The sequence below is a fragment of the Mauremys mutica genome, chromosome 8, assembly GCF_020497125.1.
Source record: "Mauremys mutica isolate MM-2020 ecotype Southern chromosome 8, ASM2049712v1, whole genome shotgun sequence".
In the NCBI taxonomy this organism is placed as follows: domain Eukaryota; kingdom Metazoa; phylum Chordata; order Testudines; family Geoemydidae; genus Mauremys; species Mauremys mutica.
Genome location: NC_059079.1, coordinates 22,930,147 through 23,039,869, shown reverse-complemented (window position 1 = coordinate 23,039,869; position 109,723 = coordinate 22,930,147). Strand labels below are relative to the sequence as shown.

The 109,723-nt window shown below is 43.5% G+C and overlaps 1 protein-coding gene and 1 long non-coding RNA gene across 7 annotated transcripts; one reads left to right on the top strand and one right to left on the bottom strand.

Moving 5' to 3' along the window:
- Positions 1-13,988: 13,988 nt before the first annotated feature.
- LHX8 (LIM homeobox 8) lies at positions 13,989-36,077 on the bottom strand. 5 transcript variants are annotated; one of them, XM_045028720.1, is made up of 11 exons: positions 35,734-36,047; positions 35,008-35,136; positions 33,389-33,478; positions 33,129-33,290; positions 27,820-27,941; positions 25,896-26,116; positions 25,306-25,409; positions 18,970-19,065; positions 17,890-18,073; positions 14,463-14,565; positions 13,989-14,374 (listed from the first exon to the last, which is right to left on the bottom strand). In XM_045028720.1, the coding sequence occupies exons 1-10, from the start codon at positions 35,788-35,790 to the stop codon at positions 14,489-14,491; spliced, it is 1,242 nt and encodes a 413-aa protein (XP_044884655.1). In that variant the 5' UTR covers positions 35,791-36,047; the 3' UTR covers positions 13,989-14,374; positions 14,463-14,488. The 5 variants fall into 5 exon arrangements, with proteins under 5 accessions (XP_044884655.1, XP_044884654.1, XP_044884656.1 ...); XM_045028719.1 differs by having other exon boundaries at positions 13,989-14,565; positions 35,734-36,045; XM_045028722.1 differs by lacking the exons at positions 13,989-14,374; positions 14,463-14,565 and adding an exon at positions 21,467-21,525 and having other exon boundaries at positions 17,938-18,073; positions 35,734-36,077.
- On the top strand, positions 35,895-45,952 carry LOC123376594. 2 transcript variants are annotated; one of them, XR_006581843.1, is made up of 5 exons: positions 35,895-36,103; positions 36,198-36,347; positions 36,858-36,974; positions 44,349-44,496; positions 45,470-45,952. It is a non-coding gene; the product is annotated as an uncharacterized LOC123376594 (long non-coding RNA). The 2 variants fall into 2 exon arrangements; XR_006581842.1 differs by lacking the exons at positions 44,349-44,496; positions 45,470-45,952 and adding an exon at positions 37,115-39,561.
- The last annotated feature ends 63,771 nt before the right edge of the window (positions 45,953-109,723 follow it).

Genomic DNA, 109,723 nt, shown 5'->3' with positions numbered 1-109,723 from the left:
TTTGCTTGACTCCCTTTTCATTTGGTGGTTGCAGAGGTGGACTAAAAGCCTGATTCTGATACCCTTATTCTTACAAGCAATCTTCTTACAATGGGACTACTTGTGGAATAAGCGAAGCAGCATTTGGTCCTAAATTTGCAATCAAAACACATCTGTATTCTACTGCAGCTGCCTTTGTCTTTCCCATGTACTACCCGGGCTTTCTTTGCCCTGTTACTTTACAGCTGCACATTGCTGTAGGGTTATTTCCCTCCCAGAAATCTACGCGTCTGCAGATGGCTTGGGGAGGGAAAGGAAGAGATTGTTTTATACAGCACGGTATAATGCAGTTTCTGGTTGCCATCATTTTCTACACATCTGCCCAAGTCAATTTCCTGTCTTGGATCAATTTTCATTTCATGAACTCCCAAATTCTCATTTCTGCTGGTTTGGCTTTGCCGGTGATCTCTTTCAATTTTGCTGCCTGAATGAGCCCAAGTTTTTACCATTTGGAAAAGAATCTAAGTACTCTCAGGGGAAGGTCTGATGTATAATTTGTTCCAAATGATAACCTCAAAAGTCTCTCTCCCCCTTCTGTCTTTTGTTTGTTTGTTTTTATTTGTTTGTTATACTTTATACAGCTACAATTCCTTAAGACAATTTTTGACTAAGCATTTCAATAGTTCATGAAGAATTTTTACTATTAAGCCCACAGATGTTCTGTGTTGTGAAATCCCTTATGGCACTTAAAACATTTTAACCATTATAATGCAATAGTAATATTTAATGGTTCTTCTGGCATTTGAGTTTACAGAAGTAGATGTCCATTCTGAAAGCTTTAATACTATTTTGTCTCTAGTTGCATGTTTCAATTACTCTTTCTGAAAGTAACGACAAGCTATAATGATAAAGTTATAACTTCACACATGTACACAGAGATTAATTTCATAGACTGTATTTTCAAGCATTTCAGTGAATTACAAAGATAACTGGACAAACTCCTCCTAGACAATTTGAAGATCATACTATGTAGTTTAAAAGGTAATTTCCCCCATAGATTTAGAGTAGACTTTCAGAGTTTAATTCTGATGCATTATTTTACATTTTATTATAATACTTCTAATCCTGAAAGATCCAAATTCACTTTACAAACTATAATTAATAATAAAATGTTAAAACAGTATACTATACCACTGTACATACCATATTGATATAAAAATGTATGTCCTTGAAGTCCTGTCATTGTCATTTTAATAAAAATCAGTATTTCCATTAACAAAGATCTAAAGAAAAGAAACAGATGTACTAATCAAGTGCCCCACCAGTAGAACAACTGGAAAACTGACAAATGTAAAACCTGATGTTTTATGGAAACAAAGTCAGACTGCAACAGATTTTTTTTTATTCCGCACTAGATATGTGCTCATAATTTATAATGAAGAAAAAACTGCCCTTGGCCCCTCATGAGTCTTTCTCAAAGGCCTCTGTCTTGCAGTGTCTTGCAAACACTCAGCTCCTATAATAGAGATGAGGACACTCCAGGCCTCACAGGATTAAACTCTGTTTTAGGATCTGGGGATTCCAGTAAATGTTCATAAAAGTGCAGCCTTCATTAAAGAGGGATTGTAAACAGTTTCCCATATGGTCCTGAGAAGTGCTAATGGGATAAAATGATATGTTATAAGCTAGTAATTGATTAACGTTTTGATACAAAATGTTATTGTAAAGTGGATTAAAGCTCCAGTGACTGCAGTGATGACAGCTACAGCTGCCTTGTCATCTTCTTTCACCAGTAACAGAAATGGGGACAGAGGAGAAAGAAAAGTACTTCCAAAGAGGACACCTCACAGCCTCTGGTGAGTGTACCCCATAAGGATTTTTGGAGTCATTCATCTTTTACATTAAATTCATAACACAGAAAAACAATATGTGTGTTCCATTGCATATGGAATAATATTTTCAAGACCACTGAAGCCCAGTCTAGAATACTGAGCATAGTGCATCGTTTTCCTCCTTCCCTTTCCATATAATTGTTAAATAAGATTTGTTTTGGTTTTGAACTCTGAAGAAATAGAGCTAACTTGTTGACTCACACACAGCAAGTGTAAAAATAGTTTTGGAAGGTTCTGTCCAGCCTAGAAGGTTTAACTGAAACGTGCAGCAGAGAAAGCAGTAATATTTATTTATAACTAGTCAATTGCTCTTTGCCGCACTACCTTTAAAGTTCCTGTTTCCATATTGCTGGCACTTCCACTGATTGCTTCTGAATGTACAGAATGCATGGCTGTTAGTGGCTCTTATGCTCAGCAAACTAAATCTTGCATGCTGTTTGAATTACATTTCTAATGATATTTTCAAGTTAATAGTTTTCTTGGCTGACCTACTAACTTGTATTAAAACTCAAAACAGTTTCTTGTGCAGTTTTAATATAACAACTTTCTTAAAAGCAATGGCTTAATTTAAACCAGGAAAAAAAATCATCACTTCTTTTACATGCTGGCATATTGTTACTTATTCTAAGCTGATCATATTTTGGTAACAGAGTTTGTCTGGAGGAGGGTAGGAGCTCTTTTCCCATGGGAACAACTTGGGAAATAATATTGGTGTGGTTTGTGATGGCAGCTGTTTATCATTGTTTGGGGGTGGGGGCTAGTTCCTGTTGAGATGTTGTGGGAGGGCTTTAAAAAAACAAACTTAGATCGCAATGTCCAAAACAGTTATAGCTGACACATGGTAATATATATTCCGAACAGGGAGAAACTGTTAGCATGGGGTGGGGAAAAGTCAGAGGAGGAGTTGTATTAAGTGAGAAATATGCAGTTTTCATGCAGAAGAGGAATTTAAGTCAGCCTAATAGGGAGGCAGTGCAGAGCAGTGGATAGGACACAAGATGGAGTCAATAGTTCTGGGTTCTTTCCCAGCTCTGCTGCTTATTTGCTGTGTGATTGTTTTGGGGGCAGGTCACATAACCTCTCTGGTTTCTTAGTTTCTCCACCTGTAAAATGCAGTGTCACCACTTCTGGCAACTTTCTGGTAAGTCTTGCAATATTTGAAGTTTTTTTAAGGCCCCAGCTGTTGGAATCAAGAAACTGCACAAGAATCTCAGCTTTCATTTAACACCCCCCCCATATTCTAGCCCTCATGGTTGCAGAAAGAAGCGTAAACATAAGCAAATGCACCCTACAGATTCACAAACCAGAAGGCAAACAAATTTCAAATGAATCCAAAATTCATTTTATAAATCTCATGATTCTTAAGCCAATTCTGTGATTTTCATGGCCTGTGTGGGGTCAGCGATACTAAAAATGGGGATGCTCCTTTGTAAAGTTCTTTGAGCTACGGAAGTATGGCACTGTGTTAGTGCTAAGTATAGGGCCACCAGAAAACAAGTGTGAAAAATCGGGACGGGCGTGGGAGGAAACAGGAGCCTATATAAGAAAAAGACCCAAAAGTCAGGACTGTCCCTATAAAATCAGGACATCTGGTCACCCTAGCTAAGTATTGTTATTAATACAGTGTCATCAATGTGCAGGGTGCTTTACAATACCAAAGCAACACTGAGAGAGAGAACCATGCCACTGTCCCTTGTGAAGCTTGCAGTCTAAGAGCCTGATACTGATTAATTCAATGGGCGCAGTATTGATATCTAAGGGCACAAATACGTGCTGTATGGATTGCCAAATACAGAACAACAGAGTTATGTACATCCATGACACGCAAAGGCCCCACCCACAATGAAAGTTAAATGTTCCACATTCACTAATGCTGAAGATATCTGCTCCACACACAGCTTTTGCAATGGTATAACTGTTGGTTAGGGGTATGATTTTTTTTTCAATATAGTTATACTGGTTCAATCCCTAATATGGACACAATTATACTGGTATAAACATGCCTTATACTCGTGTATAGCTGATTCCCCTTCCCATATGAGTATAAACATATTTTATACTGATATGATTGTTGTACCACTTGAACTATACCGATATAGTTAAAGCAGTGTGTTTTTTGTGTGTAGGCAGGCCCTCCGTAAAACGTTCACCTTAGAATATAGAGGGGATTTCCCCCATGGAGTGGGTCAATGGATAAAGTGAAAACTCGGGCTCAGAAGCCTATTTCCCCATAACAGAGCGTTGTACTCAACAAAACATTTTGCATATCCCTCTTAATACAAAAAGGACAGGTGTGGGGCATTTAGTATCTAAACACCAGTACCAAAAAAGAGGTTTATGGCTCCAGTTCAAATTCCTGAACCACTTTGATAGTTGGACAATGCAGTGAGGTCCTGCCCTGTAACTTGACTATATGGAAATAGCACTGTGGCTCACCAGGGTCTATTTTTGTTTTTTATTGTTTCTGTATTAGATTTGTTCAGGTTTAGGCCTCTTCAGTCTAAGTGGCATTTCACTCTATCAGAATTCCCTCTAGGCAATTTCTGCCGTAATAAAGTTTGTTACATTTTTTTTTTAAAGTTAGAGAGTTCTTAAGTTTTGCTGACAATCCATTCATGCATCCAGCCCTTGGTGACTGTGATCCAGAACTCTGCTTGTCCGCCATAAAGCCATTTGCTTGCACTTTTTCTCATGTTCCACGCTTCAGCTATAATCCATTTTCATTAGAACTAGATGGTGCTTTCCTGATGCCTGTACGAGTTAGAATTTGGAAGAGATGAAGATGATTTAAACTTAACCCAGCTAACACTGAGCTGATGCTGATTGGATGGATAGGTTTCTGGAACACAGGACAAGAATGGTGCCTTCCCCTTTATTGCAGGTGTGTCTTTTCTGTGTAAATCAGGTTCACAGTTTAGGGATATTTTTGGACCTGTGCTTACTGGAATAAACTGGAAGTGTGCCTGGTGGCTGGAACTGCCTTTAATATTAATAGTTTCTGCATTTATTACAATATTTTCTGTCAGATGTGGCTCTTATCAGGGTCATCCACACCTTTGAGATCCAGACTGAATTACTGTAACATGAGTCCCATGGGACTGTACCTGAAGTCTTCATTATACAGAAAACACTGGCTCAAAGTGTTAGCAGGGTTGGCCATAGGGCACATATTACTTAAATGCTCTAAAGTATATACTAGCTCCTTGTCTACTTCCACTGGCAATTTAAGCCTTGATTACTTTTTTAATCTGCAAAGTCTGCATGATTTAGGATCTAGCTGCATGTTTTTCTTCTGTGCACTGTCCCCATGATTAAGGTAAGCAGCAGTGCGCTTGCTAACAGGGCCTGGCTTTAAACATCTGATGGCTTGTAAAAGGTTTTTCTTAGTGGGAAGTCTGACTATGAAATCTGATTTACCAACTTCCAGAGCCCAGAGTTTAATCTTCAGGGCTTAATGCAAAGCCTCACTGTTCACTCAAGCTTCTGCCTGAAATGGATTAGCTGTGTAGCTAGGATTTCTGAAATAAGAAGGTGAGATGTTTATCCTAGGATCTGATTTAATGTCAGAAGATAGCTGTAAGCGTAAGGCATATTCTCAATGCATTCAGTTATAGGCAGTGCACTGTGTGAGCACAGTACAAGCTGGAGGTTTCTGGGTAAAGTAATTGGAGGTTTTTTATTTAATTTTTTTAATTTAAATCTTTTATCAGTTTCTTCCACCTGAGTCCTTTTCTTCCTGGTTTCAGATGCTTGCTGTAGGAACAAGCTGCACTGCAGGAAGGAAATGAAGCTAGCAGAAGGGTTCCTCCCAGTTTCTCTCATCTTCTGACTCCTCTGGGAGAGGATCCATGCCCAGGGCTGAGGTCCAGGAGCTGTCCTACAGTGTCTAAGAGAAGGGGCAGAAAGTAGTTGATGGGACTTGTGGACTACTCCTTTGATGTTTGAGGCATGGAAAGTGGAGTAATGGCATGGGAGAGGTACTAAATGGGAACAGGAATCTACAAAAAGAGTGTGCCAACAGGGAGAGGAGAAGACATAGGCTAGTGCTCTCTTACATTAGTGACACAGAATCATAGAAATGTAGGTCAGGAAAGGACTGCGTTAGGTCATCTAGTCCAGCCTCCTCCACTGAGGCAGAACCAAGTATACATAGACATAGACCATCCCTGACAAGGGTTTGTCCAACCTGTTTTAAAAACCTCCAGTGACAGGGACTCCACATCCTCCCTTGGCAACCACTTCTACTTCTTAACTATCCTTAGAGTTAGTTTTTCCTAATATTTAATGTAAATCTCCTTTGGTGAAGATTAAGCCGATTACTACTCATTCTACCTTCACCGGACATGGGGAAGGGAAGCAGCACTTCTCTTGCCAGTACTTTCCTTGCCCAGAAACTGCCTCCAGCCTTGGTACTTCCCCTTCTTCCAGGTTTTAAAGAGGACTCTGGTCCTGTCAAGCTCCCAACTGCTGAATGTGGGCTGTAGTAGCAACTGTGGTTTGCAACCACCCGCTCCCTCTACAACATGTGTTTTGTGGCCAATAGCCCATATGTGCCCTTGGGCTGCCTACCACCCCTTAACACATCTACAGTGGGCTGGCTGGGAGCCAAGATTAATGATGAGCAAGGAGCTGCCAAGTCCCTTGTAGCCTCTCCCTGGCTTCTCATAGACTGATTGCACATGTTAGACAGAGAGGAATGGGAGAGGAGCAGGGTTTCACCCCAAGGGAATGAGGATTTTTTTTTAAATGTATATACAGCGGAGTCATATCATAGGCACATTCAACTTACGCAATTTTAACTATACGTGCATGGCAAAACAAAACAAAAAAGAGAAAAACAACAATTTAAATACTGTACCTGTAGTGCAGGCGATTCTGCCCACCAGTCCACTCAATGAGCATTTGACTAGACGCGATTTTCGTCTTCCGCACTGACTTTAGAACCTAACCCCCGCGTAAGATACAAGTCCCCTGTATAGCACTCATAAGGGAATGTCGGGCTTAGATTGATCTGTGCTCTGTCCCTTTAATGATTAGTAGTCCACAGAGGGGGTCAAAGGGGACAGTTCTAGGGAATAGGGTGTGGTAATAGCAGCAGAGAGTAAGGTATGCTGGGAGGGATTCAGAAGCAGAGGGCCTTGGGCAAGCTGTATGTATTTGTTTTGGGATTCTAAGTTGAATAAAACCCCACTTTTAAACTAGCCCTGGTCTGGGAGTGTGACATTCGGCAAGCCAGCCTGTGGAGGCTGAATTGAAGTGATCTGACCTCTAAGACTAACCTGCTTGTTACAGAAGATGTTGCAAACAGAAAAGTGATTTTGAAAATAAAGTTTTCTCTAGACACACAAGGGAAAAAATAATTGTTTGCAAGCACTATGGCTGGTAGAGAGTTAGAGGTCCTTCATTTGGAAGTCGGAGGACTCCTCTAACAGATAAAGGGTGAGCATTTAAGAGAAAACTCCAAGCATTTCTGGGCCAGGGTACAGTACAATTGCTGCTAAAAGAAGTTTTACTTTAGTGAAGTAGTTTGTTATATATTTAAATAGTGAAGAGCAGGAATTGTCTAGGTTGCTGGAGTTCAAAGATAAATTTGAACAGCCAAAAGGACAAGGAACAGGGTCTGGATCGATACCTGGACTGAGCCAAAGAAAGAGTTTTAAAGCAGCTGATTGATTGCCTAGGATGGCCACCAATAATAGCCTATCCCAAATTTGCCTTACTCTTTATCCTACATGTAGATATTTCCAATAAGGGCTTAGGTACAGTCTTAATTCTGATATCAAAGTCAGGAAAGTAAATTAAGAGCTTGTCTACATGGAGACTTAAAATACAGGAAGCCAGGTTATAAATCTACAGTGCACCAGCTTGCCACACACTAACCGGATGCATGGACCCTGCTACCAGGCACTAAAAGTTCCATAGTCCACTTTGAGATACTTCTGTTATTGGTTATGGATCAAGAATACCAGCTAAAAATTATCACCTTCACTTAGGAAAGGTGGAGTGTCTAACTCTGAAAAGGACTATAACTGACATTTTGTTGATTGTAACTGTGCAAGATTTTGCTTAGTAGAGGTAGTGATAAGCTTTTAACCTACATTTTTCACCACTGCAAGGCTGAATGCCACAGCACACTGGTGGGTTGCAGAGTTAGCTGACTAATTTTAAAGTGAAATATTGTCCAGGGGAAATCTAATGTGGAAGCAGATGCTTTATCCAGAATGCCTCTTAATATGGAGAAATGACAGAACGTACACAGGAGATGAGCAAAGATTATGTTAATGATCAGTTCTTGGATATAGAAGGAGATGGCAAGTTATCTTAGCAGCTATTACTATCACCCCTTTCATAGTATCAGGCTTCTCCATGGCCATTACATCTAGCGGAAGTCCTATTCCATGAGAAGACATTTTGGCAACCCAAAACCAAGTTCTGGCTCTTGCTAAAATTATTCAAAAGTCCTTGGGGCACAAGCCTAATAACCAAGAGAACACAGGAGAATGGTAAGTTGTCTGCCATGATGCATGGATGGCATCTGTTGCATCTGGATAAAGATGGCTTTCTGCGGAAATAGACTAAGTCAAGAAATCAACTGGTATTATGTGGAAAATCCCAAAAGCAAGTATGTTAAGAACTTCATGAAGAGATGGGATATCTAGGAGTAGAGCAAGTAATCAGTCTCACGAGAGATCAGTTCCATTGACTGCAGATGGTGAGGGACATTGAACATTGTCACCAGAGTCTGTTCATGTGTTAAGCAAAAGAAATCTTAACAGTCTTCACAGTTACAGCTGAACCCTTTGAGTTTGTATCAATAAACTTCTAAAATCTTTACTTTACCATTACTTTGCTAGGTCTGTCCATACCTACCTTACCACCAGTAAGTCAGGCAAGATTGTAGTAGACAAGATCTTCAACTACTGTTTTTTAAATTTGGTTTCCCCAAAAGGATTAATCATGACCAAAGTGCAGAGTTTGAACATATATTCAGAAAGTTAGAGCACTACTGGAAAATTGAAACACCTCACACAACCCTTCACCACTCATAGGGAAATGGGCAAGTAGAAAGGTTAAGCTAAACTCTTCTGGCTATGTTGAGGGCCCTGATAGAAAAAACAAATCAAACTAGAACTTCCTTAGAGTAATCTATCCCTATAGTTATACATGAGATGAAGCTACAGGAATCTCAACTTTCTATTTATTATATGGAAGATTTTCACATTTGCCCATTGACATCACATTTATTTAAAAACTTTGAATCTGCACCTGAGGACCAAAAAAAGGACCAAAAAAGTTTTTTACCTAGGAACTGTCATCAAAACATTCTCAAAAAATACCTACTTTTGATAAGAATCACCCTCTTACCAAGTGACAGGATACTTGTCAGGAAACTATCAGAGAGAGGGACCAGGCTATTTAAGATCCTATTGGGAAGAAAAAAAATCAATGTACTACATAAAAGGAAAGGGGATAATGTAAGTCTATGAAGTAAAGGTAGAAGATGGAAAAGGATGTTAGTTCTCCATTTCAGTCTTTTATTTTTCTGTGACTTCTTCCTCTTTGATATAATTCCATCTGCTAAACCACAATGGAGGAAAGACACAGAACAGGACAAACTAGTGAAGTAAAATCAAAATGAGGACAGGACTTCAGACTCCAGTGATTCTAAGAGCAGGAGTGAAGATCAAATACACTATCTGATGGTATCTGAGAAATAAAGATGTTGATCCTATACACATGGAAACTGCTGATGAGACTGATGTGACATTCATATCAGCTGTTGAAAAGATGTGATTGCCAAAATGAGACCAGGAAACCTGAAACCAGAAGTGCACAAGCAGATAGATCACCAGAACAATCCACTAACGCTCAAGTTTGTCCATCTAGAGAAAGAAGCACCCAAAGACACTGATGTCTTTGAGGGATGCTAACTGATCAGTGTCCAAGTCCAATCATCAGTCTGGTGAAAGTGCCATGGGGTTAGCCTCATGTTTGCCAGATTCCATACCAATTACCTATTTCTGTACCTTATCCTGTATTCTATCCAAGATGGATGTAATAGCGGTAAATTAAGTGATAGCAACTAATGGTGAGGATATTGCCCTCAAATGTTTTATGGTTCTATATAATGTGTGTTTTGTTTAGGAGATTTTTTTTCACAATAGCTCACCATATGCTCCATGCCTTTGAGTTTTATTGTTGTACCATTTATCATATAAGAATTGTAATAAGATGAAAATCTTTGGGAATTTAAACTGTTCAGAACTGCCTCTTTGGTTGGATAATGGAGCTACTATTGCCACAAAAAAATTCTTGCTTAATGTGAAATATTTTAAGAGATGCAGACGTTTCCACCATCAGTGCCAGTGGCTGTGAAAGATGAGAGACAGATTCGTCTGAGAAAAACTGTTAGTAGCAGTAATCCATGAGTTTCACAATGCTCAAAGACAGATGGATGGACTGAATGTTCTATGAGTTAATGGCTATGTCAGGCCAACTTTACATTTATGAGGGGGTAGTGTAGCTCTCATCAAGAATGCCAGCAGTCTGTCCCTTTAAGGATTGGAGGCCAAAGGGGACAGTTGGGGAAGTAGGATGTAGTTGTAGTTTGGTGGGTGGTCAGAGATTCAGCAGCATGGGGGTTTGTGCAAGCTGTTTGGTGGGGTTTTTATTTTAAGTTTAATAAAACTCCAGTTTTAAAACCATCCCTGATCTGGGAGTGGAATATATAGTTTATCTAAATCATACCAAGTGTGGAATACAGTAATGACCTTCCCCAAGGAGTGTGATTAACTGCTGCTGATAAGCCAAAAGGGGTAGACCAGTCATTCTCAAACTTTTGTATGGGTGACCCCTTTCACACAGCAAGCTGATGAGTGAGACCCCCCCCCACCCCTTATACATTAGAAACACATTTTTTATATTTAACACTTATAAATGCTTGAGGTGAAGCAGGGTTTGGGGGTGGAGGCTAACCGTTCACAACTCCCCACATAATATCCTTGCAACCCTGGAGTAGACTAATGAATAGTAGGATGAGAGAGAATGTAGGCTGAATATTACGATAGACTTAATTCTGGGAAAATTAAAAGGTCTGTAGAATAGTCTCCCAAGAGAAGTCACTGAGGGGGCAAGGGCACAGTGCATTACTCATTTAACACCAGAATAGGCAAAACATGTGGTAAAGTAGGGATCAATCCTGCAAGCACTTAGAGGACATGCTAAATCTTTGCATTTGACTTGTGCTTCCATAACATCAGTCTACGGGTGTATTTTCCCCAAAAGCAGCAAAGAATGACTATTATTGTGAAGCTATGATATGTTTGCACTGCCATGGTTAGAACTGGAAAAAACTGTACATTGTTTTCAAGGAATGTGCGCTCTTATCACAAACATACTCCACAGTTTGGGGATATAAAATTCCAAGTAATCTGAGTAATGTAATATTGTCTGTGTTAGATATACTTTGACACACAGTTTTAGTTCTTCAGACACCAGAAATAGAAGAGATCTTTACCCTACAAAGGCACAAATTTCCAAAGCACTGATTGAAACACACAGATACCTGCTATATTCCTCTGGTCTAGAACTACCTTGGAACAGACATAAGTTCAGACATGTGCTATACCCTGCATACATGCTTAGTTGGAGCCTGGTGCAGAATTTGTCACTCTCACTCCTGGCTCAATTTCACTGTAAAAGGCTTTAATTAAAACAGTGCCTGCTAGGGCAACACTTAAAAGAAAGGCTGAAGAGACAATTAAAGTTATCATTCTGCCACACAGTTTGAGAGAGAAGTCTTATTCTCAGGAAAGTGGATGTTCGATTCAGGTATATCATTTTATTCAGAGCCTCAGTCCTGAACTACCTCTGCCCTACTACTGCAACCCACAGCCACTCATCTGCCGAAATGCCCGTTGAGAGAGTACAGTGTGGCCTAATGTTGTGGACACTCACTGTAGAGAGTTGGCGAGAATAAAACATCAGACCCTGTTAAGTGGTAAAGAGCTACTGCACTAGTGTAGTGTCCGCTTTATCTACTGAAAGGTGAGACTTTTTTAAACCAATGGGAGAAAAAAAAAAAGAGTCTAAAGCAGCAAAAATATAAACCTGAAGTCTAGAGTGAATCAGTTTATTAACAAGTTTATACACACACGCTGAGAAAAAAGTATGATATATTAACCTCACAAACAGCATATCTAGTTTTATAGTTTTCTGTCACTAGATGTCACTGTTTTGGGGGAAGGTTCTCAATGTGCATAGCTAAACCAAGTGGATAATTGGAATAACCCATTTTGGTTTGTCTTTCCTGTTTAAACAGAACCATTTAAAGATAACTAGGGCAAAGTTTTCTTAAAGAAACTTAAGATTTTTTTTAAATTGCACTAGTGATTTGATTTATTCTACAGATTTGTGATTTTTAAAGATTAAATTACCAAAATATTGTTTATGAAAAGCCTATTAAGTTATTTTTCAGCTTCTTTGGGGAGTCCTAGAACAGCCAAGAGTTTAAGAAAATACAAAAGGGTTAAATATTTAAGATTAATAAAGTCAAGAGTGACAAAAAAATTCCAAGGGACAATACATTGAGATTACCTAACAAATCACAACAGTGGCAGCTACGCAGGGAGTCAAGTTAAAAAGTTGACAAGGGATAGATTACTTAGAACAAACTTGCAAGCTTCTCCCCCCCCCCCGTTATTTGGATTAAGATTGCAAGATTTGCAGATTAGGGAATGACTCTTTTCCCCTCCCCTCCACTTGTCTGTATGGTGACTAGAAAACACGGTTGCTCAGAGCCTACTCCTGCTCCTGTACAATTCAATGGTGCAGGATCAAGTCCTCAGTTTCTCAGATACTGAAGTAGAATATTAACACAAACAGCTTAAGTATTTGTGCAAAAGAGTTAAGTCTGCACCTTAAAAAAGCATAACTCCCTTTTAACATTAAAAACTGGTATGTTGAATACTATAAATTTATGGGTCATGATTTGTCTGTATTACACAGCATCAACTTCATGACATTTTAGGGTAGGTGAGTAGTGGTTTAAGGTGGGTGCAGGAAAGACGATAGGGAGAAACTAGACAAAGAAGGAAGGACAAGTGTCTCTACGAAGAGTTTGTCAATGTTTCTGTTTCTTCCCACAGAGAATTTTTGTGAATTTTCTGTGCCTACAGCTCCCACATTACTGCCCTTCCAATAGCAGGAAGCAGCAAGGGGGAGATCTTTCCAGAATGAGAATACAGCAGTAAGGGCAACTGAACACCAGTGACTGCAAAGGCCAGGGAAGCAAGCACTTCCCAGTCCAGGCCATAATGAGGGCTTGAATTATGAGGGGAGAGCTCCTCAGCAATGCTACCAGACAAAAAGATGGTAGCCAGCTGGAGAAATTCCAAAACTAGTGGCAGAACAGGGTGCGGAATTTGCATGCTCAAGGGGAGGCCTGCACGAGGCAGTGGCTGCCCTGCAAAGCTTGAAGTCTTGCTGGAACTGCCAGCATCCACACCATCATTTTTCTAGCCTTGCATATAGACAGTTGCTCAAACAATAGCAGCAGCAAATGTGAATTCCCCCTCCCCAGAGCCTTTTGACTTGGGTGTGAGCTTCTGAAGCTAACCCTGTTTCACTTCAATGAGATGGTGACCACTGAAGTCAACACTAGGAGCTGCTTCAGCAATATCCTCCTCCTAAACCAGACTATAGGGTCTGTGCTGTTTCTCATTTACTTCACACATGGTATAAGAAGTTTGTTTTGAACAGTTCTTCATTCCCCACCCAAAAAGGTTTACCTAGTATTTTTCCCCCTCTCTACAGAGGATACTGGGCAGTATTGTGCTCTGCAGTGCAGGTACACATTAGTTATAGTTTCATTTTGTGGAATATGTTTGAAATATTTCAAACAATGTAAGCTTATGAAAAGATTTTTTGAGTTAATTAACATTGCTGCATAATCCTGGGGAAGGCTGAAGTTAACTTCATCATTTAAGTCTAATGTGCCTACTTGTACAAGGGGCCTTGTCTTAAAATTGAAGATTAAAACTATGCTATCCTTTATAATTACTCATACTTCAACCAGAAACACAATAACGTGTTTATTTAGCATTGCAACAGAGGGTTTATTCAGCTCATTTGAAAATATTTGCAAATGAAATTTATTTTGCCAACTCACAGACATAAGCTTTAAAGTATAGGCTGTATATAACTCAAATACAGGTAATACTTTTTATAACAATAACTTACAGATACAAACTAATGATAAACTACAATTTCACAAAGAATTGTAAACATTTTGCACAATTATCAGTCCTTTCTTTTAGGCAAAGTGCTCTTGATGATGAATAAATTAACAAATACATAACTAGAGTGGACTACTTCCAGACAATACAAAAAAGGTGTTTAATAAGCCTTGTAAACAACATATAGTTATTTATGCAGAATCCATAAAAGTGTCTTGCAGGCCAACTATACTTACGTACTTGGGCAGCAAAATGGTCTTGAAAATGCTTTGGATGTTAAATAAAAAATTTACATTAATATCTTTTCAACGATATTTTAGTACACAATAAATGACTCTTAAGAGTACATCCTTACTAGCTTTTATCCCTGAAAGAAAGGAATTAGGTGTGACTTATTGGCAGTTGTGTCATTGAATGGGGTAGCAAGGGCTGGAGTCCAAGTGCTGTAGGTGAATGAGCTAAAGAAATAGAAAGATTTATTGGTCAACTGCATTGAAAGTAGAAAACATTGCAAGCTAGTAAAAAAAGAAAGACACTGTACTATGACGACTGTGCCACAAGGGAGCTGCACTAATTTCACTAACCTCAGCAAGGGCTCGTCTCTAGCACAATGGTTCTCAACCTTTCCAGACTACTGTACCCCTTCCAAGAGTCTGATTTGTCTTGCATGCCCCAAGTTTCACCTTCCTTAAAAAAAAACTACTTGCTTACAAAATCAGACAAAAATACAGAAGTGTCACAGCACACAATTACTGAAACATTGCTTACTTTCACTTTTACCATAAAATTATAAATAGACTGCAATATAAATATATTTCAGTGTGATACTTAAACTTGTTCTTCACTTATGAGGCTTGTCTGAAGAAAAAGCTTTGCCGCCTGGGGCTGAAGCATGTAACTTAACTTTGTGGGGCCCAGGCAATTGCCCTGCTTGTCATCCCCTAAATCCAACCCTGCACTTGCAACCCACCAAAACCCATCCCATGACCCCCTGTGGGCTGCAACCCTCAAGTTGAAAAAACCCACACTCCTAGATGAGTTGAGTACCCCGGAAAGACTTAAGTACCCCCAGGTGTACACGCATCCCTGGTTAAGAACCATTGCTCTAGCACAGTTACAGGATCTAGCCAGTTTTAATGGCATTACAACTGTTTCCAACTTCTTCATTCTGGGTCACAAGCTGTTAGTGACATTTCCATCCATGCATATTATCCTGCAGCTTGAAAAGGAAGCAGACTGATCCTGTCTACATGGCAGATGCAACCATCTCAGGAAACCTGGTTACAATACAATTGTTCCCTAACCTAATTATAAACATGATTCAAATTTGTGTGGCGTTGAAACAACTGAAATCCAGCCTACATTACAAACTGGAACTAGATTTTGGTAACCTGGTTCATAGGTGCCGACTCCATGGGTGCTTTGGGGCTGGAGCACCCACTGGCAGTGAAGCTCCCCATCCCCTGAGCACGCTGCATCCCTGCTCCTCTCCCTCCCTCCCAGTGCTCTTCCCCCCCCCCCCCCCGCTGCCTTACCGCTGTTTGGCAGTGCTTAGGACTTTTCGAGAGGGAGAGGGAGGAGTGGGGGCACAGCATGCTCTGGGGAGGAGGCGGAGAAGAGGCAGGACCGGGGCAGGGACTTGGGGGAAGGGCGTGGAATGAAGACAGAATGGGGACGGGGCTAGGGTGGGAAAAGGCAGGGTGGGGACGGGACTTTGGGGAAGGGCCGGAGTGGGGATGGGGCAAGGGCCGTGCAGAGGCAGGGGTTGAGCACCCACTGGGCAGAGGGGAAGTCAGCACCTATGATCTGCTTTGGAGATCACTATAATAGCCAGGTTCCTCTGTATGCCAGTGTAGAGAGCCTTAGTCTGCAATGAAGTTGCTAAATGTTCCACTAATCTCTAGTACTCCTTTCAAGTCTTCAAATACAAATTCAAAACTAAAAAAAAAAGTCTAAAAATCCCAAATTGGAAAATAAAAATGTTTAGAGTAAACACTTTTTCATTTAAGATTAACTAAAAATGAGCAATAATTACATTTTTAAATTAACAGCAACAAATCAAGTGTGTTTAATATAATTTCTCATCACCAGCATTATTATTATGTAGAACGGTGGTTTTCAAACTTTTTTTCTGGTGACCCAGTTGAAGAAAATTGTTGATGCCTGCGACCCAACGGAGCTGGGGATGAAGAGTTTGGAGTGTGGGGGTGAGGCTGGGAATGAGGCGTTCACGGTGTGGAAGGGGGCTCTGGGCTGGGACAGGGGGTTAGGCTGCAGGAGGGGATCAGGGCTGTGGTCTGAGGATGCAGACTCTGGGGTGGGGCCAGGGATGAGGGGTTTGGGGTGCAGGAGGGGGATCTGGGTTTGGGGGGCTCAGGCAGGGGATTGGGGCATGGAGTTACCTCAGGTGGCTCCCGGTCAGCAGCACAGCGAGGTTGCTAAGGCAGTCTTCCCACCCGCCCTCACACCACAGACTGCACTGCGCCCCAGAAGCGGCCAGCAGCAGGTCTGGCTCCTAGCTGGAGGCATGCAAACAGCTTCGCAGAGTTCTCACCCACAGGCACCGCCCCCCCATTGGCTGGTACTCAGGTGGGGGCAGCACATGGAGACCCAGGGGCCTCCCTGGCTGCTGGCCGCTCACAGTGTCAAAACAGGTAGGAACTAGCCTGCCTTAGCCAGGCAGCACTGCCACTGGGACTTTTAACGGCCTGGTTGGTGGTGCTGACCAGAGCCATCGTGACCCAGTGCCTTCCATTCCATGACCCAGTACTGGGTCACGACCCGCACTTTGAAAACCACAGATGTAGAAAGTACACAGTGATCTTTAGATCCAAATCTTCAGCTATGCTAATACAACAAAGGGAGCAGCTACAGCACTAGGTAATAGGTAGGGTCCACCGAATTCACCACCATGAAAAACACATGAACCGTGAAATCTGGTCTTTTATTTACTTTTACCCTATACTATACAGATTTCACAGGGGAGACCAGTGTTTCTCAAATTGGGGGTCCTTACCTAAAAGAGAGTTGCAGAGGGGTCATAACCTTATTTTAGGGGTGTTGCAGTATCGCCACCCTTATTTCTTCGCTGCTTTCAGAGCTGGGCAGCTGGAGAGTGGTGGCTGTTGAGCGGGTGCCCAGCTCTGAAGGCAGTGCCCCACCAGCAGCCGTGCAGAAGTTAGGGTGGCAATATGATACCATGCCACACTTACTTCTGCACTGCTCCTTTCAGAGCTGTGTGGCCAAGGAGTGGCAGCTGCTAAGAGCTCAGCTCTGCAGGCAGCCGTGCAGAAAGGTGGCAATACCATACCATGCCATCCTTACCTCTGCGCTGCTGCTGGCAGCAGCACTGTCTTCAGAGCTGAGCTCCCAGCCAGCAGTGCAGCAGTAAAGGTAGCAGTACCGCAATCCCCCCCCCCCCACACACACACCAGAGACACAAAAACCTTGCGACACCGACCCAGCTGCCCTGCCCCCCCAACTCCTTTTTGGGTCAGGACCCCTACAATTACAACACTGTGAAAATTTAGATTTAAATAATAGAATTTACAATTTGTAAAATCCCATGACCGTGAAATTGACCAAAATGGACTGTGAATTTGGTAGGGCCCTAGTAATAGGTGTTAAGAGATGTTAAAGAGAATACTGGAAATGAGAAGTGATAGATTTCTTTACTATACTATTATTTACATTACCTGATAAATCCTCTTGCTTCACCTACAGAAAGCTTTGATATTTTGTACTTAGATCTGAAGAGAGTTACAGTAAGTTACTGTACCTACCATCCATGTAGGTATGTAGAGCAGTTAACATTGTCCCATCTTGGGGTACATATGCCGAGTATGCCATTTCTTCTAACATTGGTGGAGACAGCCTAGAGGGCTGAACTGCTGTGACAGGAGCAGTCGATGAATGATTAGGACTAACATGTTTCTTATGGCGTGCTCTACAGTTTTGAAACCACACCTGAAAAGGAGGAAAATGTAAATCATGTTTGATTGTATTTAGTTTTGACATTTAATTTAAGAAAATCCTCAAGTTTATAGTTCGGCTGAAGCTGAATTCAGTGTCACAGAGCACACGGAACTGTGACTAGATCACCATTACATTGCTGACAAGAATGTTGAAATATCCTTGGTATGCCAGGTTGCATTTTTTTTAAAGTAATCTAGTCTCCATTTAAAAAAAAATAGTTTGACCCTTTAGCCAGGGATTATAGAAATCAGCCATTCTTATAGAAATATTCTGTGAATTTTTTAACCCAGGGATGAGTGAAAAGGAAAGCCCTTACACTATGGTTGGATCATAGTGGTATTGTTTAATGAAGGGGGTCCCCCAAACACAAAGTTTGATTCTGGATTTGAACTTCCTTTAAGTTTTAGATAGCAGGAGGATAGATTTTAGCTCAGAACCCATATCTAGGTTGATCACCAGATGTTCTCTAAATCTTAGTCAGTGTTTGTACAGTGTATTGCAGCAGCTTTGGGGGAAGTGAGTAAATGCAATTAAATCTTGCTCAAAAATGAAATCAATAAGTTTCATTTTTGTCTCAATATAACTTATTCACCGAAGAGACTTTTTAAAAAAACAAAAACAAAACATAAAACTCATTGAGGTGTCTGTATATTGTATCCCCCACCCAAAGTGATGAAAAATGTACTGTATGCATCTAACAGATATGGGTATTCTAAACAATCTTTGCACAAAAGATTTGATCTGCAGTTATGTTTAAACTGCCAGATTAGATCTCTTTCCAACTAAGGAATTAGCAATTTTCTTACTTGCAGTACTACGCACTTTGAGTAACTCAGATTTTGTATAACTTGGACTTTGTGTTAGTGAAATAAAGTTAGTACAGTCACCTGTATCACACGCCTGCTCAAGCCTGTTCTTTCTGCCAGTTTTTGGAGCGTTTGTGCATCTGGATTGTTGTCTTGAGCAAACTGTGCTTGCATAACCTGAAAAGGTAAGAGGTTGGTTTCTTAAAAAAAAAGTAAGTATTGCAAGTGCTAGCAAATCAGATATGATTACAGGCTTCTCTCAAATTCATTGTCATATCCCTTCATCAGAGTAAGGGAATAAATGCTCTTTAACCCCCAAGCATGTTGTCCCCGTTTATCCTTTTAAAATCATCATTTTCAGAGATAATCCCTTACTCAGAGTAATAAAATGGCCACATTCAGACACTTAGAATTGGAAGAGGCATTTTTCTTTGTTCTGGTTTGCAGTAATGGTAGGGGTGGGGGAGGAGAGAAATGCAAGTAGGACGACTGCACTAGAGAGGATTATGGCAGAGAATTCACTGCAGACTAACTTAAATGTTGTTGCTAGATAAAGTGTATAAACTGCAGACCAGTGAATACGTAATAGGGGCACAGAATGAACTTTCCATGGTTGACAGGTTCAAAAAGACCAATCAGTGGAGGTCCTGTATTCTAAAGAGGATCCCCACTTAATCCTTTTCCAGCTGCCCTGAAATATGTATATAATTTTGAAGTCCTGAGTTTATGCCACATTTACCTTTAATCCATCTCTGAATACTACACAGGCTGCATATAACAGACCTACTACAGGCTAATCTCACTAAGCAATGTCAGATATAGCTCAGCATAGGATTAGGGTGGTATGGTGCAATGTTTTGAAAACTGAAAAACTGATCATTTGTCATTAAAAATGAATGGCATCTTTTGCCAAAGCGGATGTCAGTTTAACTTGGGTCTTGACTAAGTTCTAATTTTGCCTAAATTCCTCCATTAGCTTCAACTGGAAAATAAATGTTCACTTTCTGTCCTTTTGTAGTTGGCAAATAATTCATATGCTCAGAGACAAACTATATAGTTTGTAAAGCACTTTGGAGTCCTTTCATATGAAAGGACTCCAATTATAAAGGTGTGAGAATTTTCCTAATCTAACAAAGTGAAACTGCATGGCCTTTTGCTGGTGACTCTGTAGCGGCATAAAGGAAAATCTAAATTTGCTCATTTTTGGACTTTGGGGACCAATGATGCATTTGCCATGTATGTAGGGTTACCAGATAGCAACTGGTAAAAAAGGGACAGGGGCGGGGGATAATAGGCACCTATATAAGAAAAAGTCTCCCCAAAAATGGCACTGTCTTTAAAAACTGGACATCTGGTCATCCTACACATATGTGTTTGCAAACTTTTTCATAGCATGGACCAAACCGTGTGTTTCATGGACCACTTCCTCTTTCATTTCCAATATCATGGACAGGGACGGCTCCAGGAACTAGTGCAGAAAGCGCGTGCCTGGGGCAGCGTACCAGTTGCTGTGAGGGCGGCATGCCTGTGGGAGGTCCGCCGTTCCGGCGGCAATTCGGCAGCAGGTACAAAAGTGCGGGACTGGCAGATAACATGCATGCATACTGCCAAAGGCCGCCTGACTGCCATGCTTGGGGCAGCAAAAAACCTAGAGCCACCCCTATCATGGACCAATTCCTCTCCTATGGATAGTACCATAGAATTCCAGTGGCAACTATAGCAATTGTTTCCATTGAGAAGTGTGGCACAAAAGAGGCCCACAAGTGTTTTGTCTTTTTTGAAGCAAGGTAATCACACTCCTCAATTTGGATATTCATTTAATGTCCCCTTTCCACATGTTCTGTTTCTCTTAGAAACAATGAGAAGGGTCAGGCCTGTTACCGTCTAGCTCTGCATGGACGACGTTTGTAAATCGGTGTGGTACTGCTAGATGACATACTTTTGTTTCAGGTGTGTAAGGGAACATTTGTAGGTTAGAAGCAGTCTAAACTAGCGGGTTCTCTTCTTAGCTCTCCAGTTCACGCAAGAAGCTCGTTGACATCTTGTAGAGGTGAATCCAAAGTAGAAATGGTTTAATCAAGATTTAGGACAGCCTTAGAAACAGAATCACCTATTTACTACATCATATAGCCCTGAAATACCACCTTGACTATATTCTCCAGTCCAACACTTCAGATACAGATAATTACCCACTCCATTTGACCCACACCAGCATTTAGATTTGCCGGTGAGTTTGTTTTGAGTATGAACAACAATAGAACCCAGAGAATAAGAGCATAAGAGACTTTATTGATAAAGTACTTTGGTTTATACATATTACCTTTTAAATTGGTTGTGGAGATAGAATGATTTTGCCCATTAGATATTACCACATATAGCAAAACTGAAAATTGACTAATAATTCACCCATCCCTCTAAGATTTCATAAACCAAAGCTATAAACCTGAATCTATTCCATAATTTGATTTAGGTCATTTACAGAGCTAATTTTACATCAGCAGCTATTTTCTAGTTTGTCTTAAATAAAAACCCATTCTGTCACTCAGAGTTTTATATGAAAAAAGAGATAGTTTCTTACTTGTTAATTGGGTTCTCCATGTCCCAATATGCCAGCCCATACTGTGGGTATAAGTCCTCCTACCAGCAGATGGAAACAGGAAAAAAGTAAAGCTCTTGTGAAGTCAAAGTTTGTAAAGTGCTTTGAATACAGAGCACTACGTAAGAGTCAATTACTATGTTATTCCTCCTATAAAGGCAGTTAGCTGGATGAACCTCTTCAGACTTCCTGAGCATTAAAAATTCTATTCTGTTCATATTAAACTCCATAAAAAAGTTTAAGGGAGAAATTAGTCCCATCTTCACCAAACACGAGAGATGGCAGGGTGGGATGCCTAGGCTGATCGAGAATACTACCTCTCAATTTTCCACTTATTGAGCGTGAACTTGAAAAGCACCTTCCAATTCCAAACCAGGCATGTGGTGGGTACCAGAGAAGAACAGATGGATGGATTAAAACATCTATAAGCCTGGACTTCCATAAATGCATTTCTAGAGGCTTCCCACATCAGGTCTCTTTAGTGATATAAAAGGGTATGCAACACACACCCAGGGAGTTGCTTTACATATTTCTGGAAGAGAAACATTCCCCACATCCACAATCTCCATAGAAGCACTTGTCAAATTATTCTGACTAGGAGACAAAGCTATCTATACCTGCCACCAAGTGCTGCTTCAATGCAGTTTTAAAACCAGAGATGACGGTGAAGCATTAGAAGCTGTTTTCTTTCGATTTAGATAGAAGGAAGCCTTAATACGCTTGATATAAAGATAACACTGCATGTGTTCTTTCATGGCTCCAGAGAGAAGCTTTCTGACCCAAAAGGAAAGACCAAGTAGGGCCAGGTGGGATAGAAAAATCTGAGCCCAGATCAAAAGATCGTATCTAAGGTAGAGGTGGTGATTTAGAAAGAAGCATTAACTCCAGAAGCCAAGGACAATGCTAAATTTAGAAAATGCAATCTTCACAAAGGCTCTTCCCATCGAGGTTAAGGGCAAAGTACGCTAAAGTTGACTTGGACAGCAAAAGTCATTCAATCCTAAATCTAATGGGCCCTGAAACCTGAAGAACATTCCTCTATATCATCCTGAGGAAGTAGGATACCATCAGTTTAACCTGAGAGGGGGCTTAAAGATTTCATTTGCAGCAATTCAGAAGGTGCGCTGATTAGTGCGATTCCTATTCTCTTGGTGGGTTCTGGCTCCAGCTCAGCCAGTTGCTTTGGATTTCAGAATCTTAGAAGTGTGAATAGCAGCAAGAGAAGGGAAATTTCTTCTTGCCAAGAAGAAGAGTACAAGATACTACTTTGTTCCCTCCTCCCCCACATTGCTGAAATATACAGTCTACATATTGCACTTCTGTTTGGATTATCACTGCCTACTCCTTCAACTTGGGGCAGAAATGGCAAAGTGGGTTTTTGACAGCAGACTGAGAGACCAGTCTCCACCATGAGCCAACTGCCACATTACTACGCCTTGGCTAAAATGCTTCATGTCCACTACTACCACTCTATTGGGCCGCTCTAGGGACAATTCCTACTGAATACTCTCTTTTTACATCTACCAAGGAAGGAGGATAGGCTGGCCAGAGCGAACTCAGATCAAGGCAGCAGAGAAGCCAAATTTAAGAGTTACTACATGTAAAAAGCTTGCCAAGCACACTATATCAGGCTGTTTCTTTAAGAAATCCAAACCACCACACACTAGACTATAACAGTAAAGCACTGTTAGGGAACTGATTGTATCTTCAGTTTCAGAAACTGAGTCTGCAAAAGAAACATCTTGCTGACCTGAGTATCAGACCTGACCTGAGATACAGGGGCGGCTCCAGGCACCAGCACACCAAGCGCGTGCCTGGGGTGGCAAGCTGCAGGGGGCGGCCTGCCAGTCGCCGTGAAGGCAGCAGTCAGCCTTCGGTGGCATGCCTTCAGGAGGTCTGCCGGTCCCACGGTTTCGGTGGCAATTTGGTGGTGGGTACGCCGAAGGCATGGGACCGGCGGACCTCCCGCAGGCATGCTGCTGAAAGCTGCCTGACTGCTGTGCTTGAGGTGGCAAAATACACAGAGCCGCCTCTGCTGAGATAGACATGAATTACTGGAGCTGAAAAAGATTCTCAGTCATTTGCTTCAATTTGTCACCCAGACAGAGTTCCCAGAAAAAACTGCATCCTACTCTGTACCAGGCACATATATGCTTCTTATTCTACCTGCAGCAATCCATCAGTCAGGTCAGGGATGACAGAATGACTCTATGGAAGGAGAGACACAGTAAGGACTACCATTTTGTCTTGGTGATTCTGGTAGTCAACACAGAAGACAAGGCCCTAAATGTTCAGTGGTGACTCAGAATGAAAAACGGAAAGTGTGTTACACCATGTGCACAAATATGAAATGGGACACAAAGGGATGCCACCTTTGTAGCCTGTAGGAGCTGGAGTCTATTCCTGCTGTTACCCCTGTAATGATTGGGTTGACACGGGTCATAGATTTGTGTCTTGAGAAGGCCAAATCAGGTTTTTCCTCAAAGATCACCTGATCTGAACTATTCCATGACTGAAAAGCTATTTATTTTCATGGGGGATAGTGACCAGTGGACAACTTCACATCAGAGACTAGGTCCAAAGCTGTACATCTTAGGGGGCCATAATCAAGGCAGTCATGATGCAGGAGGAAGTGCTAGTGACAGAGGAGATTCAGCCAGCCAGCCCCCTTTAGAGCAGACTTGACCACACAAGAGTTTTGATTCATCAGCCCCCACAACACGCAGAGTCTCCCATCTCTTCATCATAAGAAGTATATCCACTGACTGAGCTGGTATAGAGGGATGTTGGAAAATGCTTCATACTATACAGTACGTCCAAACCAAAGGAGTAAATTGTGACCATGATATTCTCACACTGCTTAAGTTTCAAATACACTCTTTCAGTATTTAACTTTGCCCCAACCCCACCCTCTCTATGAAAATATATTTTTGACCTAAAACAGGTAGCGCTGAGTAGTGAAATGAAGAGTCTGAAAAAATAAGCCAATATTCCACTCTTAAATATAGAGGAGAATATGCTTTAATAGGTAGAGTCAAGATCTGAATGTTTTGGAAAAGTCACTTAAGGGGGTGGGGAGAAAAAGCAAGGAATATTCATTTGACAGTCGTCATCAATACTTGTTTTATAGGTCACATATATTTACAATCTTCAGTATACTTAAGCATACCAGAGAGAGATTGGTCCTTCCTCCACAAAAGACAAACCATCAGAAAGAAGTTCAATTATTCCACACACACCCCCCTCACCATATAAAATAAGGAAGGGTTAATTTGACTGGAGCCAACCTGAGAGTTCCCATTTATGCTGATGTGAACATAATACTTTCCAGCTCTGAGGACACAATCTTGATGGTCATTAAAAGGCTGATTGTGATGGTATAATGAAATCGAAAACTCCAACACACTAGTGTCCTGAGAAGGCATATGAAGTACATTTCCTTTGTATATTTTTTCATAATACATAATTCTGAAGATTTTTTCTTTACTATAATTATGCATAGTGATATAAATGTCCGATTAAATGGATTTCATCAAGCAGTCATACTAGATCAACATTTTGGTTTCCACTTTGCACAATTACTAGTTGCCCTGAGGGAAACAAAAAGCTAGAGGAGTAACTATTTCATATTAAACTGCTAAAGCTAACAAAGTATTCCAGAAACATGCCATGTCTTGAGAATTTGTTAAATAGTTTAGAACATAGAGAACAGTTTGCTCATATGTAACTAGATTTAAATCAATTTGTAGTCATTCATTGCATAAAATCTTTATGCATTTCTGAACTGTGTCAGTTTTCAGTGCTCACAATGCTGCCTCTACCTGGAGTTGATCCGCTGTGAAGCTGGTCCGAGCTCTTTTTGCTGGTTTCGGATGATTAACATCTTGTTCCGTTAGTAATGCTCCTTCCACACTAATCCCATTCCCTGATGTGGAAAAAAAGAATTCTGTATACTGATGATTCAGAATGATATTAGTCATAAGTCACACTACTCTGGAAAAGATTTATAATGTTTGTTAGCTGGTTATTATGGAATTGTACAATGGGTCCTGTTTTGTTCAAAATTACTTTGGTATTAATTTGGAGCAATTCCATGGACATCCAGATTTCACTGACATAAGGGAGAGCAGGATTTGGTCCAGCATTACATCTACAGTGTCACAGACCAACTGGATAAGCTAGAGATATTTTACTTTGCTTTCTTCAGAACGATAGAAAGTGAGTTGAACATATTAGAATAAAAGAATTAAATATATTGGGTAGTCTGAACATTATTTTAGTTGAAATACATGCACTTTTATCCTTATTAAAGCTAGAGTACTGCTTTTCTTATAAAAAGATGAAATAGCAGCAAATTTAGTTAAGGCTAAATGAGAGTCAAACTAGGAATTTAATAAAAGCAGTATATTACCATTTTCAACTTCTCTTTTTAGATTGTCCAACATACAATCATAATGTACTCTACAAAGGACTTTCTCTTCAACCAAAGCAAACTCCTCTCCAGTGGAAAGCTGTCTTTTGCAGGAGAAGCAGGCAAAACATGCTAGGTGATACACATTTCCCTTAGCCCTTCGGACCCAGTCAGTAGAATGGATGTGCCTACCACAACGAGAACAACGGGTTCCATACCGCCTATGGCAAAGAAGGGAAAACAAAAGGCTAAGTCACAGAAATAATAATCTAAAACATGATCACCACCCTAGGAAAATTAGTGACAATTTGATGGGGAACAGTCCATGGGATTCGTAGTAAGTGCACTGACTCTGTTCACTGGTTAGATGATGGTAGTATTTATGTTGCTTTTCTGGAGAAGCAATTTTAAAAGTTTGCATCTAGTTGTTTTAAAAACAGGGCTACAGTCCAATTACAAATTTAATACTTTCCTTAAGTCAGAGGGCAAAATGTATTCATTTAATCACTGAAGTGAAGTCAAATAGTCACTTACCCCGCCACTGTCTAAATACCCCTTTTAATCCATTGTCAACTGTCTCCCTGTCCTATTTATCTAGTGTTCTATGACCTCCCAGTTATCTAAATATATTCCACATTGCCCAAATAATTTGGGCCTTAATTAACTACATAGTTCGACTGCTAACTGAAAGTTAAAACAGAGAAAATATATCTAGAATGCTTCTAGAGGGAAAGAGATTAGATTCCAGGAAATAACAAAGGGAAAAAAGTACAGCATCTAATTTTGTTACGATCTTTAGAAGAATTTCAAATATCCAACTTTATCTAAAATACAGAGATAAAATATTTTTCCATAAGAATCTCACTGTATTTTCAAGAGGAAAATAGTGACTAGAATACATCTATTATAAGCATGGCTATTTATTCTTTAGGATTACGTGTGACACCAATATCTTCCAAAATGGATGCTTAAACTGAGGATCCAAAAAATCTGAACAACTAGCCTAGTTTTTACAGAAGGGCTAAGCACCCATCAGTAGATTTTAAATTACTATTTAGTTTAAGTTATTCTCTTTTGGTATTAGAGCGATCATCAGATGATCAGTTTATTTCATGGTTGAATATTCCCTACCTGCTTTGGATTTGGGGTGAAATCTTAGCTTCACTGAAGTCAATGGCAAAGCTCCCATTGACTTCGAAAAGATGCCAGGACTTCACTCCTGTTTTTGTCAATCGCAAATTCCCCTCAATTCCCTTTGAAGCCAGTACAAGTTACCATAATCCACATTTCACAGAATCATACCCTAATCTTGCCCTGCATGCCACCACACCTCCGAAACCAACTGCTCATAAATCAACATATTAAAATTATGGGAACATGCTGTTCACAGGTTGCATGGAGATACAAAACAGTAAAATAGGATTTTTAAAAAATTAATATTTTTCTATGGTGTCCTAAGGGTCTTGCGTGTGTTACAAGGAATTATATCCACTTTTTCTTGGAATAGAACATCACAGCTCTACTTTGTAGCCTTGAACCCGCACTATTAAAAGAAAGTATTAATCTGATGACTTTAGAGTCTGTATTATTGCAAGGGCCTTGACTTCTATTGTGGATGGTTTAGTTGCCTCAAGGGCCTCAACAGTGAGGGATCTTTTCCATAAATGCTGTAGTTAATATACACAACATGGCACATTAAATAAATAATATATTACAAACTATTATGATGTAATTACATTTAGAGAAACTGCTTAAGGTTTCCCCAAACCCTTCTTAAGGAAATTGAGGCTCTGGTGCATAATGACTATTGAAACTAGTGAAGGCGAAAGACAACCTAAATACCAGCCTAAGTGAACGTCCGGGTGTCTCATTCACTTGTTGCCCCAGAAAAATGAGCTCCATTTTTAAGAGTCATATGATGTACCTGAAATAATCAAGTTTGCAGAAAATATCTTTATCTTTGATGTAGCAGCTGGTATGCCTTCCTAGAGAGGTTCTGCAAACACTGCACGAGAGACAGCGTACATGCCAGCAGAGATCATTTACCTATGAAAGGGAGAAAGAAGACAACATACCAATTTGGTAGCACAAACTGTGAAGGAGTGTTTTTGATTTATGTAAATAGGGAGGCAAAAGTCTATACTTTTGCCATATGTACCGCAGACTATCAGCATATACCATACATAATCAAAGTTTATATTTATTTTTTAAGGCAACACATTAGGATTCTATAAAATGTTCCAAATTTCATCTATGTCAATTAAGAACTATGCTTAAAGTTAATAGAAATCCTCAGTATGAGCTTCTGTGGTTTTGTGTTCAAAGCATAATAATGGGAAGCAGGGGATCTGGGTTCTGTTTCTGGCACCAACATGGACTTCTTATGCTTAGTTCTGCTCTCACACCAGCTGAGTAATAAAGCAGAATTTGGCCTCAAGTGACTTTGGAAAAATTATCTAACCTCGGTGCCTCTGTCTGTTCCCCTATCTGCAAAAGAGATCCCATTAACAGAAAGCGCTAAAATTCAATTGATATATAAAGTGCTTTGAGATTTAAGTGCAGAGAACATTTGCCAAATAAAATAAGCCATGAATTACATCTCAACTGTGTTTTACCAGTTGAGTCTGCACTCTTGTAATTAAGTTTATGGGCTAAGATTTTCAAAGCAGCTTAGGACTTATTTCCAAATTGTCTAGGGGATTTATCAACCATTATTTCTATAGTTCAGAATGTAAAATCTATAATGCTGTTTGACTTAGGTCTGGTCTACACCTAAAACTTAGGTCAACCTAGCTAAGTCATTCAGATCTGTGAAAAACGTCATGTGCTGTGTGATGTGGTTAAGTTGATCTTACTCCTCCCCTTCTTCCTCCCTAACCTGTAGATGCAGCTGGGTTGAGGGAAGAATTCTACAGTGATAGAATAACCCCTTTTGTCGCTGTAGCAAGTGTGTACACTGCAGTGCTACTGCAGCTGTGCCACTGTCCATCACTTGTGTAGACGTACCCTTTAATCACAGAAAGTGACTAGTAGGTTGTCAACAATTCTGACACGCTCTATAAATTTTTATCGTCAATAGTCTAATGTTTTAGAAATACAAGTTGTTTGTCTATAATGTTAGTATTGTGCATTTTTATTATTTGATAAAGTGTAGAACAGATTTTCTACATTGGTCTCACTTAATATTTGCAAGGACAATAAATTAATTTGGTCAGAAACCAACACTGAATGTTAAGGACTCCCAGTTATGATAAGTAATAATATTTTGGATAATACAACATTTTAATGAAAGTGGCAACCAAACAACAAACTAGATCAGAAATGTTCAATCTCAGATACCTCAAACAATGAGATCTTCAAAATCTGTTTGCTGCATGCAGCAGATTTGATATAAATAGTGTTGCATCTTTAGTCAAAGATCAGAATGCTACCCTAAGAGTCGTAGTTGACATCACAATAATGTATGCATATGAAGGATGTTTTGAGGAGAAAAACTCCAGCCAATTGTACTAAAATGTAAAGTTGTTTGCATATTGTCCAGCATTCTCTCTCAATATATAATCATATTGGCAGCAGTCTTTATTGAAACAAATCTGTTAATTTGTTTTGTCTTTATCAGTACATCACAATTTAATGCTGATCTACACCTCTCAATATCCTTGTCCATGGTAAGAAACTGCCCTGTTGATAATGGCTGTCAGCAATTGATCCTCCCAAGCCAGGTTGAAAATGGTTATACTACTACTGGAGGTGGAACAAAAGCATCTGGGCTGAACCAAGCCTCAATGGTTCTAGGAAAATGGTCTGTACTAAGTATTTCCCACTATTGCCAACAATGGTTTTGGCTTTACTAGTAAACCCTGGTGTAGATGAGCTGCTAGTGTTAAGCCCCATGTCACATGAAACTGCACAGGACAAATTTAAACAACATGATGCTTAAAATTCTGGCAACAGCCCATAGCCTAATTATCATGCTGCTAGCACTCTCCTGTAGAAAGGGCATACTGCACTTTAATTGTTCTCAGTATAGTCTTGTCCAATCTACATTCCTATTTAACCACATAGTGAACATTGATTTAGGAGACCCATTGGTAACAACCACTGTCAGCAATGTTTCAGTTTCACACTGTAGATAGGAATAGAAAGAGTCAGACATCTGAGTAGCATGGACCACTAGATATAAATATCTATTTAAAACCCTCTCTCATGCAAGTGGTACAGACTATTCATATTTGCAACTATATTCAGCTTCTACCTAAATTGCAAATTCTGTAGTTTTCAGACAGGGAAAAATTGATGCTCAGAGTGGTTAAGTGATTTATGCAGAGCATCACTGGGAGTCAGAGTTGGTAAACCTGGGTTCTAATTCCAATCCCACCATACCTGAGCCACTTGAGAACATTGTTACCAAAAAAGGTTCATAAAGGGAGGGTGGGAAATTTCCTAGAAGTAGAGACGAAGCGAGATTCTTTCCAGCTACTTTTCCCTCTATCTAAACCCATCAATGAATAATAAAGCAACATAAATATACAATATACATCCCCTACCCTTATGCCTCCAACCCTCAAGACAACGTTTGAATTGAAAGGGCGAACAGAAAAAGGTAAAATGCCTCGAGCAGTGCTAACTGTTCCGACAACATTTTGAGAGTGTTGGGTAAGTGGTTGTTTATTTATGGAGCTGATTAAGTGATTTTTAAAAAAAAATGATCGGTAACTTGTTCACAGACAAAAACAGGATATCCTGACCTGAGTGCACCCAAAAGCCTCGAACCCAGAACCAAGGGTATCCTAAAGGCTCTAACCCAGACAGCAAATGAAAAACGCAAGTTTTATTTTTTAAATAAGTCTTGTGGTTTCGTAACCAGTCTCTTGATCTTTTAAGGTCTGACTCATGATTTTTGAACACTTGAGATTGGTAATACTGCTCCAGTGCAATGTAGCTCCTTCTCTCACTGCAGAAGCTACTAAACCAGCCCAAGAGGTTTAACTTATTTCTATAGCTCGAGAACACTTCTGAAAAGCAACTTTCCCTTTAGAATGGAAAAACGCACAAAATGTCTTTTTATTAGCTACTGACAATGTAACTGGCATAACACAGGGCAGGAAAAAGAAACTGCCCGTGGCCTGAGCAGCTTACTAACTTATTTTTAAAGAAAGTGTTTCCTGAGGCAACCTATTCCTGGAATTCCCAAAACACTTAATTCTAGAATTCTCTCCAAGTAGCATCAACAGTTTGCCTTTCAACTAAAGCCCCCCACTTCCTGCAAACACTTACTCACGTGCTTAACTTTGCACATGGGAGTAGTCCCATTGGCTGCAATGAGACTGCGCTCACATGTAATGTTAAGAACATACGTCTGCAGGATCAGGGACAAATATCAGAAAATAAAATGCCCAGGCTGCCAGTATTTTCGGGGAGTGGATGAGGAACAATTGTATAGAATGTGTGTCAAGGATGAGGCAATTTTCATCAGGCAAAATTAAGTCATCCATAATGCAGACAGACTGTACAGAACTTCCATATCTGTGCAGCTCCCTGTTCAAATCCACTCCAACTTCTGGGCCAATTGTGAGCAGAGAATATATTTTTAAGACTTTAAATTCTGTTTACACTCAATGCTCCTACATTTATAGTATTACTTGAAATATTTTTGCTAAACAACCTTTTGTCTGTTCTAGACAAGGCCTAAGTTGTGGGTGGAGATCACCAATAGTGTGGTATTTTGCTTTGTGAATATGCACGTTAAACTCCATGAAGTTCAGACCATTGGTTTTCCCTTGAACAAATCCTATCCAAACTCAGGTTAGTGGCTGGTGATTTGTACCACATTACCCACATGTCATTCATCACTTACAAAGTATGCTTGGTAGTGCAGCTCCACAGATATTAAATGAGGGGTTACTGTACTTTGCATAACTCAGCCGCACTAACAAGAAACAAGATTGTGAATTAAGCACCCCAGTATTTGTGGTTGAAGTGAAACCAGTAAAACTCATATATAAATAGTATGGCTTATGGAGAGATTGTTCTGTACTAGATACTGTAAATTCTCAACACTTAATACAAAATAATATAACTCCCTCTCTAACAGTTACTCATTAGTCAGACTGAAATCAAAGTGTAGGATTCATTTTTTCTGGTACTTTCACAGTATAGGTACATAGTTTGGTTGGCACTTTACTCACAGAGGTTCCCATATTAGCAGCCATGTGCTTTTGATGTACTTGTTTTTATGTATTTTCAGAACTAGTTCTCAATCAACAATGGGAGTTGCCCATTCAATTAATTATGCTTATTTAAAATACTTCATAATCACAAAAAGTTAACATGTATTTTTTGTAAGACACCAGGGATAACTCAATTATATCAATGGGAGTTTTACCGTTAACCTCAGCGGGGCCAGCATTTCACCGGCCCCGGGTATTATTTTGCAAAGTTTTAGACGGATGCAATTTGAAATGGCCAATATATGAAACCATGAAAAATGAACATACTGGATTTTAACAGGGTGGTGGCAAAAACAAAGAGGACAGTATTTTAGTGTTTTCAAATTTAACTATAGACCGCTAGTAAAAGTTATCTTTTCCAGAATGGCACAGTTCAAGGTGAAGATAGGCGGGCAAAGAATCTGGAACTCAGTGTTTTAGGTTTTGCGGATCATAAGATACACATGGTGAATTGTTTGAAGTAAAAGCAAAAAAGTCGATAGTCTCCTGAGTCAAATTCCTGATATGATTTCAAACGGAAAAGGCTTTGTATTCTGGCCGCTAAAGCGCTGTAAAGGTTTGCATCCTATAGACAGGAGAGGGAGGGAAAGAAGCAATCCCCCCCAAGAACCATTATAAACAGAAAGAGGCGGTTTTAAAAGAAGGAAGCGAAATTATTCACTGGGCGCTCTCCGCATTCCCAGCCGTGCTGCCGAGCCCGAAGCGCCAGCAGCCCGTCGCTAAAGGGGGTGGGGGCCCCACACAATAGTTCGCAAGAGCCGGACCCTCGGCTGAGACGAGGCGGGGTGTTTCTCTCACACTGGGCTCCCCCGCGCTTTGGACACCAGGGAATCGAGGGGGGCTACGCTCGCCTCCAGCCTGACGCCGGCCTGGGAGAGGGGCGCGCAGGGGACGAAAGCCCATTTCCCCCGCCCGGGGGGGGGGGCATTGCAGGCCAGGCAGCTGGAGCCGGGGAGGTGAAGCCAGCCGCGGGCTCGGGCTCCCGCCGGCCGCACTCACTCACCTTGAGCAGGTACTTGTCCACGATCTCCAGGCCGCAGCTGCTGCACAGGCACTTGCTGGGGGCGCAGCCGGAGGCCGAGGCCATGGACCGGGGCGAGGAGGAGGGGGACAGCGGGGCGGAGGAAGAGCAGGAGTCCTCGTCCCCGGCTGCCTCGGGGCTCACCTGCGGGAGAGCGGGGGGCCTGTTAGCGCGCTCGGACCGCGCCGTCCGCCCGCCCTCTCCCCCTGCCCCTGCCCCTGCCCCGCCGCGCCGTCACTTACCAGCGCCCCTTCCCCGGCGCCCTTCCGCCGCCGCCTTCCCCCCGCCAGGGCCGCGGCTCTCCCGCACGCCTCGGCCATGAGCCCCGGGCACTGCAGGGGAAACGGGAGAGCTGAGCGCGCCGCAGCCCCCCACCCCCAGCTCCTCCCCAGGCGGGGGGCTGATGAGGCCACCTGGAGCCGGAGGCGATGCCCGCGGGCTCAGCTCCGGGCTGGCCCAGGAGCGCGCCTGACCCCCGGGGTGGGGGCAGGAGGTTAATACCCTCCCGCCTTCGCCTTCTCCTCCTCCAGCCGGGCGGGGGGGGGTTATTTCTTTAATAACTGCAATTAAAAGGGCAAGGCTGGGCCGTGCAGAGCGGCCCCCGCGCCGGAGAACCCCAAAGGGAGAGCGCTTTAATGGGACACTTGAAAGCTAATTACAGCGGGATTTCAGCAGCCTGGTGTTTGTTCCAGTGACGCTTTGAATGAAAATGCTTCGGAGTCAAGGGAGCCAGCGGCTCTTTGGTAAACTTGCTGCAATTAGAGCCGCCAGTGACTTGCACTCGTTTCTTTAACGTGTAAATTGCCACTTAAGAGCTCAATAAGAGACAACAGTTGAGCTCCTAAAGGATTATTTTTAACCGGCGCAGAAAGCAGATCCAATAATGGAAAATATCCAGCTGAATTTAATTTGGTGCCATTAAAAAAATCGCACCTTTGCTCAATCGCGGGTTAGCATTTTTTTAAAGCCATACAATCGGGAGCGCTATTACACAAATCCTCCCAGCTCTACGCACACGTTGCGTTTCGGAAAATGTGGGTATGTGCGTGATTTGATACACAGACCTCACAGTTACTTCCTAGTTTTCCAAGCTTGCTGAAATCACACTATAGCTACAGGGGGGAAAACATCCACTTTTTGGTTCCTTAAAATGAAAAAAAATAAAGATTAAAGGTTAAATATTCGTATATACACAGCTAGTACAAATCTACTGACCAGCGGATGATATTGCTTAAAAATCCCTAAGCGTTGAATATTCACTACGCGTGGAAATTTTCCCACTCAAAACTACTATTTTCACAGTATCATTTTTTTTAGCTTTGAACCAAAAATGGAAGTTTCGCTCTGGTCATAAAATAACCTCGAGCTCCTGAATGCTTTAAATATTCCTAGGCAAGTTAATAGAGTCACAGCGTCCTTCTCTCTCTCTCTCGCTCACTCACAGGTATATTAAAGGCTCGGTCTCTCTTTTGTGGGTACACATTTGCCAAACTACGGTCTGCCAACTTTAAAATATAGCCAACTTTTACAGCGTTGGTGACTTAAATTAGGAGTACTGGTATCAGTGTACAGCTTTAGTGTTCAAGTTATCGTGCTGATTTGAATGTTCATTTATTCAGACTAATTTAAAAGCCCTAGTGGGTCTAAAGGCTAAACAATCCGCCCCCCCCCAGGCCTTTTCCTTCCTGGCGGTACACTTTAGCTATCTAGATGTGCTTCGCAAATTATAATCCACTACCACGTCTAAAGAAACTCGAAAAATTATGTCGCCCGAAGGTTGGTAACATTAGCCTGCATCTCTGAGAAACCGACCACTCGCGTTCCCGGCAGCGCTTCTGGGTTTTGCGGAGGATCAGCTCACCTTCTCAGTGGAAATACCAAGCGCAGGAATGTCCTTGTCTTCCAGTTTACACACAAACATCTGATCGCTCTTCCAATACATGGCACTGCTAGGACCTTTTATCACATACCAACTCCAGAAAGGGCAGCGCTTCCACCGGCAGAGAAAACACAAAAGCACCTTTAAAGGGTGGGAAAAAATAAAGACTCCAAAGGCCTGGCTGTTACCACTACTTGCAAGGTTGTTCTTAAGATCCTGTTCCCAACTTCACTGGTGAGAGGCCCTTCAGAAAAAAAAGTTTTGTTTTCAAGTGGGTGGAACCTCGCAACGAAAAAAAAACCAACCTCGCAGTCTTTTGCTGGCTTTCTAGCCTCACCTCCTTGTGTAAAACCCGCCTTCTGTACATGTTAAGATCTTTATCGTTACAAGCAAACCTGCTCCAGATTTTTGCTCTAAAACAAAACAAAAAAACAAAACAAAAAAAAAAGCAGCAAAGAGTCTTGTGGCACCGCTAACTTTTTTTTTTTTTTGTAAAGCTCTGTCTTCATCGTTTGCCACAGCTTCTCCTCCAAACCTAAACAAAGATTCAGGTTACACCTCTTTCTGTATTAACAAAGAAGACAAATATCAGGGAAAGCAAGAGTATGTGTGAACTGTAGGTTTTATCTGTTCTACTGAACTCCGAAGCCCGATACGTTTGTGTCGCCCAGAGAACCACAGCAAATTCTAGCTATTTTTTGTTCTTACCCATGTCGCCAAGTTCCTATCATTAAAACCTTTCTCATTAAGATAAAAAAGGAACATCTGAGTAGCCTAAAGCTTACGGCATTGCTGTAGTTTTGAAATCAAGCTTAAAAGAATAAAATATGTTGCTAATTAGCGTCCGTATCTTTTATCGTGACCTGGACAGAGCCTGTTGTGAGTTGGCTGTTCACTGCCCAGAGAGTTTCTGAAAAATTCGAGGTGATTCTAATCGGTAGATGATTCTGTGTAGATTATTTGGGCGTTTTTCTTCTGATTCTAGAGACTCTCCCCATAGAGTTCCACCAAAGGAAATAGTACCGAAGCGTTCTGAACCTTGTTATTAGAATAAAGCAACAACTTCTGCAACTTGCAGGTGAGGAGGTAAATACTCGGTGTCTGCTTCTGTGTAGGTATTTAACTAAATCATATCCATGTGGTTGTAATTAAAGTTTTGTTTATTTTCCCAGACCTCTCTCCCGTTGTTTTGTTTTAGCTCCGTCTAAAGGTAAATGTATAGATGCAAGGCATTTTTGTCAATGTTACGTAAAACAGACTACAAGCGGTTGATTTCGCTGTTTATACCTTTGGAAACAATGCAAATTTTCTCTGACGATAGGGTGAGTCTTCTTATTTTCGAGAGATAAACCTTGTCAACATTGTTGCTTAATGCACACCCCCAGCTTTCTGAAAATATTATCCAGATTACAGACCGATGTTGCGAAATCTTAAATACCTGAATAACTTTCACACCGGTGGATAGTTTCCATTGAGTTCAGAAAGTCACTGGCTATAGCTACTCATTCACTTGCAAAGATGTTTGCATAGGTCGGGCCCTAGGAGGTTTCTCCTTGGACAAAAATCGACCCTAAACCCGATCGGACCTTAGATAGGAAGAGTTTAGCTTTCAACCTAATCCTAATATCCATGCTATTGGCAGCGTGAACTCGGAAAAACAGGCAAGGCAGACAGTATTTTTTTCTTATTATGACTAGGTTTATGACAGTTAGTATGATAGAAAGCCTAGCCACCCGAAATGGCTGAACTGCGAGAGCTGGAGAACTAGGGCTAGGGTTTCAAACAGAATTTAGGGCTGTATATTTAAACATTCCGCCTAATGCTTTGTCCAGAGAATCATCCTGAAGTGTCGTTAGCTCGCTACAGATCAGACGGAGGATGAAGAAACTTCTGCTGGCAAAATAAAATCGAGAGGGGAGCAGAAAGCCTACCGAAGAGCTCCAGGAAAGGTTGGTTTCTCTAACTTCAGAGACTTAGAATTAAAGGGGGGAGGGGCTTTCACCTCACGTTTCTCCCTCAATTACAATATAAAATGATTTTAAATATACAGTATATTAATGTTTAGATTTGTATTTACTTATTTTTGAAGGGGACAACTAATACTGGAGGATTTCAAAATACCAGCTCCCTTTGGAAAATACCTGCCAGTTTGGGAAAAGAGGTTGCGTTAATCGTTTATGTCTACATTGTAAACAAACATCGGTTTTATATGTGACTTTCGCTTTACAAATGACTTGTCGGGCAACTTTGCCACCATCGGAATGGTGTTGTGAGCCCACTTTTACCAGGCGTTCAGGAGCTGCGGATTCGCCAGTTATCTCCCTCATGTGCCTGGGCTACACTAATGTTACATTTGCTTTCGTGTTAGGACAGCACACAATGGAAATCTAAACAGGTAATGTAGGTGGTAGGTTCCTGCTTCACAGGAAGTTCAATTTCCCAAGCGTTTGACTTCAGCGCCCGTCTTATTCTATAGTTTTTAGGCTCTGTACGCGAATCTCGTTTTTTTTCCCATAGCCTTTAGGGGTCCTTTGGTTTACCTATAGCTTCTAAACCAATGTCACTACGGCTTAGGTCCCAAGATTAGAGAGAAGGAAACTCCTCTACCCTCGCTGGAAAGAGGATTTTTAATCAAGACGCGCGTTGAAGTACACTTGAGAATTATTCCAAGCTGGAAAAAAGTATTACCTTGGTTGTATGTAATAAATGGATCTGCACCTATATAATACATGAGGCTGCCCTTAGAATACCTTCTTACACGTGCCTGGAGGCGATCCACCCCAAACACCATAACCTCAGCAACGGGCGCCTTAGTCCCGTGGGAAGATAAACGAGTGCCCCTCTGTCCTCGGGCTCTCCCGAATTAAGGACTGGCAGACGATGCTTCGGGTAGAGTCACTCCGCTGCTCTGCATTGGTGGCGACCCTGGGAGCGGAGGGCATGAAAGGACAGAGCCCATCCTGCCGGAAGCAGGCAGGCACAATATAATTGTACAGTGCTGAGCCCTAACGTGTAATCGCCTAATAATGTATGTGCCACCTTGACATTCTTATCGAAAGCATCAAACTGATATTTTCCCCCTTGGCTTTCACCGCAGGGACCTTTATAAACCCCCTTCATCAGTGGGATGAAATTAAGCCTGCATTGATGGTAGTCCCTTGAAACTCGATATTTAAAGGCAATAGATCTGAATTAGCAAATTATAATTGAAGTAGTGAGGTCCCACTAAGTTGACTAGGTAGCATTTTACATTTGCTCCTCACAGGGAATAACCACATGTTTGGGTCCTGAAAATAACTTAACCTGAAGGTGCAAGCAATTATTGAGCTGATCCTAGCATGCCAGGACCTCCCCTCCTTCCTTCCTTCCTTCCCTCCCTTTCTCCCCTTCCCCCCAAGTTGTTGCAAACTGCTGTGTGGCATTAGACTTTATAATCTGTTTTAAATGATTCGATACAAAACAAGCGTCTGTTCTGAGGAGCTTGAAAAAGACACGTAATCGAGGGAAATGAGGTGTCGATCTTAGACATTAGAATGTCTGAAGGAATTTTGCTTCAACTCAGGTCCCTTTCTGTATCTGAGGTGCTTGGAATAAGCTGTGTTTACTTGTCCGGTGTCCTTTCTTCACCCTGAAGGAATAGTCCCTTATGTTCTTGTTGCACCTCACTGGGAACTGGAGGTTAGCTTGATCTAAAACAACTATACGGGGTTGTTTTTTTGAGAGAGAGAGAGAGAAAAATATCAGAAATTGGTGCCAACACAATCAGTACATACATTGCTCTCAATCAGTTTTTTCCCCCAAACGTGCAGAAGCAATTAGCAATGTATTTCCAGAGCAAAACACATTTCCCTGTATGTCTCATTATTATCCATGGATTTTTTAAAAAATATAGCAGCAGTTGTGAATGTCAATAGCACTTATCGTTAGAAACACCTCGGTCATTCAAGTCTCTTGGCTTCCAATGTCCTAATGATTGCCGCCTCTTATCAGCTGTTCCGCAAAACCCCCCTTCTTCTTATTGTTTCTTTGAATTAATGCACTAATGTCACCTTTTGGCATCTATTGGAATGGCTTTGAATTGCCAAGATAAAAAGACCTAGGCTCTGGGAAATGTCTTCGCTACATCCCATTTTGGTCCTGGAATGCAGCCCGGGGAGCTTAAAATGTAATATTTTAATTCCGTTACAGTAGGACAAATTCTTATTGAGAGAGGCAGGTTCAAGAGCGCTCTCTTTCTCTTGATCAGTGTCAGGTTGTTCAGAGCACAGTAAAACATTTTGTGCTGTATCAAAAGACGGTCCCCCCCCATGCAGTATCGAATATAATATAGGGCTGCTAAACAGAAACTTCTTTGTCTAGAAGACGTTATTTGGGACAGAGAAACACGGTTACAATGGACTGCTTTAAAAAAATTGTGAATGTATTTTATTTATTCGGAGTCGATTTAAATTCTACACGGAGATTAAAAAAAGACTAACGAGAAGGACCATCTTCATCAGTCTAGTTTGTTTGCTGCTCTTTTGCCGCAGAGGGTGTGTGTGGGGGGGTCGCACTCCTGAGCAACATAATGGTATCAGTTTAGGCTGTAGCGTAGACCAGCCAGGATTTCGGATGTAGGAGGAATTCTAAGGGTGGCTCTCAACATGGTTCTGGTGGAATTGTTAATCTTGTTGGAAAAGTGGTTCCAATTTTCTGTTCTCTGACATACGTCTTCCCATAGCAGAAACTCATTTGCAAGCGCTGCACATAACCCAAGTTATATTACAATTCATGATCAAATGCATCGGGAAATGATGCCTTAGCTAAAACAGACACAGTGGAACGGACGTTTTAGCAGACTTTGGGGCGCGTGAGAGTGTGTGGGTGCATTTTCTGTCACCGCAAAGAAAGAAAAAAACTAGCCCTGTAATTCATGCAAATGGTTGTCAGGTTATAGTGATTATAGGTTATAGAGCGGTTATAGTGATAGTCATGATCCTTCCGCTGAGCTGAACCTCTCGGCTGAGCTGAATATTGTAATGCTGTGGCGAGAGAGGTGAAAAGGGCAAGAAATGCTGTGATTTGGGAGGGCGGAGATGGGGGGGTGCATAAAAATCTGTCTGAGACTCCTCCCTTGTTCATCCCATTCAGTGCTGTGTGTCACTGCCCAGCTTTATCTCGGCGGAGCTGCATTCCCTTCACTTGCATCGCTTAGTCACGCTCGCTCTGAGGTGCCTAGTGAACACTTGCAACAGCGCTTTTTGAACAGTTACAAACTTTCCGACGTGTAGATTGCAGAGAGTTTCCGACTTTACCTTGTTACTGTTTCCTACCTGCAGGAACATAAGCAGTTTCCCCAAACATTAGAGAAATCCCAATCCGACGACAGTGAATCAGTTCTCTATTGATCATAAAAGGACAGTGTATCTAGAGGAGATACCTAGCAAACTCCGGGCCGGATATAATCCATAAAAGGAACTCTTAGGCTGACTGTCAATAGAAATGGTTCATTAATATTGTCTGGGAAAGAGAGAGAAAATCCTTCATGGACCGGGTGATGGGCTGGAGAACCGAATGCATCGTTTTCATTTTTAACTCCTGTGATTCTACGGAAAACGTAAAATCAGACTAGTTGCGGGAGGATCGCCTCTACAAGGAGAGAGTATTACCTCCCTTAAATTTAGGGGGAAAAATCAGTGGGGGCAGGGAGAGATTTAGTCGGTTTCTTATACCGCTGAGCATTCAGAAATAATGCCAGGAAGTGTGTGGGTGGAAGTGTTAATCAATTGCATATAGGAGAAACTTCGTAAATATTCTGCGATAAAATACAGCATGAAGAAAATGCTGAACAAAAAGATTTTTCCCAGACGCATCATTTTAAAGAGCTGATACTAGCATATAGAACAGATTAACACGTTTCTCAAAAAAGGACTACTTTTAATACCATATGCAAAGTAATTCTAACCATATTAGATGTTACTGTTTAAAATGTTATACAGTGAAACTATTTTACACATGAAAAAATGGTGCTCCTTGGAAACCAACATGACATTACAATCAGCTTGTGAAAAGCTGGCCTTAAAAATCGGTTAACATAGCGCTGTGGTAGGCTTCAAAAGAAAGACTCAGAGAGGAGATGGACGGTAATGAATAGACATGACTCAGTAGGTGGCTAATGTACAGAAAGGAAAGGCACTCCCGGCTAGAAAGAAGAACGGATCCTGATGCTGTTTTAGACTTTAATGTACCTTGTGTGGTCTTTGTAATATTTGAGGTTGCTCTGCATAGTCTGTCTTCTTGGAGAGTCTTTAAAAATGAATGTGAGCTTCTGTTTGTTCTGTTGCTAATTAAAGCTTTGTTTAAAATCCTGCATTTTAACTCTTGGAGGGCTCTATCTAATTCTAAGTCACAGAGTCTCGCACCACACCGGGATGGAGTGAAGTAGCAGAAGACGAAGCAGAATAGTTATTCACTTGCTGGAATTTCATATGGGTTTTAATTGAGCAGGGATAACGTGGACTGCATCATGGATAATGGATGGACCTAATTTAAGAGCAGAAGTGTTTCTGGTCTATTTCTCTCCTGAGTCTTGTTGAAAGAGAATTATGTTTGTGCAAGCCCAAGTATATTTCTGTCCTTTCCGATGGAAAGTCACCTTCTAGAATGGCCGGGACAGGGACTTAGATAATGACAAGGGGTTGACTGTAGCAACCCCACCTTTGTATCATAGCATTCTCCTCTGTGCCATTGGCTTGCTCTGGAGTCCGTGGGTACGCCTTTCTCTGCCTCAGTTTTCCCACCTGTGAAAGGGAGATGAAATTACTAGTCTATACAAATAATTTTGAAAACGTCAGTGCCGAATTAGTGCTGAGCCATGCGAAAGGCGAGATTTCCTGGCGGTAACTTCTCCATCAAGTCTTAGCAGTCCCGCAGTTACTGCAATAGCAGTGTTAACCGGCACCTTGAGTGTACTTGGCCAAATCCTGGCCACGCTGGTGGGTGAGGGTGAGCGGTGACTTGAGGAGGCGGTCAGAGCCAGACCTGCAAGACGTGTCCCGAACTCCAGAATAGATATTAGCAAAGATCCCCAACTCTCACAGCGCCTCTGTGTTTCCCCTCCCCAGTCCTGCTGCGCATAAGACTTTTAGAAAAGGTGTCTGCACCGGGACGTTTGTACGCTAAGCAATGCCCACTTCTTCCTGCTCTAGGGGAGTTAGTCTAGTGAAAAGCAAGAGCAGCTTCCACGCGGCGAATTGTCTCCCTGCTCCTCTGCAAGCGGCTAGGGCTGAAGGCAGCAGCAGCACCTGTTCGCCATGAAACCGAGTAGCGCCCCTCTCTCCCCTCCATGGTACCAGCGTGCTGCTGCCAGGTAACCCTTTCTATCGTGGTGGGGAACGAGCTAGCCGGGCCTCTTCCCATGAACTCCTTCTTCTCTGGCTGGTGTGAACTGCGCCCGGCCCGACCCGGCCCGGAGACAGGCAGGCGGAGTTGTCGGGGCTGTTGGATGATCTTGCGAGTCTCTCTTCTCACCTGGTAGTATCAGGAGCTCTCAGCCTACAGTGATTTGCGAGGCCGGGCCCTAGGCGGCCCGCCAGGTGGCTGCATTAACATTGTCAAATGCTCTCAGCTGCTTTGGACATTTCCCCGGGATATTAATGTCAACGAACGCCCACACCTTGAATATTGCGTGCAGATGTGGTCAGCCCATCTCCAAAAAGATATAGTGGAATTGGAAAAGGTTCAGAGAAGGGCGACAAAAATAATTAGGGGTATAGAAGGGCTTCCCTATGAGAAGAGATTAATGAGACTGAGGCTTTTAAGCTTGGGAAAGAGGTGACTAAGGGGGAGGGATATGATAGGTCTATAAACTCATGAATGGTATAGCGAAAGTAAATAAGGACGTGTTATTTACTCCTTCTCATAATATAAGAACAAGGGGCCAGCAAGCAAAACTAATAGGTAGCAGGTTTAAAACACAAGAAAGTATTTTTTCATGCAACGGCACTGTCAACCTCTGGAACCCCTTGCCAGAGGGTGTTGTGAAGGCCAAGACTATAAAGGGATTCAAAAGGGAGCTAGATAGATTGATGGATCTATCTTCCATTAATGTCTGTTAGCCAGGGTGGGCAGGAATGGTGTCTCTAGCTTCAGTTTGCTGGAAGCTGGGACTGGGTGACAGGGGATGGATCACTTGATGATAACCTGTCTGTTCATTCCCTTTGGGGCACCTGCCATTGACCACTGTCAGAGGACAGGATACTGGGCTTGATGGAGCTTTGGTCTGACCCAGTATGGCCATTCTTATGATAGCTGGTAAAATTGTATGTCAGCCACCCTCCCCTTCATTGTCCGCCATCTCTCTCTCTACGGAAGTGGGGGCAGAATCCTAAGAAAAGGCTCCTTTGGTATCGCAGGTCCAATTCACAGGGCCACAAGGTCACTCCCTCCTCTTGCAGCTGTCTGGCAGAAGTAGCTGAGACAAGCTTCCCTCCCCAAACCCCTTCAGTAACTGGGAGTTTGTCATGCTACTAAGTGTTTTATGCTGTGCTGCCTTAACAAGCCCTTTGCTTTACCAGCACATTTATTTTCCAGGGCTGAGCAATTAATTCACAGCAAACAATTGATCTGGTGAAATTAGGTTCTCCTCTTGTAGGGTAGCGGTGGAGATGCTGCGACTTTCTCTAGTTTACAGTCCAATGGGTTTTGGGAACATGTGGCTATTTTGCTCCTAGGTGTTCTGAATTCTATTTGTGTTGCTTAGGTATGATTGGTCAGGTAAATCAGGGTGGTGTGTCTGTCCTGGGATTAGATGAGACAGCGAGCAGTTCCAGAGCCAGTACTGATATTGGCCTTGGAATGTGCTTTCCTCCAGCCATTGCACCAGTAGCCTGGATGGCTCCAGTACTGAGAGCAGGAGGTGTGAACAGGGTGGGGGTGAAGTAGTTTAAACATCCGAATGGACAGTTGAAGATGGAATTTCATATGGGTTTTAATGTCCTCCCACGCCGTGTTGTAGTGAAATTAATTTGGCTCAGGTGCTAGAAAGAGAGTGAAACTTACAGGCCGAGTCGAAATATGATTTTAATGGCGGAGTATCCTCCCTCCCCCGACCTATTGGATATCAAAAATAGATAACAACTACTGCTGGTGGTTTTGTTTGTTTAAATGCCCAGCTGCATGCTCTTCACATGCAAGGGCACTTTTTTATTATAATCTCTTAGGCGTGCGCTCACATTTTGTTGTTTAATGGAAGAATAAAAGTTCACAACCCAGGAAGCTCTAGTTGGGGATTGTGTAATGACACCGTAATGCATTATATTAAAAATAAGTGCATCACCTTTCAGAAGTTCCTTAAATCAAACTCGAAGAGAAGGTAAAACTGTCGAGGGGGTGTGAAGGTGCAGCGCATACAGCCAGCCCCCCAGCTCTCTAGGGTTGGGGGACTACAGCCGGGAAGCCACACCCTGAAGGCTTCTGAAAGGTTCCCTTGAGGTATCGTATCTATCCCCTTAATCCCATTCACCTCTGTTTATGTGATGAATAAACACCGCGCGCTGGCAGGAGACCGCTGCTGACAAATGGAAATGTTTCCTGGGGGAGGGGAACTGGGATTCTTACTGCAATCATCCCACGAGATTTCCAGGCCCTCTAATCCCAGCCCAGGGGGACACTCGAGAGCAGGGCCGGCACCTTTCCCCTCCTTCAGTGCATCTCAGGGCTGCGGTTGTGCCTGGGATGAGGGTGAGAGGTTCTTGGCTCACAAATACCCTAGGGAAAAAACGAAACCCGGGGCCGATTTAAACTCCTCGTTTTACCTGCTGGTTCTCCCCTGCCCTGCTGGCAACGCTCGCCCTGCGAGGTGTGTTTGCCTGGAGGATCGGGGCTTTAACTCTGCCTAACAGTCCAGGGAGGACTGATTCCCTGCCCCGAGCAGCGCACGTGGCTGTGTGAGAGTAGCCCTGTCTCCCTGCGGCGGCGTGTGCGCCCGGAGAGGCTGGCGCTCGCTCTGCAGCCTCCGGAAGGGAAGGGGCAGGGACGATGTTTATTTGAACAAACGGCGAGCAATAAGCGAGTCTCGTTCTGCCTTTCGGCAGCATTAATCTCCCCCCGGCCCAGCCCCCCGGGCAGCCCAGGGCAGCGGGCCGGGATGCCCTAAGTTACGTGGGACACAGAGTGGAGCGGGAGCTTGAGGTCAGGGAAGGCGGGAGTGTTCCCGCTGCTCCCTGGTGCTGCAGCCCCGGGGAAAGCCCCGCGATCGCGTCCCACGCGCTGTCCGCAGCCCCGCAGTGTCCCTGGCGCGCCCCCTGCTCCGCACCGCCCACCGGCATACATTGCCCCCGTGTTCATCAACTTCCGCGCCCAGGGGGGTGCAAGCGGCATCACCTCCTTGCCTGTGGCTAGAGAGTGAAGAATAGCCCCCGTTTCTTTTAACGCACACCCACAAACCTCCCTTGCCTGTCTCCAGATCTAAACACGGGTCCCAAAGACATGAAATCACGACAGCTGGAACAGCTGAAGTTCAAGGACTTTCCAGCTCTCCTGCTCTAACTTAGCGGGAAACGTTGCCTCCTTCCAAAGCCCCTTTGTATTTCACGGGCAGACTTGAAACCTGTGCAGTGTCAGGGGCTCTGCACAATCGGGAGAAAGCCCTGACCCAGCCACAGCTCCTGAAGGTGGATTATTAATGACCAGTTAAACGTCAAGTCGGTTTCACAGGGCTTTATGCTCGATTTGAGAGTGACCCGTACAGCTGCAGAATGTTGTCAGTTTCCTTACGTGTCCTGCCAATTTGATCATCTCTGAGATCAACAGCATTTACCGTTAGTTTGTTATTGATATGTGTGTGAGACTTTTAACCAGAGATGCACACTAGAGCACCTATATCAACCTAATCCGGAGAAACGATCTCAGTGAAACAGCGAGGAGAAGTAGATAGCATTAGGGACGTAGAAAGAAAGACACTGAGTCGCAGACGAGGGTTTTTTTTTAATAAAAGAAATAAAATGTAAACAATGGAGCTATCGAAGTAAAAACCGAGATGGACAAGAAATCAACTATAATTGTACAAAAGTAGTAATATAAATAGAAGTTTTTTTCTCTCTTGCTGTACCGTTTGATTTTATTGTTGATTACATTTTTGTATCTAGTTTTTAAACAATTTTACAGCTCTACAAAATAAAATATGATTTCAGAATATTTTGTCCTAAATTCCCCTGTACAAAGGGTAGTGATTATAATTTCATGTTTTCACTTGGCTCATTGTAGCGAAAAAAAGTACGTTATAATGAGTACTGTCTTGAGATAAACTGCTTTTTTTGGGAGTGTGTGTGAATGGGGGGAATCAAACATACAATATCACTCAATGTGCCTGTTTATATTAAATGCAAGGGTCTTAATTGCAGTTATAATATCCTGCCTGGGTGGGCTTTTTATCCCTAATGCTAAAATGTACTATGCCAGGGAAATTCAGTATTGGTACAATTCATGTAATTGTACAATTCAATACTTTTCAGGTAGCAGTGTTAGCATATTTCCACGCCAGACATTTTTAATAACATAGAGGGACTGCAGTAGCAGCGTACAAAATATTTGTGTTTACGTAGGATTTTATAGGTTATTCTTTCTTTAAAGTGCACACTTTGAATGTATACAGCTATTTTACCATGATGACAATTTGACTAAACTATACAGGAGCAAGAAAAGTAATTGCAGAATAACGGGCTTCTTATTTACAGCAATTTATACGAGGAAAAAAATCTTTGTTCTGACCACCCTCTTGGCTCCTAAATCGCAATACTCATGGTGACACACAGGAAAATGTTCACATGCCAAAATGAGTTTGTAAAAATCTCAGTAGCATTTCAGATATAAGGAAATGCATTTGTTGTTCTCTCTCTTTCTCCTTCCTCTTCTCCTCCCCCTTCCCTTTTGGCAGTGGGAACCTTTTAAATGTACATCCTACAGTTTATTGTTTCTGGTGTTACTTTGGTCACATGTGTTTCTGATATCTCTTCTGCATTCAACATACTCTGTTGCCTTAGAAAAAATTTACACTCATCTGGCTAAGAAAAAAAAATCTTGCCAACACTCTCTGATGCCCAGTTGAACGTTGGCCAACCACCTTCACTTTTTAAAGCCTCTTTCCTCACCCATCAGACCAGAATCTGTACAATAAACTGTAATGGAATATGTTTATTCCCCCTGACAGACCTCAGCAATGCATTTACACAAGTCCATAGCAATTACATTGAGTGCTTGCTGGAAGGAAACAATATTAAAATAATAAAGATGTCTAAAGGAAAATATTTGGAGACAGGCCTATTAAAGTGAAACTTAATAATCACTCAAACAAACAACCACGTTGGATTTTAAAAGAAATCTACTCAGTGGAAATGGGCTGCAGCAGTGAAGGTGAGGACAATTTCACAGTGCTCTGGGAGCCAGCTGGGCCAATCCTGCCCTCAATGGGAACTTCTGTTGAAAAAGCCAGGGCCCAACAAGAACCAAGCTTTCTGAAAATCAAGGATCCAGGAGTGGAACTTGCTCTGTTGTGCTCCAGGGCCAGGCCGAATCTCGCTGTTACGGAGCACTGAGCATGTAGCCAGGGGTCGGCAACCTTTCAGAAGTGCTGTGCCTAGTCTTCATTTATTCACTCTAATGTAAGGTTTTGTGTGCCAGTAATACATTTTAACGTTTTTAGAAGGTCTCTTTCTATAAGTCTATATTATATAACTAAACTATTGTTGTATGTAAAGTAACTAAGGTTTAAGATGCTTCATTTAAAATTAAATTAAAATGCAGAGCCCCCCGGACCGGTGGCCAGGACCCGGGCAGTGCGAGTGCCACTGAAAATCAGCTCGGGTGCTGAAGGCGGCACATGTGCCATAGGTTGCCTGCCCCGATGTAGCCTAACAAAGAGACCCACCCGGAGCCACTGCTCTTTCCAAGCAGGGCCCTGGCCGGCAGCGGGTGATCTCGGGGGCTGAGCTCTGCCTCGTGGAGTGGTGCTACTGGACTCTGCAGGGAAGGTGCAGCTAGGGTTTCTAAAAGCCCAGCTAGGCTCTTTAGCCTTCTTCCGTGGAGCTTCTGCCATGCACGTGGGCGCTAGGGGTGGAATCTCCTTGTTTGTGCTGAGGGGAGAGCAGCAGTGGGGGTGGTTGACCGCTTCTCACCACGGTTCAGGTGTGTGAGGCCGACGGCTCAGGGGCTTAGCTCAGGTTTCACGTGTCTGCCTCTTCGAGCTTCGGCTCTAGTGTCTCCTCCACTGACCACGGGACCGTGAGCCCCACCCTTCTGCCATCGGCCTAAGATAACCGGGGGGGAGGGGCAGGAACAAGCGTTCAGATTCTCCCAGCTTCTCCTTTGGCAGCCCGTGCTGTGCCCGGCTGGATGGCGTGAGTGTGAGGCACAGCCTACCTGCCCCCTCGGAGGAAGGTGGGGACCAGGGGGGGAGGACTGGCTTGCTACAGAGGCACAAATAAAAGCAAACGCGGACCCCCGCTGTTGGTGCAACACGCGCTTTGCCTCGTGCAGCCGCCAGCAGGCAGGAGCTGCACACACCCAGTTTACTGGGCAGGGCACTGCAGCGTGTGTTCATTTCAGCCTTGGCTTTACACAGGGCTCCTAGAAAACTCTCCAGCCAGTGGGGTCTCTTGGGGGAGGGGGAGAGGGATCCCAAGGCAATGTGCGTCTCGGCCTGAAACGAGACCCCTAAAATCCCGTGGGATGACGATGATATTACCGACATGCAAGTACAGGAGGGCCTTGCGGATCCTCATGCGCCTGGTTTCAATTATTCTGTCTTGCCTGAGTAATAGCTAAAATAACTGACATGATGTAGCCATTCCGGTAATACCCCATGTCTGCCCTGGCTCAGATTGATACATGTGCATAGCATGGGCCACACAATGTCCTCTAGATTTGCTCATAGAAAGCTCCCACAGATCCCCCCCTTTCCTATGATTTTCCCCATGGTTTGGGATGAACTGAGCCTTTTGTATGGACACTAAAATATCTAACCACTCCACCACATTGTCCCACAACTCCCAGCCTCTGCAGAGGCGAACAATCCCCTAAGGAACTTGGCACACTGCTGGAGACTGATTTCTAACCTTCACATTGGAGAGAACTGCTGTACAGTGGCTTGTGGCATCTAGGTATTACTCAGGGTACCTGTGACTCTGCAGAGTATGGGAATCTTGACTCTCTTCCACTCTTCCCCCACCCCCCATTTTCTCACCACAAACCGAATCTGGCTATGCATTTTTGGAGTTCTGCCTGGACAACCTTGGCATAAAACACAAATGCACAGGTTCCTTGGCAACGAAGGTAAGTGGTGGTCATGGTTATGGGGCCTCGGACCTGTTAGCATTTTAAGTTAACACAGCAAATTAGCAACTGAGCCAGGAGGATGCTCCATTTTTGAGCATAATGGCTTATTATCTGATCTCATCAACTGATGTCGCTATGTATCTGTTTCAGTTAAAATGCCTGTTTGTATAAAGAAGACATGATAACTGTGTATAACTTTACATTTTGTATGCCTGGGGTGTTTGCTACTAGAGTAGGCCTTTAATGAACAAATCTGGGGCTGTTATATTACGGCCATAGGGATAATTGCAGGGATAAATTCATACACATATATTTATGGCACCACTGTCTTTTTCATCATTACATAGCCTGGTGGAGAATGTGGGTAGGGACTGCCTATGATGCTGGTCAATATTGTTTCCTTGTACTCCCCCATCTGGCCGGCTGTATCCAGTTGTCTCTTGTCTTACACTTAGATTGTAAGCTCTTTGGGGGCAGGGACTGTCTTTTGTTCTGTGTTGTACAGTGCCTAGCACAGAGCTGGGCAAACTGCGGCCCGTGGGCCACATCCGGCCCGGCCCCTGAGCTCCTGTCCAGGGAGGCTTGCCCCCAGCTCCTCCTCCTCTGTTCCCACTCCCCCGTAGTTATGCTGCTGTGCGAGTAGCGGGACTGCAAGCTCCTGCCACTTTGAGCGGCATGGTAAGGGGGTAGCGGCAGTGTGTGTGGTGGTGGGGGGTTGGGTAGGGGATCCTGGGGGGCAGTCAGGGGACAGGGAGCTGTTGGCTGGGATGGAGGTTCTGGGGCAGTCTGGGGTCAGGGAACAGAGGGTGTTGGATAGGGCATGGGAGTCCCAGGTGACCTGTTGGGGTGTGTGTGTGGATAGGGCCCAGGGGTCAGTCAGGGGACAAGAAGCAGGGGGGGTTGGATGGTTTGGGGGTTCTGAGGGGGCAGTCAGGGGGTGGGAAATGGGGCAGTGGATAGGAGTGGGGGCCAGGCTGTTTGGGGGGCACAGCCTTCCCTACCTGGCCCTCCATAGAGTTTCACACCCTGATATGGCCCTCAGGCCAAAAAGTTTGCTCATCCCTGGCCTAGCACAATGGGTCCTGGTCCATGATTAGGAGTAAATAATAACAATACTATTCACCATCAGAGCACCCCATGGGAAAAATACTATCAGTCTGCAGCATGGAGGGGAAGAGAAGCACCTGCTGGGGAGAGGAGGGAGGGTTAAAGAAAAACAAGGAGAACACAGAGCCCCAGGAAGAGGGATAGATGGGAAGGTGAGAGTGAGATAAACCTAGACTTAATTAACCATGTTATTACTTCTTTGTAGGTGTCTCAGCAGGAGTCAGTGGTGCAAGTAGATTTTAACTCTTGCTGGTATGGTACCACCCCCTGCCCCCGCCCACCCGTCACAAAAAATGTTCCTTGACTAGAGCCCTGTGTGGATGCAAATGTATACCTGCGGATGCGGATAGCCGCGGATAGAAATTGGTATCCGCTGAACTGCAGGGCGCTCCTGCAAAAGAAGCAGAACATGGGGCTGCTGCTCCCAAGAGCCAGTGCCTCATGCCGGCAGCTCTGGCCCGGCTGCACCGCCGCCAGCCTCACCCCCATCCCTGTCCTCCGGCAGGGCTGCACAGACCCCAGACAGGGGACACAGATACGTGGAAAGGCTGGGGTCAGGGCTGGGGGTGGTACAGCCACACCGGAGGTGCTGCCGGTGCAGGGTGCTAGTTCCTGAGAGTGACAGCCCCACAACACCGATTTCTATCCGCGGATATCCACATCCATGGGTATAAATTTGTATCTGCGCAGGGCTCTACAATTCATTCTTGAAAATGTGTCTTTCTGGTACGGTGTACCGGCAATAAACGTCTTAGTAGTACGGCGTACCTGAGCGTACTGGCTTACCTGCACCACTGGCAGGAGTGTTGGAACTAGGGGTGCAAAACCAGTTGAAAATGAGCCATTGGTGGGAATAGCCAAGGTTAAATGTAACCAGCTGTGTAGAGGATTATTTCTAGCCTAGGCTTAGAATCTTGGGGGAAAGTCAAAACTATAAACAAGTTGGCATTTGATGGTGACTTGGTTTTTTATCTCTATGCATGAGCTGACTTGCAGAGTATTGCAGCTTTTTCTGTATCTTTCACAGGACTCTCTTTCATTTGCATTAGGCCTCTGAATGCCAAGCCAAATGCAGCCTGGGGCAGATACAGGGGTCCACCTGTTTTAATGAAACAATACTTCCCTCCTCCACACCTGAGCAAATATTTTTTCAAATAACATTATCTATATTGTCTTGGGGATCAGATTCTGCTTGTCATAATCAGGCAAGTGAACCAACAGCCCTCACTGGGCCTGCCTGGTCCCCATTTCCCATAATCAATGGCCAGACATGTTTGCAGGAACATTATATACTAAACAAACTAACACCTCTGAGCTGTGATTGCACTTGCCAGATATTTCAGACAATTTTTTCAAAAGTATTAACGACTTTGGGAGCTTCAATTTTTGGGTGCCCACATGAGAGACTTTAAACAAGCCTGGCCTTGAGAAAGCGCTGAGAGAGCCCATCCTCTGCAAATCAGGCCCGTACAACGTGTGTCAAATTGGGCATCTTAAAACCGAGGCACTCAAAATCACTAGTCACTCTTGAAAACCTGGCTGTCATATAGAGCTTTGAAAGAATTCCTCAGTTCCTCTGATTACTACTCTACCTGCATAATTAAGACGCAAACAGACATTTTCTTAGAATATATATTACTGCTTAATACCAACCCTGCTCTGGAATCTTCTGACAGAATGTGAAGGGCTATTCTTCTGAGGCATGTTAAAGGGCAGATTAATTTACTCTCTAGGAAGAAGTGGTCAGAGCCCTTTCCTCAGCTAATTTCCTGCTCTACATGCTGATGTAACTTCCATTAGCTGTTTATTAAAAGAACCCTACACCCATTAAACAGCAGAAGTTTTTAACTAGACTCCTTGACTAGGAATTATGTTGGTTATAAAGATTAATTAGCTGGAATGTTGGAAAGGAAGGCCAGGAAAAAGATCATTCAGGTAGCCAAATTAATCTCTAGTGTTCCCACTGAGTTACATCAGATATATGATAGAACCTCAGAGTTAAAAACACCAGAGTTACTGACTGACCAGTAAACCACACACCTCAGTTGGAACCAGAAGTATACAATCAGGCAGCAGCAGAGACAAAAAAAAAACACACTAAAAAAACCCAAACGCCAAATACAGTACAGTACTGTGTTAAACGTAAACTACTAAAAATAAAAAAAAGGGAAAGCAGAATTTTTCTTCTGCATAGTAAAGTTTCAAAGCTGTACTAAGTCAATGTTCAGTTGTAAACTTTTGAAAGAACAATCGTAATGTTTTGTTCAGAGTTACGAACGTTTCAGAATTACGAAAACTCTCCATTCCTGAGGTGTCCGTAACTCTGAGGTTCTGCTGTGCACGTTGGTCAGAATTGCCAGGAGAAAAAGATTCCATACTCTGATGCCTGTGGGCTACAACCATCAAAATCTATGTATGTATAAACAAGTAGGAAGATGTATTTAAAAGGTTTATGCCTCTGTGAGTGTTATATATGTAATGATGCTGTATTAATTTAATACACAATATAATACTTTTAAAAAGTGGGCAGACTGCAGGCAGGTGCCTAGTTCTGATTTTTTGAGTGTATTTATGGTAGGAAAAAAAATGGATCTCACTGTTTTCATTATGGTTTTACCTTGGCTTACACCCATGTAAATGAGGAAAATTGGGCCCGAGGTGTATGGTTCTATAGGAGGATGAAGCACCTAGACAATGTGTTTAACACTGTAGGCAGTGTTTTATATTTGGAAAGGATTTCTAATATTCCCGGGAGGGGGAAGGGATAAGGGGAAACCACCTGCAACTCCCGAGGACAGCTCCCTTTGGCTGCCTGCTTATACCTAATAGTTGTTGAAGGAGTTTTTCTTTTTCTTTTTCACAGTGGCTTTAGGAATACTACATATAAGAAAAGCACATTGATCAGGATTTAAAATACACTGAAAATGACTTCTAATTCTTGGACAGACAGTGGCTCTGTGCAAAAGCAATACATTGAAATACCTTAACCACTGATGTCCTAAGTAGGGGCCCAGTCCTGCTCCCTTGACACCCAGCCCACAATTTTCAGAGTGCAATAAGGAATATTTAAATACATTTATTTAATAATGTGCAGAGAATGACCATTTTAAATCTACAATTCACACTGCATACATGGGGGCTGATTCTACAGACTTTTGCATGTGAGTAGCTTTACCTGTCTGAGTTGACGTCAGTAGAAGGACTCACCTAAGCAAAGTTACTTGTGCTTAAGTCTCTGCAGTATTGGGTTGTTGGTGTGATCTGATGCATTGTTTTCAGTAGAACTTCCACATGTGGTCATGCAATCCCTTGTTTTTACTACCTCCACCTGGGCCAGGAAGTAGTTTGAAGCCATTCTCTTTGGGGTAGAATTTTAAAGCTGTGAGACCTCATGAAATACGTGACATTTTACCTGGACTTTTAAATGTAACTTTCTTTTGTGTTGCTTCAACTCAGCATTACAATGAGGGAGAAGAGAGTTACACAGGAAACTGCTGGGGTAAGTGTTTGTTTGTTTTAACTTTTGTAAATAAACATTCTAAAAACTAGTCAGCTCCGGCTAGTTCCTGAACAAAGCTTTATACAAGGCTGCACTTCTCTGCCTTGCTATTCCTTAGTACCATCTGGGTGTAGATGCCTGGGCTGGTGAAGAATTGTTTAGGTAGCTTATTGCGAGGGGAGAAGTAGTAGTAATGGGATGAAAAGAAACTGTCTGAATATAAGGAAAGGCCATCTGACAGTGAGCTCTGTCACACTCTGAAAGACTCTCTCAAGGAAAGGGAGGAATGCTATCACGTGGGACACTTTAAGAGGGACTGGTGGTGGGGGGGAAGTCATGCTCTCATTTAGGGCCAAATCTAGCTTCCATGGAATACAGAAGAAAGATTCTCAATGATTCCAAAGGATATTGGGTCAGGCACTTACACAGCATTAACTTCCATCTCCAATTTTAAGACAAAAATATCACAGTTATTTTGGGAACCTGGGATTTTGATTAGACAAAATCATAGTGAGTTCAGAAATGGGAGGTACATTTATCCTTTCTTAGCTGCATTCCATCTGGTGTATTGGCAGCTTTGTGCTAGCATTTTTTCGAGACATTCAGATAGATGAATATGCACCAAGCTCTGGCATAGGAGTATATATGATAAGCTGTTTTGTCTCAATGTCAGTGTATTATGGGATGTGCTTCTCTTATTGCAGAGCTAAATCATTTCAGAGGCACGAGAAAGAGCAGAACATATGGAACCCATTCATTGATGGGAGCTATGAAAAGTACTATTCAGCTATGAAACCTGTGACTAGATATTGCATTGAGGAGGAATGGATTCTGAGCAGACAGCTATTATCCCTAAAGACCTACAAGGGAGTCATTATCACTAAGGGATCATTCCCATAATGAACGAGTAACTAAGATAAGTTTGGAATGACGAATACTGCTTCAAATGAATACATTTGCTAACGTGCAGTGGCCACCTAGCCACAACTATGCTAATGGAAGTGTGAGAGGCACAAGTTTGATAACCATTCCTCCAGCAAGAGGGCAGCCCAGCTGGTCCATGGCATTTTCTCTTGTAGGGGACACAGGACGATTCGCGGAAGCACTGGGGTCCAATTGACAACATGATTGTGAAACTGACAAATGGGCTGGGTCATTAAAAGGGATGGCTTGGTGGGAGCATGCAGGCAGATAGTAAGGAGACCTCCCACTCACCCTCGTTATTAAGGCCATTTGGGGAGAGGCAGGACATTTTATAGCAGGTGGGCATGGTGCTCTGTTGTGCATGCCTGTGTAATCTCACATGTTTGCCTCCCTAATATGTGGATGGGATGTAATCATTCAATTATGATGTCTGCTATGCTGGCATTGGTCTGCATGTCTGTCTTCCTTTGTAGCATGGTCAGAACTTTTAGGCCAGTGACTGATGGGGAGGTGATCCTGAAGTGTGGATCCAAAGCATTGCTGCTGGCTCTGCCAGGGGTCTCTTCTGCCTGTCAGAGTTAGGGGGTGGGGAAATACCCATTAAACATCACTTGGGATCGATGTAGGCAGAAAGTGAGGGATTCCCCATCTCTGGGTGAGAATGGGCAGCATTTCTAGTGTTGATGCCATGTTTGTGCAACAACCCTTCTTTCGGGTTTGCACACACTCCATTATACTGCAATAAGCTCCAAAGCTTTCCTCTTTCAAATCCTGACCAAAAACTTGTGTTCTGTGGAGCTTCTCACTGCAAGCTCAGCCATTGAAGTGCTATAATTCATTATATTCAACAAAACCCCCAATCAACACCAAAACCTCCACCTCTGCTGCACTGACAAGTGTGTGCATAGAATCATAGAATATCAGGGTTGGAAGGGACCTCAGAAGGTCATCTAGTCCAACCCCCTGCTCAAAGCAGGACCAATCCCCAACTAAATTATCCCAGCCAGGGCTTTGTCAAGCCTGACCTTAAAAACCTCTAAGGAAGGAGATTCCACCACCTCCCTAGGGGTGTGTCTATGCTATGAAATTAGGTCGATTTTTAGAAATGGATTTTATACAGGCGATTGAGTATGTCCACACTAAGCACATTAATTCGGCAGAGTGCGTCCATGGCTAGCATCGACTTACGGAGTGGTGCACTGTGGGTAGCTATCCCACAGTTCCCACAGTCTCTGCTGCCCATTGGAATGCTGGGTTAAGCTCCCAATGCCTGATGGGGCAAAAACATTGTCGCAGGTGGTTTTGGGTACATGTCGTCAGTCTCCCCTCCCTGCGTGAAAGCAACAGCAGACAATTGTTTCATGCCTTTTTTCTGCGCAGACGTGATACCACGGCAAGCGTGCAGCCCGCTTTCCGACACAGCCTACTCACCAACAGCTCAGATCACCGACACCGCCGCTGTTGTGTCCTGGGTGCTGCTGGCAGCAGACGGTGCAGTAGGACAGCTAACTGTCATCATACACTGCTTCCGCTGCAACTCTGCTCTGCTGCTATTGCCTCGATAGTGAATTTCTCCATGTTGCCTGTCACGGGCTCCTGGGTACGTGTGTTCTTCCTCGGGAAATGTGCGCGGTGCTAACCGTCATCCTCCACCACTTTCACTGCAACTCTGCTCTCCTGGTGCCACGAATCCACCTCACAGGTCCTCTCGTCATTCTGCATAAATATCTATTGTTGTGGCATCCATCGTCATCCACCGATTCCGCTGCAACTCTGCTTTCCTGCTCTCCTTCAGACACCATACCATGGCAAGCATGGATCCCGCTCAGCTCACTGCTGCTGTTGTGAGCATTGTAAACACCTTGCGCATTATCCTGCAGTATGTGCAGAACCTGCAAAAGCAGGTGAGGAGGCGATGACAGCACAATCACGATAGTGATGAGGACATGGATACAGACTTCTCTCAAAGTGTGGGCCCTGGCAATTTGGACGTCATGGTGGTAATGGGGCAGGCCAATTCTGGGCCCGGGAAACAAGCACAGACTGCTGGGACTGCATAGTGTTGCAGGTGTGGGATGATTCCCAGCGGCTGCAAAACTTTCGCATGCATAAGGGCACTTTCATGGAACTTTGTGACTTGCTTTCCCCTGCCCTGAAGTGCAAGAATACCAAGATGAGAGCAGCCCTCACAGTTCACAAGCGAGTGGCAATAGCCCTCTGGAAGCTTGCAACGCCAGACAGCTACCGATCAGTCAGGAATCAATTTGGTGTGGGTAAATCTACTATGGGGGCTGCTGTGATCCAAGTAGCCAGTGCAATCACTGAGCTGCTGCTACCAAGGGTAGTGACTCTGGGAAATGTGCAGGTTATAGTGGATGGCTTTGCGGCAATGGGATTCCCTAACTGTGATGGGGCAATAGACGGAATGCATATCCCTATCTTGGGACTGGACCACCTTGGCAGGCAGTACGTAAACTGTAAGGGGTACTTTTCAGTGGTTCTGCAAGCACTGGTGGATCACAAGGGACGTTTCACTGATATCAGTGTGGGATGGCTGGGAAAGGTGCATGATGCTCTCATCTTCAGGAACTCTGGTCTGTTTGAACAGCTGCAGGAAGGAACTTACTTCCCAGACCAGAAAATTACCATTGGGGATGTTGAAATGCCCATAGTTATCCTTGGGGACCCAGCCTACCCCTTAATACCATGGCCCATGAAGCCATACACAGGCATCTTGGACAGTAGTAAGGAGCAGTTCAACCAGGGCTGGCGCCAGGGTTTTTGCCGCCCCAAGCAGCAAAAAACAAAAACAAAAAAACCTGTGATCATGATCTGCAGCTCTACTGCCGCCACTTCAGTCTTCAGCGGCAATTTGGCGGCTGCTCCTACATTCAGAGAGGGAGTGAGGGACCCGCTGCCGAATTGCCGCTGAAGACCCAGACGTGCCTCCCCTCACCATTGGCTGCCCCAAGCAGCTGCTTGCTGGGATGGTGCCTGGAGCCGGCCCTGAGTTCAGCTATAGGCTGAGCAAGTGCAGAATGGTGGTAGAATGTGCATTTGGACATTTAAAAGCTCGCTGGTGCAGTTTACTGACTAGGTTAGACCTCAGCGAAACCAATATTCCCACTGTTATTGCTGCTTGCTGTGTGCTCCACAATAGAGAGAAACAAAGACAACTGTCACACCGTAGCCTGGCCAGTCATGAAGGTTTTCAAAGCTTCTCTGATGCACAGCGTGCTCTGCTGTGCTCTTCTAATTGCCCTGGTGTCTGGCTGCAAGTAATCGGCTGCCAGTTGATTTGCTTTAACCTCCCACAAACATCTCCCCCTTACTCTCACAGATAGAATCATAGAATATCAGGGTTGGAAGGGACCTTGGGAGATCATTTAGTCCAACCCCCGCTCAAAGCAGGACCAATCCCCAGACAGTTTTTAAAATTTTTTTTTTTAAACCCAGTTCCCTAAATGGCCCCCTCAAGGATTGAACTCACAACCCTGGGTGTAGCAGGCCAATGCTCAAACTCCTCATCCCTGTTGCCTGAGACTCCCCCCCTTGCAGGTGTCCATGGACAGTGGTGGGATAGTGTTAGGGGCCACCCCTAGAATTGCATGCAGCTCATCATAGAACCAGCATCTATGGGGCTCTGACCCGGAGCGACCATTTGCATCCTTTGTTTTTTGGTAGGCTTGCCTCAGCTTCTTAACTTTCACACGACACTGCTATGTGTCCCTATTGTAGCCTCTGTCCATCATGCCCTTGGAGATTTTGGCAAATATACTGGCATTTTGTCTTTTGGAACGGAGTTCTGCCTGCACGGATTCTTCTCCACATACAGTGATCTGATCCCGTACCTCCTGTTCGGTCCATGCTGGAGCTCTTTTGAAATTCTAGGACTCCATGGTCACCTCTGCTGATGAGCTCTGCATGGTCACCGGTGCTGATCAGCTCACCACGCTGGCCAAACAGGAAATTTAATTCAAAAGTTCCCGGGGCTTTTCCTGTCTACCTGGCCAGTGCATCTGAGTTCAGATTGCTATCCAGAGCGGTCACAATGGAACACTCTGGGATAGCTCCCGGACGCCAATACCGTCGAATTGCATCCACACTACCCCAAATTCGACTCAGCAAGGTCGATTTTAGCGCTAAACCCCTCACCGAGAAGTACAGAAATCGATTTTTAAGAGCCCTTTAAGTCGACAAAACAGGCTTGGTCATGTGGATGGGTGCGTGGTTAAATCGACCTGACGCTGCTAAATTCGACCTAAACTCATAGTGTAGACCAGGGCTAGGTAACCCATTCCAGTGCATCACCATCCTCCTAGTGAAAAAGTTTTTCCTAATATCCAACCTAAACCTCCCCCACTGCAACTTGAGACCATTGCTTCTTGTTCTATCATCTGCCACCACTGAGAACAGTCTAGATCCATCCTCTTTGGAACCCCCTTTCAGGTAGTTGAAAGCAGCTATCAAATCCCCCCTCATTCTTCTCTTCTGCAGACTAAACAATCCCAGTTCCCTCAGCCTCTCCTCATAAGTCCTGTGCTCCAGCCCCCTAATCATTTTTGTTGCCCTCCGCTGGACTCTTTCCAATTTTTCTACATCCTTATTGTAGTGTGGGGCCCAAAGCTGAACACGGTTCTCCAGATGAGGTCTCACCAATGTCGAATAGAGGGGAATGATCATGTCCCTCAATCTGCTGGCAATGCTCCTACTTATACAGCCCAAAATGCCATTAGCCTTCTTGGCAACAAGGGCACACTGTCAACTCATATCCAGCTTCTCGTCCACTGTAACCCCTAGGTCCTTTTCTGCAGAACTGCTGCCCAGCCACTCGGTCCCTATTCTGTAGCAGTGCATGGGATTCTTTTGTCCTAAGTGCAGGACTCTGCTCTTGTCCTTGTTGAACCTCATCAGATTTCTTTTGGCCCAATCCTCTAATTTGTCTAGATCCCTCTGTATCTTATCCCTACCCTCCAGCATATCAACCACTCCTCCCAGTTTAGAGTCATCTGCAAACTTGCTGAGGGTGCAGTCCACACCATCGTCCAGATCTTTAATGAAGAAATTGAACAAAAAGTGCTATTCATTTTTTCTATTGCTTGTCTCTCTTGAGACCCTCCTTAAGACAGGATCTATGTATTTATGCATTTAGCTGCTACCCTGATGGGAAAAAACGCATTCAGTAGAAAGAGAGATGGTTTTTGTGTCTATCATGTTTCAGTACAACACTAAGCATACATTGCAGGTGCATAACAAGTGACTAATGCACATTATCTCTGAATTAGTTGGGTTTCCCTGCAGAATTATGAGTACCAAAAAAGAGGGAGTTGTTAGGATAGGTGAACAAAGAACCCTTTTTTGTACAGCTGTCAGAACTTCCTTCCCCCAGGCTAGGGTGTCTTCATGTACAGTGTGCAGTGTAGTAAAGTTATGGCCTGCATACAGTAACCAATTCAAGTGAATAATGAGCTTGTGTTATTCATACAGGCCTCTAATAATAGTTGTTAGGTGAGTTTTTAACTATAGGCCCAGGGCCGGCTCCAGAGCCCAGCGGGACAAGCACCCGCCTGGGGCGGCCCTTTCCCGGGGGGGTGGCAGGCTGGGCCGGCGGACCTGCCGCAGTCATGCCTGCGGGAGGTCCACCGGAGCCCCGGGAGCAGCGGACCTGCCGCAGGCACGACTGCGGAGGGGATGCTCGGCCGGCGGCTCCAGTGGACCTGCCGCAGGCATGACTGCGGACGGTTCGCTGGTCCCGCGGCTCGGCTGGACCTCCCGCGGGCATGCCTGCGGCAGCTCAACCGGAGCCGCCGGACCAGCGAACCGCCCGCAGCTGCGGGAGGTCCAGCCGAGCCGCGCGACCAGCGGACCCTCCGCAGTCATGCCCGCGGGAGGTCCGCTGCTCCCGCGGCTCGGGGGCGCCTCCCGGGCATGACTGCTTGGGGCGGCCAAATTTGTAGACCCGCCCCTGTATAGGCCTGATCCTGAAAGTGCTGAGCACCATTTGCTCCATTGCAAGCAATGGGAGTAGTGGGTCCTAAGCACCTCACAGCTGAGCTGTAAGGAACATTTATTTATCTAGATGTTTAGATTCCTGATCAGGATTTACAAGAAAGGATTTAAGTTTCACCTAACAATACTGTGTTTATTTTTATACATTTTTTATTTAACAGCAGAAGTATACAGATAGAAATACATTGAAGCAGGAGGCATGAATCTTAATATGAGACACATAGCATTAATAATAGTCAAGGCCGAAAAAAGTGTATATTATAACCTGAACCCAGCCTTATTCTTCGGTGTTATTTTAAGAAAATAAGCTAATAATGTGTCATATGCCCTGCTTTGGCTGCAATTCAAATCAATCACAAAAGTCCCATTGATCTGAATGGGAGTTGATTCAGCCCTTTCTAATACCAGCTATTGGTGGGTGTGTTATGTACAGAAGTTCTAATGACTACATGAAACCTTGTATAATTGAAAATCAACCAATGATAGCAGAGAAAGAGAGAATGTGTATGCTTTTGTTAGTTTCATTTGGCAACTGGATTTGCTCTTGGTCACTGTCTGCACCCACTGCAGAAAGGTACTGTGCAGAGTTAATTAAAATAAGGCAATTTTGCCTCCAACAGTGTGTTTTAATTTAAACTAATTCTCATTGACAACAAAATGTATTTGTCATTTTGTCATTTTCAAGAGCCATTTTTATACACTCATTAACAAATAATCATATGTCATTTCAAAGACAGATAAAGATCAGGCGTTTACTAGTTAGGGTTAATGTTAATCCTTCAAGCCCTGATGCTCTGAGGTGCTGAGTCCCCTCTAATCTCATTCAATGAATGGAGAGTTCTTGTTGTTTTGCACGACCTTTTGAGCCCAATCCTCTTTCCTTTGAAATCCCTGTCAAAACTCCTATTCTCATCACTGGTGCAGGACCTGTCCATTCACGTACCTCCTTTCTGTTGTTGCTGAAGACTGGTACTAAACAAGATTAAGCACAAGTACATGGATCTGATGAAAAGCATTTTAAAGACACAATGATGCGATCAAATAGAAAACAGGAGAAGTGATACTTAAAATATATTCTGAGTTGCAAATACACACTTCCTACTATTTAAAGCTCCTCACTCAAAGCAGTCGTTTTAGGGAAGGCTTTGAAAAGTTAACGGATCCTGCTTAAGAGAAACTGAATAATATCTTCCTCTGAAATTAGTACACCAAAGAAAAAGTGACAAAGAGTCCTGTGGCACCTTATAGACGAACAGACATATTGGAGCATAAGCTTTCGTGGGTGAATACCCACTTTGTCAGATGCGTCCTGCCACAGGACTCTGTCGTTTTTTACAGATCCAGACTAACATGTCCCCTCTGATAAAGGAAAAAGGTTATATTAAGATTATATGTGTGCAATTTACAAAACTAATGAACAGTCTTGGGGACAGATTTTATAAAATGCCTTTCAGAGCCATTTAATTCATGTATTCAGCATTTGATCCTGCATCATTGGATGCAATAGAGGTTTTGCCATTGACTTCAGTGGTAGCAGGTTTGTGCCTTATATAAGAGATTAACAATCTGTAACATGCCTCTGAAAAGTTTAATTTAGACCTGGATCGGCCTCAAATTAGGTCTCATCCTGTTCACACTGAAGACAAAGAGCCTATTGATTTCAATGGGAAAAGGACTGGGCCCATTGCCATTCGCATGGAACGTTACCCAAACTAAAAGTTCTCTACTTAGTTTCTAGGGCCTCTAATTGTTGTTCCTGTCACTTGACTCTCATTTGAGTTTCAGTGGGTTGGAGGTCCAGCTCATTATCCAGTTTCATAGCCTTGAATGGAAAATGTGTTCTAATACTTTAAAAGTCTTTATGGTGGGATTTTAAAGAGCACTCAATGCTGGCCTGACTCTGCTTCCATTGCAGTGGGAACAGCGTTAGGCTAACATTGAATGAGTGCTTTTGAAAATCCCACCCAATATCTACATCTCATCCTTGAGTGCATGCTTGATTTTTGTCATAGAAGAATTTTGGAACAGGCTCTTTTTGTGTTTTCAGGATAACCAGAACTGGAGTGAGCATCTTTCACTCCTTGCTACTAGAACACTACGTGTCTGTATGCTGTTTTTCTGGCATACACATATGTGTAAGGTACCAGTAAGTCAGAATAGGATGCTTGGAATGGTTCCTTTCACATAGAGGAATGGGGTGTGTGATTGTACAATTTAAATCTATATTTATGCTGCTTTTACAATATGTACATAGACCTGTTTTACTTGGCCAGAGATAATTTAGAGTCTTTTTGACTTATTGTGTACACAACAGGACAGTTTGTAGTTAAAATATACCTCTTGAATTAGAATCACAATGTTTTAATTGATTGCATTTTAGAATATCTTATATTTTACTTTAGGATTAGGTGTCTTTTCCAAGAAATTTTTTTTAGCCAAGTGGTTCAATCCATATAATACAGTATTTACATTTTAAATGCTGTTCAAAATCTGATTACACGTTTCACAACTACATCTGAACGTGTACATGTTATAATATTTTTTAAGTTTTCCCTGTTTATGAGTTAAATCCTGCAGTTTTTGGTCTGTCAGAACCCCCATTGATTTTAGTGGGAGATTTTGACTGAATAATGGCTGCAAGATTCGGTCCTCTCTGTGAGGATTTTTAAGAGTTTCTAACGGAAACACACTTGTATGACAATGAAATACAGATGTGAGGGTTTTTTTTCCCTGAAATTGAATGTTTAGGTGGATATTTTAGAATATGTTACAGAAGATCCTCTGAGATGCATTAATGATATGAAGTACATCTGTGTGGGAACTGGACTCTTCATTATGGGGAGTCTCATAATTTTGAAATTTCTTCAATTACAGAATGAAAACAAAAAAATTTAAAATTTTCCATGCACTGAAATTTTGAAAAAAAAATTAATTTCAGGTCAAGTGAAATGTTTTGATCTGATTTCATTTTTTAAATTTTATATTACTGATATTATAAATAGGCTTGGCAGAATTCAATTTCTACTTTCTTTATAATCTCAGTGGATAATATAGATATTTTTAAATATTTATTTTTATTGATTTAAATTTTCACAGTTGTGGGAAACTATGGAAGGTCTGAAAATGGTGGAGGTCAGACAATAATTATTTAATGCTAGTAAACGTTCAGATTTACAGACTTAAAGCTTTATGGCAATTAAAACACACAATGTCAACATCAGATGTCAAAATATTCAAAGTAAATATCCTTAAATCAAACTCTAAGTTCTCGAGCAGCATTTTTCTTACTTTGCCTGTCTGTAGATTTTGATTATAATCAATGGGAATATTTGGCATCACTTTGTGTGTGTATGATGAAATTGATGTTTATCAATACTTGCTGATAGAAACATCCTTCCAAGCCTAAAAATAAAATAAATCAATACATCAATCAATAAATAAAAATGAAAAGTCATTTTGAAATGGAAAATCAAAACAGTCCTTTCTGAAAAGTGTGAAATCGAATGTTTCACCTTTATGAAAATGCTTTCAATTTTCATTTCAGAATGAATGTACATTAATGGCAACATGTTTTTGTGAACGTTTCTACTTTGGACAAATTGGCATTTGCAGGGCTGCCCAGAGGATTCAGGGGGGCTGGGGCAAAGCAATTTCGGGGGCCCCTTCCATAAAAATATGTGCAATATTATAGAAGACTATATTCTCGGGAGGGCCCCTGTGGGGCCTGGGGCAACTTGCCCCACTTGCCCCCCCCCCACCTCTGGGCAGTCCTAGGCATTTGCTGACAGAAACATGTTGCACTGGAAGATTTCCAACCAGCTCTAATATCAAGGTTTTTTCTTTTTTTTCCCCCAAGCATGACACCCACATTTTTTGTCACATGTGCACTTGTGGGTATTCCCAAGCACAGTCTGTAAACCCCCCATCATGTGTGAATACAGGGCTGGGTTACGTGTGAACACACAAGTGGGGATTTGCCTGCCTAAATATTGACATAAATCTCTTGGAAAATTTGGGCTTAAATTTACAAGAGAATTTTTTGAAGGTTAGCAGATAAACCTGGACAGATTGTGGCTTAATTTCATTTCAGTTGCTCTATAGTTTTAAAATCATTTTACATTAAGAACATACAAAATATCAGGGGTTAGAACCTGACCCCGCTGAAGTCAATGGGAGATTTGTTGTTGACTTCAGTTGGCCAAGACTTCACCCCAGTATTATACATTCAGAAGAGCAGGGTCATAGGCATTCTCCTCAAGCCCTACATCAAGCTATAAAAACACATTAAGGGCAGTGGATTGGAAGTCAGGGTATAGTTCTATTCATACGTCCACCAGACACTAGTGTGGCTTTGGACAAATTACTTAGTGCTAAAATCTGCTCTCATTACACCAGTGCCAAGCTGGGATCATTATTCCCCTAACTTCATGGAATTATTTCAGCTTTACACTAATGCAAAGCAGAGTAGAATTTGATTCTATACCTCACTGTGCCTCTCTTTTCCTATCTGTAAAATAATTCTTCCCTTGGACAGAGGAGTGTGGGGGGTTTATTTCCGCTGTGTTTGTAAAGTGCTTGGAGATTCTCTGATTTAAGACATGCCTTGTCCTGATCGAAAGCCTTTTAAAGTCAATGGAAAGACTTTCTTTGCCTTTAGTGGACTTTGAAACAGGCCTCCATGAAAGTGCAATGTATTAAGTCACTTGCTTCAGTAAAATAGTGCAAATGATGTGAAGTTTCTCAAAAGCTTTCAAGTAGCAGCCATCCGCCTTTCTTTTTTCTTTTTCAAGATGCAGCTTTTTTTTTCTTTTCGGTAAAGATGTGGCTTCTGACTGGGGCTTGAGATGTTAGATTTTTAAGAGCTAAAATCTATCTAAAAGGGAACCTCTAAAAGACATAAATCTGTGTGTCACAACGTATTTTTTCCTCAAGACAAGCTCAATCCTATTGTCCTCCTGCCTGCAAAAACAGAATTCTCCTTATGACATTTCCCCGAGACCTTAATGAGTTTAGTCTGTAGGATTTCCTTTTTTGGTGACATTATCAGAAGAAATTACCCTGTACCATTACCTATGGCCAATGAGGCCTGACAGGCCTCCTTTCTCTTTCCTCTCCCAGGCTTCCTCTCTGAGACAGGAAAGTATCGTCTAGACGTGACCCTTTGAAGTTTCCTTTACCTCCATCGACCAGCTCACTGAAATTTCAGTGCTGTACTTCCCAGTACAAAACACTCAGAGCTTGTTGATGCTGCTGTGCTTATTATAACCATTTACTGTACTACTCTGCACTGGAGGAAACGCCAGGCTGGCTGTGGAATTTGCCTGGAATTCATTCCGCTCTAGCCCTGGGTGGCCCCGGGCCGGCCTGTGGTTTTAGGCTGAAGTGGGAGGGTGTGGGACTGCAAAATGAGAAGGCCCAAGATTGTGTAGCTCTATAAATGATGTAGTAGAATTATTTCTCAGGAGAGGTGAACCTTCAAAGCAATTTAAAGAAAGAAAAAGCATGTCCTGAAAGAACGGTCACTCAGACGGTAATAAAGTAACATCTGAGCAAAGTGCCAGATTTAGGCTTTTGTGGTTATTTTCTGAGACTTCCTTGTCAGTGCTGGAATCTGACTGTCAAAAGTCGGGTCCTCACTTTCATTTCAGTGTGACCTCCCACCTTGAGAACTATGCAGGATCAACCCTGACTCAGCACTGGGGTTCTAATATATCCAGAACTCCCCGTGGGGCTATTGAAATACATAAGCAAGACCAGCATTTTTAGATGAACAAAGCAAAACTCACTGCATTCCTATCACTCAAGTACATGATTATAAGCCAGAAACTCATGGGTTCTAGTCCTGGCTTTGATATCCGTTTCTTCTGTGGCTTTGGGAAAGTTGCTTTGTCATGTACTGACTTAGATATGAGTGAATGAAATGATGATGTGCTCTAGTCCTCGGTCTACTGAGTATCTGCTATTATGGGTAGCTAAGGCAGTTCTCCTGCAGCTCACATGGCAGCAGCTAATGGTTTTGGAGCTGATGGATGAGGATTCTAATCTCTCTCTGATGTATCTATTAATTTGGCTGTTGTGAAGACGTGCTTGCATTTCAACTTCTGTGTCTGAGTTTCCCTCTCTTTAAGAAGGGAAAGTAATATTTACCCCATTCACAGAGGTATTGTGAGGCTTAATCCATGTTTTTAAAAGGTTTGGAAGAAGAAGAAGAAAAGCGCTCTATGATTGCTCATTATTTCTCATACTATTAACTCATGAAATTTAGGACTCTTGTCCTTCTGTGAAAGGCTGCACATGATTTCAGTGTAAACTGTTAGCATAAAGCAAAATAACATTTTCCTGTTCTAGGAACCTTTTCAGCTATGACACACTAAGACAGCCACATTGGTATACTGGCTGGAGGGCTGAGTGGCAGCCCCGATGGGGAGCTGCAAATGTATTAACTCCTGCAAAGCCAGTAGCCTGGATAGGCAAGCCTCTAACCTCTGTATAGCCTGAAAGGCAACGAGCCTAAATGTAAACTGTTTCCAAACACCCAGTAATTGGGTTGCACCAATTTGTTCTGCCCTCCAATCACACTTTACGAATGTCGAATCCAGTGAGTGAGGACTGAATTGGAAAACAGTTCAGTAAGCTTGACAGACTCTGCATATTCCGCGTTTTGTATATATGACAGTTCAATCATTTATAAACTTTCCCACAAAATCAAACAACACCCTCTTTAGGGAGTGGTTTTCTAGCTATTCTGAAAAACATGCTATGTGGCATCTAGGGTATACAAAACTGCAGCCAAATAACACTTTTGTTAGTGAGTTTTTTCCTTTCTCTAATTTTTTCTTTTAAACATTTGCTCATCTCAGAGATTTCAGAGGGGCATTACTTACAGGGTATTTTCTTTGTTTAGTTTTCTGCTGGCCTTATTTAGCACTGGGCTACAGCCAGAGCCATTCATTTTCCAGACTACGTTATGTGACTCCCAATGGTTTCAATTTACATCCACTTTATCATTCTGTATCTCTCATAAAATTGCTAAAGCCTCAGAACTCTCTGCTATAGAATTATGCTAAGAAATAGGAACTCTCCACATGGAATCTCGGGCATTGCAAATGCCACCGTCTAGTCAGCAAAAAATCAGAATGTCTTTGTAAACATTAATGTGTCAGCCTTTGTTCGATAATTTTGGGCCACTCACATAGGACACTCCTGTGGACTCACCCATGGGAAGGCTCAGGGAGATGTCTGGATTCTACAGAGTTTGCTGCCTCTAGGTGGTTGTGGGCTCACAGGGGATGTGAAACTTTGTGCTGCTAACTGGGCACTCATCATCATCATCATTCAAAGGCATAACTTCTGCCTTTTTTATTTTTTCCTGGCCCAAACTGCTGGATTGCTGGGGAACATGCCATGGCTCTGTTCCCGTTCTGCCTGCTCAAAAGCACCACCCTGCTGAGCCGCTGAGCCCCATCCATGTGGAGTTAGCTGGGAGGGTTTTCCCCCAGCCTATTCACAGTGAGAGAGGATGCTATGGCCAGCGCTTGCTGATCCTTGCAGAGCATTTTGCCCTTTGCTTCTCTGGGTGTCTGTGAGCAGAGGGCTCTTCACTTCCTGCTCCCACTTGAGGCCAGTGACAAACAAAAATAAATCTGTAATGGGAGGAGTCACTGTGGATTTGCACTGCTGAAACTGGTCCTCAACCTGCATCTTTCCCGGGGCTTTATTAACCCCGTTATCCAATTCACAGCTTTGCGAATTAGCATGAATGGTTTTCTCCCACCATGAGGAGTCGGGGTAAAGATTGATCTGGGTGTAATTTTCAGTAACTTCAGTAATTTTATTGGACCTCAAAGTGTTCTGTGGTTGGAGGAAATATTCTGTGTGAAACTCATAGCTTCATCTGGTAGTGATTTGTCATTTACAATGTTTTGGGATTGCTGCCAGGTCAGCTGTTGGCAAACGAAAGGAAGACAAGGGAATAAAATGATTATCAAGAAAAGGCTTAGAAATGTAGTGAATGAAATAAACTAAGAATAACTTAAAACTAAACTAGGAGATAATATAATCAGTCACAGAAACAACAGGGAGTGGGCAGCAAGGGAGATCATGTTCCATCTTATTCACATTCAGAATATTTGAATATTATCCTTAAAATCTATGTAATCAGTTGGACCATGTGAACAGGTCTCTCCTTCAGCTCCTGGACACCTGGCAGGTAAGCGTTTTAGGTGAATTAAACAGCATATACAGTTCACAAGGTACCTTCGCCTCTGGGTCCAAGAGACTGGGCTTCAGCCCGAGTCCGGATGTCTATACTTCAATTGTATAGTCCTGCAGCCCAGGCCAGTGAGCCTGAGTTAGCTGACATGGGCCAGCCACAGATATTTTATTGCAGTGTAGGCACACCCATCGGCCAGTTCTACATTAGAAAATTAGATTGGTTTAACTACATCACTCAGGGTGTAAAAAATCCACACCCCCGCTGACCTAAGTCCCCGTGTAGGCAGCGCTAGGGCAGTGGAAGCATTCTTCCATCAACCTACCTATCACTTCTAAGGGAGGTGGATTACCTATGCCAAAGGGAGAATTCCCTCCTGTTGGTGTAGGTAGTGTCTACACTCAAGTGTTAGAGCGATGCAACTGCAGCAGCACAGCTGTGCCGCTGTAGTAATTTAAATGTAGACAAGCCCTTATTCTGCTTGCCTTCTCCCAGCTATTGAGCAGGCCAGCTAATTACTTCATTAGCCATCGGGTTCTCTGCAGGAGCAAGTGATCCCTTCTCACTTTCCAAGCCCACTCCTACTCTCACCACACCCAGAACCCAGGGTGCTCTAAGTGACCAGAGTGCTGGCTTCCAAAAGGCTCTATTTGTAGCTGCTAACAGCACCCTTTCACAGACCACCAGGAACATATTTCCTGTGGTGATCTTGTAAAGCTGTAGTTACATATAGGTTAGGTATGTGTGACACTCTGTACTTCAAAATAACACCCCGGAACCACCATATTCACCACTGTGATATGAGGATGATATGTTTTGTACAAAGTATGCTTTGTGAGGTATCATTTGAGAAGTCATTATCTATTGAACATTACTATTCTGTGGAATTGTATGTGTTACCATTGTATCTGAAGTTATGGAATTTTGCTGTGTGTGTGTTACTGAAGTATGTTGTGAGCCTGGGAGATGACCACAGCTGGCCAACAAAGGAGCAACTAACACCCCCAGACAGATTTACATTGGGACTCTGCCAGTGGTCCCCTTCCAAAGCACGTAGACAATGGAGGCCCAGTGCCTTCCTATTGGCCAGCCATCTCCACGATGGCCATCAGAACCAAAACAGGACAGCATCTTTCCTTTCATTTCTGTCCTGTACCTGGATCTCTTTTGCTCCAACTCTCCTACTTGTACTCAGAGGGTCCTGAGTGGACTTTTCATAACTATTTAATTTATTTTTGCCTATAGATGAGGCTTGGTTAATGGAGCAGCTGCTGGTCACTAGGAGGTGACACGGAAGATGGTGTAAGCTAGACTGGGTGAGTGTGGGTTGGGTATGTTTTTTTGCCCTGTCTTACTAGTAATGTATCACAAGTTTTTACCTACTTTTGGTTTTCATATCTATGAGTGTAAGGTCTCAATTTGCTTGCCCTTGTGGGTGGTTCTTGAAATGGGGTTAGATTAAATGGTTTGAAATTTAGACTATCCTTGGATAGGAATTCATGATTCCCCATGCCTGAGGTCAGAATCTGCCCCCTAAATCGGTGAATGGATCAGATGTAGCTGCCTTTGAAATGCCGGTAAGCCTATGATGGGGCGCTGTGGAGATTGAGTAGTTATAACATTATTGACATGAACTGTGACCGTATAGATCATTGTTGCAACCAGGGTCCTATGGTTGTATCAGGTCTTGTACAGAGGAGGTCAAGTGGGGTGTCTATGGAAAGGTTGTAGTTTGTTGGTTATGATTATGCTGTCTGTATATGTGTATCATTTTTGTATTTGAAGTTATGAACATTGGCTATATACCTGTATCTCAATGTGTTTGATTCTAAGTAGCCTTAGTGAAGCATTTGGTCCGCTTATTGAGAAAGAATTATTTCCAGTAAGTGCCCAATCATGAAACACTTAACTGACAATGGACTTTGGGAGACGCCATTCCACATCTGAGCTTTCTGGGAATGTTCAAACTAACATGTAAACAATGGCATCTGCCTGCAAAAAGCTGAATCATTCATGGACATGTGACTTGCCTGGTGGCTACAAACTCCATCTTGTTGCTGTGACTTTGCACAGTAGAACAAAGGGGTTTCCACCCACAAGAGAGAGAATATAAAAGGCCCTGGAAACCCCTCCATTTTGTCTTCAGCTGGCTTAAGAGATGGCCTCTCCACCCCAAAGAGATGCCTGAAAGAAACTGGAACAAAGGACAGTAACTACGGGAGTGTGAGTGATTGCTGGATCCAGACTAGAAAGGAGTCTAGTCTGTGAAAGAAGCTTATTGGAACATCTCTGAGGGTGAGATTTACCCGCATTCAGTTTCCTACTATATTAGGCTTAGACTTGTGTGTTTTTGTTTTATTTTGCTTGGTAACATACTTTGTTCTGTCTGTTATTACTTGGAATCACTTAAATCCTACTTTTTATATTTAATAAAATCACTTTTGCTTATAAATTAACCCAGAGTAAATAATTAATTCCTGGGGGAGCAAACAGCTGTGCATATCTCTCTATCAGTGTTATAGAAGGCAGACAATATATGAGTTTACCCTGTATAAGCTTTATACAGAGTGAAATGGATTTATTTGGGATTTGGATCCCATTGGGGTCTGGGTGCTAGAGACAGGAGCACTTCTTAAGCTGTTTTCAGTTAAGTCTGCAGCTTTTGGGGGACACAATTCAGACCTGGGTCTGTGTTTGCAGCAGGCTAGCATGTCTGGCTCAACAAGACAGGGTGTTGAAGTCCCGAGTTGGCAGGGAAAACAGGCTCGGAGGTAATCTCAGCACATCAGGTGGCAGTCCCAAGGGGGTTTCTGTGATTGAACCCGTTCCAGTGGGTATGGGGAAGAGTGGGCAGGATGGGTTAGAACAAGAGGAAGCATGTCATCCTTTCTGAGTCCCCAGGAGATTCACCAGAGAAGAAGATAATAACTGCTGTAACTGACACACTGAGGAGCTGGGAAGAAGGTGAAAATTAAAATAGCTTCCAAATGCTTTTAGCTTATTCCTCCCTTTGCTCTGCAGCACCTATATTGCACCATCTTAGGTTCTGAAACCTTGGCAGGGTGGGTGTTTGCAGGTTTAGGAGAGGCTGAGTGTAAGGAAACTGAAGGCCTGTCCCAAAGCTCAGTTTGGTCAGTGGAAAAACTCCCATTGACTCCAGTGGGCTCTGGAAGAGGCCCCTAGTTAGAGTGAGGCGTCTCGCTTACACCATCTTGCATGTCACCTCTGAGTTGGGCCCCTGTATCTCTTCTCTGTGTTCCCATTTGTCTGATCCAGCTCCTACACTGCTTTTACCGTGTACCCGCTGACTATTTTTCTTCTCAGCCCACCCCTCCTATTTTATCCATCTCTGTCACTATTGTTACTTTTCACCCCTCCCCTCACTTCCAAATCCATCTCTTCTCTTCCTCTCTCTAATTTTTCTCCTGCTTTGAAATGCATATTGCCACTGCTTCTCTCCCCCCCCTGCTGTGCTAAATTGATACTCAAGGAAGCAGTGCCTTCCATCAGTGCATATCACTGCTGATTTCCCCTGGCTGAAAGGAGTGGCTGCCTTCTGAGCTACATTGTAGTTGAGGATAGGCAGCCTTTCGTCTGTTGTGGTGGTAGTCTACAACTGTGTGATCTGGAAGGATTTTCTTGCCCTGCTAATTTTTCTTATTCTCCATCAGTATGAGGAGAATAAGGAACTTAAACTGCGTCAGCAGCAGGGTCTCTGTAGAATTAGCATCCTGGGATATAATATTGTTTTGAGGAGGAAGGCAGCAAAGTGTTTACTCTTGATTAAAGATATGGGGAAGTTATCACTACCTTTTCTCCCTTCATTTAGCAGGAAGATATCTGCAGGAAGCCTTGATGAATAATTATTACCTATGAACCTTTAAAGGTGGTGAATGGGTGACTTGCAACATTATTTTTCAGAGGTGCTAGTGTAATGTGTTATCTATTGGGTTGAGAGGAGGATTGAGAACCAGAAACCTCCTGGCTCTGGCACTGACTTCTGTTGTGATATTGTGCAGGGTGGCATGAGGATTAATTAGCTGATATCAGTACAATTCTTTGAAGATTAAGTGCCCTCTTTTAATGTTGAGTAGTATTATTTATTATTTATTATTTTATGAATAGAAAAAGTTTTCCTTCTACAGAAAAAGAATCCCTCCCTGTTTCAAAACTGGTGTTTCCTCTGGCAAGTTTTCCAATCAGACATTCCAGATGACTTGTGATTTCATGCTGGCTTGTTTCAGTAGCGTGTCATGCCAAGTAATACAATACAACTGATGCACTGTGGTGTGTCAAGTCTTGACATAGCCCATCAGCTGCATGTTTTTCAAGAAGATTCAGTTCTAACACTGGAGTTCGTAATTATTAGCCCCCTTAAGACTGAGAGATGTTGTGACACGATTTGAGCACACATGTCATGGATGGTCAGTGCAGAGATATGTCTATGGGTTTGAAGCCATTCTCCAAGAAACAGCTGAAAACGGAGGGTTTCATGTTTACCCACTCAAGGACATTAGATAATGTGGGCATTGCAAGGGAAAAACACTTTATAATAGACTCCTAAGGAATTCAGTAAACCCCCCTTCCCAAAGGGTATGTTTGCCTAGAAGCCCTTCTCTAGAGACTTGGAGGAAAAGAGCTAAATCTACTATGAAAACATGAGTTATTTTATGTTATTGTGAATAGTCAGACCTATATCAACCAGACAGTATGCCAGGGGTCGGCAACCTTTGAGAAGTGGTGTGCCAAGTCTTCATTTATTTACTGTAATTTAAGGTTTCACGTGCCAGTAATACATTTGACATTTATAGCGGCCGGCGGCCGGAACCCCAGACCGGCAGCGAGCTGATCTTTAGTGGCATTCTCCTGCCAGCCGGGGTCCCGGCCGCCGGCCCCGCTCAGCCCACTGCCAGCCTGGGGTTCCATTCATCCAGGCACGCAGCGGGCTGAGCAGGGTTGGTGGCCTGGACCCCGGCTGGCAGCAGAGTGCCACTAAAAATCAGCTCGCATGCCGCCTGTGGCACGTGTGCCGCAGGTTGCCAACCCCTGCAGTATACTGTGCTAAAAAGGGAAGTATGTCCCAAACTGAATATGTTTTGTTGCCTTCTGAGGTACCTATAGGAAACGATAGGAAAACTCTTATCTAATTTATTTCATCTATACATATTCAGGGCTCCTATCACTAACAAAATTCCATAAAGCAATATTCTTTCTGAAGGTTTGTATTCTCTGTCCGTCCATTGTTAAAGTCTCTCGCTCGATATGTACATACATTCTTAAGTGTAAATCAGATGTTGCTTGAAAAGCTGCTAGGGTCTCTGGGAAAACAGGTACGTTAGGAGAAACGTTAGTTTGTTGTGCTTGAATTTTTGTTAAGTGAATGAAGTGACCCTATCAAAATGGAGCCCAAGAAAGATGGATTGCCATGTTACTAACTAGATTTTACTAAGACAAATCCTGTATCAACGTTGCTTTGGTATTCCGTGGCTATATCAGTGAATTTATACACCTTCAGGGAGACACTAGTTTCATTTCTCACCTTGCACCAGACAGGCAGATTTTCTAAACTGTGAAAAACATTGAGTATGCTACATATAAGATTCCTGCTGCATATCTGTTTTCTTCCATGCCATTTGGTCTGTCTGGGTCACCTGCTACCATTCCCCTTACTTGGTCCACCATGAATATTTATTTGCTATTCTGAAAATCAGATCATCTACATTAAGTCAAATCTGGAGCACCTGAAATATTTGTGGGAGATGAGCCAAGGCATTCAGTTTACTCAACCTTTGAAAGGTTCTTTTGAACAATCTGAATTGTTATTTGAGACTGGTATTGGAAATGACTTATGAAGCCCAGGTAAAGAAACAAAGGCACTTCTTGTTCTTAACCACAGAGAAGGGATTGGGTGTTGTCATGGTGGTGCTACCTGGCTTATCCCAATAGTAGAGTTCACTACCACGTATCAAAGGTCAAAGAAAAATAGAAATGCTTGTAGAATTCAAGACACTGAAAAGAGAGTCTGCTCAGTGTCCTAAGATCTAAGAAGCCCTTATACCATGTTACTGTGAAACTGCAAGAAAAGCTGTGGAAATGCTTACATGTCAGTTTTAGGTCAATAAAAAGTGGTTTAAGTCACAGCTAAACTGTCTGAAGTGATATTAAAAAATATACCCGTTCTTTAGATTCACACCAATTGCTCAGTCCTTCAGGACAGCTAATCTGGTTAGTGGGCAAATGCTCCAGAGATTCATTTATTAAGGAAGGCAAGGTGTAACCTCGCTCTTTGGTTAATAGATTAATACATGTTAAAGCCCAAAGGGATGATTATGATCATCTTCTCTGACCTTCTGTGTAGTACTGGCCATAGAATTTCATCAAGTAATTTCTGCCTGAAGCCTATGTCTTTATCTAGCATATATACTCTTGCCATCTTGCTGACACTTCATGCTACAATAGCAACATTTTAAGGAAATAAGTTCTACCTGTATCTCTTCATATATCCTTATTTACTTATTTACTGTTGCACTTTTCTGAGACTATCCCTGTTGTGTAATGACCTACAAAGATTTGCAGACATTCATTGATACTTTTGTGACTGATCTACTCTTCCTCTTTTTTCTGACAAAGACTCCAAGGCCTGGTCTACACTAGGAGGTTATGTCGAATTTAGCAGCATTAAATCGAATTAACCTTGCACCCATCCACACAACGAAGCTATTTAGTGCGACATACAGGTCTCTTTAGTTCGATTTCTGTACTCCTCCCCGACGAGGGGAGTAGTGCTAAATTAGACATGGCCATGTCGAATTAGGGTAGGTATGGATGGAATTCGACGCTAATAGCTCCGGGAGCTATCCCACAGTGCACCACTCTGTTGACGCTCTGGACAGCAGTCCGAGCTCGGATGCTCTGACCAGCCACACAGGAAAAGCCCTGTGAAAATTTGAATTCCTTTTCCTGTCTGGCCAGTTTGAATCTCATTTCCTGTTTGGACATCGTGGCGAGCTCAGCAGCACTGGCAACGATACAGAGCTCTCCAGCAGAGGTGTCCATGCAATCTCAGAATAGAAAGAGGGCCCCAGCATGGCCTGATTGGGAAGTCTTGGATCTGATTGCTGTGTGGGGCGATGAGTCTGTGCTTTCGGAGCTGCGCTCCAAAAAACGGAATGCGAAGATCTACAAGAAGATCTCCAAAGCCATGACAGAGAGAGGATACAGCCAGGATGCAACGCAGTGCCGCGTGAAAATCAAGGACCTGAGACAAGGCTACCAGAAGGCCAAAGCGGCAAACGGGTGCTCCGGATCCCAGCCCCAGACATGCTGTTTCTACGAGGCACTGCATGCCATTCTAGGTGCGGCCGCCACCACTAACCCACCACTGACCGTGGACTCTGAGGATGGGATAGTGTTGATGGCCGGTTCCTCGGAGATGTTCGCAGATGGGGGAGATGAGGAGGACGAGGCAGTCGACAGTGCTTACAACGCTGATTTCCCCGACAGCCAGGATCTCTTCATCACCCTCACGGAGATCCCCTACCAACCCTCCCCGGCCGTTAATCCGGACCCTGAATCATGGGAAGGATCAGTGGTAAGTGCTTTAAACATGAAAACATTTATTTTTAACAGAACAGGAATATTAACAATGGAAAAGAAGGTCAATATGTACGGGGATAGAACAGAAATCCTCAGGGGAGATCTCCACAAAGCTCTCCTGGAGGTAATTGAAAAGCCTCTGCATGAGGTTCCTGGGGAGAGCGGCCTTATTGTGTCCTCCGTGGTAGCACACTTTTCCGCGCCAGGCTATCATCAGGTACTCGGGTATCATTGCCTCACAGAGCATGGTAGCATAGGGCCCTGGTTTTTGCTGGCTTTCACGCAGGATGCGGTCTTTATCTGTGTCACTGATCCTCATCAGGGTGATGTCGCTCATGGTGACCTGCTTTGAATTAGGGGAATGTTAGTATTGGGACTGCTTGCCTGTTCCTTTACATAACTGTAACCAGCGGTTTACAGCCACGCAGTGGAGGCGGGACAGGGGCAGCATACAGGGATCTTTCCCGGGGACAGCCGTGAGGGGGTGGGACAGGGTCAGAGTTCATGCTTTCCGCATTGCCAGCAGCAGGAACTGGCCAACGCTAGGAGCATTGCTTTGACCGTGAAAGGAGGGCAGTGCTATAAATTAAGTTTTAAGCAGACAAAAGTCTATGGCTTACCATGTCTGCCTGCTACACGAATTCTGCTGTCCTGCCCCGCTTGTCTGATCTCCACTGCAAGACCCCAGGCACTGAATGCGAAGGCCGAAAATTCGAACTTGTCCTGAGTGCGCATGAGATAGGTGCTGTGCATGGTCTTGTTCACAGAGACAGACTAGACTATGTTCATTGTTCGCAAAAATGTATCTTTGTAAGGAATTCACTCCCTTTTTCCCATCACACAGCTGCGACTGTCTCCCGACCTACCCCGGCATCCCCCTCACAGAGGCTGGCACAAATTAGGCGGCGAAAGAAAAGGACACAGGACGAGATGTTCTCAGAACTTATGGGCTGCTCCCGAGCTGAGGCGGCCCAGCAGACCCAGTGGAGGGAGAACATGTCGCAGTACCAGCGCTCACACAGCGAATGGGAGGACAGGTGGCGGCAGGAAGACCAGCAGGCGACTCAAACGCTGCTTGGACTAATGAGGGAGCAAACGGACACGCTCCGGCGCCTTGTGGATGTTCTGCAGGACTGGAGGCAGGAGGACAGAGCCCCACTGCAGTCTATTTCTAACCGCCCTCCCCCGCCACAAAGTCCCATACCCCCCTCACCCAAAGTACCAAGAAGGAGGGGCGGCAGGGGCCGTGAAAACTGTCACTCCACCCCTGCAGAGTGCTCAAGTACAAGAAGGCTCTCATTCCCAAAATTTTGATAAGTCCTTTCCTTCCCGCCTCACCCAAGCCCCCATCCCAGTTTCATCCCCTAACTGTCTAGTTGATAATAAAAAATACTTTTCTGTTAATTACTATTTCCGTCATGTTCTTTTAGAGGAGACTGTGTATGAAGGGGGGAAAGGGGGTTGGTAATTGGACAGGACAGTCACCTTTACCAGAGTACAGACACGGGGGCAGGTTCAGCAGCAGGTCACACACACAGTGCAGTCACTAGGCACCCTGGTCAGTCTGGGAGGTGGTTTTCATGTTCTGTGTGTGGGGGGCTGTTAGAGAACTTATGCAGTGGTCCTTATCCTGGATCACAGAGCCACGCAGCAGGGGATCTGTAACCGTCCTCCCCCGCCACAAAGTCACATAGCCCCCACACACAGAGTCCCGAAAAGGAGGGGTGGCAGGCTCCGCTTAAACAACCAGTCTGCCACTGCGGCCCGCTCTAGGAGCAGGACCCTGTCATTCCTCAAGTTTAGAAGTGGTCTTTACATCACTACACACCCTACCCACCACAGTCTGCGTCCCAGTTTCAACCCTTTACCGCGAAATCAGTAATAAAGAAAACGGTGTTAATTAACAAAGTTCCATGTATTTTATTTTTAAACGTGTGTTGGAAGGGGGTGAACGGGGTGAACGGGGTATGTAACTGCAGAGGATAGTCAACATTAACTGGGTAAAGAAACGGGGGCAGGTTCAGCTTCTCTGTAAACAAACTTAATAGTCACAGGTTACCTGGCTCACTGAGGAACCTAGCTTTCAAAGCCTCCCGGATGCACAGCGCTTCCCGCTGGGCTCTTCTAATCGCACGGCTGTCTGGCTGGGCGTAATAAGCAGCCAGGCTATTTGCCTCAACCTCCCATCCCGCCATAAAGGTCTCCCCCTTGCTCTCACAGAGATTGTGGAGCACACAGCAAGCTGCAATAACAATGGGGATATTGGTTTCGCTGAGATCTGAGTGAGTCAGTAAGCTTCTCCATCTCCCCTTGAGACGTCCGAAAGCACACTCCACCACCATTCTGCACTTGCTCAGCCGGTAGTTGAAGAGTTCTTTGTCACTGTCCATGGCGCCTGTATAGGGCTTCATGAGCCAGGGCATTAGTGGGTAGGCTGGGTCCCCGAGGATCACTATAGGCATCTCCACATCCCCAACAGTTATTTTGTGGTCTGGGAAGAAAATACCTTCCTGCAGGTGTCTAAACAGACCAGAGTTCCTGAAAACACGCGCGTCATGAACCTTGCCCGGCCATCCGACGTTGATGTTGGTAAAACGTCCCCTATGGTCCACCAGTGCTTGCAGCACCATTGAAAAGTAGCCCTTTCGGTTAATATACTGGCTGGCCTGGTGGTCCGGTCCCAGGATAGGGATGTGAGTTCCATCTATAGCCCCACCGCAGTTTGGGAATCCCATTGCGGCGAAGCCATCTATGATGACCTGAACGTTTCCCAGGGTCACTACCTTTGAGAGCAGTAGCTCAACGATTGCGTTGGCTACTTGCATCACAGCAACCCCCACGTTTGATTTGCCCATGCCAAAGTGGTTCGCTACTGACCGGTAGCTGTCTGGCATTGCAAATTTCCAGAGGGCTATGGCCACTCGCTTCTGTACACTCAGGGCTGCTCGCATCCGGGTGTCCTTGCGCATCAGGGCAGGGGACAGCAACTCACACAGTTAAAGGAAAGTGCCCTTACGCATCCTAAAGTTTCACAGCCACTGTGATTCATCCCAGACCTGCAGCACTATGCGGTCCCACCAGTCCGTGCTTGTTTCCCGGGCCCAGAATCGCCGTTCCACAGCATGAACGTGACCCATTGCCACCATGATGTCCACGGCGCGGGGTCCCGTGCTTTGTGAGAGGTCTGTGCCACTCTCAGACTTCATGTCCTCACCGCGCTGCCGTAGCCTCCTCGCTCGATTTCTCAGCATCTGACTGTGAAAAAGGCGTACGATAAGGTGCGAGGAGTTGACAACGGCCATAACTGCAGCGATGATCGCAGCGGGCTCCATGCTCGCAGTGCTGTGGCGTCCGCGCTGTCACTCACCAGAAAAGTGCGCGAACTGATTGCCCGCTGGCGCTTTCAGGGAGGGAGGGCGGGATTGACGGTTGAATGACGACAGTTACCCAAAACCACCCTCGACACATTTTTCCCCCAGCAGGCATTGGGGGCTCGACCCAGAATTCCAATGGGCAGCGGGGACTGCGGGAACTGTGGGATAGCTGCCCACAGTGCACCGCTTCCAATGTCGATGCTTGCCCCGTTAGTGTGGATTCACAAAGTCGAATGACTGTCCTTAGTGTGGATACACACGTTCGACTTTGTAATATCGGTTCCACAAATTCGATTTAAGTAGAATCGAACTACTCTGGTAGTGTAGACATACCCTAAGTGAGGACAAACCTTCAAGTTCTTTATGTACTACAGGCTAATGGAGTCCAAATACAGCATAGGAGTGAAATTAGTGCCCAGTTAAATAATTCATTGTCATTTCTTTTTCTTTTAAGTAAAACTAAGTCTCCAAGGTTTAATTAACATTGCAGTGTTCTTAAATAGGACAGGAATGCCATTTCCTGGCCCTTGCACTACAATAACTTACTCTGGAAACAGAGAAAATTGAGTATGTAAATATTTATCCAAACAATATAATTGCTGTGAAAGAGACAGCACAAAGGTGTTGACAATAATCTGTGGAATTATGTAACTATTAGGAATAACAGGAAGGTGAAGAGACTAGCCTGGTAATTTACCTGAGGGCCTAACCTGAAAGAATTTAGAACAATCTTTTTCACTTCATTGCTAGTGTAAGGAATTAACAGAACTAAAGAAAAACTAAAAAGATCCCCAGAAATAGCTTCTACTGACATCACGGCCTGACTTCAGGCTAACAAACAACTTTCTCACTTTTTGTTTTCAGACAGGGAAAGCAGTTTCCTAACGTGTTGGATTTTGACAAACTTGGTCCTGTCAGATGGCCAGGTCTTGCATCAGATTTACAAAACTTGATCGGCAGCTCAGTTCTGCCGAACATTCACAAATCTCCGAGTGATTTCAATGGAAGTGCTTGTATATGAGTAAGATCTGCAGGATCCTGAGTGTAAGATAGATGAGTTTTTTTTCATATAAGAGCTCACACAAACAGAGGTGCTGGGGGAAGATGATAGGAGTCTGGTTTGAGCTGGTTTCCTAGTTTGGAGTGATGAATTGCATGTCAAAGATATCATTGCTAATAAAGGACCCAGCATGTTGGGTAGCACCTTACTCCACAAGCAGCCCCACTGACACCAGTGGGACTATTTGTGGAGGGAAATGTTATTCACTATAAGCACAGTATTGGAATTTGGCCCAAAGAAGGCTGAGTGCCTTTTCCCCCAGGGACTGAGCGTTTCTTGGGAGCTGCCCCTGGGAAGCATTTCCCATTGAAGATTGTAGGAGTGGAGGGTCTCAGTATCTCACAGGGTACTGAAAGGGTAGCTTTCAGGTTTGTGCCCTTGGACAGATTTCTAAGGACTAACTAAATACGGGTAAGAGCTCCACCATTCATTAAAGTCCTCTTGAGCCTTTTCTTTAACTCAAACCTTTCAGTATGGTAATGTTGGGAATGCATACATGGGGCCACGGCCACAGTTGCCTGCTGGCCCCTTTGAGCAAAGGGACTATAAACTTCCCCGATGAACAGCCGTAGCTTAGGGGTCCCCATGCCACACAATCTGTTGGCTCTGCCCACTCTCAGTTGTCTCCATAGCAACCTCCATCACAAATGGCATGTCTGTGCAGGCTGTGGTTGGAGGACAGGTGAGCCAGAGGAGGAAAGGGCAGACTGGGGACAGGAAGTGAAGTGGCCAGGGAAGTCTTGCATCTTGGCGGTTCTGCAGCCCTGCAGGGCCCCACTACTGCTGCTTTGTGCCTCTTGCTCTTCCTGGTGAAAAGAAGGAGCAGAGGGGATACAGCTAACCTGCAGCCCGAAGATCTGCTTGTATGGCTGTGCTAGGCCACCCTGTAGAGCAGTGCCCCACAGTGAAGAGAGGAGTGTGATGTTATAGGGGTAAAACTGCCTGTGCCCTTTCTATACTAGTTTAAGATTTGGCAAGGAGTGGATTCTGGGGCCAAGGAAACAGTGGAGTTTTCAGGGCTCTGCTCCTAGTGTTACTCCCACCCCAGTTGGACCTATCTGTAATCAAGCAACCTTTCCAAACAGAACTGCTGCTTTCCAAAGCCCTGCATCCAGTGTGGGCCACATTCTGACCTCTGCTACACTAGTCTAAATCCAGAGTAACTCGACTGATGTCAGTTCAGTGACATGGGATTTACATCAGGGTATTTGTATTCAAAATCTGCCCTCAGGTGTCTAAGTTTTGCCTGAAAACCTATAAGGAAAATTCTTCTTTTTTTTTTTTTTTAATTTTAATATTTTTCTGATGTATAGAACATGAGACTTTTTTAGATCAATATATTTTAAAAATGAACATACCTCATATATATAAAATACCCTTGAACGGTTAAAAAATGAATCTGGTTTTAAAAAAGACCCATAAAAATCAGATTCTCCTTGCTGATCAGCTCAACTTCTGATAAACCATCCATGAGTTAGAGTTTGCTGCTGCAAGAGGCAAAAAGCAAATGCTATTTAAAACAAACAAACCTACCTCCTTTTTTCCTGTTTGCTTATGCCACTATTCCCACTATGTAATGTGAGCATAAAGGAAAACACACTGCTAAACGTTTTGAAATCATCCTTTAGCATACAACATGATGAGCTTTAAAAGAAATAAAACTAACAAGTAAGATGTATATAAAGAATCTTGGAAGATTATACAACAGATTAGGAAAATGCTTAGGATATTTTTTAATGTAATTCTCCTGCAACCTCCTCACAACACTATTCCCTGTGTGAGGGCCCCCTAATTATTTCATCATGCAGCAGGAAATCCTGGTAGGTCATATATAAACAGCCTGAGGCAGGGACCTCTTCATCAGATAGATCATGACATCTGACATCTGTGCAGCCTGCCATTCGCATGCCACAATTAACTAGGAAGTGCAAACGTTAACAAATGCAAGAGCAACTGGAAGCATGGGGATAACTTGGTATGGCAAAGGTCTTCCCTAATCCAGGATTATAGTTACTGGAGCACGCGGCTGGTCCCTTTCTCAGTAATCACGTGGCAGGCTCTTAACCAAATCCCGGCCTCTGTTCTACACAGATGTTCCCCTCAGTGGTTGAGAGGATGGAGTTATTTTCCCATCTGATCATTATTCACCTTAAATTCATTGCATCTCCCACCTCCAGGACTGATTAGGCTCATTCAGTGTGTACAGTAGGAATGCGTCTGCATTGCTGTTCTATCTCCACCCTTTCCCTAGTAAGTACCATAACTGGCACAATGAAGTTAATAGAGTTATTACACCACTGATGGATCTGGTTGGCTGTGCTTATACAATCGACTTCTCCAGATGGCTGCTGGAAGGAAGCCCAAGTTATTTTTTCAAAGCAGTAATGAAATAGGCCCAGATATCCACATAGATACCTTTGGCCTGGGGAGGAGAATGTCAGAGAGGCTACTCTGGCTTTGCTCTCCAGAGACTTGATTTCCACCAGTGCAAAGTGGGTCAGAACTGCTTCCTCATCAGAACGATAGAACTAATTTTGCACTGATGTCAATGATCATACAAGGTGCAAAGCAATGGGGGGTGGAGGATGGAAATTGGGCTCATGGATCTTGATCCCTTTGAAGTTCCTACAGGAGAACTTCTGTAGGCTACTATGGTAGGGGGGATGGTGCTACAATCAATATCCCACCAACTTCTGCACTTTGTGGTGAAATACACCTGAACAGTGCTCTCTTCCACTTGAGAGGGAGAGGGGACAGTGTAGATCGTGCTCTGGAACTGGGCATTCCACGGTTTTACCCTTACTTGGGTCTCAGTCTTTAAAAGAACACCAAGAAGTAGAAAGTTTTGACAGTCTGGTAGTTTGAGCCTTTGGTTCTCACAATTGTTCTCTGAGACTTCCAGGAAGCTTCCGATGACTGAAACTTGGGATGGCAAAGTTTTTGGCACCCATTTCCTGTCCTTTCCTTTCTCTCTCATCTCACTGTTCTCTTTCCAAATTGTACATTCTGTTTGTGATGCTAAGCTAGGGAGGAAGATAAAACCTTGCAAAAGCAGATGTTAATCTTCTCAGCCCTCAGTAGACTTTTCCCCATAACATTCTTACCATTAAGAAAGGAAGAAATGAGCGAGAATGAGACTAAATGAGTGTCATTTTGTCATATGACCTATCTTAAGATCATAAATTAGAATAGCTGATTTTTAGGGATTAGTAATATTGCTTTTTTAAAGGTCACTTCAAGCTAAAACTAGCATGATAGTTGCATAGTACAATTGGGCTTTTTTATTTTCAGTTTAGCAAAAATCCATTTGGCTGGCATTATCTCATATGTGCTGTTAAACTTTGTGTTCTCTACACACTGGTGCTCATATTTTGCTATAGATTTTTTTTGTCTTGGTCCATCATTTGCACTACATTTTGCTGTGTAAAAGGGGCGGGGTCTGACTTTAAATTGAAAGGGCTAAATTTTTAGCAGCCTTATTGTATTCTTGAGTTGTTCCCTTTATTCCCGGTAGTTTAGTGGACCTACTGAATCTCTTGCTAAACTGTATGTTACCACATATCCTAGAGATACGCATTGGCACTTCAAGACATGGTAAGGCATGTGGCACTTGAATACACTCAAGTTTAGAAAGGTACCAGAGCTTTCAGGATATTGGTGAAACTATTCATTCTTGAAGGGATTTTTCTTTGAGAAACGTATTTTCTGAGATTTATAGTAATAGCACGTGAACTCAAGGTGGAGAAAGTAAAGCGATCCTTATACCATGTAATACAATCAATATTTTTAGTGTTGGTCATTATTTAAAATTATCAGAAGGCCCAGTGGATAGAGCACCAGGCAGAGACTCAGGAGCAGAACTAGCTGAAGTTTTTAATTCAGAACATATTTTGGTCCAAAAAAAGCTTTTTAATCAAAATGGAAATTTCTGTGGGAAATGTCCAATTTTTATGAAATTTTTCAGGTTTTTATAGAAAAAACTGAAACGGTTGCCAAGCAGTCTGAGATCGAAGGATGAAAAGCTCTGTGTAAAAGTTGGATATTAATAGTGTTTATTAAAACACTTTGACAGGAGGTTACCATCTGTGTAAGTGAGTGGAGAATTCTGAGTTGGGGATGGTGTTCAACCCCCATTTTGCACAGTTGTGAACGGTGACTACATAAGAGGCAATGCAGAGGAGACTCAGGCCCAGTGTTTCTTTCCAGTGTTTCATCTTTTCAGATGATTTTAAAAAATCAGGACCTTTTAAAGATTAGGAATAAACTGTTCTCAAACTTTGCTAGAGCCGGAAGATGCTGTTTCTGCTCCATGATAGTTGATTGCATTTCACCATAACCACAGATAGGCCCTTTACAAGAATGACCTTACAGGGCTTACCAACTATTCTGAGGTTATGGGCCCTAGCAACAGTGTCACCATCTGAACACCTGTGAGAAGTAGGTCATATGATCTATGAGCCAGACTTTAACTCTTTGACTCCAATAAGAGTACCTGGATGAGTAATTTCTCTGCCACGTGAATAGATTTTGAACCCTTTGACCCCACATCATTAGCTACTTCGAAGCTGTTGGCCTCAGTCAGTTTGCTAAATTCATTGATTTTAGCTTGTATCAACTGGAAGTGTGTCACTTCTGAGATAACTACATTTCTGAGAGACTGTGGGTGTCTTAGAGTCAGCACATGTCTCATTTTAGATAAGCTGAACAAACAGATTTTGCAGCTGACTCTTATCCCCAGTGCTCTTTCACTGGCCCAGTTCGTTTGACAATGTAGTCAATATGACATGTGGAGCCAGATGGGAACAATACACATTCCATGTTACCTTGGTTTTCACACTATCTCCACTGCGTTTTCCAGAGATTTGTTTTTAATAGAGACAGGAATGTGAAAATATCAATGAAACACAGACAAATCTGTCAGATTTAAGGTATGTTATACACCAACGCCCCGACTCAGCAAAGCATCCTTATTTGGGAAGGGCTATTAAAAACATGCTTAAATGCCATTGAAGTCAATGGGACCTAAGCACATGTTTAAGTGCTGTTCTGGCTAGAAAAGGATTTAAGTATATGTTTAAGAACTTTCCAGAATGCGGACCTAAGGCTGGAAGCTGATACCATTTTGGTTCTTATCTCATTTATGTGGGTGTAAATCTGGAATAACACCTCTTCAGGGAGATACTCCACATTTACACCAATGTAAATCAGAACAGAGTCTGGCCCTTTGTGTTGAATCTCTTAAAAATCTGAAAGGAAAATTACAAACTGGTTTCACAGTGAAATTTCCATCATAGCACCTGACCCTTGTGAAATCATGGTATCTGAATGACTCTGTTTAACTGTGTCTTTAAAAAATCGTTAATAAAACTTAATTAATGATTATGCTATACAGTTACATAAAAGGGAGGAAATGCACAGAGCCAACGTGCTGAAGCACTCTGTGTAATTTATACATCACAATCATAGAAATTATATGGAAGGAGTGTGCAATGAACCCAAATGAAACACATTCTGTAATTGTCTTATTCATGAAAATTTGTGCTCACTGAGTAATTCCTCTCTGACCTCAGCTCCACAGCCCCTTGTATAATAACTGCTGCTGAATAGAGGAGCTAGCTGTGATCCTGTGCCTCTGGTCTTTGAATTCCTTATAGGTAGAGATTTCTGATCTTTGTTAGGCCAGACCCAGAATCCAAACACTCCTGGGGGCGGGGGGGTGTGTGTGTCTAAAATCAGAACCTGGATCTGGATCAGAATTTCGTGAATGGTTTCTTTTTTTAATAAAGAGCCGAACCAAAATCCTGGATCCAAACACCTCTGAGCTTTGAGGTCTGAGGGGGTTGATTTGAAACCTCTAATTATTCTTAATGCTAGGAATAACATTCTACTCTCCTGTTTTTCCTGCTGATGCTGATTACCCGTACTTTCCAAGATTATAGGAATCTTGCCACCTCACATAAAGGAAAATACACTGTTTGTATTTATTTTCTAATGATGGGTGACATGAGGCCATCTTGATTCTATGTGCTGCTATTTCAAGTTTTAGACACATTTCACAGTTGAGTCATTCCATTGTTGATTCATGCACATGTTGATTGGATTCTTAGTGATGTGAAGCACAGTGATGTCATAGTCCAACAACAGATACTTAAGATGTGGGCAAATTGTTTGCTGATTTATGCTCTCTGAAGCCACAGAAGAATGGGGACCAATATCTAGTTTAGGTATCTATATAGCTCCAGTCTCTATAGTATCTAGGTTTTTTGGTGCCTTCTTATGTCCCAGGTAGAACTAAAGTTTATGGGGGGAGGAAGCGGTTTCAGCAGCATCCAAATAACCTGAGTACAAAGTCCTGTTGAAGGTCAGACTTCCTCTTAATTCACTTTTGAAAATCTTACCCTGTATTCTTAGATTTGCTGAATCTCAGTTCTAAGTAATTCTACGGAGAGCACAACTAAGGAGAAATAGTTCTTATTTTAAACATATTCAGGAGAAGAAATTTACAAAATGAAAGCATCCATCATGCTGAAACTACTCCCTAGGGACATTAAATGCATGCTTTCACTCAACAAGCATAGTCATCTGAGAATCCTGGAATGTAACGATGGGTATCTCAGGGAGCAAATATCAGAAGGCTACAATCTCAGGAAGACTGATCCATCTCATTTGTGTAATCCCCTGTAATGTGTGTTGTTCTATTCCTCATTTACTCAGTGGACATAAATATTACCATGCGATAGAGGATTGTTCTTAAATACTGGCATACTTCACCTTCTCGACTTAAAAAATATATCTTTTATTTCTCGGTTTGTTTTGTCTGCTATTAACATATTTAATGAAACAGGAATCTTATACCTTGAAGCAAAAACTTAACGCCAATGGCAGCAAAAATGACAAATATTTTCATTATTTATCACTCCCAGTCAATATTTATATAACTTAATCCTCTAGGAAGCTGGGGGCAACATGACAGAAAAGGGAAAGAATCCTTGGACATATATTTTGAACGAGCGCATCCAGTATGCAGTCATAGCAAACCGAACAAGCAGACTGAAGTTGAAAGGAGTAAAGAGCAAAGCACATGAAATTCTGGAAAGAGCAATGAACAAAACAGAACTTTGGGCACTTCTTAGAGTGACTAGGGCAGAGGGCCTGCTCAAGAACCCAAGCCTAGATCCTCAACAATTTTTAGGCACTTAACTCCCACTGAAATCAATGGGAGTCAGGTGCTTTTTGGATCTGGGCCCTAGTCCCTATACTTAAGCCCAGGGGTTTACATGGAGCCTAAGTGGTGCCTTTTGCACTGAAATTTTAACCTAGAAGAGCACCATGTCTTCAGGAGCCCTGAAGGAGAATGGCCACTGAGCCACCCATAGAGACTGTGCTATTGCTGGCCCATGTGGGGAGGGAGGGGATAGTTGGACTCTGGCTCCCTCCCCAGCATACCTCCCCTGCCAGGCTAGTACCTATAGTGGTGCTAACCTGCTGGTGTTCCTGAGAGCAGGGGCTGCTATTGTGCATTGGGCCTGCAGGGGTGTGCAAGAGGTAAGAGGATTCCTTGTACCCTCTCCTTCCTCCTGCGTACCCACATTAGGTCAGGCCCATCTGAGGCCTAAATCCCTCCTTGGCAGTGGGGACTCAAACTCAGCATTTAAGATGGGGATCTCAAACTTATCTTGGCTGTAAATGTGCTCACTACTGGAGGGTTCTTTTGAATTAGGTCCTCAGTCCCCCGTTGTACAATGGTCTGCTGCAACTTTGGAGCCCCTGATTGGAATGTGCATTATACATTCTGCTGAGGCACTGTGGGCAGCTGTCTCCCATGGGTTTTTCAAAGGGAGAGATTGTCTGTTTAATTAACTGCTGCGAATGGCGGGTGCCAGGCGCCTCAATGAAAGTTCACTCTTTCTTTGGGCAGGCACTGGGCCACATTTTCCCCTGAGTTACACTTGCGTAATCCCACTGATGTCAGTGAGATTGCACAAGTATAATTCAGGGAAAAATTGGGCCCCACTAGTTTTAAAAGTAATGACACATGTCCTGTGGGAAGAGGAGAACCTTTGTCTCAGCAAACCTTTGTCAAACCAATAAGGCTGGATACAAGTGTGCATGTAAAGCAAGGATTTGGCATGCAGGCCAGAACAAATCATCCCTTTCATCCCTGAAAAATCCTGTGTTCATAAAATGCTAAAATTTACAAATGATTCCCTCATTTCCTCTGTTAATCCCTGAATTTGCTAGAAAAAACTTCTGGTGCCGAGAATGCTTTGTAAATTTTGACTGGTTAGGATAAGCCTCATCCCTAGTATTCCCTGAAATTCAGTTTTTCATTCTTATTGTCATAGGCCTATATGACTACAGTGGTTTTGTTTTAGCCATGATAGTATCCATGCTCACAAATGCTGCATATTAGTTCTCTCAAGAGGCTTTAAGTTAACTCTGCATGAAACAAGTGGTTACGTGTAACTATGGAAGTCGCCCAAAAAGTTATTGTTTACAGTACGTGGAGTTTTCTTTGTTTTTATTCCAAGCAGAATTTGGAGTTTGGTTCTGAAATAAAACGTCCTTTGCTCAATCACAAGTGAGGGGAGCAAATGGTGGTGAGCTTATCAGGACAAGAGCCTCCAAGTTCACAAAGAGCAGAATGTGCTTTTCAAAGGAAATTGTGCATTTGCCATGCATGTGGGCCTTCGCTTTTGATGCTCAGTAAAGTGAGTAGGGCCTGATTCTGCCTTCTCACGGTCAGTGAGTGCTACGTGCACATAGGAGACAGTGGCATTTGACCTTTTTTCTCTAGCAACACAATAGTTACATGGGAAGCACAACCAGTGGCTCTGTAACTTCTAAAATGCAATGGGAATACACAACATCAGAATGTGGTCCTGCCCCATTGAAATTAATGGGAGTGTGAACATGGACTTCAATGGAAGTAGGATCAGCCTCTTAGAATAGATTGGGGAAAGTAAATATGAAAATACAAGTTGGGAGAGATGGGATCTCCCATCCATATTAAATGTAAAGGAGAGGGATTCTGTCCTTAGCAATTTCTACCATAAAGAGCAATGTCCCAGGTCTCCAGCATAGTTTAATGATTCAGTAATAATACCAGGTAATCACACCAAATATGGAAATACTAGGCAGCCTTTAAAAGAAAAGGGCAATTTTTTTGTGTTGGAAACAGCTCAGATCTCTTGCAGATTATCTCCACACTCCTTGACATTAAGCCCTGTGACATTAAGTTGTTTCCTTAATTCTCAGTAACTTTAAGATAAAGCATGGCCCTTAACACTCTCATGGGAACTGAAACATCCACAAATGGCTAAAATTAATTGTTTGTCATCGCAAAAATAGTACAAGAATGTAGAATAATGGCATAAACCCAGCAGAGGCACTATCTAGAGGAGTTGTTCTCAACCCTCGGCCCACGGGTCGCATGTGGCCCAATTAACACACAGTGTGTGCTAAACGGTTGCGGGGTCCAAGGCTGGGGCTGCCACGTGGCGGGGTCTGGGGTCGGGGTTGCCATCCAGCTCCCTGTGGCAGGGTCCGGGGTTAGTGGTAGGGTCAGGTTGGGGCTGCTGCCCGGCCCCCTGCAGCAAGGTCCGGGGTCGGGAATGCCGCCCAGCCCCAAACAGCAGGGGTTGGAGTTGGTGGCGGGGTAGGGTCAGGGCTGCCGCCTGGTCTCACACAATGAGGTCTGGGGTCCCTGCTACCCGGCCCTGCTGCTGGGGCTCTGCTCCTGGCCCCACTGTGTGTGTGTGGGTCTCTGGGCTGGGGGCGCTGGGCATAGCAGTGGGGAGGGGGATGCTGTGGTTTTCAACCTGTGGCCCAAGTAACACACCATGGGCTGCATATCTTGATCTAAATCACTGATCTAAAGAGGCTGTGTGGTCCTGTGAATAAAGCAGTAGATTAAGACTCAGGAGAAAAGGATTCTGTTGCTGACCCACTGTGTGACTTTGGTAAGTCACTTCACCTCTTTGTACCTCTGGTTCCCCTCCTCCTTTTACCAGTCTTCTCTATTTAGATTGTAAACTCTTCAGGATAAGGACTGTATTATCTTACTACGTACAAGTATATCGCCTGGCACAAAGGGGCCTGATATCAGTTGGGTCCCATATGTGTTACTGTGATACAAATCATTAATAGTTATATTATTGTGAGCTGTTCTATTGTGGACCATTACCATAGTTTATTGTAGATTTACCTAAGGAGTGGTTTATTAAAAATGAACCTTGGCTTAACCAATCCTAACACTACCTACTGTTGAGAGCCCTTTTGGCTAATGTATAAATGCTATTGCTTGTAAAAATGATTGTCTATGTATCTATTTCTACATGGGTCATCTTAAACTTCTGTGTTGAAATAATTAAATACTTTTGTCAGCTGCTACATTTGCAGTAATTCCCTTTTGAGCGCACAGCTTTATCCCTATATAGCAGAAGGGCATCTGAGAAGTAGTGAGCTCCAAGATGCATGTAGAATTGATTATTATTGTTTTGAAATGGTTGTTCTGCAGCCCACAAGAGGCAGGGATCACCGCAGTAAAAGGGCATCTATTTCTTTTAAATATTTGGAAGATTTTTTTTTTTTAAGATTAATGAATCAAAATCTACTAAATTTGGTTTTTGGCAAGGATAAACCCCCCAATACAGCAAGTGACTTAAGCACACATGTAACATTAAGTATCTGAGCGTTCTCATTGACTTCAGTTTTGTTTGGCTTTCAGTTTATTCAACCGTATATAATACTAATAATATTTAAAATAATTGACATAATTGGGATTACTCACACGCTTAAAGTCACCATGTGCTTAAATGCCTCGTTGAATTGGGGCCAAGGAAATCAAATAGGATATTTCAGGCTATGTCATTTTCCAGTTCCTCTAAGGGATCAGTTCTCTAGAACTCCATGACTGCCTTCTCTTCTAACTTTTTGTAGCTATTTTTGATGCCTGGAGAACTCTCTCTCACCGTCAGGTGCATGCACATTAGAGTTTGCTCTTTAGTTCCCCAGAGCAGAGCAAATAATACACATATTGCACTTCCTAGTGTAACAGTTGCAGAATCATCAATTTTGTTGTACAGAAACCTTAGACATTGCCCAAGGGATCAAATTCCTCCTTGATTTTGAGAAAAACCCATCAAAGTCAATGGAGTTGCCTGGAGTGGTAGGACAGATTTTTTCCCCATTTAAATTATTAAATTAAAGTCTAGATTATTATACAGCAGATGTTGGTCTTTTAGTTTGCAGCACTGTTCTCAAAAGCATCAAATGGATGCATGGGCATGTTGTTGTTATTGATTGTTTTGTATTGTGATAACACCTAGAGGCCCAAATTAGGCGTTAGAGCTTCATTGTACTTGGCACTGTCCACACATAAAATGAAAAGATGGTCCTTGTAGAGAAGAAGAGAAAACTGCTTGCTGGACTGCAGGGAATTCTTGAACTTCTTTTCCTATTCTTCTCATTTATTACTCTCTTTCCCATTTCTCACCCACCTCTTCCCTTTTGTTTTAATGTCCTCTCAATTCTTTATGCACTCATTGGAGTTGTACATTGTTTGTAGCAATGTGAAGTGCTTTGTATTTGGTAGTAATGAGGCAAACGTAAGAGGCTAATGCAAAATGCCGTCCCTCCAGACTCTCTTCTGATGGTTTGTGCCTTGTCTTGATGTTTGTATGTGAAAGTGAACTCTGTTCCTTTTTGTTGTGGTTGCTGTAGGGCTTGGCAAAGAGCTCAGGGGCTGGACAGCAGAGAAACAGCAAAAATGAGGAAAGAAAGCAGATGAGAGACAGATGACTCTTTTGAGGCTAAGTGAGAGATGACTCTCTCTTCTGGGGGCGTAGGAGCGAAAGCAGTGAACAGGATTATGGCTCCTGTGGAGTATATCTCTGCCCAGCCTATTTATTTGGGCTAGTTGTATAAGAGGGGATTTGGTCCCAAGTGAGACCAAGAGCCCCCGAGGCAGAGTACCTTACAAACCCTTGTTAAATACTGCAATTCTTAAAGTGGGGTTGGGGTAGGTCATCGCAGCCCCTCAGAAAAACCACAAGATACCATCTCTCTGGAACCATAAACCTTTAAAAAGAAGATAAAGTTTCCCAAGGCGTCAATGGAAAATGATCTGTCTCAGCAGAACTGTGAAGTCCCTGTCCTCTTTTTTTTTTTTTTTTTTAAAAAGCACATCCTGGAAGATCCTTGCAGCATCTTGAAAGGTCTAATCAAGGAAGCCACTGAAAAGCTTGTTACCAAGAACAAACAAGGCCAACAAACCCAATGGATCCAGGAAATGTGCATAGGGGAAGGGATAGCTCACTTGGTTGAGCATTGGCCAGGGTTGTAAGTTTAATCCTTGAGGGGGCTATTTAGGGAACTGGGGTAAAAATCTGTATGGGGATTGGTCCTGCTTTGAGCAGGGGATTGGCCTAGATGACCTCCTGAGGTCCCTTCCAACCCTGATATTCTATTATTCTGAACAGCTCAATAGATGAGTAACCCTGTTATTATCGTCCTTGTATGTACTGTAAGCTTGTCCCCAGCTGCAACACAGGCAGGCTGAGCTTCTGAGGTAACTAACTACTGAAAACAACAGAAATTTGATGGAATAAAATGAAACAAAACAAAGCAATTATTTGTCGTTGTAAGTAAAGTGGAAATCAGTGGTTCTAAAGACAAAGGCACAACTCCCATATGTTTAAATTAAATCACATAGCCCTTGGACCTGATACATCCCCTAACGTGTCTCTGCTAGGCCATCAATCTCAATGCACTTGCAGTCACTAACACCAATTAAACGATGTATGAATACAGTCATTTTAATTACACAGCATTTTCCTCCATTGCCATGCTGCAGGTCTTCCACAGCTAGTGTCCACATACATCAGCATATAGTAAAATATTTCCTTAGTAAAGGGAACCTTGTACAAGAGGACGTGCCAGCCTGGAACCAACATCTCTGTGTGGTGTTGCCTCTGCCACATTTGTAAATAATGTAGTGGTTATTCCAAATGAATAGGGCTGCTGATATTTAGACATGGCAGCGCTATTGCCAGAAACAACATGGCAGAGTGTAAGCTGGTGGAATGGATCAGCAAGTTCAGTAAGAGTAATACAAAAAACCCCAAACCCCAAACTTTGTCTTACGATTTATTCCCAAGTGAGACCAAAATCCCTATCAGGTTCGCCACAGAGATATGTCGGCATTTTCATTCAGCAAGATTTTAGTTTTGAAGGTCTTTTGAGTGGACTGGTATTTTTTTTTGTAAGAGCATGTTAGACAAACACCTGTCAGGGATGGTCTAGATCAGTGGTTCTCAAACTGTGGGTCTGGATCCCAAAGTGGGTCGCGACTCTGCTTTAATGGGGTTGCCAGGGTTGGCGTTAGACTTGCTGGGGCCTGAAGCCAAAGCCTGAACCCCACCACCAGGGGGCCGAAGCCCAAGCCCCACCACCTGGGGCTGAAGCTGAAGCCCGAGGGCTTCAGCTTTGGGTGGCAGGACTCAGGTTACAGGCTCCTTGCCCAGGGCTGATGCTCCTTGGACTTTGGCTTTAGCCTCTCCGCCTGGGGCAGTGGGACTTGGGCTTTGCCCTGCCACACACCTTGGGCTGTGAGGGTCAGGTGGGCTAAGGCTTTGGTCCCTCCTCCTGGGGTCATATAGTCATTTTTGTTGTCAGAAGGGGGTCATGGTGCAATGAAGTTTGAGAACCCCCGCTCTAGATAATACTTGGTCCTGCCATGAGTGCAGGGGACTGGACTAGGTGACCTCTCAAGGTCCCTTCCAGTCATACAATTCTATGACCAAACACGAGCATAATAGTATTATGTAACCAGGAAACAGACACCCCCAACGTAGCTTGCAGTCTAGCCCTGTACCCCAATGGCTCTGGGCTTCTGCTCTCTCTCATGCTCTTCTTTCTACTGCCGACTAGCCAGTAGTTGGCAGTAGAGAGTTTCCAGTATTCCCTCTAAGAGCCTGACTGAGTTCTCAACCCCAACTCATTACTCTATCCCATGCATTATACAAAGCCTACGCAGGGAATTAACCAGAGTGGGTTGAAATTTTTCATTTGTTTTTTGATGAAAAATAGTCTTTTTGTCAAATTGGACATTTAAACCAAATTGGATTTTCACTAAACAATAGAAAAGCAAAAATCTTTTGGCTGGAAGCTGAAACACTGTCGTCGTATGTGTGGGTGGGGTGATTTTTTTTTAAATAAAACCCAACAGATTTTAAAGAAAAACTTCAAAGAAAATGAAACATTTTTTGTTTTTGTGTAATTTTTTCTCTGTACCGTAAACCATTTTTCAGCCAGGTCTGGAATGAACTCTTTGGTTTAGGGAAAGCAAATGGGCTTCCGTACCCTAACAGCATTGCCACAGTCTTCCCAGAAACATCAATTTCAGCAGCAGTGGTTCCAGGAATGTCCAGAAACATATGGTGGCATCAGCTAAGGTCATAGTCTAGGTGGTTATCAAAATACTTTTTGTCACAAATTCATCCTCGATACAACTCCATTGAAGTCAATGAATTTGGCTTCTTGATCCTGAATGCACCTGAGTTTGGCAACCCCCTTTGGCCTTTATTGCTGTTTACAGATGATTTCAGAACTGATTCTTTTCCTTTCCCCTCCAAACACAGTCACTGTAGGAAGGTACAGGAGGCAGCAGAACCAGTTTGTGTAACTTGGTAGGTAGAGAGGAGCAGGAAACTTGCAATGAAACACATTCTGCAGCTTGGTTCTTTTATGCTGTGTCTGTTGAATCCAGATGGCTTTAAGGGGAAGCTACAGCTTCAAACTTTACCTGTTTTAGTTTGTTACTTTTTGATTCCATTTGCGGCTCTCTTCTGAATTGTCTGTATGGAGAAGTCCATCAATTGTTGCCAATGATCTTTCCCTGACCAGGCTGAAATCTAACAACAGGCAGGTGAAACCAAAACACAACAAGAGGTGAATGATATAACCTCTCTTTTTAAATCCAAAATGGAGAGTTAGCTGTTAGAATATTTCTTTTGTTTAAAATAGAGAGAGAGGTTTTTATTGAAGTAAATAAGGCTGATATAAGCTTACTCCAGATCCCAGCTGAGATACAATAACCACCACCACCACAGCTAGTGATAATTGTCAGTCTCAGAAGGACGCCATGGACTTACTAAGCATGCTGGCTGAGGTATGCTTGTGGTGCTCCCTTCAGGCCAGGGTTCTTCTGTTGGTATTGGAGCAGAGAGGGGAAGATTGCACTGCTGCTGCCAATGCTGTATTATTTTATTATTAATTATTTCTATTGCCCCAGTCAAGACCAAGGCCCCATTGTGCTAGGCACTGCACTAACCTGGACTATAGACAAATAGAGGAACAGAGGGGCTGATTTTCCTCTCACACCAGTGTAAACCAGGAGTAACTCCAGTGAAATTCATGCAGTTGTATAAAATTGGTGTGCGAACAGACTCTTTGTTTAATGTTGAGCCTATAAAATGCTTTTTGTTGTTGTTCATGCCACCTTGCGTCACATTGATCACTAAGCAATGTAACAGTACCCTGTTGACTGGAAACTTGTCTGACAATATGACATTAAAAGCCAAATATGACAAAGCAAAATATAAATTGCTGAGCTTTCAGTGCCCTGTCTTAAATTTTTCTTTCTTGTCTTTAGGGTATAAGTTGGAGATGAGGACTTTTGTCCTAAGGGCCCAATGGATTGTTCCATACAGGCCAATCTGTATTAAGCTTTTAAAAAGAGAGCCTCCTGCCAGACAATGCAGGTATCCTTTTCCACGTGATGCAGGAGGAATATACATATGGTTCCGGCATTTGGATGAATAATGGCTTAAATGCTTTTGGGACAAGGCAGCCCCACTTTTCTGAGGGCCAGAACTCACAGTGTGGGGTCATGTTTCTGCATTTTGTGCTGCTTTAGGTTTCCCTCACTTTTTTTTTTGGTAACGCCATGCTGCATTTCCATTCTGTGTGTGGGGGGGTGGGGGGGGGAGGAGTGCCATTACATGCGGTAATTATGCTGTTATTCTTATTGCAATCATGTATTGCACTGTTGCACAGACTTTGGAAATATACATCCAGCCATCTGATCCTCCTTTTTTTTTTTTTTTGGTACTATACACAGTCACTTACTTTTCAGCTCCGAGGCATATAGGCATAATTCTCTCTGTTTTCAGATGCTGTGTGAGGCTTAATCATATCCCAAGGAAGAGGTATAATTATTAAACCACAGGAAAGTTAATGATTGGTATTTGCTATTCAGCATAACGCATTTTGGTGTCCAGAGTTTGGCATGCCATCCAATGAGAAAACCAACTCGGATGAATAATCCTCAAACCACACACGATTTTCCCATCTGCTTTTGTATTCTAGATAGAACAATGACTTTGCTAGTCTTCATTAGAATAATACCTTTTTTACCAAGATTCCCTGTAGTTATTGCATAGCAGATGTAGTACCTACTGTATATTGTACCCTAGAATTATCTCATGGGTCATATATGGAGGAAAATGGGTATTTCATCATGTGCAAATTAGATTTTTACATACAATTTGCATGGTTGTATAAACGTTGCCTACTGTACTTGTCATTACACAAATGCATAATTCAGGGTATTTTGTTAAATCAAGAGCTCCTAATGTACTTTGCTTATTATGTATAAAAACCTTAGAAAATTGGCTAATGATTGTTCAACATTTTCTTTATTGAAAAGATTACATAGCAATCTAGCAATGGCAATTGGTCTTTAGTGGCTCCCAGGATTTTTAACAGTCTGTTTTATTGGAGATTTGTCAATCTATTTCAAATTTTGCATCAATCAAAAAATAAGAGCTTGAAGATGAACAGTTCAGAGCACATTAGAGTCATTTTCACTTTTTTGTTCAGTGCCTGATATTTTGGCCAGCAAAGCAGGGTCTTCAATCAGCTCCCCATTTAGCCAATAGGTCTATATAGTTCATTTCTAAAATCCTAGCAACCCTTTCAGTTTTTTGCATCTTTATATGCCTTGCCTGACCATGCCTCAATTTGGTCCAGTTTGGAATTTGTTTCCCTACTTTGCACCACTGTCCACTCAAAACAGGAACATTAGACAGCAGATGGAGGCTTAGGGGCAAATTTGATCCCCTTACTCATGTTTAATAGCATCTTACTTCACGAGTGCTCCCAGTCCAAATTAAATCAGTGGAGTAAAGTGCTACTCAGTATGAGTATGAGTAGAGGCATCAGAATCTGACCTTCCAAAACTGTTTAAAGGGACTGTTGATATTTCTGAAAATACTACAGATCCGAAAGTGGAGGATTAGCAATGGTTCCAAGAGTAATGGCTGTGATTCACTTTCTGTTTTAATGAACTGTATAAACTGGAATTTTGCCAAGATAATGTAATATTGGCCAGTTCCATGCTGACGAATCTATCCCAGGAGCCTGTAACACTTTTATTGATGCTGGGTGTAACATTCCCCTTTCTCTGTTTGGATCAGTCTATGGTTTACTTGGAGTTGTTTTTAAAAACAAATCCAAAATTCAGCACTTGAATGTTAAAAGTCTGATTTTTGGCCTCTCACATACAGATTTTACACGGGTGCCATCCTACCAGTGTGAGATCAGAAACAAGCCCTGATTCTCCACTGTATCATTGACACCTGTGCAGAGTGGGTATAAAATCCTAGCATTTATACTCACTTTGCACAGGTGTAAATAATTAGGCAGTAGTGCATTAGGCTTTGAGAGTGAAATTCACCCTCTGCCCCTGGCACAAACACTCTCTACATTAGCTTCTGATTTCTGTGTAAGTGACAATCCATTGACTCCATCCATGGCCCAGTCCCAGTGCTGACCTTCAGGTTGGTTGATTTGGAACAGCCTCAGAGTCCCCTCCCCAGAGCAAAGGTGTTCACACCCCCTATGTGCAAACATACTACATGGATCCATGTACTGTGAGGGGCCCTCCCAAAGAATGTGTATTCCACCTTCATGCTCTACAGGGATATTTATGGGAATAGAGGTAACTGGCTTGTTGGGAGTGAAGGCCTATCAGAAGTGTGCTGTGAATTTTAAGAATCTGTTCTGATAACATTTAACAGCCTAAACAGAACTGTGTATATGTAAGAAATTGCAGAGTAATCATATTTGTGAGTAAGATAAAGTAATTAAAAACTAGAAAAGACCATTTGAACTAACACTAAACCTGCACTGATGGAAGAGAGTTAATGTGGAAATGAAAAACCAATACATATGTATAAGAGATAACAAAGTTTTATAAATAAGATTGTGTAAGAAAGGAAAGTTAAAGCTGTATTGGGTGGTGCTGGAGGCAACCGGGATGAGATCATCCTGATGATTTTCTCACCTGTGAATAATTGATCACCACTTGCTAAGCGTTTTGCCATAATAAAGATTTCTTAGACCCCTTTGCTGAGTATGTGAATCTCCATCCAACATGGCTGAAATGCTGCAAAACTGACCAGACATTCTGATAGGGTTGCTACCTCTGAGGTAGTGGCATTGGCACAATTTTTATCATGGGGATGTTGAAAACCATTGAACAAAACTGTAAACCCTGTATATAATGGAAACCCCTTCAAGCCAGGGGGTGCTGCCACACCCCAAGTTCCTGCACCCCTTCTCTGAGGTACAAAAAAAATCAGGACATCCACTATTTTAATGAGCCCATAAAACTGGGCAGCTGGAAGTGTGTACTGAGTACCCTTACCCATTGCCCAGGACCGCTGCCTCAAAAAAGGGACACACCTAGGAAAACCTGGACAGGTGGCAACCCTACATTCTGACAAGTCTGTGGCTAAGTGAACACTAAATCCAAAGGAATCAGATGACTTTGCATGGAAATGTGTGTGGCATTAGAATTATCTCTATGTTTTGAGGGCATATGAAATCTAGGAATGTACTTTTGTTTTCTTACATTTGGGGCTTGAAATAAAAGTCACTCAGCAAGTAAGGGAACAGTTGTTCACTGACAAAGTTTGAAAGTTGTTTTTGAAGCAGAATATAATGGCTTCCCCCCCCCCCACTCTATAAATAACTCTTGGCAGGCAGAAACAACCTTGATTGCATGAGATGAAGTAGAGCAACCAGCAGGCTCTACAGCAGAATAAATGGCACTGTGCCAAGAGCTTCATCAAATGAATAATAGCTTCCACTTGACAATCAGTAAAGTGCCTCTTCTCCTGTGGATTTAGTTTTTTAATGATGATTAGAGAGGATGGGCCCCTAAAATTTCTCTGGTAGAAATGACCTCCTATTAATTTCTGTTACTTGAAATGCTGAATTTCAAAGCTATTTTACAGCTGCAAAACCAAAGGCACTGACATAAAGGAACTATTATCTTTGTAATTGTAGCAACAAGTACTAGATTTGTCATTGATTAACAGAGACTTTTTAACTTTATGATCCTTTTGTTGGCTAAGTCCCCTGTATACTATTCTGAGCTTTTCAGATTTACTGACTTTGAAAGTCAAATGTTTGTTATAGCTACAGTGCTAAAGTACATTTGGTTAACAAAAAAAATCCCTCTAGAACACTGTCTCTCTTTTTATTTAATTCTTTCATAGCTTTTGCTGTAACAACCAGTACTGATCATTATGGGTGGCAGGGAATCCATTTCAATGTGCACAATATATTGTGCACACTGTTTACTAAAGTATTTTGTGGGGGTATGTGCATAGCATACACATGTAAAGAGGTATATCTTCTCAGGTGCATGCCTCACATACATACAATAAAAACATCTGTCCTATGTCATATCTAAGATGAGGAAGGGTCCTTTCCCCTATCTGGGAGGTTTAATATTCAGAGGGTTCATCATCCTGGAAAAGCTGAAACTCTAAACTTGCTCCACATCTATTCACTTTCCTCATCTTTCCCAGAGCAAAGTAACAGACAGAAACTGAATGCAGCCAAGTTGCTGCTTTTATCTGATGTTAAAAGCTCACCTGTTCATCGGAATGTAGAAACAAACTATAGTCCAGACGAGGCTTCTGTCCTTGGGCTGCTTAAACTAAAGGACTGGGATGATGCATGTGGCTCAATGGTCCAAAATGTAATTTAACTTTCTATAGCTATAGAAACATTTTGCTCACCTCAATATCAAATTTCTTTAAGGTACATTTTTTTCCTAATATAGGGCACAAATGCTCAGGTACTGTGTGAATTCCTAGACTAGGTTAGACAGGCAGTGCTTATTTCCAGTGCTCTTTACCTTTTTGTGGGTACACGCGGGGATCTGGGGGAAAGAAGCCAAAGACACCGTCTTCCCCACTATTGGAACCTCTCTGCATCAGGGCAGGATAAGTTACCAGGACTCTGAGTGCCAGGGGAACCCCAGCGGATTCACCCCAGGGAGGAAGTGTGTGCTGACTTCTCAGCAGGGTCACAAACTCAGCTCCACTCTCCTTATGCAGTGGTCCTCAGCCCCTGTCAGAGGTGGGAGCAGCCATAAGTCACACTCTCTTCCAGCCTCTTTACCCCATGTCAGAAGGATTGCTCAGGGTTCCTGTGTGGGGCTGACACCCTTCCCTCTTCTCAGCCTTTACAGGGCTACTCTGAGTAAGGGCAGGATTTTGCTCATGGAGTAACAAAAGTTGTGGCGTTTTTTTAAATGACTTTTGTAACATGAGTGAAAGTTTTAACTGAAGAATGGAGAAATGGAGAAATGTGGCCACCTGACTCTGCAACATTTCCCATTCCGCACGGCAAAACACGGTTATCGGCCTGTTTTGTTCTCGAATGTGGTATGGAACAAGCAAACTCAAACTTATCTCCACTACAGCAACTGATCTGAAACGCGATGAGTGTTAGGCTGGGATTCTCAAAGGTGTCTATGGGAGTAAGGAGCCCAACTCACTGACTTTCAACAGGAATTAGGCACCTCATTCTCCAAGGCCACTTTCAAGAGAACAGCTTCAGCCTGAAAGTATCACAAATGCATCACATTTGAGATGAATGAAAATAACTGATTTGTCGCTCAGCCCAGATGTTGCAATGTTGTTGCTCTCGCTAACAAAACTACCATTTTATTTACAGACTCAGAGAACTCACTCAGCCGGCTGAAGCTGGCTGAGCTAACCCATAATAATCTAACTCAGTTGCCATAGCAACAAAACCATGACAACCAAATACACAACATATTCCTCCCCCCCTAATAAGAACATCCCCTACATAAAACACACACTAGACTAAAGAAGGAGGGTAGACTGCCTCCATTCCTGGCTAAACCCTGGGGATTATTTTGCCCCATAACCGTGGGTTCGCCCTAGCTAAAGATCTAGCCGATGAGGAGGCCTTCTGTCTCTAGGTGGATTACGGCGAACTTCTGGTGTTATTGCACCCGAAAGCACTAGGGGCTTTTGAATGGAGTGTTGTCCCCTTGCTGATTTCAAAGCGTTTTTCATTGTCTGCACAAATCTTTCAGCTAATGCCTCACGTTCGATTTGGGCGTAGTTAGTTTCTGCTTTGCTTAGAGTGCGTGAAGCAAAAGCAATAGGTCTCTCTTCTCCTGAAGGCATAATATGTGACACGACTGCTCCCACTCCATAAGGGGAGGCGTCGCAGGCCAATTGCAGTGGTAAGGATGGATCAAAGTGCGTTAGAACTTCAGAATTTAGCAATGCATCCTTAGCTTTGTTAAATGCAACATCACAGGCTTCAGTCCACTTCCAGGCCTTTTTCTGCCCAAGGAGCTCATGAAGTGGTTTTAGCAGTGTGGCTAACTGTGAGATGAACTTTCCATAATAGTTCAGGAGTCCTAGAAACGAGCGCAGCTGGCTTACATTTCGAGGTGGGGGAGCCTCCACAATAGCTTTAACTTTTGCAGGGGCCTTATGAAGACCTGCAGAATCAATGATGTGTCCCAAATATTCAACAGAGGGCTTGAAGAATTCACACTTGTCTTTGCGAACTCGTAGGCCATACTCTTCCAGTCTTTGTAGGGTAGCCTCTAAATTCTTTAAGTGATCCTCTTCATTTCTTCCAGTGACCAGGATATCATCCAGATAGCACTGAACTCCTGACAAGCCACACAAGATCTGGTCCATAGCCCTCTGGAACAGGGCGGGAGCAGACGTTATTCCGAAGGGTAGGCGACAGTATCGATAAAGCCCCTTATGAGTCGCAATAGTCAACAGCTCTTGGGACTTTTCATCGACGTGCATCTGTAAATATGCTTGACTCAGATCAATCTTACTGAACTTTTGTCCCCCAGCCAGGCCTGCGAAGAGGTCATCGATGCGGGGAAGCGGGTATTGCTCTGCACACAACACTGGGTTGACAGTGACTTTAAAATCACCGCAAATCCGGAGAGAGCCATCTTTCTTCACGATTGGAACGATAGGAGTGGCCCATGAGCTATGGGTAACTGGTATTAGGACTCCATTGGTGACCAGGCGCTCCAGATCTGCTTCAACTTTTGGCCTGATGGCATATGGCACAGTTCGGGCTTTCAGATATTTTGGTGGACTGTCAGGTTTAATGTTCAATGTCACAGTGATTCCCTTCATACTTCCCAAATCATCTCCAAAAACAGCAGCATGTTTCCTTAGTATAGTGGTTTGACTGGTTTCTTCTTTAGTCATCCGGTGCACTTCTGCCCAGTTCAGTTGAATCTTCCCAAGCCAAGACCTACCCATTAAGGCTGGGTAGTTACCTCTCACCACAAACAGTGGCAATTTAGCCACCTGTCCATTGAGCTCCACCTTAACATCAATCGTGCCCAGCATAGGCACAGCTTCTCCCGTATACGTCTTCAGAACAGTTTTTGTTGCCTTAAGCGGAAGATGCTGTAGCTTTTCTTTATACACAGTCTCGGAGATCAATGAGACGGCTGCACCGGTGTCCAGTTCCATGCGTATACATTTGCCATCCAATAACGGGGTTACCCAGTATTCATGTGAGCCCACTGCCAAAGACAAAACATGCAGTGGCACTTTCTCTTGCGCTGAGGTGTCACCTTGATCATCCTGGGTTTGCTCTAGGGTATGCAAGGTTCCTCTTTTTGTCGGCCAGACCACAGGCCTCTTTTTCTTTTGTTTACAGGCACACTCAATGTGTCCCTTTTTGCCACATTGTCGACACACCAGGTCCTTACACCAGCATTCCGATGCCTGGTGACCCGGCTTACCACAGCGGTAACATTCTTGACTCTGCACAGTTTTGTGGGTCGGTTCTTGTGACACTTTTTGCACCCTAGGGGATGCACTGATGTATTGCGCCTCCCTTGTAGCCAGTTCCATGGAGACAGCAATATCAACAGCCTTCTGTAAGGTAAGCTGAGCCTCTGTACACACTAACCTGTCACGCAGGGCATCATTTGCTTCTGTAATGTCATTTGCAATAAAAATCAGTATACACATGCCACTGCTCTGTATTCTCATCAAAAGGTTCCAGTGGCCTGGTCAGAGTAGCCATGATTTTAGTTTCACTTTCACAGTCAGTGCAAACAAGCAGCTTGTTTGTTTGTTTGTTTGTTCTTTACCTTGACTTCTACTTCCTTCTGTTACTGGAGCAGCACCGGAATCTCACCCTCATCGCCACTTGTTATATCCTTGGGGGCAACCGGTTTAGGAAGAAATCACTTGAGGCCAGACAGCAGACAGCTAACAAAACTACCATTTTATTTACTGAAGCTGGCTGAGCTAACCCATAATAATCTAACTCAGTTGCCATAGCAACAAAAACCATGACAACCAAATACACAACACTCTCCACAGGTAAAGGTTAAGGGAGAGGAAGGATGGTCTGGTGGTTATGGAGTTTAGTCTAGGTTGAGGGAAAGCCAGATTCTATCCCTGCTTTGTTATAAGCTTTCTAGGCAAGAAACTTAGGGTATATCTACACTGCAATTAAACTCACAGCTGGCCCATGACAGCTGGCTCAGGCTAAGGGGCTAATTACAGTGTAGACATTTTGGCTCAGGTTAGACCCTGGACAGTGGGTGGGTGCCAGAGATCAAGCTGCAGCCAGAGCCCAAGTATCTACACGGCAATTAAACAGCCCATTAGCCTGAACCCAAGTCAGTGGGCATGGGCCAGCTGTGAGTGTTCACTTGCACTGTAAACACACCCTTAGTACTAGATTTTCAAAGGTCTTTAGGTGCCTAAAGAGTCAGACAGACACCTGGTGGAATTTTCAAAAGCTCTTCGGTACCTAGAAGCTTTTGAAAATCACTCTGGATATGTAGCAAAGTGAGACTCACTGGCACAGCACCTCCTGCTGGTCACCCTAGGAATTAGCTCTTGTCCAGCCCAGAGTGCTCTCTGCAGGCTGGTGTCTCACCTGCCTCAAACCCTGCGTCCCTCCCAGATCCCAGGGCCCTTTTCCTCAGGGTTCTGCCCCCTGCAGTACCCCCACACATGGGGTCTCCCATCCCAGGGAAACCCCCAACCCTCTAAACTCACCTGGCCTCAGTGGCACTGCCAGTCATCATCTTTGCCACTCACTGGGGCAAACTGCACTGTCACCTCTGCTTAAGCCTGGGCTGCAGCCTCTACAACCCCAGTACCTGTTTTGGCCTTGAACAAGGCCTGCAGTCTGGGGATTTACCAAGCTGGAGCTCCCCAGGTCCTCTTGTCTTTCCCCAGCCCTCTTCTGTATGCTGCACTCCCAGGCAGCCAGGTCCTTCTCTCTCCAGAGCAAGAGAGAGACTCTCCCAGCTCCTGGCTCACAGCTCTTTTATAGGGCCAGCTGTCTTCTAATTGGGCATCGCCCAAGCTGTGCTGCCTCTCCAGTCAGCCTAGCTTGGCTGTTTTAACTCCTGTTCTCCAGAAGTGGGGCAGCTGCCCCACTACAGGGTGCCTAACTGCATCTTTAAGCACCTAAATACCTTTGAAGATCTGGTCCTTAGTTTCTCTGATTAAACTAGTGCAAAGTGCATTAGGAGCTCTTTTCTTACTAGATATAGAATCCTTAGAAAATTTAGCTAACAATTGTTCAACATTTTCTTGACTGAAGAGATACTAGCATGCCTTGACCTTGCAATGGTGTTGTGTGGATAAATACATTGAAGAGTAAGGGGTGCTCATATATTATGGTGGGGAGTGGACATTTAGCACCTTAGATAGAATGAACTTTTTATTGTATGCAAAAATGGAGTCAGAGAGTAATACCATGTTGTGCTTCAATGTAACATACAGGATAGAACGTTCACAGTAGACGACAACGTAAAGAAAATTTAAATAGAGAAATGTTAAGTCAATCTATCCATTCAGTTATTTTATACCACACTCCTCACCATGGTGTCTGATCCAGACATGCTATATCTGATGTGATTGTTTTCATAGGAGGTTCTTTGCTATCACCACATGGGTGGCTTTTTTGTACTGAGTCAATACAGTGCTTTGGTGACTGTTATTGGTAGTAACCAAGAAGAATGCTAGATGAGCATCAGATTGACAAGAAAAGATTTTAGAATAATCTCTATGTCTCTGAACAGGCCTGGGGTGCCTGGAGTTAAGAACTTGTGAATGGGGTGGATGCTCTGTTCTTCATACCACCATTACCTTGGTCAGGATGAATCCTCTCAAAATTACCAGTGCAAAATTATTTCAGATACTTTCCAAAAGTTTAGAAAGATTCACAAAGCAGAACCCTTTATGGATGAAAACATTTTTCCCTATGGAAAATAAATCAGATTGCACTTAAAATGTTAATTAAATACATTGCATATTTAATTGATGGAAAAACAGCCAGTTCTTAGCTCTTTTTTCCTTGATGGACCTTCCAAGGTTAGCTTTCTCTCTCCAAGACTCATTGGCCTTGGTAGGCAGAATTCTATTTCCCTGAGCCTGGGCATTGTTAAAGGCTTCCTGCCCTCCCTATTGGCTCTGATTCTCTGTGAGTGGCTGTAAGTGGGAGTGAAATGATGCAGCTGGATTCTGTTACATTCTCTCCCAAACTTTTGGTCTATTAAAGTTCTCTTGCAACGTGCAAAGAGCTTTTCTCTTGGGGGCTTTGGCACATACCCTCTCCTCCCTGCCCCAAAGAAAGACACTGGCTCTTCCCTAATGATTTAAGGTGTGACATTCTGGCCCACTTGAAGTTAATGGGAATTTTGGCATTGGCTTCACTGGGACCAGGATTTCACCTATACTCACCTCTGCCCCGATGAGTACACATTGCAGGGTTTCCTCCCAAGCTGTGGGCCAGATTGTGATTTCTCTTGCATGTGTGTCCAAGGGGAAAAGCAGCGAGAGGAGATGCAGAGAGCACCCTTGGAAGCATTCTGTTTGCCTCAATAGTCCTGAGGTTCAGTGCTCTTGGCCAGTGCTGACCGGTAATGCACTTCCACACCCTACTGATGGGGTTGTGGCTGCCAAAGTCACAAGATAGCTTGAGGTGTTCTCATAGAAATTCCATAGACCAAACCAGATTAAGATCATTATGGCTGGATAGTGACTTTAAAGGGCCAGATTTTCTCCTATGCCGAGATACGATCAGTGTGGGGTGAGATGTCAGGAAGCTCATTATAGCTGTCTCATTCTCAATCTACCCAGGCCCTGATGTACATTAGAGCACCCTGGGGGCTGCTTTAATTTATGACAGCTTGTTATTATCCCCAAGGGGCCATATGCCATCTGAGAACTACCACAGGGGAGGCCTGTCCCCTCCCATCCCATCCCTGTCTACTCCACAACCTCTATGACAGGGGTCTCAAACTCAAATGACCCCGAGGGCCGCATGAGGACTAGTGCATTGGCCCGAGGGCCGCATCACTGACACGCCCCCTTGCTGCCCCTGGCCCCACCCCCAATCCACCCCTTCCATGAGGCCCCGCCCCTGCCCTGTCTCTTCTCCACCTCCTCCCCTAAGCGCGCGGCTCCCCGCTCCTCCTCCCTCCCTCCTGGAAAGTGCTAAGCGCCACCAACAGCTGTTTGGTGGCTTGGCGGCGGGGCACTTAGGCGGCGGGTCCCGGAACAGAAGGGGCCCCCCACCGCCGAAGACCGGGCTGCGCTTCGGCGGCGGCGGGTCCCTCTTTTCCCCACCCCGGCCAGTCCCGCTTCCCACCCCGGCCCCGGCCGGTCCCGCTTCCCTCCCCCACCCCCCGGCCCGGCCCAGCCCCGGCGGGTCTCGCTTCCCTCCCCCACCCCCCGGCCCGGCCCCGGCGGGTCTCGCTTCCCTTCCCCACCCCCGGCCCGGCCCGGCCCGGCGGGTCTCGCTTCCCTTCCCCCCCCCACGGCCCGGCCCCGGCGGGGTCTCGCTTCCCTCCCCCCCCCCGGCCCGGCCCGGCGGGTCTCGCTTCCCTTCCCCCCCCCCCCCGGCCCGGCCCCGGCGGGTCCCGCTTCCCACCCAGGCCCCGGCCCGGCCCCGGCAGCTCCCGCTCTCCCCCCCCCTTACCCGAGCGCGTCTCCGGCGATGCCTGAGCTTCGTCCTGCTCAGAGCCGCGTGGTTAGGGGGCGGGGCTGTGAGCTCCACGCCGAGCGCAGCGCTCAGCCCAGAGCTCCCAGCCCCGCCCCCTCCCCACGCGGCTCGGATCGGGGCGGGGCTCAGGCGCTCGGACGGAGACTCGGCGCTCTATGTGCCGAGGCTCCAGGAGAGGGGCGGAGGCGGGAGCCTCCGCTTTTCTCTTGGGGGCCCCTGCGGAGCCCGGGGCCCGGGGCAAATTGCCCCCTTTGCCCCCCCCTCTGGGCGGCCCTGGGGAGCTCCGCGGGCCGCAGGGAAGAGCTCCGCGGGCCGCATGTTTGAGACCCCTGCTCTATGATGTCAGGGCAAGGGAAAATTTGACGTAGGAGCCACCTCTGCCCACTTTGTACCTACTGAGAATTTCCCTGGAGGAGGGGAAATTCTCAGTTGGCCAGATGAGACCAGATTACATCTCTTCTGTACTGCTCAGGTGGCTCAAAGAAGACAGAACTGGGCTGAGATTCTGGCCCAAGAAATTAAAATCAAACAAACATGGAAGAGGATTAATCATCTTAGCAATGATTTTCAGTCCTCCTTTCACTGAAGACAATGGCAAAGGATCAAACCTTAAATAAACGGCAAAAAAGGGAGGATAGTAATAATACAAGGCAGGGCAAAGTTTTGAGGACAGTGGGTTATAATCAGCCATTGCTCACATGGAGGGAATTAAAACACGATTTCTAAGTACACTCTACATTACCCACCATGACACTTAACCAGCTCAGACCTAGAGGATGTAGCCCACAATGTGAGTTTATTTATTTAAGTTTTACTCATAACATTTCAAAGACTCTAGTAACGCTGCAGGATACCTAAGGCCTAAGTTTATTTTATTGTTTTGCAGCAGCACGTGTGAGGTTGGGCCCTGTTAGCCATGTGTTAAACAGGAATGGGTCAGCAAAAGGGTTTAAAACGAACACTGCCAGCCAAACCCTGAATTACTTACTCACATGGACAGTCCTACAGAAATCAAGTGAGTGAGGGGATCAGGATAGTACTTACAGCCAACAGTGTCAGTGAGAAACTCTACAACAGCTGGGCAAAAGAGTCCAAGCTAAAATACCAAAGGAAAACACGGAAAAGTTTGTTTTATATTAAGAACCATATGTTCTTACTACTTTTCTTTTTTTCTTTTCTTTTCTCTTTCTTTGATAACATGTTCTTCATTAAAGTTGAATTTAAAGAGCTTTCCTTGCAGA

Excerpts from the sequence above, each read along its gene's own strand:
- LHX8 (XM_045028720.1), bottom strand. The coding sequence starts at position 35,790 with ATGTTCCTTTTTTATCTTAATGAGAAAGGTTTTAATGATAGGAACTTG. Across the intron at positions 25,410-25,895 it reads AAAAAGAGAAGTTGAAAATG|GGAATGGGATTAGTGTGGAA; the intron begins GTAATATACTGC and ends TTTCCACATCAG. Across the intron at positions 14,566-17,889 it reads TCTACATACCTACATGGATG|CTCATTCACCTACAGCACTT; the intron begins GTAGGTACAGTA and ends CTATTTCTTTAG.